Source organism: Acanthochromis polyacanthus, chromosome 15 (assembly GCF_021347895.1).
Source record: "Acanthochromis polyacanthus isolate Apoly-LR-REF ecotype Palm Island chromosome 15, KAUST_Apoly_ChrSc, whole genome shotgun sequence".
Lineage (NCBI taxonomy): Eukaryota > Metazoa > Chordata > Actinopteri > Pomacentridae > Acanthochromis > Acanthochromis polyacanthus.
In genome coordinates, this window is record NC_067127.1 from 22,328,705 (window position 1) to 22,454,759 (window position 126,055).

Consider the following 126,055-nt stretch of genomic DNA (forward strand, 5'->3'; position numbering starts at 1 on the left):
GGTAATGTTTTTAATGGTATAAAGGTTATGCATGGGAGGAAGGCCAACACTCACAGTGTATATTTAAGAATGCAAAAGTAATTGTTTAGCTCATGCTGGTTCACCTCCCATGCAAAGGTTGTCTCTAAAACTAAAGTATAAATCAGAGAGAGGGCTACACTAATTCTAGACATCTGTAATCTGCTGACTGTGTGGCTCCTCTGTTCTTGTTGCACAGCAGCTGGACTCAACGCTTCAGTGGCTCCAGAACACCAGTGATGGCGTTTCCCTGTCCGACTGGAGCTGAGTGGTTGGTGTGAAGTACTTGCGTGCTAAGTGAATTGGGGCTTTGTACTATTACTTTACTAAAATGTCCCCAGTAGATGTTCGAGCACTTAGGATTCTAAGTATTTTTACTCCATCAAAGAACACGGCAGAGTTGCGTGACAATCAGCGTTGGTTTGTCTGTTCTCAACGTTACTCAGAAATGGATTTTGGAGGAAATTGTCAGAAATGATACAGGGATCAAGTGATTAGATTTTGGCAGTGATGTGGCTTTTAGTCTGGATCCACGGATTTGTTAAAGATTGCGAGATAGCAGCTTGCCATCGCTGTAACCATGACAACAAGTGAACACTATCAGCTGCCTGCTGACGATCACATGATTGCGAACCTACTACAAATCGACCACTGTGGACTTATCGGGACTTATTCATCGGAAATCATACAAGGAACAACTGATAAAATTTTGGGAATGTTTTCGAGTCTCATCAATTCCCACCACCTGCTTCATATTTAGGTCACATGATTCGGTATCCATACATAACGCATACATTCATAGCACATACCTGTGCTCAGCATAATGTCCTTTTGTTTGTGGGTACATCTATATTAAATGGTCAAATTCTATGTTGCCGTGATTTCTGATTATCAATAAATAATAAACAAATGCTGCATTTCTTTCGAAAATGCTGCATCTCTGATAATGCTATATCGGGGAATGAATTGGCGGAGTACTGTGCTTTTCTAACAGTGCATGGGACCTCATTAAAATTGTGTTTTCATGGGAACATTTGTGTCTTTTATGGTTAAAAAAGATCATAAGATCATGAAACAATGTGAAGGAATGTGACACAGATATAAAACGTTGGACTTGCCTCATTAAATCTAATGAAATCCCTCCTGCGAATGATGTTTCTCTGAGTTATTTTGCCACTGTGAGTTATCTGTCCTGCTGCTGTCGCACAGTAGCAATGATCCTGACTGCCAAAAACATTACAAGACATCCACCTCAGTAAGTCATCTTCACAGGGAGCTGAGCACAAAGTTGAACTTGTCCCATTTTTTGTGTCAGTTGCTATTTGTTCAGAATAACTAGCTGATGCAGGCAGTCTGTCAGCTTTTGTCCTGTTTGAAGCCAGCGTGGAAGTCAAACATATTTTCTGGTATTTCTAAATAAAGCGAAAATCATTTGTGTACAAGCCACTGCTCCTAATTTCCAGGCATAGTTTTTTTTTGTTTGTCTGTTTTATTCAGGACATAACAGACTGCATAAGATTGTTATGACAAGTTCAATTATGGAACTCCTGCACCTTGTGGATACCGATGTGGGTGGGACATCACATCACAACTGTGCATAATTTCCTATGTGAAATTTACAGCAGGATAACATATGCTGCAGCCTACACTCAGACACGTACTTGCTTGTCACCACACGCAGATGCATTAGCTCTCCTGCACAAGCTCATTAAATAAGATTGGGAACAAGGACACAATCACATCTGGGAGGCCAGACACAGCTTTTGCAATAGTAATTCATGGTAATTACTTTCACGTCAAATGGTCCTTCACAGCTGCAGCGGTGGCAACAAATGATCCTTGTCGTCTTTAAGAACTGTATCACGATGATGCCATTCCTGTGTGTGGTTTTTGACAGCCTGCAGGCGGATGAGCCAAACATAATCATCTGCAAAAAGTGAAAGGATTATCGATAAAAAGGTGAAAAAGCCTTTTTCTAAATGACATGACAGAACCAGAGAAGCTTTAAACTTTAAGCAAACAACAGAAATCTAAGAAAAAGGTTTGACAGGTGACTCTAACAACAGATTGTTACAAAGGAAACACAAATATTTGAAAGAGGACAGTTTAAAGTTATACAGGGAATATAGCTTGTATCAGTCTTTTTGAGTTATGGCAACTTCCATAGAAAATTATGTTCAATCAACAAACTGCATTCAGTTAGAGAAATTTGCTTTTTCTCATAGGCACTTTCTTACCAGTTTTTTCAGTCTCAAATTGTCCAGGCATGTTAACAAAGGAGACAGGACTTGAAATTCTTAGCTTGAATTTCGTTTTAAATCAACACATAAATCTGAATTTAAATTACATACAGTATCAAGTTAATGCAATTAATTCAATTCAATTTTATTTATGTAGCATCAATTACAATTGCAATTCAGATTGCTGTTTTACAGAATCCATATGCCTGAATTACCATTATTATTAGATCAACCTAACGCACCTCAATCTGTGTTTACAACTTAAAAGGTGATCTAAATCAAAAAATTTGTTTTTGTTTTGGATTTTTTGAATATCTTGAAGCCATCCATTTGATGAAGCTGTAGTATTAGGTCAGTTTATTATTTCTCAGAGTGTAGTTTTAGGCAACAAAAACTAAAAACAGTCCATTAATCATCAGTGACATTTTTTTTTGTCTCACTTTAAATTTTATAGCGTCAAACTCCTTTGAGGATGCAGCTGTTGCCATTTTTGTGTACAGTCATCATGGTTACAGATGTTATTTTGGTCGATGGCGAGGTTAGTGGAAAAGTGTCAGTGTCCATGTCCCTCTGATCCGCAGGAATTCAACAGATGGACTCTCCTCAGTAAATCCAGTTATATTTTCCAAACCCTGCTCCAGTCTGTCCGTTCTGCTCAGTTAGCATTAGCATAACTGCAACTACATGCTTAGATAATTCACTCACTTGTTCACTAAGGTCCTGTTTACTGTCTGTTTTGCTTGAGATACTAAGTAGTCGAAAAACAACGTACCTTTTTATAATTGTTGGACACTGCTTGCATGTTCGTTGGGTTGTGGAGGAAACGCTGATGCAATCGAGATTTTGCAGCTCCCTGAAAAGCACTTAGCACTGAAGCAGCAATTATTTCATTTGTCCAGTTGTTAGTCTTGAACAGTATTGTTTGATTTTTGCATGAACAAAAAGAGTAAAAGATTTGGTCATAGTTCTAGTCTTGAAATATATGTAGTCTGGACCAAACTCTTAAACTATTTACAGTCATTCTAGGCTCTGTGAGGGCGACAAACCTAACATGCTAATGTTTGGCAGTTTCAGAATGTTATCATTTAGCATGCCACCATGCTAATATTTTCCATTTAGCACTAAATGCAAATAACATGTGAGGCTGATGAGAGTAGTATCATTTGTATGACTAGTATTTTGTCATAGGTAATGAAGAAAATGAATATTTGGCCTGATGGTGGTGTGAAAGGGCATTGAAAGTAAACTTTGCAGATGTCTGCACTAAATTTCAGAGCAATCTGTCCAATATTTCAAGACCAATGGTTATAATTGCCATTCAAAAAGTTACACAGGCAGTGAAGCTGACAAAGAAGTAAAAAAAAAGATCAATCATCATTGACTCCAATGTTAAAATAACCAACATAATAAAATATGCTTACAGCCTGGTACAAATAATGGTTCTGGTTTTTAGAGGTAATTTACCCTTTCCAGACACCTCTACAGGGGATACATCTGTTTTTAAAGTGTATTAACAATAAAAAAGATAACTAAGGTCACCATCACAGAATAGTCGATGGAACTGAGATGTTTGCATGGCCTGTCTCAGCTGCAGCCACATGTCTCATCTTTTTGTATTGAGAGACCAAAGATTGGGACAGCTGGAGTCACCACACTGAGCTTCTTAACTCCTGTTCAGGAAACCTGTGAGTGACTTCCAGCATAATCCAATAAGCCTGTTTTCCAAACTGTCAGATTTAAATTAAGGGTGAACACCTCTCAATCAGGAGCATTCAGTGTTATCTTTAGCTAATGAACGTTGTTATAATGACAAGCCAAGACTGTGGCACAAAGGAGCAGAATATAATGAGAGGTTTTCACAAAGGTTGGATACAAATGATCCCTTAGATAAAGATCAAAAGGTCAGAGCCAATGTAAGGACTTGATTAAGAGCCGTTATGTTGTTATATGGGCACATGCAGGAGGTGCTTCACGTGTTCATCATCCCTCCTGCTCTTCTGAGTCCACGTGCCTCAGAGTCTACAATATAAACTTTACATTTCATATGGGATCTGACAGAAACTTTAATTGCTCTGGAAACCATTTGCTGCTTCCTACCACTGAGTCAATGTTGTGTTTCCGTTCACGAAACAGGTAATGTGTCATCACAGTGAATATATAATTTACAGTAAATAACGTGAATTATGTTGACACTGCTAATTTTTCTCATCAAATACTTTTTTAAAAAAAAGAAAAGCACTCAGAGAACACAGTACTTCTGCCGAGGTTGTTCATTCCCCCATAAAGCATTGTCAGAAATGCAGCATTTGTTTTTGTTTTTATTAGTTATTGATGATCAGAAACATAGCACAGCAACATAGAATGTGGCCATTTAATATGGATGTACCCACAAACAAAATGACATTGCGCTAAGCACAGGCGTGTGTTATGAATGTCTACATGATGTATGAATACCGAATCGAATGACCTAATAAATATGTAGGGGTGGCAGGAATTGATGGAACTTGGAAACACCTCCACAATTTAATCAGTTGTTCCTTGTATGATTTCCAATAGATAAGCCCCGATAGGTCCACAGCGGTCGATTTGTAGTAGGATCGCAGTCATGTGATTGTCAGCAGGCAGCTGAAGGTGTGTTTACTTGTAGCTACAGTGATGCTGTATCTTGCAATGATACAGGAAATTTTTGACAAATCCATGGATCCAGACTATAAGTCATTTCTCTGCCAAAATCTAATCACTTGGTCCATGTGCCATTTCTGACCTTCCCTGACAATTTTGTACAAATCCATTAGCCCCTGTTTGAGTAATGTTGCGAACAGAAAAAACCAGCGCCAATCATCACATAACTCCACTGCGTTCCATGGTGGAGTCATAATTTATTCTGTGCTTGACTTGTGTTTATAGCCGTATTTTCTTTTTTGTTTGTGTTGTTTTTCCAATAAAGGCTGTGCTTCATTTTTACCTGAACTAAGGCCTGCAGCTGATTTGTTTGTCCAGTTTTAGTTTTTCTATAGACAAAACAAGCACTGTTGTACTAAGCAAAACAGGCTGCTGGCTATATCTTCATAGTAGTCATGTAGATTTGAGAACGCCATTAATCTTGTCAAACTCAGCAAGAAAGTCAATAAGCGTGTCTCCCCAAAATCATTTTGAATCCTGTTACTCCATTCTCACCGCCAACTAGTTCAGAATGCAGCAACTTGACTCCTTACTGATTTTAGCAGACAGTGCCATAACACTGGCTCCATTTCTGTTTTAGGATTGTTTCAGGATTTTACAAATCACTTTAAAAGCACGTCATTCTATGGACCTACCTGGCAGAAATGTTGACCCCATATGAGCCAACTCACAGCCATAGAACCTCGGTTTCCCTTCTGGCTGTTCTAAAGTCAAGGCTTAAATCTGAAGGTGTCCGAGCTTCTGCCATTAAGGCCCCTCAGCTTTGGAACCACCTGCCTGAGTAGATAAGACAGCAGAATCAGTGACTTCTTTTAAATTACTTCTTGAAACCAATTTTCTCGACTTGCTTTTCTTGTAATGTCATTTTTACTACTTTTTAAAGATTCTATTGCTTGTAATCTTTGATTTATATTTATTATTAATGACACATTGCATCTTTTGTCTCTGTTTTTGAAAGCCTTCTTCACTTTTCCTGTGTCTGTCGTGTTTTGTTTGGCATCATTATCTGGCTTCCTGTTGTCATTTTCTCTTCTGCATACTGCTTTTGTTTTACCCATCAAAGAACTTAGAATATATATTTTTTAAAATACTATATGAATAAAGTTATTAACGAGGCACCTGTGAGTGTTAGTCGGCATTGTAAAGTACAACCTTAAAAACATCTTTAAATGGATGTTGTCTGTCTGAAAATGTATTTTCTTTTGCAATTAGTATATAAAGGACTGCACAGTGGATTGGTGGTTAGCACTTTCACCTTGCAGCTAGAAGATCTTCGGTTTGCGTCCCTACTTTCCTGGGATCTTTCTGCATGGAGTTTACATGTTCTTACTGTGCATGCGTGGGTTTTCTCTGGGTTCTCCAGCTTCCTCCCACTGTCCAAAAACATGCTGAGGTTAACTGGTAGCTCTAAATTGTCTGTAGGTCAGCTGGGATAGACTCCAGCCCCCCGTGACCTAATGAGGATTAAGCGGTGTATCGATGATGGATGGACGGAAATAGTATGTGAACTGAATTTCTAGTTGTCTACAGAGAGCAAATTATAAATAGCTCTCAGGCATAGAAATCTCGAAAGTCTACAGACAGGTGACAAATGAAAGGAAAAATCTGACCAGCTGAGCCCTACAGTGAGGTGATCTGGTGCTGACATTTTTTGGGTTCACTTGTCCTCGTTAAAGGATGACTGGCTCCAAATCAATGCAGAGTTGTTCTAAATCAACAGCTTAATCCTGTGATGCAACATTTCTATCCTGATGACAGGGGTCTCTTCCAGGGTGACAAATGAAAATGATGTGAATCATGTTCTATGGTGTTCATTGGGAGATTTTTAAATGATGTGTTTGTGTGTTATGTCCATACAGTACATTTACTGCTCCTGATTGTGATGAAAGTTATTTTTTTCTACATTTTTAATACTTCCATACACACAAACTGTACACAGTGAAATGTTCTACACTAGTTTTATCTGTCTGTATTACCTGTCTTAACCCATCTCAACATGAAAAACCCACATCCAAAGCTCTCTAACACAATTCCAGGCAGACATGAAGGACTCTGAACTGGATGAAAATCATTAATAAAGCATGGCCTGCCTCGAGGTGTTCTTCAATCAATATGTTATTAACGAATCCATCTGAGGGACTTATTGAAGCACCAGCACATGTATTGCATTTGACACACTCAACTCTCTGACAGTGAAAAACATCGACTTGTTTGTCAGCTCGCACCTATCCCAGTTGGTGACGACAGTGAAGCCTTCAAAGCCCGTGGCAAGCTGTAACTAACAAGCTTCACACCATGTTTCTCATTTCACACATCAAAATCAACAACAAGCCCACTAATATCACACTTCAATAGATGGCACGTTCTCCGGATTTTTACGTTTGGCTTCCGCGGAACCTTCCATAATATTCTCACTTAGCCTTTCAGCTATTAATTTTAGTTTAGGAGATGGGACTTCCGTCAGTGAGTAGCAGTGAATATTTTGCGGGTGGGTGGATGGATGGATGTCAGCAGCAGATAGGATCATTAAGGTGTTGCTTGCATCCCTTCAGGTAGCTTAAAAACCCACTGATCGAACATGACAGATTGATCCAGGGCTTAGATTATCTTCTCTACCTCTGAAACTGATTCTGAATAACCATCGGGTTCACTCACATTCAAGGTGGTAAGTAATTACCACAGTGAAAGAAGTAGTCCTTCCAACAGAAACTAAAGCACAGGTTGAAAAGATGTGCACTCAAAGCACCAGTAAGTGAATCTTTAAGTAGATTCTGACATGAAAAGAACATGTCAGTGTCATTTTATTAATACAGAGGAACACTTTGACATATGAAACAGATTTTCCCCATGTGGATAATGTGAACAGAAAATAAGCTGGTTCAGGCCAAACACATAGACATACGTCTTTAAAGACATATAGGTTTGTATGATTTAAAAAAAAATAGACAGTCCACCCCCATTCTTTTTCACTGCACCATGATTGCAGCTGTCACCTTCAAAATTTATCTGTAATCTACGACTGTCTGAATGGACAGGCAATTTTGTGCACAAACAGCCGAACCTTGTTTAAAGAGAATATGTCTATTCACAGATTTTTTCCTCAGAAAGTCATGACTTTAACACTAGGAAATTGCAGCTCTGTACTGGAGCACCTGCTGTTGGATCGTATACCATTATCAGAACAGATAAAACACTTCCCACAGCACATTAGTTCTCAGATCCACTGCTATGCACCATCTACAGTATATAGGGGGCTGTATGAGAAGGACTGGATGTTATTAATCTATTAATGCAGCTGCTTCTGAGTTGGAAACAAAACAACATAGACAATATCTGTTGATATTTATGAAAGAGGCCCTGTGGTGACTTCAAACATCTTACATGTGTTTGTTCTAGTAGTGAATGAGTTTGGAGGAGATGGATTTGCAGCCACAATGGACCATTCTTCTGCCAACAAACACACAGTCCCTTGATGTAAACATCAAAGAAGAATCCACAGCTGCTTCTTCAGGGACTTACTCCTCACAGACGTGCACAAGAGGCAACCTGATTCCTCATCAGTGAAGCGATTCCTAATGAGGTTAGGAGACTTCAAACACGGCTCTGACTCAGCCTGCTCCCATAAAGACGAGGGCTAATGCATTAAAGATGAGACGAGCTGATCTTCTTTTACCTGACTCTGTCTTCCTTTGGCACTTGCAGACACATTCAGCACTCTACATTCTCCCCCTTGACCCAGATCTGTGTTTCATTGATAAGATTCCTGAGAGCAGATGTTTCTGAAAGTTTCCACTTCAGTGTCCTCAGCGTTATGTAACTGGGAACAGGTCCCAATTAAACATTCGGCAGATGCAACATTGATTTTTGGTTACCTCACTGCTCACTATGTGCTGCTGGACTTCATCCATAAATCATGGATTTTTTTTCTTCTGCTGCTGCTAACTGAGATTCAAACTCATATGCTCAAATGTCAAAAGCTTTTCAACTGGATAATTCAGGTTAAAGCCAGTCACATGTGACAGCAGGATTGTGGAAGATGCTCTGGGTCACTTTTTGAGGAGATTGAAACATTATTCCAGGGATTAATCAATTCAATAATTCATTTTTATCAATTACATGTCAATTTAACTAATGCATTTTTGTATTCAGCCTTTGTAAAACTTTGACCCTTTCTGTCCTGATCAGCTGTAGCCGTATCACAATATGTTTACTGGATGCACTTTCACTGACGAAGCAAATAAAATGGCAATATGACTGACACATGATCGACTTTCAGCTGTTAGAGAATATTTTATTGTTGTTGTTGAGTTGTTTTCTTACTGAACGTTACCCCAGTTTTACCAAAGAAAACCAGAACGTTGTCAGTAAAGACAAATGATCAGCCATGCACAGGGTTTTTGGGAGTTCTCTCTGAATGTATCATGTAGAAAAGCATTGTGATAGGTTAAAAAAAAAAACTTCACTTCCTTCACTTGCGTCATCACCTTAAGCTCACCCAGCAGCTGTACATCTGTAAAATGTAGTCACTAGTAGAAAATGAACAGTATTCGTTTTATTCCGTTAGAGATGATTGAATGGTAGTGTATATCGAATAAATTACCCATCAAGAATTCAGACACTCAAACAGAACAGCAGACAGTAAATGTAGTTCTCTGTATCAGTGATACCCAGCATGTGCTTCAGGTCTCTCAGGAGGTTACAAGACACCAATAGGGAGTCAGATAAATATCCATCCATCATCATTTCAGTGTTAACACTCTCACATTCACACCTATTCACAATTTAGAACCACCAGTTAAGCTCAATATGTTTTTGGACTGTGGGAGGAAGCAGGAGTACCCAGAGAAAACCCTTACATCATGTACAGAGAGAACATGCAAACACCATGGGAAAAGAGCCTTTCAAGGCAGGGATGCAAACTGGGGATCTTCCAACTGCAAGAATAAAGTGTTAACCACCAAGCCACTATGCATTCTCAGACACAACTTTAAAATTCCAAACAGCATATTCTGGATATAGCTGTTATGCTATGAAGATAAATGTAGTTGTTCAATTAAAAATAAAACCATTCAAATGCAGTTAAACCCAGACGCTACTGGCTGTGCTCCAAGCAGAAAGCAAACCTATCCAATTAATTTTAAAGTGAAATGAAGGTAATGATTACAATTCCCTAAATGGAATTGTGAATGTGGCACCCTGCTGGTCCAACTGTATGTTTACTCAAGTCAGACAGTTTATACATGGAAGTTAAGTTAAATAAGGTTTTCTGCTACTAGCCTCCATTAAAACACTAAAAAAAGAAAGCGTATTTGAGTTCTTTTGTGTTGCCATTACTCACATGTTTGATTACCCCATGGGCGTGTGTCATCCTTATATTGGGGTTCAGACCCAATAAGCTTGGGAAACTCTGCCCTTTAATGTGAATAAGAAGTGATTTTCAGGCACAATTTAAGAATGTAAAGCCAAGTGAGCCATCTTCCAAGGTTGTACTTTTGCACAGCAGTGTTAATGTTTTAAGAATGCTTCCAAATCAGGTGATTAATCTGCCCCACAGTCCAGTATGATTGATTCCGCCTCCCAACTCTCCTGCTTACCAGCCTTCACATTAATGATTCATATACAAGTACGCTTACTTTATAATCCACACTGTGTATACAGGGTAAAAATGTTAACCAAATCCAAATAATCCTACACTCTAAGAAATAATGACAGGGCTCAACAACAAAACAAAAAGTTTGCAGACTAGCTTCCCCTCTACAACCAGACGTATCTTTGAATTACCATACTTAAAATACTGAACTCAAATTGAAGAAAAAATGTAGTTATCAGGTACATTTCAGTAAATTACATAACCATGAAGTTAATTCTAAATGACCTAATGCAGACAGTTACCATACACTATCACATTAAATAAAGTTTGCATCTTTAAAATGTATCTAAATCAGTAAATTTGACTTTCTATTTGGCAACCATTTATAAAATTCAGTAGCGGGAATGGGTCACTTGAATTACATTTCAGAGTGTACAGCTACTTTACTTCACCTCTCTGCTGCTTTTGTTTTGGATGCACAGACAAGAAGAACACTTGGTGCTCTCCCTTGTCTTCAAAGTCTCATTTATCATGCACAGAAACAGAAGTGTTGGGACCACCAGGCATTCTGAGGAGACAGGCAGTATACAGTTGTGTTCATAAATTTACATACCCTGGCAGAATTTGTAAAATGTGCTCCATTCTTTAATGAAAACATCAATGATCAGAGCAAATACAATTGCATGACAGTGAATAGCTTTGTCTGAACACCAGCCATAAATGAAAGAAAAATGTTTCCATTAACAAACATATTTGCAAAAAAAAATAAAGGACAATATTTCACAAATTTGGCCAGGGTATGTAAACTTATGAGCACAACTGTATTTCTTAAACCACCCCACTCGTATAACGAGTTGTAAAAATGACACATAGTCAATAAAATGAGATTGACAGCACACAGGAATGTTTGTTCTACAGTATACCATAGGGAAAAGAAGCACAGCAGATTTACAGAAAATGCTCACTTATATGCAGTTCCAGGAAAACTACAGCCACCGTGACTGAAGAAAAACACATTTTCTGATATTCAACTTGCAGTTTTGTGACTCCGATTTCATGGTGACTGTAACTATTCCGTCTGATATAGTGAAGGCCATGTATCATTCAGATGCCTTTATTTTCTCTTCAGTCAGCCAGCATCATGAAAACTATGAAAATAAAGACATACAAACATGTCAGGTATACACAAAGTGTCACAAAAAGTGTCTCTAATTTGATGGATCCCAAAAGTAAATCATTCAAGCTAGCTTTCTGTCCTTAGGTGGGTCCACTGTGCTAGCTTGCGACAACAATATATTCAAATGTCGATACAAAGCACTTTAACAAATAATGGCAACAAGTATCCATTCAGTGGTGGTTTTTTGCACAAGCCAACTAGGCAGCCGCCTAGGGCTGCAAACTCAAGGGGGCGGCATGATGAAGGGGGGGGGGGAATTAAATACAATTCCCTTCATAAGCACGCAGCTGAGTAAGCATCCATTGACACGCTGATGGTGTTACGTTACATAACAAATGGCGCCCTCTTCAGGTCAAGACTCAGAGGTGCGCCCTCTGCTCTCTGACCGACGAGACCGTGGGGGTGCGCGGCTGCGGCGGAGACGGCGAAGATGGCCCGATAGTGTATATATTCCGCCCCCCGTCAACAGGAAAGGCAAGAGGGGTGCGTGTTTACCGGTGACTGGGCGCGACAGACTGACTTGCCTAGGGAGTCAATAAGGCTAGAACCGCCACTGCATCCATTATCTATACACCACTTAATCGTCATTATGGTCGCAGGGGGCTGAAGTGTATCCCAGCTGACTTAGGGTGAAGACAGGGGACACCTTGGGCACTTCACCACTCTATCAGAGGGCTACACATAGAGACAAACAATCACACTCACATTCACACCTACAGACAATTTAGAATCACCAATTAACCTCAGCATGTTTTTGGACTGTGGGAGGAAGCCAGAGTACCTAGAGAAAACCCACGTATGCACAAGGAGAACATGTAAACTCCATGCAGAAAGATCCTAGGCCCAGGCTGGGATGCGAACTGGGGATCTTCCAGCTCAGAGGCAACAGTGCTAACCGCCCTTTTCCACTGTGCAGCCCAGTTTTGCCAAAACTGTTTGATTTAATTTCATTGATTTGTGCTTAAATTAAGATAAAAAAATTCATTTGATTGATGCCATCTCATATTGCATGGGATGTATTTTAGCCTGTAAAAGTATATTCTGGGATAGGCCTCCGAGGTATAAATTGGTCTAAACTACTCTTTGTGTGTCAACAGGTATAAACTGGCCAAAGTAACCTCCGGGGTATACTTTGGCCTATCCCAAAAGTGTTAACCACCAAGCCACCGTGAAACGACATGAAACAAATAAAATTTAAGAGTCACAATAATTGTGTGCACCTCTCAGATTGTGCAGAATAGTGATGTTTTTTTTTTAGATCATATCATTTCCTCTCTGGCAATGTTGGTATTTTCCCTCCACAGCTGTATTGCATTTAACCCACAATCCCACAGTTGTGACCCGTAACTAAGCTGTGGTCACGTGACATGTTTCAGTCTTCATCAAACGAACATTGCAAAACAGCAATACATTTTCAACCAAACATCAGTTTTAAAGGTATGCATTTTCAAAGTTACCCTTCTTAACATCTTGTTTGTTGTGCTTTTGATTAATTTTAATGACCACATGAATTCAAACATTTATGAAATGACAACAAAGAATAATAACTAACTTGAAACTAGAAATCTCAAAATTACAGTTTTTTGGACCGTTACAGCAAAAGAACAACAAGCTCTGACAGTCTTCCCAAAACACAACACTAATTGAAAAATAGGTATAAATTTCCACTTAAAATGTTATTAAACTCACATGACTTCCTTTGAAATGAATGTGGGTCTGGCAGCTGCTGACAACATTTGTGCCATTGAAAGGATGTGGTTAAAATACAGTTCACATTAAGTATCAGTGTTAAAGTTACAAAACTGCACACTTTGGAATTGTGTTATGGAGTTTTTTGTTAGTTAGATAGTACAAAGTGAGTTTCATTTAAACGTAGTGCCTCCAGCTGTAAACCATGTCCATAAAGTCCTGCTTATTACTGCATATGAATGTAGATTTTACTTAGGTAGAACTATACCTCTTTCACCTCCCTGACCCAGTTCTCTAAATCTGCATTTTAGGCTCCTGCTGGCGTTCCAAAAAGAAAATCTATCAGTTGAACTCTGGGGCTGTGTGGCACACTGATCTACTTTCACTGTGAATCATCAAACCCAACCAGGAATTATTACGATGCTATAGGCATCTGGGTCACTCCAACATATTACTTAAAAGCGCTCAAATCATCTATGTTCCCTGTCTGTCCCCTGTCCTTCTGGCTCACAATACAATAAAGCACAGTGTTGAATCCTTTACTAGTTGAAGAGATTGAGCTGAAGAGGGAATATTATTTTCTCAGGTCAATACCCTGACAGAAAGACAGAGATCTGTGCCGGGAAAGACAAAATTCCCACCCATAACAAATATTCCTAAAGACAGACCCATATTGGCGTTTCGTTAATCTGATCAGCATTTTTCTTGTAAAACAATCAAACTGTTGGCTCACATACACATCTAAATACAGGAGCGGTTGCTCATGTGTTCCGTGGAGAAAATTTAAGTAATGTAGTACATTTCAATTAGCTTTGACTCCTTCAGTAGCACAGATGGCACAGACTCAATCTTCCTGCAGGATGTGGTGGTGGACAAATTCACTCATGCTGCAAAGCTGCTGTGTGTGGCTTCAAAACCCAAAATGATGTACTCGTTCATCACCGCAGAAGCACAAAATTAATTGGTCTCTTTGAAGTTTGATGACAAGGGAACAGAGCGGAAAATACATACAGTGGGGAAAATAAGTATTGAACGCGTCAACTTTTTTCTCATCACATTTATTTCCAAAGATGCAGTTCAAACAAAATTTCTACCAGACATTGATATTAATTCAAATACTCCACACATGAAAAGAAATCATGACATTCAACTCCATGAATAATGATTATGTGGAATTAAGTACAATAACACAGGAAAAAAGTATTGAACACACCATGGAAAGGCTGTATACTTTGGCAAGGAAATGCACCATACCACCTGAAATCTGTCAATAATTATTACTTGAACTTCCAATTAGTGCAAACCAACATCAGCTGGGCTAGAGCAAATTGATGGTCCTGTAAAAAAAAAGGTCGTTTTTTCACCAAGCAGTTAAATACGACACACCTCATGATGGGTAAAGACAAAGAGTTCTCTGAAGACATTCGCAACCTGATTGTTGCTCAGCATCAGAATGGAACTGGTTACAGACTTATATGAAAGCACCTGAATATTCCAGTCAGCACCGTTGGGGCCATTATTCGCAAGTGGAAGAAGCACCACCTTACCATCAACAGGCCACGCACAGGAGCTCCTTGCAAGATTTCTGACCAGGGAGTCAGAAAGATAGTCAGACTAGTACTCAACGAGCCAAGGACCACCCTGAAAGTGCTCCGGAAAGACTTGGAGGCAGCAGGTACAATTGTTACAGAGAAAACGATAGGCAATGCACTCCATCTCTGTGGACGCTCAGCCCGCAAGACTCCATTCCTCAACAAAAGACATGTTGAAGCTCGTTTAAAGTTTGCTAAACAGCATCTTGACAAGCCTGTAGAATACTGGGAGAATGTGTCTGGTCAGATGAGACCAAAATTGAACTTTTCGGCTGTCATACTACATACCATGTTTGGAGGAGAAATGGCACTGCACATCACCCAAAAAACACTGTACCAACAGTGAAGTTTGGAGGTGGAAGCATCGTGGCATGGGGTTGTTTCTCATCTCATGGTACTGGCAAACTTCATACACACGTGGACAAAATTGTTGGTACCCCTCAGTTAAAGAAGGAAAAACCCACAATTCTCACTGAAATCACTTGAAACTCACAAAAGTAACAATAAATAAAAATTTATTGAAAATTAAATAATCAAAATCAGCCATCACTTTTGAATTGTTGATTAACATAATTATTTAAAAAAACAAACTAACTTGACAGAGCAATGAATGGAGCCATGTATCGGGAAATTCTTGATATGAATCTGCTACCATCCACCAGGATGATGAAGATGAGACGTGGCTGGACCTTCCAGCAGGACAACGATCCAAAGCACACAGCAAAGTTGACTCTCAAATGGTTTCAAAAAAGAAAATCAATCTGTTAGAATGGCCTAGTCAATCACCTGACTTAAATCCAATTGAACATTTGTGGAAAGAACTCAAGAAAAGGGTTCACCAGAGGGCACCAAAGAATATTCAAGATTTAAAGACAATCTGTGCAGAGGAATGGGCTAAAATCACACCTGAGCAGTGTGGGCGATTAGTTAAAACATACAAGAAGCATCTGGAAGCTGTCATTGCAAACAAAGGCTTCTCCACCAAGTATTAGATGAGTCTCAGTTAGCGTGTTCAATACTTTTTTCCTGTGTTATCTCACTTAATTCCACATAATCATAATTTATGGACCTGAACGTTGTGATTTCTTTTCATGTGTGGATTATTTGAGTTAATATCAATGTCTGGTAGAAATTTTGTTTGAATTGCATCTTTGGAAATAAATGTGATGAGAAAAAAGCTGACTCGTTCAATACTTATTTTCCCCACTGTAGCTGATTGGCACACACGGGTTTAATCTCATATATATGATTAAATCATGAGAGGAATTTCTTTATATTTTAAACTGTCTTTACATTCTAAAACAAGTCAATGAACTTGGTGAAAAATATGCATAATTCCAGAATGAAACGCCACATAAGACCATAACTTCTTACCTTAATATTGTGGGAAAACTGAAGATAAAAAAAGTTAACAGTGGGCTTTAGAGGTGCTAATAGTGATACATTTGAGATTTGCAGTGAGCTAGACTAGCTGCTGCCCCTTGTTTTTTTATAGCTTTTATTGGTACGGTGAGTGTCAAACCTGCAATAATTATAGATTTTTTTTTTTTTTTACAAATATACAGTGGTGTAAAAATGTTCGCATGCCATGCATTTGTGAAATATTGCATTAAGCATCACTCTTAGGTCTTAGGTCATAATACTAAACAAATCCTAAAAAAGCCATTAAAAACTTAAAATTGATTGGTTCCATAAAAATACAAAAGAGATTTTGAGTATTGTGCCATTTTGGTACCAGTGATCCACTAATGAAGGTCATGCTTTTTATAAAAAGACACATTTTTTTTGTTGCCATGCTTCATGTCAAGGCCAGGAGAAGCATTATCTCCAGCATGTACAGTATCTACTGTCACGCACGGTGGAGGCGGTGTCATGGTTTGGGGATGTATGAGTGCTGCTGGTGTTGGTTATCTTGCTGTCTGTGATGGCACACTGAACTCTCCCAAATATTGTGCCATTCTCCAAACCTCCTTTTGCACATGCTGTGTTCCGTTGAGGCCAAAACTGGATGTTTCAACAAGATCATGCTCCTTGCCACACATCCAGGACCAGCAGAAGTTGGCTGCAGGAGCACAGCATCTTGGTCTTATAATGGCCAGCTCAGTCCTCGGACATGAGCCCCATTGATGTGATGACAAACTACCAGTAAACATGTTTGCCATGCAGTAATTAAAAACTTCATTATTGCCAGAATGTTGCTGAAGGTTTGCCACTAGTAGCCAACAATGGCAAACATGTGGCAACTTTACCTGGAGCAACAACTTCTTTGTGTCAAATCGGCTGTAAACATTTTTGCTTTTGTAAGATTGACTCTAATCCACGGTTAAGCCAAGATATAACACTACGTTAAGGAAAATTAAGACCTAGATGAGAAAATAACTAGATCTCTTTGTTGTGATCTTTGAAAACTACATTTGAAACTATTAATCCTTATTTGGCTTAACAGAAAGCCTGGAAATGAGGAAAAAAGCTTAGCTATATCTTGTTTATTTTATCTGTTCAAAAACTGGAGGGCAAAGCAACGGTATTTGCTCAACTGTGTCAGCCAGCTTGGCTGATGTGTGTGGTATCAGTCTTTTCATCTCACTCTCTTCACTCTCTCAGCATCTCAAAGCTCACTGAATAACTAGCTATTTCTCAGTAATTTAATCAGTGCAAAACAGAAAGCAAAAACACCGTGTTGGTGCCAGACCATTTCTTGGCTGAAGCAAAGTCCTTGCAGGCAAGTCTCTCTACTTGGCAGTGATCGTGATATCTGCCAGAGGGCTGTTATTTCAGGCTAACAAGGCCAGAGCCCTATTTAAATGAATGAAGAGAGATACATGACTGCAGTACAGTTTTTTTTTGAAAATGTCAGAATCTTTAAATTACATACACAACCTTACAAAACTTCTGCGTAATGTTCATGATGGTGTAAGGTGATAATGCTAATATGAAATTCTCTTTGTTAGACTGGGCATCACCGCAGTGTTGGTTTCAGATACACTCAACAAAAATATAAACGCAACACTTTTGTTTTTGCTCCCATTTTTTATGAGATGAACTCATAATTTTTTTTTTATTGTGGGCAGTCTAAGGCACACCTGTGCACTAATCATGGTGTCTAATCAGCATCTTGATATGGCACACCTGTGAGGTGGGATGGATTATCTCAGCAAAGGAGAAGTGCTCACTATCACAGATTTAGACAGATTTATGAACAATATTTGAGAGAAATGGTGATATTGTGTATGTGGAAAAACTTTTAGATCTTTGAGTTCATCTCATAAAAATGGGAGCAAAAACAAACGTCTTGCGTTTATATTTTTGTTGAGTGTATAACTGTGTTTTGTGCTGCCTAATGTACAGGACTGAAATGATATTACAGCTAATAATTCTTCAAAACTGTCATTAGACTGTAACATCTGTAGATAGATGCAGGGTTAGGGTTAGGGTTGGGTTAGGATGGTGGCATTTAAAAGCATCACTCAAAGAAACACAGCCTGTTCTTTTCAGAATGACACAAAAGACTAGACACATTACTAAATGACTGTGCAGTGGCAGCGTTTCTCTACCCTCCTGAAATCCCAATCAGCTGTCACCATGTCATGTGCACCTACCTGGACCAGATGGAGGTAAGAGATACCGCAGTGTGTGGGCTCCACGGATGGAAGCAATTCACTCAACACTGCTGCGTAGTTTGTCCGTATGACTTGACTATCCTTTATAGTTTGTCTTTCGAAAGGCTGCATTTAATTAAAATGACAGCACTACAGTGAGATTATTTTGGTCCGTACGCTGTGGAAAAGAACGTTTATGAAATCAATTAAAAGTTGCCAGAGAGGTAATTTGACCTTCGCTCACATTTAATTTAAAACTTTGAATCTCACAACATCCAATAAATGACTTTTAATAATTAGTTACAGTAAGAGTAGCACTCGTGGTTTTAAAGAACACTCTGTTGGTACACTCTGCAGCCACAACCCCTCCACCCACGCACGTAGCCCTCCACCTCACCTTCATCTACCCTGCACCTGCCCAGGAAATCACAAGTCTGTTCTCACCATGAGGAGATTAGCTGAACAGTGACAGTGCCTCTGAGAGGATCGGATGGCCTCTGAACCATCAGCCTTCTCTGACCACGCTATCTGGTTTCACCCCCACCTGTCTATAAGTTTCCAGCGCTGTGTGGGTCTGTGCGAATGGAGGTCTGCTCATCAGCGTCACCACAGGACCAACACTGTCCTATTGAATGGCACTCTGCTGTATGTCCTGGCTGTAAGAGGTGAATTTACTGTACAGTAACAGTGGCCTCAGGATAATTCATCCCTCTTACAGGGTTACATTTTTGCTCCTTTGTCAGTGCATCAGCATGAACAAGTAAAATCATGAAGCATTTAAAGCTTTGCAAAGTAACTTCATGATACCAATCAGTCCACAGGGCCGAAAAACCAATCACATGCACTACCATTCAAAAGTCTGGGGAAATGTCCTTATTTTGAAAGAAAAGCAATTTTTTTTCAGTGAAGATAACATTAAACGAATCACAAATACACTCAAGATATTGTTAATGTGGTAAATGACTATTCTAGCTGGAAATGGCTGATTTTTAATGGAATATCTACATAGGGGTACAGAGGAACATTTCCACTCTTGTGTTCTATTGCTACATTTTGTTAGCTAAGCATGTTAAAAGGCTATTAAATGGGCCTCCGCTTAACCCCTTAACGGGTTAAGTGGGTGGCCCACATACAGGGGCTGGTCTCCGACTCAGCGGCCTGGGTTCGATTCCTGCCTGCGGCCCTTTGCTGCATGTCTTCCCTCTACTCTTCTTCTCCCCCATTTCCCGTCTACCTTCACTGCCGCTATCGAAAAAGGCCAAAAAAAAAAAAAAGGCTATTAAATGATTAGAAAACCCTTGTACAATTATGTCAACACATGAATAAAAGTGTGAGTTTTCATGTAAAACATGAAATTGCCTGGGTGACCCCAAACTTTTGAACAGTCGCGTATACCTTTCGTCAGATGTGCTATGTGTTGAAAATAAATACAGACACAACATTCTCACCTAAGCATCAATATAAGTTATATATCCTGTGTTTAGCTCCTGTGTCAATACCTGTCCTGTCCCAGTTGCTGCATGACATTTAAAAGTGTGTCACTTCCACTGTCACTGTGACTTTCAGTCCTCTAATTCCTTCTCTCCCTGCAGTGCTTGAAAACAAAATATAGAGTTTAATGATTATCTCACTATGACACACGCTAATCCTGGATTGTGCAGTCCCAGTGCTGTGCTGTTTCTCATCTCGTCTGCTGTGACCTTTTGTCTTCTTGCTCCTGACTATACAGTGGGATTCTACTAGTGAAGAACAGTAAAAAAAAAAAGTAGCAAAATGGCATCTGCTGATGTCTGCTGATGCGAGCTTTAGTTTCTGATTAGGCCAATAGCGTCAACAGTTTGACTAGAAGATCTGGCGACATGAGTAAAGCAGTATAATAAGTTAAAAGGTAATGAAAATGTCTTTTTATGGCTTTCTAGTTCAAAACTGACAAAAATTTTCTGATTTTTAGTTTAAATTTGTGCATTTCTGCTGATGTGTTCAGTACGTAAGGTCTGTATTTTGTGTGAAAACAATATGTGCACCATTGCTCATAAGCAGTTTAGGGTCACCCAGGAAATTTCACGTTTTCCATGTAAACTTACACTTTTATTCATGTTCTAACATAATTGCACAAGGGTTTTCTAATCATCAGTTAGCCTTTCAACACCATTAGCTAACACAATGTAGCATTAGAACACAGGAGTGATGGTTGCTGGAAATGTTCCTCTGTACCTCTATGGAGATATTCCATTAAAAATCAGCCGTTCCCAGCTAGAATAGTCATTTATCACATTAACAATGTCTAAACTATATTTCTGATTCATTTGATGTCATCTTCATTCAAAAAATGCTTTTCTTTGAAAAATAAGGACATTTCTAAGTGACTTCAAATTTTTGAAAGGTAGTGTATGACATGCAAATCTACAACCTCTTTGTTGAGGTTTCACATGCTCTGTTCTCAGAGGTCAAAGAAAGCCCTCCTGAAGAGACAAAGCATGATGAAATGTGTGGGAACTGATCCACAAATAATCAATACTTGTGAATGTAATTGTATTTTTGCTTCATTATTACCCACAGGTATGCATCTCTTTATACTCCATGCTAAAATATTGTGTTGTCCGCATGGAAACACAAAATCAATTGAACTCTATATTGTGGGTGCAGGTAGGAGTAGAATTATAGTCACGGACCGGGCTTTATCTCTTTTTTACTTATTGCCAGCAGCATTGTGAATAAAATTATCACGACATTCTGTTCCACCAAAATCAATAACAGAAGGAGGTTTAGACTGTTGGTTAAAATTAAATATTTATGTAGCTAGTGCATGCTGGTAGCAAGGTCTTCGACTAAACATGCTAACGTTACTTTACATCCATGGTGAAAAATAAAACTCTAAAGTGCTAATGTGCATTTTAGCAATGTCAATATAATGATAGAGCTGTAGTAAAACACTTGAGTAAACACGGCATTAAATGTTTTATTTAATGTTGTAAATTGTGCCTCTTTCATTATATTATTCACATTATTCAGTCCACTGGTCTCACAACACACAACACATGCTTCCAGTTTTATTAGTAAAAATCATCAATTCAGAACCAAAGGTTACAAAAACAATGTTTGCTTTTCATTAGCTCATTTGGAGGAGAGCTTCAGTTATGAATAGATAGTTTTTAATCACCGCTATGGCAAGACAATCATCATGGAAAGGACAAAATGTGTCAGCAAAGTCACAATAAATTGAAATTAGATTGTGTTTGATGGTTGTGACTGTTCAGTGTCAATCTGAACGTACTGAACTCAGTGAGCTGTCAATGGACGAGATTAGAAGCTCATTCACAGGAACATAACTTCACTTTACACTTGAAAAAGGCTGAAAAAAGTCATCAAAGTCAACACAACCGCTTAAAACAATTTTAACTGGATAACATGAGTAAATATCAGCATTCCAATGGGACACGTTAACCAACTGGGGATTATGGAAATAAGATGTGATTGGTAAATAAGGCAAAGCTGTCTAATCGCCCACTCACTTGTCTGTATGCGGGAAGTGAGTGGATGAAACTACTACGCTGCTACTGCAGCATGTAAACATAGGGTTCACAAGGCACACTCAAACATCTGTGAATGGAACTGCATAGAACAGCTATCTGCTTAATTATATTCTCATTTTATTGTTGTCATTTTATTATACCCTCATTTCTCTTCCTTATTGTTCCCCCTGATGCGCCGTACAGCACACCACTGCTCAGTGCTTATCGCATATTTAATGCCTGCTGTTATTTATCTGGAGGACCTATTATCTTTCACTGCACAGAGAATAGTGTGTAGTGCACACTGAAGTCCGTATTCAGCAAATCTGTGCAACAGGAGCAACAGAACTGCAAGACAATGAGTCTCCTGTGGGAAAATTTATATCCTGTACTTTTCCTTCACTTTCTGCTGTTTATCACTGAGAACACTGCGTGTTCATTTACGCCGAGGAAAACAGGAGGAAGTGTCGTGAAGAAGATTAAAGCCAGCTTGGCTTTTGTGTGAATGTGTCAATCAAGGAGAGGAGTGTGTCCTTAGAGAGAAGTGCAGTGTCTCCTCAGCCTAATCTGCTCTGACACGCAGCCAACAGCAGAGGCCAAAGCTGAAGTAGGAGGTGGAGCTACGAAGGGAGGTTGTTGAGATAGACGAACGGGCAGCAGGAGGACGTTAGAAAATGGGGAAGCAAAATCTGGAAGAGATATTAAAAAAAATCTGTTTTATCCAAATAGCAGAACAAAAAGTCCAGATGTCAGTGTTTTTGTTTTATTTTTTGGCAAAAAAAAATGGTCACAAGAACTTCCAAACCAATAAGCATATGACACAGTGATTCTTTACTCAGTACTCTCACAATTTACTTATTTACTGGGGTCTTCATGTATATCTTTATTTTTACATTATGTACTGATGTCTACTAATAGTAATTATGGATTATTTTTGTAATTAATAAGATCAGCTGTGACAGAAGAAAGAGGAGGAACTGAGTCTTGTTTTCTTCCGAAAACATGAAGGAAATCATGTAGAATATTGCATCAGTACAGTCTTTGACCTCTCATTAGACTTAGAAATGATTAATCTTGTTTACAGTGAGAACAAGAAAAGCACTCAGAGAAAGGCTGCTCAGGCATTAAATCATTTCCAATGGCTGAAATCTTGAAAAATCCATGGCAGAAATCACGGCACTTTAGAATGTGACCATTTAATATAGATGCACACACAAACAAAATTACCTTGCACTGAGCACAGGCGTGTGTTATTCATGTTTACATTATGTACAAATATCAAATCGCATAACCTAAATATGCAGCAGGCGGCGGGAATTGATGGAACTCGGAAACGCCCCTATAATTTAATCAATTGCTCCTTGTATCATTTAAGACGGATAGGTCAGCAGCGATGGATTTCTAGTAGGATCGCAATCATGTGATCATCAACAGGCAGCTGACGTAGTGTTCTTGTTGTCATAGCTACAGTGGTGCCATGCCGTTATCTTGCAATGATACAGAAATCTTTAACAAATCCATAGATCCAGACTATCAGCCGCATCACTTTCATCTAATCAATTGGTGTGTGTCATTTCTGACCTTCCCTGAAAATTTCATCCAAATCTGTTAGTTCGTTTTTGATTAATGTTGCACACAGACAGACAGACAGACAAACGTACGCTGATCGTCACATAACTCCACCGCTCTTTAGCAGAGCAATAAATCAGCCAAATAAAGGCAGCAAAATCTGCTGTGCAGTTTCAAGCATGTGAGTGAAGAAGTGCAGTCCTGTTAAGACAGCATAGTGTGAAAGCAATGAAAAGAAGAGCACACGACAGTATCACTTCTAAACATGAAGCTAGAAATGGATAAAGGTTAGCTTAGTTTAGCATAAAAAATTGGCAGCAAAAAAAAAAAAAACAGAAAACAGCTTGTCAGACTCTGTTTGAAGTTTATTCTGAAAGTCCATTTATCAACTCATTTAAATTTCACCAATTAAAACTCTCTGTATCTCACTGTGTACTTTAGCTGTGCGTGAACTGAGGAAAGGAAAGTGCTGATTAAATTCAAATTAGTTTGAACTCAATTTTAAATGGAACGTGATTATATACCAGGAAGAAGAAAATATCTCGCTAAGGGAATCATTGAATTTGCTAAAAACATAAACTTATTCCTTCAGCCTTTATTATCATAGCCAATGTAAAATAGATACAATTTAAGAAAATACTCATTACTGGATATCTATATGTGTCATCTTTTGTGCTCACATGACTGGTTCTTCCTCAGTTCTAGTTATTTTGTGCATCTGAAGGAGCTGTTTAATGCAGAGGCCAAAGTGTGCTAGAGATGCTGTGGGAGTAAAAGCAGTCATTCAGACTGAAAGCTTTTCCCGTAGCAATTATAAGCTAATGGAGCAATGATTTTATGCAATAGCTTAGCATAACACACTTTTCCCAGTGTTTCCTGTAGATTAACATTCATTTATGTGCTGCTAAATTCATGTTTCCTTGGTCACCTCCAGAGGGTGAATCTCGGTGCTGCCGGAAAGGCTTCAGATACAGATCTAACATAATGGCTGGGATGATGTGATTTCCCGACCTGCAGGACAAAAAGTAAATCAAACTGACATTAATCATGCAACTCAATTGTGAAATTGTAGATTATTGGTTTTAAATAATCAGCATTTCTCCGGGGAGCTTCCTGCAGAGTCTCAGTACAGAGGGTAGATTTTATGATCACCCACACATCAGCAGCACTGCACTGCTTTTGTGTTTTTGTAAATCAGGCCTTAAAGCGATGCTTATTATATTAATAACATGCACATGCCTGTGTGTGTTTTGCACATCAGTCCAATGAATGTGATGACGAACACCAGTTGCTTTTATGTATCAGCATTTCTCAGGATGACAGAGAAGGACATTGATGGTAACAGTTGGGGTTGCTTGCAGTGCATGTTTGAAAGTGAGGTGAGGAGACGTTGTTGGCAAAGATGTTAGTTTTACAATGATGACCACTGCAGAGAAGTTAGCCAGAGATAAATACAAGCACTGTTATTCTTCTGGCATATTTAGAGAACATGACCTGACTTGCTTGAGATTACCCAGTGGTGAGGTGAGGACACAGACTGATTGCGTTGAGCAGAAAATAGACAGCTGACACTGACAGGTCCCACTGTGTGACTGTGTGCTGAATGCTTTGAATGTCCTCGGGCGGTGTGTATGAAAACAGCATCTGCAAAAAACTAACAGCAAAGATAAAGCTAAGTCTATGACATTTTTGGTGTGCTATGTGAGTCAGTCAGCATCTGCATTTGTGCAGGAGTAGGTGTGCGCTTTATTCCGCATTGACTTCAAACCTTTTGCAGCATTGCACTAAAAACAGTCCCGAGACATCAGTCACACACGGAGGTAAAGGTGAAAAAAACCATTCTGAGCAGAGAGAGGGGAGTGTGAGAGAGACAGGGCTCAAAAGAAGAGATCAGCAGAAGAGAGAGACAAGCACAAAAGCAAGAGCTGATGCACAGACATTACAGCTTCAAACTGCGTCTGTGAAGGGAGGTGTAGGTCAGCGGTGTGTGGAAAAGAAGAACAAGTAAAATCTATTCCAGCACTTAGAAAAACACATGCATCTCAAGGCCACTGAAAGCACATAACATGAAGCTGGAGAAGCAAAGCTGAGGATGTGTACACAGAAACTGTGTCACCTACATAAATGTGGGTGAACAAACAAACGACCGCTGGCACAAATACTGTACAGAAAGGTCTGGTCAGTGCTTACATATTATCATTATAGATTTGGAAGCAAAGGTATATTTTGCATTATATACTAGATAGTAAGAGTGCAGGATCTCTTTTTCCCCATAAAAGTGCACAGCGATCAGGCATAACATTATGACCACCTTCCTAAACAGCTTTTGGCAGCTGACCCTTCGAGGCCTGAACTCCACTGGATCTCTGAAGGTGTGCTTTGGTGTCTGGCACCAAGATGTTAGCTGCAGATCCTTTAAGTCCTGGAAGTTGTGAGATGGGGCCTGGCAAACCCAAGCAAGTACCTAAAACATTAGCAAACAAAGGCTTTGTGGACTACAGTTGTAAAGCCTCCAGATGTGGCAATTGCCATGTTGCTCTTGAAACCAGATGTAAAAAGCAGGTGGTGACCTTGGACCTTGGAGTCAATGATAACCTTTTATAATAAACACGCGCCGCTTAAAACATCCCCCGCCTTATATATATAGTGCCTCTAAGTGCAAGAAATAATAATATATACTGGACGATACACCTACAAAATGATACATCTTCACTACAATAAAAACAATCAGGTCAAGGTCATACACCAAAAAAAGGCAGATCTACATTATGCACAGGTGGCGTTGGTGCAATATGCATGAAATCCTTCAGGTAGTTTCTGACATATGCTCCAGAAACAGAATCAAAAACATATTTGAAGTGCCTCACAATGACCTTGAAAATCAGGTCAAAGTCATGCACCCCAAAAGGCACATCTATAATATATAGAGATGGCCTGGGTGCAATATGAATGAAATCCCTCAAGTAGTTTTTGAGATATGCTCCGGAAACGAAATGTGGACGTACGTACGTACGGACGGATATACGGACGGACGTGCCCACGGCCGGTGGGGATAAAAATGATAATCTTGTAGACCTTGGTGACAGCGACAACCTTATATGTCTCACTGTGACAAGTTTCAGTTTACATGAATAACACTTTAGCTCTGATGTAATGCGTATTCACACAGGCGCAGACAACCATCTTATCCAATTACGGTGAAAGCAAGATATGGTTTACTGTAATGAATTATTCATAACCCAATAAAGATGCTGCACAAAGGTTAGCATGTTAATCTAGAGTCTGCTCTTCTGAATCCCTTTAAAAGATTATTTCTTGAATTCAGCCAACATGATTGCTCTCTATAATTAAGTTGCTTTTTGCGGGGGCAGAATTGGGCCACCAATCTGCGACTCACTGTGATTAGAGTTTAATTCTCGCTGCCCTTGTAGCCGCACATGCAATTTGACTTAGGTCTTGTGAAACGTTAAAACAAAGCGATTAAAAAAAAATTTGTAGAGGCAAATTCCAGACTTTGCGTCAGCACAGTCTAAGCATTCACACAAGCACATCATTTCCATGCATGCCGGTGTTTATCTCAGTTCTTCCGTCATTATAGGAAAGCTGGTTGATGCAACATGCATGTCGATTTTGTTTCAATCCATATTTTATGTTACTCTAAAATAACCTTGGTTGCATCTTTTGCATGTCAAAGAGAAACAAGCTGCAGGACTCAGACGTTCACACATTTTTATTCAGACTGACAGGAGAGCTCCTTTGGCAAATTTTCAAAGACACGTTGCAGCGACAGCGCAGTGGAATGATTTGTAACAAAAAAATGTCTCAATCACAGTTGCTATGCGGAGAGCAACAGTCTCTTATGTTTTGAGAATGAACTTTTCAGCTGCATAAAGTGAAACAGTGTTGATCCAGCAGCAAGTCAGAAAACGCACAGTTGTTTTAGCTACTACAAAATGGTGAAAACAGATGCGAAAAGCTAAAAGCATGCATTCTATTTACTTGTGCTACATACAGCAGTGCATCACAGCTGTCCACAACTTCCAGGTTCACGTTCCCTCTTCTGTTAATCCCTCAAAGAGCAGGGATGATATGGCACACAGCCATGTGAGAGTAGCTGGTTTGAAGCACATGCTTTATTCCTGCTTTTTTTTTTTTTTTTTTTTTTTAAAAAGGGGCAGACGGCAGCTGTTACAGCAATTAATGTTGTCTGAATGTAAGTCAGGAGGCCCCTGCTGAGCCGTTTCACGTGTGACGCCTCTGTGTAGAATCCAGGATATTTGAAGTGGGTCATCTAGGTCATTACAGCCAGCTAGCCTTGTCTGTAAATCATTATTTGTTTGATTTGATGAGCACTGAAATAAGCATATATAAAGCTAAATATATGTTGGAGCATCAAAAAGAAAAAAATCAAGATGTTGGAAATTACACATCTGACTGAGAGAAAAATGTGAAGGTTGATATCACTACTATATTAAGCTTGATATTGAAGCTTGAGTGGTTTGCTTAATGTAGTATAAAGGGTAGATGCAGAGGGAAACTGGCTCAGACTAAAGTTTAAAAATATATCTGCCAGAACTGTTAAATTTCACACAGATTCAGGTTTTCCTCTGTCGGCTTCTGAAATGTGTGAAATGAGCACACATTCATCGGGTTCCAGGCTGCTGCAACCTACTATAGGCAGCAAACCCACTGATTGTGGGTTTAACCATGTTGTGGAGTTTTAATTTGAATAAATGACACATATTGTAATAGTACAAGACTGATTAAAAACTGACTTTGTTTTCTTTTAACCCCGTACAGACTGACCCATCAAAAAATAGCCGGAAAATAAAAATTTTTTGGAATTGAGATGTTTATTAAGCCTTTTACCAAAAAGTAAAAATCATTTTAAAAAATCCATATAATTTTGTTTATGATATATTTTTGTATCACATTTGATACATTGGGCAACTTTGGCATTATTTTTGCTTACAACAGTGTTGATTTTAGAAACAAAAACTAGATTTGTCTTATGTATTCAGTTATTTATCATGTTGATGAGATAGAGGTCTCAGAAACTTATGAATCAAATATGATGCAAATGGTTATACATACATACATTCATACATATATACATATACACACAAAACTCAAACAGAAATCTAACTTTGAAACAACATTAAAATGTGTTTCTAATATCTGAATTCAAGTGCTTGCAGGAATATTCATAACAGATAGAACATTATGAAACAAAAGGAAGTAAGCCCAAGTTTGTTTTTCTTATTAAAGGCACTTTTAGATTTCTTTTTTTTGTGCTTTGTTTTCTTTTTTCACATTTTAGAAATAATAATTTCTCAAAATTAAATCAAAGCGAAGGATTTTATTTTTCAAAGCAGCCTGCTGATTAACCCCTGTGGTTTTCTGTCTCATTTTGCATTTCTCTATTTAATAACTCAAACATCAAAGAACCATGGCGAATGGCTGTGAAATGACAACACATGTTCTGAGGGGAGATATAAATTAAAAGCATTCATTACATAATCAATTATCTTAGTGGCATATATTCAGAGTGGAAACATCCTTTTTTTCAGAGGTGGGGTAAGAATTTCTAAATGCTCTCAAAAGGAAAAAAAGAGAAAGAAAAATAACTGCAAAAACAAAAGCAGTATTAATTGAATCTATTTAAAGCTTCTCTGGAGGCAGCACAGTGGCTGAATCACCTCACAGCAAGAACTCTATGTCCAAACCTGCTGCTCAGCTGGGATATTTCCAGGTGGAGTTTCATGTTCACCCTGTGCCACGGGTTAATTAGTGATTCTAAATCAGCTGCAGGTGTTAGTGAGCCCAGATATTTGTCTTTTTGTGCTAGATCTGCGATGGACTGGTGATCTGTCCTGGGTGAACTCTCACCGAATGTCAGCTGGGATGTACACCAGCCCCCTGCAAACCCCCACAGGTTAAAGTGGGTAAAGCTGATGAAAGAATGAAGCTTGGAAGCTAGTGGTGATTGTGAAAGTTGCATTTGTATCATAAAATCCTTAGCTTGTGTTAATGAGCAAGGACAGCTATGTTCTTTCCCGCATTTAAGCCAGCCAGGCCACTGAAAGCGAGTTTACTTTTGCCAACTCTGTCAGTCATGTTGTCTTTAATTTGCAAGTCTTAACAGTCCATCAAGTCTCCCCAGTGTCTTGCCTCCTTCCTTTTGACTTTGCTTCTATTGTATCTCCCGTTTATTGTGTCCATTTTTGTGTGTATGTCTGCCTAGACTGCTTGATTACCTGTACACCTGAGACTTATCCACCACAACCTTTAAGTATATCTACCTGCTTCTTCACTCCAATCTCCACCACATTGTTCAGTTTGCCAACATGGTGCTAATGCTAAAGCCAGAACAACAACTGAGTCAAGTTACAGTCACGAACAAAAGTTTCCATACACTTATAAAGATAGTGTATATCGTGTCAGTCTTGTGCTTCTAATGACTCCTATAACTCTAAATTTTCTATGATGAAATCACTGACAGTCATGCATTTTGGTTCATTTGTAGATTTATTTAATGGATTTCTGAAAGTATGACAATTTCTTCTGGGTCAAAAGTGCACACAGAAACCTGCTTTAATTCAATTTTTTCTTAGTGGCATGGGTTCTTAACTTCTCATTACAATTGACTACAGCTGCTGACTCCTCTGAGGCAATTTAAATAGGGCCCATTTGACACACTCAAAAGACTCAGTCGCAAACACTACAAAAGGAAAGTCTTTCTTATCTTTATGCTTCAGGTCTAGTCACTGTGTTCAGAGACTCAGACTACCTTCCCTAGTTCCAGGACAAGCCGACCAACCTCTGTGTCTTAGCTTGCTGTCTCTTCTCACTCCAATCCAACCAAGAGCTTGCAAGAAGACGTCCAACAATCCTCTACTGCCCGTTCCACCTTTCATTATTAAAGTTGTAAACCTTTCATCTCTCTCCACCATGTTTCTGAGTTCAGCTCCTGAGTCCAATCTAACTACACAATAACATTCCTAAGCCAAACCCCTCCTGACTGATTCATATTTAGGACACAAACAAGCGATTGGTGTCAATTTTCAATTATAACTCTCAAAAAGAAAGGGAATAAGCCTGCAGTCTGTGTTTTAAAAGCTGCACTCATCTCCATGACAGCTCAGAAATGATGCACTCTCTTGTTCTGCTGCTACAGTCCATTTAAGATAAGTACTGATTTACAACTTGAATTGCCTCTCCGCTGGAATGCAAAAACAAAAAGGTCAGCAACTCAGCATTTTTTGTTTTTGCATTGTGTACAAAAGTGGCTGCATGATTCAATCAAATGACTCAGCCTGAAAAGCATCTCTCTGCTTTGGAAGTCCGCACCGGTTCATTCATTAAACACAGGAGAACACTTACACTACCGCATGGCTGGAGATCATCAGAGCTATAAGGTTATCGATAGAGAGTGGTAGAAGAACTGACAGAACAGAGTTTTGCTGTGTCCGAAGTGCTAATGTTAGTGACAGTGAAAGGCTGCTTAAAAATTCATTACAGAAATAATTCCCACTACAGTCAGTGTATTCCTCCAATAATTGCATCTCAGGGGGGCAGTGGATGATTATGTGTATGTAAGCAGATGTGCTTTGCTAAACAGTGAAGACTCATATGCTGAGAGATTGCCTTTAATAACATGCCACTCAATAAAACCTATTATATTATAGGTTATATATATAAATTGCGCGAAGTACAAACAAACGGAGGGAGTGAGATGAACAGTAAGGACTTTGAGAAATGCTCTGATTGGAAGCTTGACCCATTTTCAGAAGCTCTGACCAGAGATTTTTTTTAAAATGAATAGGAAAACTGAAAAAAACAACATTTGTCTTTAAATACTTAGGTAGATTATGCCAGCAAGGAAAGCGGCTAATTTGATTTCAGGAAAAACAACGGAGTGACGCCTCCTCAGACATTAAGGATGTGTTGTAAAACAGATATCTTCCGGAATTCTGCTGACCTATTTATTAATTGGATTTTGCTAAATATATTTATTAATGTGTGAATAATGTATGCGTGGATCACTGACTCCCTGTATAACACCATAATTATGCCACTGCTCATCTTTACAAAAATACAGGTCAATGTTAATCACAGAAGCAGACGTGACGTATGTTGATATATTCCAGGGAAATAATCACCTCCAACACTTTCACTTCCCTTTCACAGCGCCCTTGGTGCAAAAGAGAGAACACGTTTTATTACAGTGTCAGACTGCAGCATAAATCCTTGCTACTGTGGATATGTTAGTGAGAATAGCAAGTTGTTTTTCCATACCATGAATGAAACACCTTAAAACTATGAATGAGCAGCACAGGAGTGAGTCAGCGAATGAACTGCAGCATAATTAAAACATTCTTTGAGACTCTGATCCATGCACATTCCCCAGCACAGACTCCCATCCCTTGTGTTTTTCCACATAGATCTGCTATTTTGAATCAACCTGTAGGCATGGAGAAATGAGGTCAGACGCAAATAACGTTGCTGTGGGAATCCAGCATTTGAACACAGTGACATTTCTCTGTGGACAAAAAAAAAAGAAAGAGCACCTCAAAATGTCACACGACGTACACACACAAAAAAATCACCATAAAAGCTTCAGCTCTGAGAGGTCACTCGACCACTGCCGGGTTTTCCCAAAGTGACTCCAAATGCAAAAAAAGAGAAGTGGCAATTCATAGCTTCCTTTCAATCTTGTGGCTTCTCTTCACCACTGTAGTAAAACGGGTATAGGTCACGAGGGCTTTCTTCCACACAGGAAAGAGCACAAACAGATGTGTCCTATAAGGGTACAGTGAGAAGCTGAGGTGTTAGAGACATGCTGTCACCTGAACTGTTTGTAAAAAAGACATACAAGACCTGTGAAAAGAAATGGGCATTATTGTGTGTGCATGATGTGTTATAAGCGTAATTAACATGTGTGATATCCATCCATCCATTCTCTATACATCGCTTTATCCTCACTAGGGTCGCGGGGGGTGCTGGAGCCTATCTCAGCTGACTTGGATGAGGGGACACCCTGGACAGGTCGCCAGTCTGTTGCAGGGCTGCATATACAGACAGACAATCACACTCACATTCACACCTACGGGCAATTTAGAGTGATCAATTAACCTCAGTGTATTTCTGGACTGTGGGAGGAAGCCGGAGCGCCCGGAGAAAACCCACGCATGCACAGGGAGAACATGCAAACTCCATGCAGAAAGATCCCAGACCCCAGATTCTAAGTGTACCTCCAGCTGAAAATCTGAAATATATTTAAAATCCATCCATGGTAATTGATTTCACTCCTAAAGACTCACCCCCGTGGGTCATTGTTACATATTTAGATTTTTTTTCATTCAAAAAATCCCTTTAAGATGGTTTAGATGTAACTGTACACTGTCGTTTGGTTGAGAATGTGTGGACCTATTAAGTCCCTGCCTCTCTCTTCACCTATCCATTACCACTTGCTGCAGGTCAAGCACACCAGCTCACCTACAACTGTCTTCAAGCACTGTGAAGCTACTCTGCTCTACATAATGGCAGGTTGTAACTCTAGAGTAATTCAGCCATACATGTTTTAGCTGGAAACATGCTCTGAAGAAGAACAGTGATACAGAAACTGCAACCTTGTAAACTGATAGGATTAGTTTGTAAGATTTCTTGCATATTAAAGCCCAGAAGTTGGAATCTGTGCATGATTGAAACTGTCATTACATTGCAGTTTCAAGGTGTAAATACTTAGCCACAGTGTTGACTGCTTATTTCACTCGTGGTAAGTCTTCCAGTGTATAAAGTAACACCATAATGGACATGATAATGAGGCAAAACCCTTGAGTTTCATTAATCCCGTTGTCAGGAAAAAACTTTTTTTTTTTTAATTTGTAAAAAAAAAAAAAAAAAAAGACTAAAATATCTGTCTGTATGAAATAGTTCTGCCTGCTGAATTTTCCATGCATTTATAATGTGACTGCATGTTATTAACTCTGTCTTCTTTCTCCTGTAGTTTGTACTTTGTGCTCTCTGTACCTCTCTTTAAGTAATTCTGGCTCTGAAGCAGCATAGATTTGATCTGCTGTCTATGTGTCCTGCTAATTAGTCCATTTTTCATGACCTTAGGTTTATTTTCTGTTTTCTTTCTGCTATCCATATCTCTCTGCTTTTTACCATCAACCCAACCGGTTGAGACAAATACCCCTAAGCTCTGCTGCAGGTCTTTGTATGTTAAAAAGGAGATGCTACTTACCACCACTGCAAATATATATAAGGAGCAATTTCATTTCATGGAAAATTTAAAATAAAAGCATGGGGAATCTTTGGATTTAAATGATGTATACTTTTGTAGAGTCATAGCTCTGGTTCTAAATTAGTTAGGTTAATCTTCAGAATTAGCAACATTATGAGGTCTTGGTTTTAATATTTAAATCAGTTAGGTTAGTCTTAATAATTTAGTAAACACATGGAAGGACTCCCTATACTTCTACTAGAAAGCACTTTGCTTTAAATGTGCTGGAAAGTAATGGTTACTTGATTTGAATTAATTCATCTAAAATGTATTTCAAGATCTTTACCATCTTTACTCAGAGAGCGAAACCAGAGATTATTAGGACAGATTTATTTCAAAATAAAAGAGTTCCATTTAAAGGCGTTTTAACAGCATGTCAGTATCGTAAATACCGTATTATTTGGGTGTTTGCTCTATTATGAGGTTACAAAAGAAACGCTGTCCTTGAATGTCAATGGTATTTTGGTTTTGTTGATTTTTTTTCCAGACATATTTTCCTCTCCAAACATGTCAAACAGAAGCGTGTTTACTTTGACGATACTTCCGGCGGCAGACCGTCTCCGTGACTCCGCTTTGACGTCGGTACATTGACCCACTTTTCTCTAAACACTAGTCTGTCGGGTTTGAATGAGCGGCGCGCAGGCAGTCTCAGCAGCACAATGCTGGAAACCGAGTCCGTGTCCGCGAGATGAATCCGGTTAACGACAGCAGAGCCGAGAGAAGCGCGGAGGATTACTTATTTACTGTGGGCACTTACAAACTTCTGGCTTTCACCATCGGAACTATTGGAGTGTTCGGCTTCTGCAATAACGTGGTTGTTTTAATACTCTACTGTAAATTCAAAAGACTCCGGACTCCCACTAATCTGCTGCTGGTCAACATCAGTTTGAGTGATTTGCTGGTTTCTGTCATCGGGGTAAACTTTACGTTCGCTTCGTGCGTCAAAGGCGGATGGATCTGGAGCCAGGCGACATGCATCTGGGACGGCTTCAGCAACAGCCTCTTTGGTGAGAGAAAAAACATGAAAAAAAGACAAACATGTGTTTCTGCTTACACTGACATTCACATTTATCAGTAGTCATTAAAACAAAAGTATTCAACAGTTGTGCCAGGCTGTGGTTAAATTCTCGTTTCTTATTCTAGGCAAAAATAATGAATCATCATCCAGAATATGAGAAAAGGCAGCCTGATGTACTACAAGGAGGCAGAGATGCCAGTAATAACTATAGATGACATGGAATTAGGTTATTAGAATTAAAGCTCATGCTTTAATTGAGTGTATGAGTATGTGCATGTATGTATTTATATGCATAAATATGTGGATGTGCATGTGGATGTGTATATGTACATATATGTATGTATGTTTGTATGTGTGTGTAGAAAAACATATAAATAGGTAGTATCATAATTGTATATATTTTATTGTATCTTACATGTATAGACAGAAATTGTATATTATGTAAATATTTCAAAAACTGGAAATTATCAATCAATAATTTATGAAAAAATAACGAGATTAAATAAATGTTTCTTTACTTCTTCTTCGAATATATAGACCTAGTCCAGAATTGCGGAATATTACTTTTGCTTTATGATTTTGTTTTGTATTTATATATACATACATATGTAATATTAATTCCTTGTTTACTTGGTCTTTGCATATTCAAAATATTTATCTCAATCAGTCAATCAGTATATGCAAATATATCTGAACACATTTGCATTGGTTTGAAAACAGACTGGGTCAAAAACAGTTTCCTGACCCGGTCTCTTCCCTCTGATGAGCTGCTGTAAAATCTAACAGCCCTGAAGGACTCCACAATGCGCACTTTATTCTGCATTTATCAGCCAGCACACTGTGTGTTATTTATGTAGATACCCTGCAGGTCATTGCTGCATGCAGAGGAATCTTTTGTCACCTTCACTGCCTATGTGCGTCTTTGTTAGTGGAGCATGACTGTCCATTTATTACCAGCGTACTAAGCAGTGAAGTGTGAATGAACACTCTGGGTTCCACCTCTGTAGGAATTATAGCTGAGGAGGATGGATGTGTGATAATGAGCTCATTAGAGCGAGCCTTCAGGCTTTTTGCTGCTATATCAGCAAACTAAACACAGTTAAGCGTTGGACTCCTCTTCTGTCGTCTTGCTGTCCTTTAACTGACATTGTCTTCAACATGATCTGAAGAATTCTGTCAGTGGACAGCGCTGCAGTGATGACTGTTGATTTGGTTTGCACAGATGCCACAAGATGCCACAAGAGTGGAAAGCATACAAAGTTTGAATGTGCACCGTGTACATAGATAGAAAACAGAGGATGATGTTCTGTCATCCCTGAAGTGACGCTGAGCAGGCAGGATGACGTGTTCTGCTGCTTTGGCCCACACTCAGCCGAGGAGGACAAACCTGGCAGATAACGTAGATTTCAGTTACGGTGAACTCACCTGCCCCTTCCTTCCTTCCTTCCTTCCTTCCTTTCCTGTCATTTCACTGCAGCTAAAAATCTTCACATTTTCTGTGTGACATTTCTACATGTGAAAGCCCAAGGTCACAGAGGTGGCATATCTGAATGTGAACACTGCCAAGATCTATCTCTTGATCCTTCTGAGACTGAGCTCAATATAGAAATGAAATTGTTAAAAAGAAATACTATGTCTCTACAGCACGTGTCCTCTATTGTTTTTACTCAAATGTGGCATCATCTCTGTGCCGTATCGTACGTATTACTCAGTGGAGGTTGGTGATAGTGTGACTGGTACACAGCAAGAACCTCTGGCAGTTCTGTCAATCCATCTGTCTGAAACCGCAGCCTGGATAGTGTGACTCAAACTTAGTGCACATTAGAAGATGTAATTAGAGAGATATATAGGTTGTGTGAGTGTGTGTGTGTGTGTGTGTGATGTGTATTGGTGAAAACTGATGCAGAATCAATTTTAGATGCTGTGCCGTGAGGCAGGCGTGCTTTTTGAGAGCCGTGGCACATGAAAGCGTTAATGAAATAATGCACATAAGAGCCACCGCTATGCCCCATGAAAAGCAAACCACTTCAGTCTGTGTGGGAAAAGCAGACTGTATAATGCAGACACAGGTCTTCGAGGTGTGTGTGTGTGTGAGTCAAGAGTCTCTGTCTGTGAGTTTTCAAAGCTTTTGCAACAAAATGATTGAATGTGATGTTCGGCTTCAAGATGTTCAGAACTGTTTCCACAGAGCATGATGAAACTTAGGCCAAAGAGACACTAAGTAGCCACTGACCCAGATCCTGCAGTGAGAGCTCTGCGTTACTCAGCATGGTGCTCTCTCTCTCTCTTTCTGCCGCCAGGCATCGTTTCCATCATGACTTTGTCAGCCTTGGCTTATGAGCGTTACATCCGGGTGGTCCATGCCCAGGTGGTGGACTTCCCCTGGGCTTGGCGGGCCATCGCCCACATCTGGCTGTACTCTCTGGCCTGGACGGGGGCGCCACTGCTTGGGTGGAACCGCTACACTTTGGAGATCCACCGGCTGGGCTGCTCTCTGGACTGGGCGTCAAAGGACCCCAATGATGCCTCCTTCATCCTCTTCTTCCTCCTAGCGTGTTTCTTTGTGCCTGTTGGTGTTATGATCTACTGCTATGGGAACATCCTCTACACAGTGCAAATGGTAAGGCATCAAGTTGTGTTTTTTTCTGTTGTGTTTGCATATTTGATGAATTATGAATGACTGAGACAAATAAACAGAATGAATGACATGGATTTATGAATGGAGAGAAGCTAATCAACATGCTTTTACTAAAATCTGGGAAGGAAGCGTTAAAGATGCCACATTGAAGCATCTTATCATTACTCATGTGAAAGAGACAGTTTAATGCAGCATCATTACTATTATTAATATTTATCATTACATATAAAAATTATGCCATTACTGTGAAACAATTATAGACTAGAAAAGCACTCAGAGAGTGCATACCTCCGCCAAGGATAGAGAGGAAAACAGGAAACCCATGCAGTAAAGGATCATGAGCTGGAATCGAACCTGCATCTCTGACACAGTTCTGTTTACAAATCACCTTCTTAACCAGTTGAGCTATCCAGACACCTTGCTCCAATTTGTTGGACGACATACTAACCTATAATATTTTTGTCATATTTTGGACCACATACTAAAACATACTACAAAATTCAAAGTGATCCAGAATCCAGGATCCTTTCCAGATTGCCACCAAAATTAAATCAGCTCTTCCTCTTACCATAGTCTACATCCCCTCAACATTTCATCTGAATCTGCCCAGGTGTTTTTGAGTTATCTTGCTAACAGACAGACACACAGACACACAAACGTCGGGTGTCACATAACCTCCTTGGCGGAGGTAATCAGCTGCTTACTGTTCACACACTAGCATCATCTTTAGCACTTCAACCAAGATTTCAGTTAATTTTATCACTTTTGCATCAGCTGACAATTCAGCTTTGCTTAAATGAAGCTACCCCTGTTGGTTACTTACATTTCAGACGCTTTTTCATACTACAGGTTTTCTGAATTTTTGTGTTCATTAAGAAAATGGGATATAAACAATCAAAATATGCACAAATTTGCATTCATTTCATTAGACTGAAATGTTTTCACACTTGGGATTTGGATATTTCTTTTTATCACTCAGAAAATATTCTGAACAGGCAGACAAATATCCATTTTCACCATGTTTTTAAAAATAATATGTTTTCGAAATCAAACTATGAATGACATTTGAACTGAGTCTGAAGCAGAAACCTTCAAAACATAGACAGGAATAATAACTCGGTGTGTGTAAGTGCAGCTGAAGAGGAGATGTTTGGCTCAGAGTATGAGAAAAAAACACATTTTGAGAAAATGGCTTATAGAGATGTCTAATGGAAAATTGCATATATTTTTATTGGAAAGCACCATTTACTAGTAAGCTTTCTACCTAATAGATTACTTAAATGAATTCAGTTATTTGTTTGTATAGCAAGTTCTCAGAATGTTTTTGAATTATTCAGATAAGATTTGATCTTTTCACTCTGCCAAGGAGCGTACATTTGTCCGTCCGTTTGTCTGTCTGTCCATTTGCAACATTACTCAAAAATGGACACTCACTAAGATATTTCAGCTGACTTCCAGGTAAAATTACCACATACACTGACAGAACATTTCAGCTGCTTTCATCACTCCCACTTTAGTGTCATTCAGCTTACACTTCAATTGACACTTGGACATCAATTGTTGAACTGAAGTTGAAAGGAAACTTTCATTTTTGGCCACAAACTGCAAACAATATGTTCATAGCAATTCTGATGTCGTCCATCGGTGTGTGGACAGCTGTTTGGAAGTCTTGAGTTTGGCATTTGCTCATTGTCATCTTGGTATTTTGAAACCAAATGTAACGCACAAAAGGATGGGTCTGTCTGAGAATTCAAGGACACTGTGCCGGCCCATAAGGTAGCAACCTGTTAATCACAAGTTAACCCCACCTTAAAAAGATACCTTGCTTTGCTAATCTGTTTTACTCGAAATTGGTGAATAATTTACAAAATGAACATCATACAAGATTAAACGAGACAAGAAACTAGTGATTGAAACCATAAACTCATGAGGAAAATGGTTACTGAGGTCCCAAATCAATTGACAAATCCGGTTATTTTCTCATTAACTTCTACACAATCTAACTACTTTTGGCAACCAGAGGTGTCGCCCCCTGCTGGCTGTTAGAAACAAAGGTTTAAACCACCTCCACCTTGGACCTCAGACCCAGAGGCGAGGAGAATCTTTTATATCCAGTCTATGATTTTACTGCCACTTCAACTTCTATCAGCCTTCCCATCTAATACTTTAAGTCATACAGTGTTTCAGCTACTTCAAATGATAGATTAACTGTGTTCATTTTGTAATCTTTTCATGGGGTTGGTGTTTTCTTTTTATCTGACAACTTTGTAAAGATTATTAAGGATGTTTTTTCCCTTTACATGTGTATACTACGTCTGCAGTCTTCCTCAGAAGCGTCATCCAACATGCTGATGACGTGTCTTTTGTCAGGTAACCGGCCTGACAGATCTGTCAGAATCTGTCCGGCCGGTCTTCAAGGACCACTGCAGAAGAAACAGTCACATCATGGACTGGCAGAAGGGAAGAATCATAAGGTCAGAGGCCAACAAATATAAACAGTGGATTAAAGATACCAGTAAAATCAGGAAATGTTCCAACAATTGCATGAACCAGGATGAGGGGGCCTACATCCTCTCGCTCACCTTGGATTTAGTCCTCCAGAGACCATCAGATGGCGGGGAGCGTGGCTGACCTGACAGATCTGTCAGAATCACCTGATAAAAAGACACGTCATCAACACGCCAGATGGCAGTTCTGAAGAAGACTGCAGACGCAGCAGAAACATGTAAACGTAAAAACATAAGCAATCCTTGCAAAGTTGCCAGATAAAAACAAAATGCTAACCTACTTCAAATGAAATACGGTAACTATGATTATCTAGACACTATTACAGTATTACTTTGAACCAAAGTCTGGAGAAATGCAGACGCTTCTGGGTTTTCATTTTAATGAAAAGAAACTCCTTGACCTTAACTGGCCAAGTGCTGCGTTTCGCTTTTCCTTCATTACAGGCTGTATTATCATAATATTCCTCTGGTCCTTCAGGGTTCGTCCTGTACAGTGGAAATTATCCGAAAGTGCCTTGTTTCTTGTGCCTGTACTGAGCTTTAGAAGTGTCACTGATAGTGATAGAGGACAAGTGAGCAGCCTGTGAGGATGAGCGTTGAGCACTTATGTTTGCGTCAGTGATTCCAGTAAAAACATTGGAGATCTTTATCTCTTTGGTCGAGAAATGAGGGAGTCTGTTTGTACCATCAAGCAGATGGCGACTGTAGTTTTGGAAGAGGGTTGTATGTAAGCAAATGTGTAAATGAGGAAAAACTGTAACTGAGTTCATATCAAATTACTCCAGTGTCTGGCTGCATCGCAATTTCCCTACTTAAATATGCACAACATTGCCGGAAATGTGAGCTGCTACTTCGTCAGAGCTCCAAGCTTGAGTACCACACAACTCCCCGAAAACCTCAAAGGCCTTGGAGAGCTCATCACACATCGCGTCGCTGTGGGAAATCTTCAAAGAGGAGCACTCTGAAACCTGCAGAATATTTCTGGTTTCATGTAAAAGCAGTTGGTCTGCTCTGCCAGAAACAGAAGTCACAGATATATGAGCACCTGGAGAACAACAGAACATTCACTGGAAAATAGATTCATAAGAAATAGAATATCAATTTTAAAAAACAGGCCCTGTGCATTCATGAATAAACACAGAAGCTTTCAGTGATTCAATCAGCGGCTGTATTGTGTCTTGAGGGAGCTGAGAAAATAGCCACATTCTTTATGATCTCATCGCTTAAGCTGAAGGGTATATCCATTCTACAGTGTTCCTCACCCCATCTGTTGTTGAGGTATTACCTTGTTGTTTCCACAAGCTGTCAGCCATTACCACAATGTTATGACCCGGTTCTCAAGGGGAAAGAGAAGCAACATTAAACCAGGTTGATTAGGCAAAGAAAGTTGTTTCAAGCAGGACGGAGACTTTAAGATTGTAAACAAGAAAAGCACTCAGAGCGTGCTGTGCTCCGCCACGGCTGCTCAGTCATCGTATGATTTCTGATAGATAAATCCCGATAAGTCCACAGCGGTGGATTTGTTGTAGGATCGCAATCATGTGATCGTCAACAGGCAGATGACGTAGTGTTCGCTTGTAGTCATAGTTGCAGTGGCGCCATGCCGCTATCTCACAATGATGCAGAAATCTTTAACAAATCCGTGGATCCAGACTATATGCCACATCACTGCCAAAATCTGCCAGTTGGTCTTTGTGTCATTTCTGACCTTTCCTGAAAATTTAATCTAAATCCGTTGGCCTGTTTTTGAGTAATGTTGCGAACAGACAGACAAACAGACGTACACGATCGTCATATAACTTCGCTGCGTTCCTTGGCGGAGTAATGACAGCAAGAAGGTCTGTTACAAAGGAGAGAAACCTGTGCTACTTATTAAAGAAAAACAGTTAAACAAAAAAAATACTCTAGTTTTCCCCATAAGCAACATGCTAATCTGTCTGCTTTGTCTAAATAAAAAAACAGGAAAATATAAAACTTAACAACCTTTCTATCAAATACAAATTAAAAACACATTTGTAGCAATGTCCCTACTCCTCAAGTGAGTGTACACATGTAGCCACTAAACTACTGAAATGACAACACCAACAAATCAACAAGAGACACATGCGTAGGTAAGATAAGCTGGTCGCTCCAAACCACAGCCTTCCTGAAGGACAGCTGAAATTGATTTGATTTGACTGGACATCTGGACTAGGCATCCATCCAACTACGATCTTAGTAACAGCAGTAATTAGGCAGATTGTGCAGCATTTCAGCATCTACGGCCAAGTATGTAATAGGGTCCACACATTTTGATCACTTAAAAGATCTTGAGAAGGTTAATCGCATAGGGCAGATGTTAGCTGATCGTTACATGAGCTTATGGAATTAACAAGACTGAATAATGCCAGGTGTCTCCTCCGTTTGTTAAAGCTGCTTGTGGTGTTGATTTAAATCAGTGCTATGTGACTTTTGTGCTTCGAAATTTCAACGCTACTGTTCTTATTGGTTTCTTTGACTTTCTTGGCCTCCATTTTTAGAAGTTACATGTCACTTTTCTCAGTATGATCAGCGCTTTTGTCTGTTTTTCCTAGCTCTTGTAACGAAATTAGCAGTTCTTCGAACCCGAATTTTCTCCCATCTCTGCTTTTTTCCTGGGAAATGCAGCAAAATTTTACCATTTTTTTGAAAACCAAAATGTGTTTACTCCTCATTAATATTTCCGTCCTTTGAGGAGGAGACATTCCACAAAGCCAAGTCATGGCTTCAAAGGTTTGGGTGCAGTCATACCTAATACAGCTTCAAACATTCCAACCAAGAGACTGCCCAGTAAGACCACAAACTTTCCGATCCGATCCAGCAACTCTCTGGCCGCTGGTCTGATTACATCTCAGCCTAGTATCCCTCTCCTGATAGCCTCTTCCTTTATCTTGTTCCTTGCAGCTCCGCTCCATCCAAGACCTCCAAACGGTTCAGATCATCAGGATTTTGCGATACGAGAAAAAGGTCGCCGTTATGTTTCTCCTGATGATCTCCTGCTTCCTGGTGTGTTGGACGCCCTACGCTGTCGTGTCCATGATGGAGGCCTTCGGCAGGAAGAGCATGGTGTCCCCCACGGTGGCCATCATCCCCTCATTTTTTGCCAAGTCCAGCACAGCATACAACCCCCTCATCTATGTGTTCATGAGCAGAAAGGTTTGTCATCATCACATTTTCAAATCGTTCATGTTTCTGGAAAATAGCATAAATTCTGTGCACACTTCAAAAGCTGTGGCCGGCACAAATGTCCAAAAAGGGGGGCAAAAATGGCAGAATTTGAAAATACAGTCTTCTTCTTCTAGCTCTCCTCTCTGTCTTAGGTATATACTGGATATCAGTCCAATTCTATGAGTACAAATCATTGAAAGTGTTTTGTTTTGTTAAGTGTCTAGTGGCTCTCTTTCAGGTTTTCCTTTTGATAAGTCCGTCTTACTTTTTCTGGGTTGCTTTGTAGTGTACAGTTCTTATCAATGATGGAATAGCAACTTTTTCTGCAGGACTTTCCACCACTAAATCATGTTTTCCACCATCTGCAGTTATGGTGTAAGGGACTGTGGTTGATTCATGGTCCATATGGATCCGTACCACGCATTAATTACAAAGTTTAGCCATCACAGATAAAATACAGTTTTGCTGTCACAGTTATTTTTTTAAGTAACGAGAAGATCACTCAGTCCTCCACCAAGGCCAGTGATCGAACAGTTTCTGAAAAGTGATCTGGATCCATGGCTGGAAGCAGTTAAACAAACAGCAGTAAAACCATCTTGCTGCCTCTGGAAGGATTAATGCCCTAAAAATGCAGAGTTGCAGTTACAACATACAAAGCGGCAGTTTTTCACATGACGCATTTGATCTGTAATTCAAGCCATGATCTGAATCATCTATTTCACCCCCATCTGAAGGGCATCTGTAGAACAACAAATAGGAATAGTACCCTCTTTCTGAAAGGGCCAGTGACTGTCACAGGCCACATTTTTAAATCCTTAAAACAGAGCCCAGAAGAGGTACTGAAGTCTAGTTTCCTGTCAGAGCACTTGAAATACAATAAGCTGAACGGTCATGGTGACCTTTTTGCTACTCTGTTTTAATATGAACAGTGAATGGTGTCAGGACTTTCCTGCTCTGTGTAGCTGGTGAGTGTGGTGTAAGGTTTAGCCATACCTGCTGGTTGGGGTGCCATCTGGAATACATTTTATGTTTCACCAGAGAGTTCTGAATAGCCACTTTCTGTGTGGTCAGTCGATTTTTTCCCCTCCAGTGACCAAAACTGAAGCCAGAATTTAAAGTGGACAAACAAGGAAAATCAATGGCATCTCAATTATAGGGATGATGGTTGGTTTTCTCTTTGTGCGGCTTCAATTTGTGATGTGATCAGAAAATATTTCAGAGCATTTTCACACAAAATTGTGCAGAATTTAATTTCACATATTTTTTATAGGTTGTTTGTATTTTACTGCAAGTGTTCTGTCACATTTTTCCAAGTCTTAATATGTGCAGAATGTATTCATTGTGTTTGTGGGAGTGAAATTGTCACATATACTGGTCTACATCTGCTGGCTTAGAAGGTGATATTTTGTGTGTTTGGCAGACAAATGAGAGAGGAAAGGGTTGACCCCAGTGTTAAATACCATCCTCCTAACTGTTGCCTCTGCTTCTCCTCGCACTCATCGTCCCACAGTTCCGCCGCTGTTTGCTGCAGCTGCTCTGCTCACGGCTCTCTTGGCTGCAGCGCAACCTCAAAGAGCGCCCCCTGGCTCCGGTCGAGCGCCCCATTCGTCCCATCGTGGTGTCCAACGGATGCAGCGGCAGCAAAGACCGACCCAAAAAGAGGGTGACCTTCTGTTCCTCCTCCATCGTCTTCATCATCACCAGTGATGACTTCCAGCACCTGGATGTAACGTCCAAGGCTGGAGATTCCACGAAAGTTAACGTCATCCAAGTGAGGCCGTTGTGATCCACATGGACTGGACTTCTCACTCCAACACTCAGTATGCCTTAGGACCTAACATGCAGTTCCAAGCCAAAATAATCCTGTCTGACCTCCCTGGATGTTTCAGTTTCAGGCTTGTCACAGCTTAGTGTAAATATCCAGCTGTCGGCCTGATACTAAACTAAACCTATTTCAGTAGTATGGAAGTGTGATATCCTCGCCTAACATCAGCTGTGGTGATATAAGTACTAAATTATGTAGTTAACAAGTAGTAGTATGTTCCTCACACTTATTTGTCAAATATGCCATACAATATATGTGACAACTGTAGGACTGTGTTGGGTATTTAGAGGCCAGGTATGGATCAGAGTTTGGATCAACATGTTGATAGCAGATTTGTTTTGGTTGGTACCCAACTACAAGTGTGAAAAGATGGAAAAATAAGCCTTAGCTTCTTAGCCATGAACCATATTCCTCAAACTGACTTTACTGTGTATGGATTCAATAAAGAGATCCTATTTTAAGCTACCTACATTTTGTACCTTATCTCATTTCAATCTAAATATTCAGTGTGATGAGAGCAATAACTGTGACATGGGGACTGTGGGAGGGTAATTAGATAAGAGGAGATGAGACTGGGGCCCAGTATGCTCCAGTGGGACACCTTTCATAACCTCCTCGGCTGTCAGCTATGAATAGACTTGATGAATGGATTTCCATAGCTGATAAAAACCCTTTCCACTGTGGATGTGTGAGTGAGTGATGGGCTTTTTTTGTTGTTGCTGTTGTTGTCTTTTCGTCATTGGAAAAATGCATTTGTTTTATTTCAAGAGTAAGATGAGAAGATTGACAGTACTGTGTATTTTTAAAATGAAGCTGCAGCCAGGACACGGTTAGCTTATCAAAGTATAAACACAGGAAATAGAGGGAAAAGCCTTGCAGAGCCGTGTCCTTGAACACAGAAAATGAACTCATATTACATGGAGTGGTGGAAAAATGTTTTTGGACTTTTGTTAAATACTGCATTAAGAATCACTCTCAGGTCTTCAAGTGCAATTTCTTTTAGTACAGTTACCACCAAAATACTAAGCACATCCTAAAACAGCCATTAAAAGCTTAAAATTGATTGGTCGCATAAAAATACATAAGAAATTTTGAGTACTGGGTCCTTTTTGTACCAGCGATCCACTAATGAAGGTCATGCTTTTTATTGAAAGACACAATTTGTGTTGCTGTGCTTCATGTGAAACACGCCTGAAGATACAGATTCTCAGCCAGGAAGGGCATAGCTGCTGCCAGATAGCCAGAAAGTGCAGATGCAGTCCTTCAGCAGTTGGATACACTGCAGGAATACAGACAGACGAACAGCTTGGAAGACAAACCAGGATCTGGACATCCAAGGGTTTCTTCAGCAAGAAATGATCTCATCCTGATCCACATGTGCAGGGAAAACCGTCGAATGGCATCATAGGAGCTTCAGCAGCAGTGGTCAAACCAAACTGGTGTCCATTGTTGCACCTGCACTGTACATGGCTGAATTTCAGATAATTTTAGAGCTAGATTGATGTTTTCCTCAGGAATTGGTGGAGATCAAACATACATTGGACTCTATTTCTCAAAAGTGCATGTATAATTAGACATTTTGCTTGCAAATGCATTAGCTGTAACAGCTGTACAAGGCCATAAAATATTGTCACAATTCCTAATACAGCTTCGTTTAAAAAAACCCAAAAAGGAATCCACATTTTGCATGAAGTCAGTGTAGTTGAGAGGAATGGAACCGAATAGAAAAAAAAAACTGACAGTCACTATGAGCTGAGGTAACTTTTATTTAAATGGAGAGCAGCTATGTAAGCTCAAATGCACAGGTCTGAGAACATGTCTGTGAGAATAATACTGATAATAATACTATTTTCCACATTAATAATTAAAAAGCTACAAAACTCCACTGATAGGCTCCTGTAGTCAAACGTTTATCTGTAAAACACTAATGAGGAATTTTAAAACCTTGCTATCAATCTTTATGGCAGGTTCATGTTAAGAAGGTCATTATCACACAACATTCAATTACCTGGCAGAGCGTTCATTGCGGAATTAAACGATTCAATCAAAATCTAATTAGCTTTTGCCCCACCCTCAGTTCATTCCAGCGTTTAACACTCCAGCCCTTGCACCTGTATGTCATCTCTGTGGTGGTGCCGTTGCTCAGGGGGTCCTGAGGGCCATGAGTCTGTTCCACATTTTCTCAGCAGGAACGATAAGCTTGTTGATATCAGGAGGATTTTTAATGAGCACGTAGGAACCTCCCAAAACAGCTCCTGCAGCACTGAACAGCAGGCCACGGTTTATTACCTGTGAAAAAGGAAATAAAACGCTTATTGCCTTGGATCCAGGTTTTGCACTTTTATTCACACACTTACTTGTTCGTCACACTGACACAGAAGGGGTTGTGAATGAATTCCATTTCGGGGAACGTTAGTCTCTCAAAAGGAGCAGCAACTGCATGGAAAACACTCACCCTTTATAACTTGACTTGTTTTACTTGACATTTTTGGTCATAATTCATTATATAACCCTCATAGTTTCTAGATTATTTCATTGGAATAATCTGATATGCTGGTATGTTGGAAGGCTATAGGTTTGGGTACTAATTCCAAGTAAATGGATGCAGTTTTATACACATGTTGCTTGCATTTTACAGCTGCTGTAACCTGTAGAATCTTTTAACACATCAGCAAAAAGTGTAAAAATGTAAAAAAAAAAAAGAAGACGTGAATAAATTATAGCTGTTATGAAAGAAGAGATCAACAACTGCTACTAACGCAATACAAAAGACTATTCTCAAATAATTACCTCAAAGCATAGTGTCTGAAGTTACAGTGACAGAACATTGACCAGTCAACTCAGACTGGACTGAGTCTGTGAGGACATTAGACTCCTGAATGTCCTCCTGGCTCTGTTTCTTCAGAATATCTACCCCACGATGGGAGACTTCAGCCAATCACAGGTCTTTTCACCCAGAGCATATGAGATAGTATTAATGGTAACAAAGTCCATGGGGAGAGCTGGTGGTGCAATAGGTTAGATGGAGTACTTTCACTATGGTAAAGTGGGGCTTGAACCCTGAGTGTAGTCAAAATTGAATGTCAACTATCAACTTGAATATTTTTGCACGTTTGAAGCAAATGCTTGCGTGGTGAAAGGGGCTTCAGACAAAGAGGGGAGGAGTATATATTTTTACAATTTGGTGCTTTTTACCGCCCGGCAAAACTGCGTTTTCCGGAAGGTGTTGTTTTGAGCTGCATGGTCTTGCTTGCTTGCTTATTTGTCTATAACAATTTGGTTTCCGCGCGATAACTCGATAAAATATTGATGTAGCCTCACCATATTTGGTACAGAGGTGTACCATAATAAGACACAGGTCAAGTTCGCATTTGGTGACCGTGACCTTATTTTCAAGGTCACAGGGGTCATCTTTGTCGCCGGGCGGTCCAAGTTTGGTAAAACTTTTTGTTGTTTATTTGTTTTATCGTTTTTTTTTTTTTTACTCTGCCTTGTCGCGGGGCCGTGTCCGGGTCTTGGGTTGTTGCTGATGGAGCAAACTCCTTGCCTGCCTTCCCTTCGCTTTTTAATGCACCTCATATGCCCTGTTTTTAATGCACCACATTATCATAACAACACACACACTCAAAGGGAGGGAAGGGGGGGGGGCTACGAAGAAGGGAGAGGGAAGGGAAGGAAAAAAAGGGGGGAAGAAGGGAAAAGAGGAAGAGGGAAAAGAGAAGAAGGAAGGGAAAAAGGAAAAGAAAAAAGAAAGAGAAGGTGAGAAGGAGAGGAAGGAAGGGGAAAAAAAAAAAGGTGCTCAGTCTTGGGCACGGCCTTGCGGTGGGGTGGTCGTGCCCCTCTGCCCTGGCCCCCCGTGTGGTTTCTGTGTGTGGGGATTGTCCGGTTTCAATCACTTGCTTTGACAATTGTTATGTTTCCTATTATTATTGTAATGAGGTAAATAACTGTTATTATTCATTGATCTCCTTATTTATATCACTATCATTATCAGCATATATATTATATATCACATATGGAATATGTGCGAACACACTCGCATGCACACACACACACACACACTCGCACGCACACACACACACACACACACACACACACACACACACACACACACACACACACACACACACACACACACACACACACACACACACACACACGCCCTCCTTCATACACACAGAGAACAGCTACAGTGCCTTGTGAAAGTATTCGGCCCCCTTGAACTTTTCAACCTTTCGCCACATTTCAGGCTTCAAACATAAAGATATAAAATTTTAATTTTTGTCAAGAATCAACAACAAGTGGGACACAATCGTGAAGTGGAACGAAATTTATTGGATATTTTAAACTTTTTTAACAAATAAAAACCTGAAAAGTGGGACGTGCAATATTATTCGGCCCCTTGCATTAATACTTTGTAGCGCCACCTTTTGCTGCAATTACAGCTGCAAGTTGCTTGGGGTATGTCTCTATCAGTTTTGCACATCGAGAGACTGAAATTCTTGCCCATTTTTCCTTGCAAAACAGCTCGAGCTCAGTGAGGTTGGATGGAGAGCGTTTGTGAACAGCAGTCTTCAGCTCTGCTCACAGATTCTCGATTGGATTCAGGTCTGGACTTTGACTTGGCCATTCTAACACCTGGATACGTTTATTTGTGAACCATTCCATTGTAGATTTGGCTTCATGTTTTGGATCATTGTCCTGTTGGAAGATAAATCTCCGTCCCAGTCTCAGGTCTTTTGCAGACTCCAACAGGTTTTCTTCCAGAATGGTCCTGTATTTGGCTCCATTCATCTTCCCATCAATTTTAACCATCTTCCCTGTCCCTGCTGAAGAAAAGCAGGCCCAAACCATGAGGCTGCCACTACCATGTTTGACAGTGGGGATGGTGTGTTCAGGGTGATGAGCTGTGTCGCTTTTACACCAAACATATCGTTTTGCATTGTGGCCAAAAAGCTCCATTTTGGTTTCATCTGACCAGAGCACCTTCTTCCACATGTTTGGTGTGTCTCCCAGGTGGCTTGTGGCAAACTTCAAACGAGACTTTTTATGGATATCTTTGAGAAATGGCTTTCATCTTGCCACTCTTCCATAAAGGCCAGATTTGTGCAGTGTACGACTGATTGTTGTCCTATGGACAGACTCTCCCACCTCAGCTGTAGATCTCTGCAGTTCATCCAGAGTGATCATGGGCCTCTTGGCTGCATCTCTGATCAGTCTTCTCCTTGTTGGAGGTGAAAGTTTAGAGGGACGGCCGGGTCTTGGTAGATTTGCAGTGGTCTGATACTCCTTCCATTTCAATATGATTGCTTGCACAGTGCTCCTTGAGATGTTTAAAGCTTGGGAAATCTTTTTGTTTCCAAATCCGGCTTTAAACTTCTCCACAACAGCATCTCGGACCTGCCTGGTGTGTTCCTTGGTCTTCATGATGCTCTCTGCACTTTAAACAGAACCCTGAGACTATCACAGAGCAGGTGCATTTATACAGAGACTTGATTACACACAGGTGGATTCTATTTATCATCATCAGTCATTTAGGACAACATTGGATCATTCAGAGATCCTCACTGAACTTCTGGAGTGAGTTTGCTGCACTGAAAGTAAAGGGGCCGAATAATATTGCACACCCCACTTTTCAGGTTTTTATTTGTTAAAAAGTATAAAATATCCAATAAATTTCATTCCACTTCACGATTGTGTCCCAATTATTGTTGATTCTTGACAAAAAATTAAAATTTTATATCTTTATGTTTGAAGCCTGAAATGTGGCAAAAGGTTGAAAAGTTCAAGGGGGCCGAATACTTTCACAAGGCACTGTATTTCTGCTTTCATTTCCATTTATTTTTACCTTTCTTCTCTCCCTTTTTCGTCTTTGTTGCATATATAATCGTTATTACTCATTATTAATGTTTGTTCTCTACTTTGTTTAACACTATCCTCTATATTGTAAAACTGACCTGTTTGTATGTCTTTTATGTTCACTGTTGTAATAATAATAATAAAAAATAAAAAATACTCTGCCAAGGAATGCGGCAGAGTTATGTGACGATCAGCGATGGTTTGTTTGTCTGTCTGTCAGCAACATTACTCAAAAACGGACAAATGGATTTGGATGAAATTTTCAGGGAAGGTCAGAAATGACACCAGGACAAAGTGATCAGATTTTAGCAGTGATGCAGCTTGTTGTCTGGATCCATGGATTTGTTACAGATTTCTGCATCATTGTGAGATATATGATGTCACTGTAACTATGACAACAAGTGAACACTACATCAGCTGCCTGCGGATGATCCCATGATTGCAATCCTACTACAAATTGACCGCTGCAAACTTATCGGGACTTATCTGTCAGAAATGATACATGGAACAATTGATTAAATCAACAAGTCCTCCAATTCATACGACCGCATCGGTCGTTTTCACCGTGCACCGGAATACGACCTATGCGGTCGTATGAACGTTTGCGCCCCTACGGGGAAAACGAACGCATTACGGGATTTAATTCGCAAAACGGCTTTTCCGTCGCAAAACGGCTTTTTTCTCACTTTCCCAACACGTTTTTAGGGTTATGGTTAAGGTTAGGGTTAGAGATAGGGACAGGGATAGTGTTAGATAAAAGTTTGTTCATGATGACGTTTCACCTGCGACTCCAGAGTGTCGATATTTACTCAACCGCTAGAGGTCGCATAGTCAAAACGTAACACTGGGTCGTAATACTGGCATGTACAGACGACCTATGTGGTCGTTTTTTGTTTGAGGACAGGCTCGATTAAATTGTGGGAGAGTTTCCAAGTTCCATCAATTCCCGTTACCCGCTACATATTTCGGTCACACGATTCAGTATCCGTACATAACATACATATGCATGTGCTCAGTGCAAGGTCATCTTGTTGGTGAGTACATATATTAAAAGGTCACATTCTATGTTGCCGTGATTTCTGATTATCAATAACTAATAAATAATGCTGCATTTCTGACAATGCCATACGGGGAATGAACAGCCCTGGCAGAGTACTGCGCTCTCTGAGTGCTTTTCTGGTTTGTTTGTTTTTTAATGTTTTTTTTTTTTTTTTTTTTTTTTTGCCTTTCTCATATTTCTGCCCAATGCATCTTTAAAATGTGTAATTGGATTTCATAAAAGAGGGGTTTTGAGGCTTCCTTTTGGAAGATATTTTGGGGCAGTATGTGAGTATGAGATGGCAATTAAAATGGGTGTCTCATGCAAAGTTAACTTGACTGTTTCTTTTTTGTGCTTGTTTTTCCTATTCAGATTTGCAGCTACTGCAGGTTTAACTGACCAGATCTTGTAAAATATAATATGATATGGGTTAACAGATAATATGTTTTTAAGAAATGCATAGCCAGATTGCTAACACAAGCAAGCTATCACTCTCACAGGAACTGTGATATACTGATGCATTGGAGAAATTATGCTCACTGTGTTGTTCCTAGCTCTCAGTTTTATATCCCACTTCACTAATATCACTATCATTCATCTTCTGAGGATCATGAAATCAAATTTGATTGCAATCCATGCCACAGTTGTTGAGATATTTCAGTCTGGATTAAAATAATGTGACTCAGGAGCATTGTAAAATGTTTAATACGACCTATTTTGTTTGAGGTTGGAACTGTTTACTCCTCGTACTGTTGTCTTACAGCGCACACATTTGCCTACTTTCTAATCTGTGACATTGCTGTTATCTTCACCTTAAAACATCCTCAGTACACTCTGCAAAGGCACAGGTCATTCTACCCTCTCTGCCTCAGACCACTATTTTTCTATCATATTGTATTATCTTAATAGTAGTTGCATTGTCCTATTCTCTATGCTGCTTCATACAGTAGCTTTTTTTCATTCCTCTATAAAGGTCATTTTTCTCTTTGTCCAAACATCCCTACGGGTTTAAACAATTTATAAGGGAAGTTCTGAAAATTCCCACTGCCCTTCTGACCATTAGCGCAGAAGCCATCAGCACAGGCCACATCACACAGTTCAGCACAGTGCCAAGAACTAACTAGCTTATCAACATCCCAAAATGTGAGAAATCAGAGGCATTTCTCCTCTGTACAGAGCTGTGTGAAAGCAAATGTTTCTAAAAAGGGGAACTGTTTACCCACCGAGAGTCACATACGCCATTTGTGCGTGGTGATGATAATATTGCGACTTCAAAAGAGTCCCAAATTACAATACTCAGATGTTCAAAGGCATGAAAAATCCCTCGAAAAGTAAATTCAGGAAAATGAAAGAGCCTGAAGAAAAAAAAAAAAAAGCATTTTCTCAAAGTGTATTACTTTGTTTTGCCAGTGCCAGCGCTCCACAGCTTCATGGTATCTGGTCCTGGTGAAGGTGACCTGGACACGGTGAAAGAGAACAAGCAAGAGAGTCTGTGTTAAAATTCAAAACAAAAAAGTCCAAAAGTGAGTGCAATCATTTACCTGTAGACACTCACGTACCATTGTGTAAAGTGGAATTATTGCCCTCGGCATGAGGAAGTGGAGGAAGTTATCGACATGTTTTCTGAAAAGGAACCATTTGGAGTTGACATGTGCTCGCATCTACAACACAAAACAACAAACATGTTAGTGAAGTGAACCATCTGTCCTGCAGATTGTAAAGTCATCAAACAGATCCTTCTGCCTTATTGCAAACTCCAGACGGTCTTGCTCACTCTTTTGAGCAGAACTGCTGCAGCGAGGAGATTAAGCACAAAGTCCTGCAGTCAATTTTAAGATCTGTAAGAATAATGGCAGCACTCAGACCAATTACTGGCTTTTTAAGTCCTTGACTTTAAATGGACAGAAGATTAAGAAGCTGTGCAGCTGTCACATGTGATTGAGAGAGTAAATATCTGCACATGACTAAAGTCTACACACCCAGAGCCAGAGCTGACTTTGGATGACCTTTCCATACGTCTCACACATGAGAATTATAGCAATATTGGTTTAGGTGGAGATCACTCTAATGAGTAGTGTTAAATTGGGCTAATGAACAATTAAGCAGACATTATGGTACAGTTATTGCTCAACTGAAATGAATTGATGAGGTGAGTTAGCTCCAGTGTTCAGGATAGGAACTCAGTCTAGCAGGCATATTAATCATTCATTTATGTTCAAATGTGTTCAGTTTGCATTCAGATGTTAAAAAAAAAGGTTTTTTTTTTCTGTAGCACACAACTTATGCTTTTAACAATTTTTGGACCTTATTTGCTGAAAACTGCTGCCCCATTTTTGCAAAAACACTATGAGAGTGGGCGAGAGAGAACAAAGCATTAAAGTTTAAGAACAGAAACGCAGAACAATGAGTGAATAGACAGTGAAACATCAGGGGAACTGCAGAGTTTGGCAATAATTTTCTATGGATTTATAATAACATGCCACAGCTTTTACTGTACACAGTCATTTGATATATTGTTACTGTAAAATATCAATTATAGCTGCTTCAAGTTATTTTTTAACTTGTAATTGAGTATGTTCATACTGTGATGTTGCTACTTTGCTTCAGTAAGAGATCTCGATTCTTCTTCCACCATCCATTTCTTGTGATGAAGTCACTATCTCTAAAATACAAGGTGTGATCCAAAAGTCCTGACACTGTTCAGGGAGTGTTTGCATGGTCTGTGTCATAGTCAACATGCAACATGTGAGAGGTAGCTGTTAGAAGTCAGAAGACCATGTGACACTGTGCATAGTTTATATATATACATATATATATACATAAATATATATTTAATATAACTGTAACAGCTGGACCTGTGTTCCACATGTTTTGATAGACATCCATTTGCAGCTGAGAAGAAAACATTAATTTTCATATCATTCAGCAGCAGGGATAAGCCAGACTACATGTAAAGGGTCATCAGTAGTGATGAGAGGTGGGTCTGCTGCTGCCAAGTCTGCAGTTTACACAGTGGAAAAGCCTGAAATCTCTAAAACTGGGCAATCTGTATCAGGTTCAGTTCATCCATCCATCCATCCATCCATCCATCCATTATTTATACACTGCTTAATCCTCATTAGGGTAGCAGAAGGGCTGGAGACTACATATAGAGACAAACAATCACACTCGCATTCACACTTTCAGACAGTTTAGAGTTACCAATTAACCTCAGCATGTTTTTGGACTGTGCGAGGAAGCTGGAGTACCCAGAGTAAACTCATGCATGCACAGGGAGAACATGAAAACTCCATGCAGAAAGATCCCAGGAAGGCCGGGACGCAAACTGAGGATGTTCTAGCTGCAAGGCGAAAGCCACTGTGCAGCCTAGGTTCTGTTCAATTCAGTTTAATTCATGTAGCATCAATTCACACCATATGCCATCTCATAGCACTTAATATAGTGAGGTGAAGACCTCACACATTTTGAACAGAGAGTTCAGGTCAGAAGCATGTTTGTTGTTGTACACAGTTCTACCTTAACATTCTGAGGTGTCTGAAAGAGAACATTCGGTGCAATGACTTGATCTGTGGCGTAATGGTATGTGAATGCTTCAGTGCACTCTGCACCTGGTCACAGTGTGGTGATTTGAGATGAGTTTTTAGGCCACAGCAACATAATTGTTGCTTCCCACTTCTGCTCAGTAGGTTTGGCTCTCTGTGACTTCTTTCCCGAAATGAAATTCAAGTTAAAGGGTTTATGTTTTGACACAGTTCAGCAGCCTCAGGGAGCATTGCAGATGGTGGCTGACACGTTTACGCATCATGACTTCCGTGGAGCATTACAAACTCAGGTGACTTCTGCAGGGATGGCAGCCAAATTTAAACAAAGAATATTTTTTTTGAGTTTTTTATGCACAGACTCACAACTTTGTGATTCCACCTTGTAATGTGAGTAACCTCACTTTGACACTTGCAATATTGCATGAAGATGTGTATGAGATGGAGATACATTTGGAATATTAAATAAAACTGAATTACTTCAATGTAATTGTACATGGCCAGGTCTGCGATTGCATGGTCGTCTGGAACCCGCACTCTGGTGTACTCAGGCAGGACAGCATCTGGACAGAAACACAAAGGTCAATAGCAAGACTTTAACGTGTATTGTCAGCTCATTCTCTGCACCTCCTTTAAGCTTTGTTCATTTAAAAAGCACTTACTGAAATCCTCATTGAACTGATCCATTATTTCGTCAAACACAATGCAGTCCTCAAAGCCCTGCAAAGCATGACCGGATCCGTGAGTCTCTGTGTAATTCCATTCTGTCTTTTCTTCTCCTCCATTTAGTGTTACTTACAGCGTTCATCCCCTGCCCATAGAAAGGGACCACAGCGTGGGCTGCGTCGCCCATAAGGACACACTTGCCACCAATGTGATACGGGGAGCATTTGACAGACACCATGGCCTGTGCAGGCAATCGAAAATAATCTCTCCTGAGAGCATCACTGTAACGCACAAACAGAAATAAAACAATTGCAAAGTTACTCGGAGGTATGTAATTTGGCAGGTGCATTTTTCTCTAAACAACACGCATGAGTTCCCCCTTGCTACAAAAGCCCCTGTCACATTTGAATATGCTGAAACAACAATGCTCCATCTGCCTGGGTAAAGTTAAACAGCTAAACAGAGCATTGGAAGCATGAAAACCTTCAGGAGTTTATGCCTGAGCACTCTGGATAAAGTCCACCCAGAGGGGAGTGACTGAACGAAAGCCTTGAGCGTTTCTACACCACTCTATCACCCGCAACACATGTTTCACCTGAAATGAAAACGTCACCGCAGAAACCCTTGTAACAGAAAGTCTGCAATTTCACACTTCACAGATACCGGCTGTAGATGTAGCTGCAGTCGAGGGCATGACAGGAAATGAAAGTGTTTTTGCGGCTGGCTTGGCAGGTTGGATGAAGAGATAGTGGCAGACAGCGGGAGTAAAGGGGGAGGCAATGATGAGAGACCAGGGAAGTGAGGAAGGAGAGGGGTGAGAACGTCACTTACGCTCCTATTAGTTGTATGGTGTCAGGGAAATATTTCTGAAAAAACTCAATGACTTCATCGCCAGTGGTGATTTTCTCGAACTCCTCAAAGGGCATGAAGAGGGTGCAGGTAAATGTCTTGTCCTAAAAAAGGAAATAAAATAAGCACATCGATATTAGCTCTCCAATTCATTGTGAAACACTTCTGTATTTAAACCTTGATTTGCATAAAGCCACTGCATGTGGTGGTGATGGAAAATAATTAAGTACATTTACTCAAGTACTGTGCTTAAGTAAAGTTTTGAGGTCAAGGTCAAGAATCTTTATTGACATTATGCAATTAGTTTTCACCAGTCCCATAAGGAAATTGTTTTTGGTTGTACCGGCTTAAATGTCAGCATTAAAAGGACAGTAAAACATACAGTGCATTAAAAAAAAGTAAAAATACATTAAAAGTAAGAAGCTACTGTATATATGCAACAGACTGATTAAAGTGCAGCAGTGCAAGGTGCAGTTTCAGTCTGTAATGAGTCTGAAGTGTTTGTGCTGGTATATTTCTGTATTTCCAGGCTACTTTATACCTCCACTCTCCTCATTTCAGAGGGAAATATCAACTTTCTACTGTGCCACAGTTATCTGAGAGCTTGAGTTAATTTTAAAAATGAACCCTGTGTACAATGGAAAAGATAACAAGCTGTTAAAGCACCACACATTGTTAAAAATTAAACCTTTTTGACTCAGATATCTTGTTAAAAGCAGCGTGCAGTTGGGCTTTGACATGCCTGTGAGTTGTTAACAGCTTCACCACTGGTGATTTTTCACTCTAAGCATCTTGTATTGTTTGATTTTCAATGTTAAAATTATTTAATATATCACCAAAATCAAAGATAAGAGAAAATATCCAGCTGTCTTTCCTTTCCCATTAATTACCTGTTGACCCCTCAGATTATCTGCTGTCTGTGTATAAAACTGGATATAAACTCGTTCAAACCTGCAGCAGCTACAACAGTAACATGCAGCTGACACACTGATGCCTTAGTGGTAATAATCTAATGACATATATTAATGATATATCAGTCAAAAGGACCAAACCAGGGCTCTTTGTTACATTTTTCTACTGAAACTGATGCGCCTTTACTTGGAATGAAGTTTTTACATTGCTGTATTGGTACTTTTACTTCAGCAAAGTATCTGAATACTTCTTTCTGACATATCAAGAGATTATCCAAATGATTAATCTTTTACCACCCGCTGTTCCAGCAATAGGATGCTACCATTGTGAACAGTTTTTTGTCTGTACTGATAGATTAGACTGTTGTCCTTTAGGTCCTTTGTGCTCTTTAAAAATAAAATACACTGTAATACCAATACTCAGAGCTGTAGTCACCACTGGTAACAGAAGTGCATTCAGAATTTTACTTTAGAAAAGGAGGAGGGGTTAAAACCTAATAAAAGTATAAATACTCATTATGCAGAGCAGCCATTTTCACTGCAGTGAATTAGGACTGGGACTTTAATGTGCTACTTTCTAATAATTAATTACAGAAAAAACAATGCATTTAAAAAAATCATCTAATTGCACCTTTCTCAGCTCCCTAAATCGTGGCACACTGAAAACACTGATGCACACTCCAGCCCAGTAGGTGGCGGTAATGAACCTAAAGCCTGTTTGCCAGCCGTGAAGAACATACACAGGACCCACAGAGAGATGTCAGCGCACAAAAACGTTTGATGAACAGTGATGAAAGACGAGACCGCATTGAGCTTGTTGGGTTGAAATATTTCTTATTGTGATAAATATTGCTATTAAATAATGCGATTAATTGTGATTAATTAATTTCAATGTGTGAAAGAATAATCTAAATCAGACGTCATCAAGTCTGCCATTCTCAGGAGTCTGTACTTCTGAGTCTGTACTTGCAAGTCTGTACTACCTTGTATGCAAATATGGACTTGCGTACTTTGTATTGAGAAACAGCCATACCCAAGTCTGTGGCAATTTATCTTGTGAAATAGATATATTATCTATATAGAGCTGAGAGTTTAACCTACTGGTGGTGACAAATAGAAAGCCAAGCTGTTTTTAAGGTATCTCAGTTTCATTCTCCTTATAAAATTTCATGGCAATCCATAAAACAGTTGCTGAGATGTTTTCATCAAGACCAAAGTGGTGGATGGACTGAACTACAGAAAGACAAATGCTGCTGCTAGGAAGAAATAATCCAGACACAGTGCACATCAGAGCACACTAATGAAATGTTAAATGACTTAATCAACACAGTGTGACAGCCCAATGTTATGATCCTGAAAATTTAAATGCATCACAGGGGTTTGATGAAAGAGGAATGAGTCAATTAGGCAGAATGCAAATATAAAAATAAGTCAATCAGTCCAATGAAGGCGTGTCATTAAACACAAAGTTTGAACCACATGTTGAAAGGAAAGTTAACATAATGTGTCACATGGTTTCTGGATTCTGGTGAATGTCAAACATGTTGTCATAATGTTGCTCTATTCTATATGCTCTCATTCTGTTTATATTGATTCAAACTATACTCAAATAGTATCTGTGAGAAAATATTCCAGACACGTTTGATGTTTTTAAACTATTCTAAAAAGCTTTCAGCTATATTCAAGAGATTTATTACAGATAGTTGTTTCCAAGGTTGAAGAGTGAATTTTCATAAATAAATTCTGATAAATGTTGCATCCTGTTATTTTCTGTTATTTGGTGTGTTTCATAAAAAGTCACTTTATTTCATGCATCTGCAAATCCTCTCAGCTGAACTCATTATAGAAGCTTCCCTCCTCAGTGCATACCCAACGCCAGACTCCACCCAGACCAAGTGATGGATGAAAGTGCATTGAGGTTGTGGGCGTGCCATTATCTGCCCAGCTGAACAGGTGTCATCTATCAACATCACAAAATCCTCCCAGCGGACTTTTTAGCACTGCCTCTGTTACCATGGTATCATGATGTTTTTTCCTGGGAACTAGGGCAGTGAGTTAGCCTAGCCGCACTAGACCCATGTTCTGAAGGCACAAGGGTCTAGGGCCGCTCGACAGGGAGGGAGGCGGGCTAAAAGGTTGTCTATCAAATCCCTCTGCAGCAACTGGGTAGGTATACAACCAATCAATGCAACGAATAGGCTGACGTAGTTCCTAGAGCACCGGCGGATTGTGGCTAAGTCCTATTAGCTTCCCAACCAGCGGAGCCGCGGAGCCAACTGGTATATTAAGGATTTGCCATATCCCGTCGGCATAAGTCCAAATACATCTTTCTTCTCAATGAAACACTTCAGTGCCGTCCTTTGTTTATCTTTCAAGTTGAATTTTAGCTTCAAATCTTTAAGGGCTGTGGCCAAAGCCGAGTCGAAAGATAACAGTTTATTGTGCGCCGGTTCTTTCTGTCAGAATCGTCGCGCCTCTGTCATCACTTCGTTACGCCCGCCTTCTGACTCTACACTTCATGGTGATTCGTCCGGCCAGTTTTAGGAGCATCCAGCCTCGAGCGTTATGGAGGGTAACTAGACCCACCCTGGCAGAGAATTAAATTCATTGCTGTGGGTTGTCTAGCGCGGCTAGGCTAGCAGTGAGTGAGAGTGTGAACGCTCTCCAAAGTCAGCTGCCTTAACCTGGTCACACTGAGGAGAGCTAGAAAGATGTGCTGAGTCAGCCATGCAGAAAAATCATTGTGGGATTAAGAAGGACAGAAGAGACAGAGAGGAGTCAGACAAATGCAGGCAGAGGTACAGGTGAGAAGGAGGACACGACTGCTGCTAGAAAAGTAGGCTGAACCTCCATGAGCACACTCACATTTCTGATGAGTAAGCCTCTCCTGGCCATGAAGAGAGCCTAATTAACTCCACAAGGACAACCCAGAGGTCAATCATGTCTTCCCGAACTGATTAGGATTTTTTTTTTTTTTTATGAAACAGCCAGCACTTTCCAGATAACATGAGATAATGACCTCATAAATAAACAAATGCTCCACTGTTTAATTCACAGCTGCAAACCTCAGAAAAGTGCAGCTACAAAACACTAGAGAGGAGAAGAAAAAGTCCAAACTCACCATGTTGGGCAGCGCGATCATCATGAATGTGTTTCGGGGCCAGATGTGCAGATAATTAGCCTTCATAGCAAACTAGGGGATAATAATAGGAGCAATAAAGATGATGGGGACAAAAACAACTACAATGAAGAATTCTGAGTTTGATACCAGCGGCATGTGAGAGAGGACTGACCTCTCCGTTGATGGGAGGCATGGTGAGCTCCATGTAGCCGTGAGGGATGTAGGTCTGGCTGTAGTTGAAGCAGCTGCGACGAAGGAACTGCTTGCGGATGGCAGAGAAAGCTCCATCACAGCCGACAATTAGGTCTGCTTCAACCTCCTCCGTGGACCCATCAGGCCTGAGAGAAACAGCAGCAGCATGACAGGCTGACTTCAATAACAACACTCATCCATTTCAATATAAGTAACTTGGAGCTGATTTATCAGGGTAACTCTTTTCATGAGTAGCCAGAGGGCCCTTAACATCACAAAAATACCCCTAGGAATGGAATAATTTAATGAGCATAGCCCACATTTGGGATCTTTATTAGACTTGCTGGAAGCAGTATCCCAGTGCCTCCACACCTGTCAGCCAGTCTGTAAAAAAAACTCCTCCCGTGTGGATGCTAAGGGGCTGAGTAAATGTGGTAATTGTAAAGCTCTTGCTATGTGCTTCAGTTTTGACAGACATAAATGTAATGCAGAGTACGTTTTATTCACTGCATAAATTAACTTTTTTTTACATGGAGATTTAAATGACCCCTGGCCCTTACCTTTACAGAACTTTTAGCATAAAACTTTCGAGTTTATTGGAAAGCCAAATGTAATTTCGCTTTGAAAAGACGACCTTTGTAAAAAGAAAATCACCACTCATACAGCTATTTAGTATTTGAGTTTAAACTGTGTGAATAACAGTATCTGTGTAACATCATTATGCGGTGGTCACATTTTTTTTCACTTAGCAGCCAGCATTTCACTGTGGATGCAAGATGTAATTTACAGGAACAGCTCCGTAATCGCTGCTTTGTGTTTCCGTTGCAGTGTACGATCCAACGTCTTCCACCATGACATTACCTTTGCCAAAACAACAACAAATAGTAGTTACAGAAAGTTCTATGAGCTTGTTATGTTAGCCTATTTAGTCAATTGTATGCCTGTTTTATGGAATTTTTCCAGGTTGTTTTCTCCTGACCACATCCTTGCTTGTGTTCTATCTACTCTCAGATGCACTTTTCTTTGGATAAAAGCGTCTGCTAAATTAGATTGTTGTAACTGTATGCTGTTGATGTTAGAATGGAGAAGATTGTTTGATGCTGAGTACAGAACAATTATGCTTGGTTTCCTCTCTGAGTTTAACCAATCAGCTTTGAGACCTGTGCAGCTGTTTATCAGGGCTACTCAGAGTCTGACCACTGGTTATTTATCCTGCACAGAAACATCCCCGAAACAGGTTCTACAGGGGCGATTTCTGCAGTCAGAACCTGGTCAAAGGTTCAGGACACCATAAATTGTTCGCAAGTTCCTGCATTATAATTTTAATGAAGAGCATGGTGGTCACAGATGGTGACACTTACGGAACTGTAAACACACAGTAAATTACACATCTGTTGATTGCCTTTTAAAGCTGGTGTAAACAGTAGGAGTTTTCCCAACATTCCTGGATCCAGTCTGATGTGTCACATGGAAAAGGTTCCTGTCATAATTCCAGGACTTCCCTATGATCTGAGGTCTGGTGCTGCTTCCATCACAGCACCTAAGAGGATGCTGGTGTATCTGTCAAACTCGATGCTAAGTACTTCTGAGTATTTCCATGAGTCCCCATCTTCTTATTTAATGATCCTATCAGAGTGCATAATCATGTTTAGTGTTGTCAAATTGCTTTAGCAGCAGCCTAATTGTTTAGGCACCAGTGAGTAATATTGTGCAGTGCAGTTTATTAAGATACATTTCAATATTCTCCCTCTCAGACACATCGCGTAATAATCTGTTTCAAGTCACATATGAAGCTATTTCAGGACATAAAGTGTGCAGTTATGTTAGCAGCTCAGAGAGGCTGCCCTTCAGCACAGACGTGTAGATGTCAGTAAGCTAATTACAGTGACAATGCTAACATGCTAATCATTGCAGGTTGCAATGTTAACCATTTAAATTTAGCTTTAGCATGTTAGTGTTAGAAAAATGTGGTTTGTTATACTGAAAAGAAGCTGAAGTTCTTAAAAAACTGCTGAGTCAGACTGCGTGATATCAGGCAAAGTGATCATGCGCTGAGCAGGGCTGACCAGACATCGAGAGCATTTGCAACAAAGTTTCCAACTGTTGTGTAATTTCGTATAAAAATGTGTATTTTAGAATCTAGTATTCAGACAACCCTGTACCTCTGGGTGAGACTTGTCTCCTTGCTGTAAGAATTACAGAAACTCTGCTTTGACTTCAGTGACTGTGTGTCTTTCAGAAAATTCTCCTGACATATCAACATTTGCTAATTAGAAACAAACACCGAGTTCAACAGAGATTTCAATTCACAACAGCATTTGTCATAAACCAAAGTAGTGGACAAATAAAAAGTCTGGTTTGAAGCAATTAATCGGTTAGCATGCATGTCTTTAAATTGCTGGCAGAAGCCACAGTACCTGGAGAAAAAGCATGCAGGCACAGGGAGAACATGCATATATAGATATATACACACACAACTGCTCAAAAGTTTGGATCACTTGGAAATGTCCTTATTTTTGAAAGAAAAGCAACTGATAACCAACTAAACAACAGACCCACAATGATGTCCACTGAGCTACACTGCCAGAATGATGGGTAACCAAGTCCTTCATCTGGAAATCTACACTTACTGTGCAAGTATACATGTGAAGATAAATATCTGTTAATCCTACAAATCTTATTCCTTAAAGATTAATATAAAACTGATAAACATTTACTTCTTGTAAGAACACTCACATAACACCTATGCATTATCCTCTTTGCAATGCAGACCATGTTCGATCAACTCACAGTGATGGGAGAGGTGAGGAACTAGGTCCTTTACACTGATTACAGACTGGCCTTTCAATGTCATTTAGACAAGTGGATTTATTCCAGTCAATGACCAGCTTTATTTCACAGAGAAGCCACAGTTGTATTAAAATGCTGCACACGGCCATCCATAAATCTGTAAACTGACTTTGTGCATAGTAAATCTGACACTGTCTGCTTTCCTAACTACAGTGTTGCATGGCATGTGTCTTCTGCATCATGGGATGTTGACTTCACATTATATCATTTAATCTTATTTGATTTACAGCAATAAAGTGGATTATTGTATAAGTACAGAACAAACTATAGGAAGAAAAGAGGTCATGCAGATCTGTTTCATATTGACTGCTATCTGCATTTCCTGGCTAGTATGAAAGGAAAGCAGTTATCACAGTGGCAGTGTACATTTAATTATACAAGCTGGAGAGAGCAAATATAAGCAGTGACAGCTCAAATACAGAGGAAGGGGAGAGACGTGCAGTGGATGAGCGAAGTGCACGGCACTGTGACGTTCGGAGTCGTCACACAGCCTGTGATTAAATTAAAGTGTTTTTCAGTGTTCGACATGGTAATAACTGCACACTGACTCATTGCAATCCACATTTTCAGCTACAAGGCATAAAAACAAATAAACAGGAATGACGACATGCACACCAAAATGATTTTTACACAGTTTAGTTGAGAATGGATTCAATTCAACACTCAAACTGTGATCTAATTGAACAGAGTTTCTGCTCCTGCATTCTGTCTTACTAATTCACTGCATGGATATACTAATCTCCCCAACTGAAAAGACCTGAAGGTGTTTCTGTGTTAATTGGGGTGTAAATTGTGTGTCACATTTACCTCATGGACAACCAATTACAAAGCAACTAAAAAGTCACACATGTTTATCACCAACCCAGGCCTCGGGCAGCTCATATGCACAAGGCCATTCCATGCAGGAACAGACAGCATACATGATCAGTAAATCTGGAGTTACAACAGAGAATCTAAATAAGCTCCTCTTTCAGGTTAGGTAACCCTCAGTGTGTTTGTGTAAAAACGGGTAACTGTTTACCTGACAAAGGTCATTAGCCCTGTTTCAGCGCTCCAGTCTTGTAGTTTGTGGTCGAAGTTCAGCTTTGTGTTTGGATACGTCTCTGCCTCTGTGGGAGTAAAATATTACAAAAGGAGCTTATATCACAGATGCATGTTTATTATGACAATGTAACATATTGTTGAAATGTGACAGAAGGCTTTCGCAAGTCCAGTAAAATGAAGTAAACATGCAGACTGTCAGTAAAGAGTTAAATTAATCTACCACTGAGGGGCAGTGGCTTTGTTCCAATCAGCCCAGATCTTGTGAGCAACATAGCACCGCAGTCAGAACCAAAATCTCTTTATCTTGACATTCAGTCCAGGAGTCTGGATCCGTTCTGATAAGACAATCACAAGTCTTTCTTTCTGCACATGCGAAGAATCTAATAAAAGGCAGACCCAGGCTGTGGCACATTATCTCCAAATGTTCGTCGAGGTGCTTCATTAAATATTAGGCATAAATCTTTTAGCTGGAAGACTAACACATCTCCTGACATTGCCTGATGCACTCTGGCTGTTTAGAGACTGTCACAAAGCTAAACGCACAGGGACTACCTGCAGTGGTTAAAGCTCAGCTTACAAGCAAACAGATTCAATTAGGACGACTGCTGAGGAGGAGTATGTCCTTTAACTTCGTGCACTGTTCATGAATAAATAAAGAAGTGACAATACAGACCTGAAAGTTGATAAATGCTATCGAGTTTAACAATATGCACTGTGTTCATTTAGTGGACATGCAGTTTGTTAGAATAGAGTAGTTACTATGTAAAGCATGTAACTTCTAAAAGAGACAAGAACACAATCCTCCTCTTAAAAATAACAAGTTGAGGTTATTAGTACTAAAAGACATGGTTGCTCAGCTCAATACACTTTCTATAGACATTTAGCTGCTACAGTATTGCTTAGACTGCTATGATACACTTCAAGTACTTTCAACAGTTATCTCCATTTCATGGCTAAATATGTATTTTCTGCTTATTGGCTTGTATTTTTTATGCTGTGGGACGCCATGAGGAAACTGTACGATAGATTTGGGCTATGTCTTGTCACAAGCACATACAGTATGCAGTAATACATATACTGTATATATGCTACTAACTTGAGGAAGTGTCTTCAAGATGATTGGATGATTGAAGGCATCATATGCTTTCAAAGAAACCTAAGTGTGTAGAACAGGCCTCCAGCACAGCTGTGGTCTATCATGTGGTTATGAGTGGTATTGTGGGCTGTATTTAAGCATTAAGTCACTTCATAACTGATATGTCCTGAGAACCACCCTTCTGACAGATAGTCTGACTTTTGATGAATCAATGCTAAATCAATGCAGGCATGTGTGGGAATTGACTTTTTTCCCCCAATAAGTTGAGTATCTGGGGAATTTGATTGCCTGCACCACAAAGGGACTAAACAAGAGGCTTGCTTGTTATCTATATAGAGGGTGGGCCATAAGTTTCTATACATAGGACATTTTATAATGTACATTTTTAAAAATGTTTCAGATACCCTAGAAGATGTGTTAACGCTATCTTTGGGGGCACTTGAAGGCCATGGTGTATCAAGTGAAGATAAGAGGCATAAATCATCTCAAGGAACGTATCACCAACGCCATTACAAGCATAACTTCAGCTGTGTTATTGCAAGTTCATCAACTGTGGAAAACACGTATTAACGTGTGTTTTCGAAACAATGGTAATTATGTAGAGCACATTATACAAATAAAAACAGCTGTCCAACATAAAATGTGTATTTTTCCTTTGTATGGAAACTGGCTCACCCTGTATATACCTTTTATTTACTTATACCTATATTTTTTGCTGATTAATATATGTATATATGCACACACACATAATGGATAGCTTTAAGATATATATACTGTAGCTGAAGGTAACATGCACACTTGATATGTGTTATGTTGAAAAGCTAATTGATGATTAGTGCAATTATGTTAGCACATGAATTAAAGTGTGAATTTTCATGAAAATATGAAATTTTCTTGGAAAACCCACGCTTTTGAAGGACAGTGCATATAATCACCTGATAAATCATAACAATTGAGAATTTTACTGATTAGGGTTTCATTTACTCAAGCATAATAGACATGTTTCTCTACCAAATGGCCAGAAATAACAGGAAAAGTCATAGCAGTCAAGTCAAGTAACACAGACTCTTTGCTCTTTCTGAAGAGAGAAAAGTACAGGCCCTCCCTCAAAGGCTCTTTCTGAGCCAGGAAAAACGCTGTATAAGCTTCATTTTGACATAAAGCATTGTCCCATAATTGTAGCTTTTCTCTGAAGGACAGAAGTTCAGGCTATGAATCCACTTATACATTCCTATACCAGTTTTGTCATTTAATGTTATTGGATAGAAAATTCTGCTGCGGTCTTATAATATCTGACAGTACGAAGCTCTGAATTACAGGACATTAGGTTAGGACTCTTGTTAATTTCCTATTAAATGATGCCCTGTGTGAAAAGCTGAATTTTCTGCTAATGTGATGGCATTCAACTCAACCTTGTTCAAAAAAATCCAACCTTGTAATCTTGCCATGGTAACGATTATATGGAAATGTCTAACTACTTACCCACATACATAAAGCTGTCTTCAAATTAACCTACAGCAGTGCTCAAGTGAAAGGGGCTCATTAAATGTCTGTATTTTATCGTAGAAAATGTTTCGTTCCCTTTGACTGAGACCCGTTTTTTTCAGTGCTCTTATTCTAACATTACCTTCAGTGTTAATGCTTCAAGGCTATTTTTGCTGATTTACTGAAAGTATGTTCTTACCTGTTAGCAGCTCTTTGTTCAGGTTTGCGCGGTCGACTGAAAGGATGTACTGAAAGGAGAACAATCAGTGATGTAGTGCAATTCTGCAGGTACAACTGCCTCACAAACAGAACTATAACTCTGCTCATTTGAAACGGGAACAGAAAGCATCCAGGGTTCATATTGTTTCCCTCCATTCATAACCCTACTTATTTTCACTGTTTGACAATTAACGCAGTTCTTTTGTCACAGTAACTTTTAGTTTCACTCTTATTTTGTAAATGACACTAATTTTACAAATGGTAAAGAGACATTTTGTGACAAATAATAAGGTTTACCTGGCCTTTCTTGCCATAAGGGATGGGAGACTGTTTCCCACTCAGTGAATGGATCATTCTTGCATGCATTGGGATTCCCTGGGAGACAATCTGAGCCAAACAAAAGGTTACTGCAGACATAATCTTGAAGCAGACATGTACAGACATTACAGATGTGGATAGTGTTGTGGTTTGCAGTATCAAATGAATGTCTTCAGTGAAATATTCTAAGTGAAAAGAGGTCATCTTGATGGAACTCCATCCAGCCTGTGCTGTGACTCAACATCTGGCCTTTGAAGCGCATGTGAAGACCTGGTAAACAAGACCTTATTTTGTCATGCTGAGAAGTCATGCAAGTGTAAAAACTAAAGGACCGATGCAGAGCTCTCAAGCGTGCATAAAATGCTCAGCGCAACGAAAAAGATTGCTGACCCCAGATGCCAAAATAAACCATCTTGAATGGACTACTAGCAAAGAAACCAAGGGGTTGCCTGGAGAATGTCCACATGTTTAATATTTTATGATAAAAATAAACAGAACTGTTTGCCTCCACTCTGGTCTATAACGTCCTATCTTCTTCCTTTATTTCCACCTCACAAGTTAGACAGGAAATATATTTCATATCAGCGTACCTTCTCCTCCATTCCAACATGCTTCAGTGCTTGGCGGCCTCGGTGGGACAAGGCCAGGTTGATGCTTCTGCCCTTCACAATTTTGGCTTGACGGATATCTGACCAAAATGACATACACACAATGTTTCAGTCTTAGTAAGATTGCATATATATTGTTCATATATAATGCAATTGTGATGTGTGGCTGCATTCTTCATAGAGTGGTGTGTGATGTGACAGTTATTCTCCTGAAAATGTAGGGTTTATAATGAGTTCTGAATGTTACCTTCCCGAGTTTCAAAGACTTCCACATCAAAGCCTCTTTTGGCAAAGAAGCAGGCATTCAGGGCTCCTACCTAAAGAGTGAAGGGGAAATGCTTTGAAAATGACGCCAAAATCACAGTATTACACTGTCATACATGAAAAACCACCCGGGGGTTTCACTCTGTGTATGCTAGAGAGTCATTCCTAAACAGTCTTCTGTGACTCTACGCTTTAAAATTGCAAATACAGTTCTATTGTTATTTTTTCCTTTCCCTTCCAGTTACAGCTTTGTGAAACTGACCCATTAAAAAATACATTCATAGTCAAGAGATAAAGAGAGAAGGCATACAGTGAATTAATAATTCACTTTCATTCTCTTACCAAACCACCGCCCACCACTGCAACAACTTTTTTCTTGGAATATCTTTCAGGTGATCCCTCCATTGTGTCAGGGTTGTCTGGTCTGACCCCACTCGCTGTCCAGTCCAAAGTGATCTACATGACTACTGAGTTAGGAGTTAAAAGAGGAGGAGCACTGCGATTTCCATGAACGTCACTTTCAAAATCAGTTCTCTTTTCTGAGCAAACACAAATGACAGATAAGAGGGCTTTCCAAGCAGTGATAGATAATCTACTCTGGTGTCCTAACAGTCGAAACAGCACTTCAGTCAACTTGCTAGGGTGAAATTCATTGAATCTTCTGTAACTGTCTCAGAGAATATACTTGCCTGTTGCCTGTTATTAAGCCTGCAAGTGTAAAAACACACATTAAAAACTTCAAAAATTCTGAAAACTTGCTCCACGTTGTCTGCAGTTCATTCATAGCATACATGAATTGAAGGTAATTACCTGAACCTGTACCTGAAAGCACAACTCGTGTACTGGATTACTGCTCCTGATTGCACAAGTGACTTAATGAACTTTAGTTAAATATACAAGTAAAGAAATCTGTCTCCATCTAGTGGCTGTGTGATGACAGCACTTCCAAGATGTGTAGAACCTTACGGTGGTGGAAAACGGTTTTCAGACACCCTAAGAATTTTACACAATCATAATTATTATCATGAAATATTCTAGGAAATTTTTATTTGTGTTCTTGACAGCTTCAATATGTCAGCTGTCAACCATCTCATCAACAAATTAAGTAGTCCTGCCATTAGCACACAGTAGAGCTCTAATCCTGGCTGGTATGTTCCCCACAAGCCTTTCACACTCTAGAGGGGTAATCTTGTCCCATTCTTCTTGAAGTGCTGCCTTTAATTCTTCTAAATTTGTTGGCTTACACTTTGAAAAAGACTTTTTGATAATCCACCACAGATTTTCAGTGTGGGCTCATGTTCAGGGATTGAGCTGGCCTCTCTAAGACCTGGATACTGATTTTCTGCTGCCAAGTTGTACTGGTCCTGAATGTGTGCTGAAATATCCAGTTTTGACCTCAATGGAATAGTGCACAGACAGAAGGGAGCATGTGGGTTTAGAGAATGGCACAATACTTGGCGGAGTTCAGTGCGCCATCACAGTGAGATAACCAACACCAGCAGCACTCATGCATCCCCAAATCATGATACTGCTTCTCCAAGGTAAAGCTGGAAACTGGACTGAACAGGTGTAACGGAGTTAAAAGTTCATTTTTTAAAATTATTATTTTCATTTTATGTTTATTGCTGTTATTTTGAATATTTTTGAATTGTATCTCAGTGAGTTGTTTTATTTGTCATTATTTTATTGACTTTGTAAATATGAATTGCCTTTTTGCACCCTGCTCTGTTTGTGCCTCCTGGGCTTCTGTAGCTCCTGCCGTATGTCCCATAGATATGAAGAGACGACACCCAATACAGCTGCTGCTGCTGGGGGTGTGGATGCCAGACAAGGTAAGCCTAATGTAATTTCTATAGATTAAACAAATAACCGTATTATATATATTATAAGACTTTTTGAAATAATGTTTGTGTACTTTCATTGTAAGGTTGGCAGCTGTGTTGGATGAGGCACTGGTGGATATGGTTGTGACTGATACTCAGTCATTTAAAGTGGTGAAGGACAAAGGCTTCAGGGCCTTTGTACAGAAGCTGGACCAACCTACATCCTGCCGATTCGCCAAGCCTTACAAGCCATGATTGAGAAGCGGCATAATGGGCTAAAGAGAAGGCAAAGCAGGAACTGGAGAAAGCCAATCAGTTTAACTACAGACATGTGGACGTCGATGAACATCAATGCTTATCTTGGGGTCACGTGCCACTTTATAAATGACAGAATGGAGCTAGTGATTGTTTTACTTGGTGTGGGACATTTAACACAGTCCAACACAGCAGCAAATTTGAGGGATGCCATGGAGCGACAAATTAATCAGTGGGGCTTGAGAGAAAGTCCATTGTTCAGTCACAGACAATATGGCAAACATGATCTTTTGTGCCAAACCACTGGCTGTTAGAAATGTACCATGTCTGGCCCACAGTTTCAGTCTTATTGTGAAGAAGGCACTGGATCAAAAGCCCCCATTTGCAAACATTGAAACGAGAGGCCGAAAAATTGTTGCATTTTTTTCAGGACAAGCACAAAAGGCAAGGAAAAACTGGCAGAGATGCAAACACAGCTGCAGAAGCTAGTTCACAAACCGATTCAGGAAGTTTAGACCTGATGGAACTCCACATATTTAATGTTACAAAGACTGTATGAACAACAGGAACCAGTTGGTTCGGCAGTGGCATCCCTCACCACAGACATTCCTCCTCTTACATATGCAGACAGTGAGCGCGTTGACATTGTAGCACCTTTCCATCTGGCTTTCACAGAGATGTCAGCCGAAAAACGCGTTTCTGCCTCCAAAGTAATTCCACTAATCCGAATGGTAGAGAGCATAAACTGGCTGTAAAGGCATCAACCATTACAGTTTTTCACAATTGCTAAAACACTAAACCCCATTCTCTGAACCAAATTCTCAGTGGTCTAAACTCATTTTTCGAATGAAACACTCTTTTGGCGAAAACTTAAACACTGTTCAGGTCCTATGCTCAATTTGCAAAACTCATCTGCTCTTTTTTGCAAAATCTTAGACACATTCTCATTCACTAAACACATTTCACAACATTCTTGCAAAATTGTAATCACTGGCAGCAAAATGTGAACACAACTCCAACACAGCTGTCATCTTTTACACACAACAACTCAAAATTGAACACACATGTCTCTGATGATGTGATCAGACCAAGTGGGAAGGATAAAAGCCAGTTCAGAGTGCACAGGTGGCACATGTGCTTCCATGGACAATGGATGGAAACATACAGAGAGGCAGAGGAGTTTGTGTGAGAGGTGGTAGACGAGGAGGAAGGGAAAGACCTAGAACAGTAATCAAGGATGAAATTTGGGCAACTATTGTCCACCATGTCCTGGTTCATGGGATGACAATGAGAGAGGCAGGACAAAGAGTGCAACCCAATTTGAGCAGGTTCTCTGTTGCCGGCATCATCAGGACATTCAGAGAAGACAACAGGTAATTGTTTCTTCGACAGACATGTATTTACTGTATATGTTTTTGACATCAAGAATACTACTGCACTTTACTGTAAGTACTGTAATGCTCATTACAATACTGTTTTTACAGGCTGGATATGTTTGTAAGTGCATTTTCCTCTTTGTAGAATTGAAAGACAACCACATGAGGGAGGAAGGCCTTCTATGTTCTCCCAACAGCAAGAAAGACTCATTGTTGACATGGTCCTTCAACATAATGCCATCCGACTCTGGGATATCCAGCAGAGAGTGATTGAAGACCATATCAACTCTGATGGAATCAATAGCGTGTCTCTGTCAACTATTGATCGTGTCCTCCAACGAAACAGACTCAGCATGAAACAAGTGTACAGGGTACCCTTTGAGCGCAACTCTGCAAGCGTCAAAGATCTAAGATATCAGTATGTGCAGGTAAGTGTAACCTACACACACTTTCCGCACTGATGTTTTCAGTACAACTCTCTGCTCAGAGGCAGACTGTTACTGTAGGCTAGTAGTTGCAGTTGCTCCTTTTACAGTAAACTATGTTGTATGTAAATCTGGAGTGCATACTGTAAATACACTATTAAAGTAGTCTGTCTGTATTGAGTCATTCCATGTCAATTCAACAAATGCTTGTTGCACCACTTTCTCAGATCCTCCCAAAATTTTTTTGGGCTTTATTTGGGTAATTTTATGAACAAATGCAAAGTATTATGGTTATAAACATACAGTATAAGCAGTAATGATCTAATCTAATACCCATAGTCAGTCCAAACTTAATCCTCGCCTATGATTTTAGGGTTTTAAACTACTAAAAAAAGCAATTTATACTCCTTTTACATGGTCAGAATTTTTTCCCCTTCCAAAACTTTTACCCTTCTGGTGAGAAAAGTATAGAAATGAATGAAAATAAAAAAATACTGGACTGTGGAATTTCCCAAAATATCCTTATTATTTCATGGGCGACTTTATTTTGGGTTTTTCATGCCTCTATTTTAGGACTTATTCTTGTGAAAAGACATTGAAAGAATGAATTTTCTTCTTTACTAATGAAAGTTGCATAAGGTAAAAGTTTTAAAACATTAAAATAAAGCTTATTTATTGATTTATAGGCTGTTGAACTCAGGTGTAGACCCAAAATAGCCTAACTTTAGGCATTAAAAAGTGCATGTGGGATACATGGTACGCGGTTCAAATTTTTTTTGGAGGAACTAGTATGTGTGAAGTATGTGTGAACTTACTTTCATATTTGTTTCTTGTGCCAAAGATGAGCAACTGCTGAATCAATTTACTATACATTTTGATCCTCGTTTTTGTTTTTAGGAACCATTTACATGACCAACTAAAGATGAAAGATGAATCTGAAGCATCAGCATCGTAGTATAAGTTACAAAGGGCATATCTGAAGTTAATTATTATATAGACATTGTTTTTTCTTTCATACAGTAACTGAATAAGAAGAAATGGCATCACTCCCAGACTGCATTCTCAGGACAGCCTCGGTATCGTATTTGACTTATCAGCTGAATTTGAAGATTTGCAAGTGAAATTCATGCACCCAAAAGGTCCCAGCAAGAAGTTCACATGGCCTAGAAAGGATGACGTAGTGTGGGTGCCTACAGCCCACATCCTCTGTCCAATCACTGCTCCTTCAACACGCCGTGGTGGACAGTACCACATATCTGGTGCAGATGATGGCCTGATTTCAGAGAAATTCAAGCAGTTCAAAGGACAGAAATAGTGGTGTGATAAGTTGGGGACAAATTACATGTTTTACATGGGACCTAAGGCAATATAACTCATTTTAACTGCAATATATTAGTTAGAATTCCTAAAAAAACGCCTATAAAACATAGTGCATTTCTTGGTTAAATTGGCCATGAAGGATTCAAGAAACAATGTTGATACTTCAGATATCAATTATTCGGATGTTTATTGTTATACAGACAAAGTTTCATGTTTCTACTCCATGTCCCACATTGGTTTCTGTGCCAATATATGTATGGTGTTTTTCAGTCTGTTTCATAAATAGGCATCGTTTTGAGGTCTAAGGAGACTAGCTAGCTCTTGGATATTTTTAGGTTAGAGAGAACTTTTAAGGTACTTTGAGATTTTTATAACATATGAACCTTGTTACTTATTAAAATTTGTGAAAAAAATGCCTAAATTCTTGAAAAATGCCATTTTCGCCAAATTTTTAAATTGCCCTGTACCACAGAGAAATGGGTATATTCATTCCAAATTTTTTTTCCTGCTCTATTGTTAAGGTGTTTGAACCCTTCAGATCACTTGTAAGTCTATATCATCAGTCAGTTCCCAGTATTATCTTCCTAAATCAAGCCTTTCTACCTAACATATCAATTTCCGAGTGGAAAAATAGGGATTTAAATATTTTATAACTTAGCAAATAGCAATCATATGATGTTAAAACTTTGCAAGTAATCTATTCTTATGTTGGGATAGTTAAAAAAAAAGTTTGGAGATGATCAGAGGAGGTCATGCAACAAAATTTCCTCAGATTTGTTGAAATGAGATGGAATGACTCTATTACTTACTGTACTAAACTACTTTTTTTTTTTAAATCTATTTTTATAGAGAGTGATTGAACTGGATTCCATGGAAAGGCCCCATGAATACATTTTCATAGATGAAACAGGGTTCAATCTGGAAAAAAGGAGGCAGAGAGGCAGGAACATAACTGGTCAACATGCCATTGTGGAAGTCCCTGGCCAGCGTGGTGGCAATGTTACCCTTTGTGCAGCCATAAGTAACTGGGGGGTTCTCCACCATCATGCAAACCTGGAGCCATACAACACTGAACATCTCCTGGCATTTCTAGGTGGTCTACAGAATGTTATGACTGAACATGAGCAGCAGAATCAGCAAGAAGTGCATCCTATATATGTCATAGTTTGGGACAATGTGAGGTTTCACCATGCTGTCCTGATTTGTGAGTGGTTCACTAACAACCAGTGCTTCATCAAGGTTTTCCTTCCACCCTACAGCCCCTTCCTGAATCCAATAGAGGAGTTTTTCTCTGCATGGTGGTAGAAGGTCTATGACCAACAGCCCTACACCAGGGAAAATTTATTGGAGGCAATGGAATAGGCCTGTGATGAGAACTGCAGATTCTTGTCAAGGCTGGGTTCAGCACATCAGAGGGTTCATCCCCTGTTGTCTGGCAAGGGAAAATATTGCCTGCGATGTAGATGAAGTCGTCTGGCCAGATCCCGCACAAAGACAAGATGTTGGAGACTGAATCTCCATGACTGTGACTATGCAGTAGTGTGCTTTTATTTTTTGTTATGAAAGTGAATTTAGATATCACTTTGACTTCGTTTTTTTTTTTTTTTTTGCTAAATGCTTTTACAGTAAAACATTTTCTGTTCACTACATGGACTGCGTGCTGTGTCTTAAGTTATTTCATGTAGTATCTAATGAATGATCTGAGGTGAACATGGTTTTTACTTGCTGTGTGTAAGATCTGAACGCATAGTTTGGTTTTGAACACAGGAGAACTGGTTTTGAGGTGATGGTTTGATTTTGACAGCAAAGTCTTAGGTTTTGTGAATGTAGTTTGAATTTTTGGATTTGTGTTTAAGGTTTTGAGAAAATGGGTAGAGGTTTCAAGAAATGTGTTTTAGCAATTGTGAAAAACTGTAAGAAGCAAACAGCACTGCATCTGATAACACAACTGCAGCATGAGCTGCACAAGCGATGCACAGTGGAAAATGTCAGAGTTCTGGCCTCAACCACCATCTTGGATCCCAGGTTTAAAACATTAGCCTTTAGAAATGAAAAGCCATGCACAAGAGACCATGAGACAACTGACTGCAGAGTGCGCTGGAGGCATGAGTGCTGAGAGTGGAATGCCATCAACCTCACAGGTAGAGAACCATTTATCCCTTTTTTTTTGTCACAGGGAGTGGTGAACCCAAGCAGAGACCACACAGACCACGGCAGGATCAGGTTAACTAATCAATGGCTTTATTAAAACAAAAGTTAAGAGATACAAGGAACTAAAGAGGATGGCAAGTCCAAGGGCAGAATTACTGATAACTAAAGCCAGGAATGTCCTGCGACAGACTGGCGACCTGTCCAGGGTGTCCCCTGCCTTCACCTGAGTCAGCTGGGATAGGCTCCAGCACCCCCACGACCCTAATGAGGATAAAGCGGTGTATAGAGGATGGATGGATGGATAAAGCCAGGAATAAACCAAGAGGGTTAAACTAAGACAATTTTATTGTGTTTTCCATACCTCTCTAGTAACATGTATTAAATGTTATTAACTCCATCAGTCAGCTGCCAACATAAAACTTGGGCCTTCAGCAGAAGACAACTCGTGGGATCTTTTGGACAGCAGAGTTGGTTTGTATTATGGCCTGTTATTACTATATGCATCAATTTCTTATAAAAGATGGCTAATTTCCCCATTCTTTTTGTTTAGGAAGAACAACAATCTGAAAGTGCTACTGCAGATGCTACAGTAGAAGTGCAGAGGTATCTATCTGAGCCCTACCTTTCCAGAGGAGAAGACCTGCTCACTTACTGGGCATCCCGTGTATCCAAACCTCTTCAAGAGGGCCAAAAAATATCTCCACATGCCAGCAACTTCTGTGCCATGTGAGAGGCAATCAGCCACAAAAGAAACAGAATGAAACCATGCACTGTCTAAATGCTTTTCTTATCAAATAAAAACCTCTAAACACTCCAAGCAAACAGTCCTGAGGTTTTTCAGTTTTTTCCACTTAGATGCTGTTCTGACACAGAGCCAGCAGATGTCACTCTTCTGGCTGTCAAATACTTGGAAGCAGTGTTTCATTCTTGAAGCAGTTGTGTCAAAGTGGTTCACTGCTTCATGAAGCTTCCATCTCACTTTCACTGAAGAAGTCACCACTACCTAGACACGTGTGTAAATACACAGAGAGAACTGATGGTTTTTGCTGCTACGTGTGATGCTGCAGGTGTTTATTAAAGTCAGAGGAAATAGTCTGATAACCAGCAGCTGTGGGCAGAAAACAGGATTGAATGAGGTGTAAGAATGTTTCTGTAAAATCCCAGAATTACATTCAGTGCAAACTGAGCATTATTGTTTCAGACATGAATCTAACACGTGTCAGATTTGAGGCACATTAGTATCTGGACTTTGACAGACATTAAGTCAATGTGTTATGTAATAGGTACCTGTTGGGGGCGCTGCGACACCTGGACACAACCCGGGCCTGATCCTCTTGGGATCTACTCTGCCTGGGTGTCCTGGGTGACGGAGTGTGATGTTGAAAGAGCCGAAACAGTCCAGGAAGCATCACTGATGATGTGTTCAGGGGCATCAACTGTGTGCTGTATCTACTTCAGATGTGCCGCTTTGGATAAAAGCGTCTGCTAAATGAAACTGTTTAATTGTCGTAAACAGCATACGACACACGGGAGAACCCAAACAGGCAACAATGCATAACAGTTGGTTATGTTGCACAGCTCAGGATGTGAGCATCTCTAATGACTGACCACATATACATTGAGGATTTCAAATCTGCAGTTTTCATTCTGAAACAATCTACAGGACCGAAGCACTTAAACTGCTCCTCCTATTGTAACAAAAACTAACTTTTCTGCCTGGAACACATCCAGGGACTGAATGCGTCCTGTCATCTAGGACAAGGATGCAGCATGAGCAGAGATCAATCAGAATAGAACAGAATAGCCACTTTATTGTCAACCACAACAGACACAGTTGGTGCACATTATGACTGAATTTTAGATACAGTCTGTTAATGTTAGTGTATTTACTCCAAGTAACCAGCAGTATGTTCAAATGCTGTGCAGTTTTAAGATGGATTCCAGGTGTTTGTGAGAAACCAGTGGTTTGAAAGCACATTTTAAAAACTAATTTAGTTTGAGAACCATAACACATGCTCTCCAAAAAATAAGTGTAAAAGGAACACTTTTAAACAAACAGATACAGTTCTATTGTGTTCTTTTGTTTTTTATTTGAGGATCTCTCTTTTTGCAGTATGATCAGATCAAGCATGTGGTGCCAGTGTGGAGGAAAAAAAGTCTTCCTGTTGTTGGGAACCCTATAACCCCAGAATCTGTGTGGAACAGAGACTGAATATCAGGGCCAGAGTGGGATTCATGTTCAGCCCTGGAGTTTCAGGCCCATTTTAAAACACGACCTATTAATACGAACATTATAATTATAACCTTACATGTTAAGTCTACAATAGCACATGGTTCTGTAAAGCCCTGTAATAGTGCAGTGGTTAGCACTTTCACCTTGCAGCAAGAACATCCCTGGTTCAAATCCTGGGGTGGGCCTGGGATCTTTCTGCATGGAGTTTGCATGTTCTCCCTGTACATGTGTGGGTTTTCTCTGGGCACTCTGGCTTCCTCCCACAGTTCAAAAATTTGCTGAGGTTAGTTGATTATTCTAAAATTGTCCGTGAGTGTGATTGTTTGTCTGTCTATGTAGCCCTGCGACAGATTGGCGACCTGTCCAGGGTGTCCCCTGCCTTTGCCCGAGTCAGCTGGGATAGACTCCTGCAACCCCAGTGAGGATAAAGCAGTGTATAGAGGATGGATGGACATTCTGACTTAACCAATTAAGATATTTTCAATGGCAAAATTTGCAGGCTTATTTCATATTACTTTCATTCTATTCGCGTTCATTTGTGGGCTTCCTGTATTTACTATCTTAGTTTTGATGATTCAAAAATAAAACTGGTCACTGCTATTTTTGGGCATAGAAAGTGGTTATATTGGAACTAATACTTCCTTGTTCACACATTCTGTTCCAACAGCTCACCTATTCCTTCCACACTGACAGCAGTAATCCCCTCATCACGACTGGCTCCTTGGCTCTGCATCTGACACTAAATCACATTTTAAAAATGCTCATACTTCTCAGCACAAATCTCCTCTTTTTTTTACAAAGATTCTGATCAGTTCAGGTCAGTCTCATTAATGTAGTGCTGAATCATCGAGCATCTCAGGGCACTTGAGACCCTTTTGTGGTTAGTCTAGTCATTGTCGAGATATTTACAATTCCTTTGCAGATATTGAATTCCACTTTAGGCCCTTTTGATTTTTACACAGGAAACGAATTTGAGATGACATTTCGAATACAGTATTCTTCCTAACTTCTCTGCCAGGTTGACATGTCCGACTGTCTGTTTGACGGCAAGAATCCGCAAAAATCAAGCCAAATATCGCGAATCTCCGTGGTGAGGTGGCAGAAGGAGAACGCATTTCCAAACCACTTTCGTCAAAACTGCAAGACAGTATTTTAGCCTTGGTGCAAGATGAGCTCTCTGTGTCACTTCTCGCCGTTTAACTTTCTCTATAGCAAAACTCTTAGGACAAAAACCTTCAAACTTCTGACACGCTAAACGTAAAAGGAAATCCACACGTAGGCTATTTAATCAATGTCAGAATCAATGACACAACGCGATTTTTACAGCTAGGCTAGACAGTTTGCCGCTTTCCAGTTAGTTCAACTATACATATGTTGCTAATTAATTAATATTGTTGCAATTTGTTTCGTCAGTGACACAATTCACTGCATGGTTGGCAACCTACCACGGCGAATTACGCTGTGGTCTGTGTTCGATTGATTGCGTCTATTCAAAGATGGCGTTCTAAAAGCCAAGGTTTGTTTTCCACCGTGCAAAGTATGTTTAAGTGCATTAACCGAACGGCCCAGTTTATGAGACATCTTCAGTCAGCAGACAGCAGTTTCGATCGTAACCAATTTAGGTAAGGCTGTCAGACAAATGTTGTAACTTTTACTTTCAAGTATTTAAGTCATTTTCACACCAAACGGCGTGCTAGCTAGCTACTAAAGTAAAGTTAGCAGTTCTCGCCGTTAATGCCGGTTTGTTGACCCAGCTAACCTCCCTAGCTAAATTGCTAGCTCTGTTGCTACTAGATGGTAGCTAAAATGGTTTGTGTCCGGCACACCTGTGTAACTTTGTCAATTATAATACACTTTTCAACCACGGGGAATTAAAGATTGCCACAAAACTAGACAAGACAACGTGGTTGTCACTTGAATATGTGCTAACTTTTCCGAAACGTTTGTTGCTGATTAAACAAGCTAACGCGAGGCTCCCTTATGTGAGTGGGATTATTTTATGTCCTCTGGCGAATTACCAAAGCTTTTCTCTGCTGTGTGAGGTAGTCGTGTTCATGTTTTCTGGCGTCCACGTAACGGTATACTGTGACTTTTAGACAGCTTTACAGTTTTTAATGCCACGATTTACTACCTGAATTGACTGTAAAACCCTACTTTGTTACGTAAAAGTTGTACCAACACTGAAGCGGCTTTACACACTGACTATCCAAAGAGATTAATTGGTTCTGTTTTAAAGCGGTTCTTCAGAACTGCGTCATGTTTGTAGAGCCAACTACAGAATTTAATGTCGTATTCATTCAAAGATGTGCTACATCAGCCTTGTGTTCGACAAAAGCAGTCGCTCTCGTATCACTGTAAGGGATATACTGTGGAAACTGATCAAATGAGTAAATTGTGGCATCTCCTGAATTTGGATTTGAACGTTGCATGATTTTGTAAAACATTCTGTTGCGATAATTTGGTTTTCTGCGAAATGAATAGGCACATGAATGTTTCCCAGATGACTTGAATACCTCTATTTGAAAAGAATTAAGCATTTCAGAATGATTGGGGCTTTTTGCAGGGGAGTGCATTAAGAGTAATATAAATAAAAGCTGGTAAATCCAGTTGAAAACTTTTTCATACAGTTTAATACTGACAAAGGGATTCAAAGTAGTTGATAGATAGATGGATACTTTATTAAGCAAGAGGGATATTTAAGTGTTCAGCAGCTTACATACAACATAAAATAACAAAAAAGGCAGGTTAGTAACATCAACAGTAGAGGTTAGTATATTAAACTATTCTAATCTTTACATCAATAGGATGCTAAGTGAAATTAAAATTCAGTATATACATATTTCAACGCACGAAAGGATAAAAATTAAAGTGAATTAAGTTATTTAAAAGTGGCTTTGACAGGTAGTAGGAAGAAAAGTTGTACTGAACTACCTAAGGTGCATGGACATTCTATAATAATCATGTAGTTCTGGATCTCACTCGGATCTGGCTTTGCACTTGCTATACAGAGCTTTGTGGTGATTTAAATGGTCAAACAAATTAGTTGTGTTGCTCATGTGATGGCATGAAGCCTTTTCCAATGGAGGACTTGTTATTGATCAACAGCTTTTCTGTAGCTGAAATGTTTTCATATAACTGATGTTTAATTTCCTTTTGCAATCGAGTCTTCCTTTTCAGTGTTTCTCTCCTGTTTTTCACTCGTTTTGCTCTGCACACCTGGAAGCTGCATGCCAACAATTTGTTCTGTTCTCTGTAAACCCTAGAGATGGTTGTGCGTGAAAGTCCCAGTAGATCAATAGTATCTGAAAAACTCAGACCAGCCTGTCTGGCACCAGCAACCATGCCACATTAAAGGTCACTTAAATCCCCTTTCTTCCCCATTCTGATGGTCAGTTTGAACTTCAGCAAGTTGTCCTGACCTGCTGTACACGCTTAAATGTACTGAGTTGCAGTCTTGCTCATGTGATCATTTTGCCCTCATGAAAATCTTAATGGTTACTGGAGTCATCCTCAATGCTAAAATTTCACTCAACCATAATGTCAAGTTCAGCTAGAATATGAATATGGCTGGACAGACTCAAAACCTGACTGAACCTTGTGTTTATTTTTGATTTCCTCCACTTTAGGCTGGTGTCGTCCTTCCCACTCAGAATGACCGACTCGGCTGTGAACAGGGTGGTTAGTGACATAATTCGCTCACCCGAGGACAAACGGGTTTACAGGGGCCTGGAGTTTACCAATGGCCTGAAGGCGATGCTCATCAGTGACCCAACAACAGATAAGTCCTCTGCTGCTTTGGATGTCCACATAGGTAAATGACTTCCATTACCGTTGTGTTGCCACTTGGCCATACTTTTTATGTTGTCTTCTCCTTACAGGTATCCTTTCGACACAGTTGGGAAATCAAATGGAAAATTACATATATCACCACCAGTCAAAAGTTTTGACACACCTTCTCATTTAATGTTTTTTCTTTATTTTCATGACTGTTTACATCGTAGACTGTCACTGAAGGCATCACAACTATGAATGAACACATATGGAAATATGTAGTGAACAAAAAAGTGTGAAGCAAGTCAAAACATGTTTTATATTTTAGATTCTTCAAAAGAGCCACCCTTTGCTTTGATTACTGCTTTGCACACTCTTGGGATTCTCTCCCTGAGCTTCATGAAGTAGTCTCCTGAAATGGTTTCCCAATAGTCTTGAAGGAGTTCCCAGAGATGCTGAGCACTTGTTGGCCTTTTTACCTTCACTCTGTGGTCCAGCTCATCCCAAACCATCTGGATTGGGTTTAGGTCAGGTGACTGTGGAAGCCAGGTCATCTGACACAGCACTCCATCACTCTCATTCTTGGTCAAATAGCCCTTGGCTTGCTTGTGTTGTAGCTACTCTCAGATGTACGTCGCTTTGCATAAAAGCGTCTGCTAAATGAAATTGTAGAATTGTAAACAGACCAAACATGAAAACATATTTATGCTATTTCTGTATCATCAACTAAATACATGTCTGATTTCCATGGCTTTGAGTTTTAGTTAAATACCCCTGTACTCTACTATTTATTATGTATAATGCACCGCAGATGTCCACCCGTGTTCTGCCAGGACGGTTATTTCCGCTGCACAGCGAACTCACTTCACTTTTGATGCTGTAACGTGCATGCCTAATTCTGTGTCAATTACTCGATTAATCGCCAGAATAATCGCTAGAATACTTGCTAGAATGCTTGATTACTATAATAATCAGTAGCTGCAGCCCTTTTATGTATGTATGTATTTATTTATAAAATATATACATATAATAACACACTCCAATCAGGCATAACATTATGACCACCTGCCTAATGTTGTGTTGGACCCCTTTATGCTGCTAAAACTCCTCTGAGCCAGTGGGGTATGGAGACAGGACCTGTGGGGATGTCCTGTGGCACCGGGATGGTTGCAGTGAATTCTGTGTGTTGCAGGGTGGGACCTCAGGCTTATCCTGGCACATCCCACAGATACTCAATAACATTTGGATCTGGGGAGTGTGGAACCCAAGTGAGCAGCTTAGCTCTGTCATGCTCCCTGGGCCACTCCTGAGCAGTTTTTGCATTATGTTGAGGTTAATTTGTTTATTTATGCCATGTAAGTCTCGAATGATCCAGTAGAACACATGCAAAATGTGCTTTGCAGATTGACATAACTACATGCATAGAGTAACCACAGTATTGGCTACATACCTATCTTAAGTTTAGGATAAGCATTTCTGATATCTAATCAGTATTCCTTTTGCCATGAATTTACCTCTCAACATATTATTGCCATCCACCTACTGGTTTCCTGATTCACGCATAAAGCTGTTGCCCAACAGAAACTATGAAAATGTTATGACTTGCAGCTGTAAGTCCTCTCTGACAAAGCAACAGTAGGCTGCATTAAGTATGGGAGGAGGAGATGATGAAACACTGGATACTTAACATTGCTAACTTATCTGTGAACAATAAACTTTTATGTTAGTTTCTGTCCGTCTCATTAAAAGACAGAATTGCATAGGTTAAAAGTGAACTCAAATTGATACATGTCACAGTTACATGTTTGATATTGTAATATGTCATGATCGGGTCTTTCAGAGTAGAAGCTTCACCATCATATTATTAAACATTTGAGTCACATTATTATGATACAGTTTCTATGTGTTAGTTCATTCATTAATCTATGTGGTGTGGTGCCCTTTCACATCAGGGAATTTATCCACTCCTTGACTCCCTGCTTTCTTTACCAATCACCTTTCAAGCTTTTGCGAAGTCAAGATTTTGTTTGTGACTCTAATGTGCGTAGACATACAAGTTGATTGACCAAGTTTTTGTCACTTTTCTCCAAAATGTGCAGGTTCACTATCCGACCCTGCAAACATCTCAGGCCTGGCCCACTTTTGTGAGCACATGCTGTTCCTGGGAACACAGAAGTACCCTAAGGAGAACGAATACAGTCAATTCCTCAGTGAACACGCAGGCAGCTCCAATGCCTTCACCAGCGGAGAGCATACCAACTATTACTTCGACGTGTCCCATGAGCACTTGCAAGGAGCACTAGATAGGTACTTTTATGTTCCTGGTTAATGATGCATTTTATCCAGAGTGCTTGTTTGTGTTCATTTGTGACCTTTAGCACTATCATCTTTCACTATCACTTTGTCATAATCAACAAACTTGTCCAGACAACTGGAAGTGTTTCAACAAGTTATTTAGTTACTTTTAAGTGTTATTCTGTATTCCAAATATGCATACATGAATTAGTCTTTTTTTTAAGCTACATAGTCAAGTTAGGTTTACTTGTCAAGTAAAGACATGTTAGTTTAAGTGGCTGTTTGTTAGTAAGTGTACAGCGTTCCCCTTGGGAGTCCAGGTGTTAATCTAAGAGAGCTGCCAGGTCGTTGTCTGCCTGTCTTTGGTTACCAGACCCGGCCTCATTGTACTCTTTGGTGACCATCAGCGTAGTTCTTACCCCCCTTCAGGCTTGAGGGGTGAGACTGATGGCTTCAGCCTTGCAAGGGGCTCTGCTCACGTGTCAGCTGTGATGGCTGGAAAGGACACTCGGGCAGTCAGAATTTAGCCTATAGGGATAAGCTTACCTAATTAGAAATGAATGATGGTGTAGCAAGCACCTGTTTCTGTGGCATAGGCTAGTTGTTCCCTTGTGCCTGTGAATTGTGAAGGCCATCTGGACTTTAGTGGTAGGAAAGGACAGTGCAGAGGCAGCTGAATTATTGATGATGTTGCTTGTTTGAAACCATTGCGTCTGAAAGGATCATATGCATCATTAGCTAGCCTAATTTCACTTTCATACACATGCTAATACTTTTCAAACCAAATTTATATTACAGTTTAATGTCTGGGTGGTTTATTTTTATAGTTCCCTTTTTTGACTGTTCAAATATTACACAGTTTAATAATAATAATGGCACATTTTTATCTAAGCACGGTGATGCTGTCAGTCTCTTGTTGTCAAACAGAGGAGCTTATGTTTATTTTCCCCACATCCTCAAATTTGTGTGAGCAGTTAGACAAACATTAGAATGCCTTGAACTTCTCATTTTAGAGACTTTGTGAGTTTGGTAGCATGCATTTTAGTAATACAACCCCTCATTCTTTAAACCAGTACAAGTAATCATTGTGCAATGGCTTTCCTGTAGCTCTTTATTGGTTTATAAATAACCGGTCACTGTGACAAAGCATCATTTTTAGTCCACTCCAGCAGTTATGGTAAATATTGTCTGCTACGTACATCTCTAAGTCTACAGTCTCAGCTTTTTTTCTTCATCCTTAGCATTTCCTCATTTGCATGGCAGTTGCTCTTCCCTATAACTCATGCAAATGAATTTCCACCATTTTTTTGAATGTCCCTTTGTGCCTATACATGTTCCCATTGTACACATTAACAATCTTTATGTAATATGAAACAGCACTGACCAATTAACACATTTGTGAATGTTCAAAGTCACAAAGCCTTAGATGTGTCCTACTTCTATATGGCGATTCTACCAGTTAAATGGTACTTTGCAATGTTAATTTGTTGCGTTGCAATCTCTTTAGATTTGCCCAGTTCTTCCTGTGCCCACTGTTTGATGAGAGCTGCAAAGACCGGGAGGTGAATGCTGTGGACTCTGAGCACGAGAAGAACTTGATGAATGATGCCTGGAGGCTGTTTCAGTTGGAGAAGGCCACTGGCAACCCAAACCACCCCTTCAGTAAATTTGGAACAGGTAGAAACCCTCAAGAGTTATTTCCAGGTTGTAATGTCTGCCATATTTGCATGTCCATCTGTGTCCGTTTAGCTGTTTTTATGGAGACAGACAGTGAAAGCAATTGCAACGTAATAGTATTAATGAAAACTATATAGGGTGGAGATTACTTGAATTGCAGTTTAGATCAGCCTACTAGCTTAATCCAGAATCTAGTCATGTATGTTAATGTGAACTTTCCCCACTGTGGGATCAATAAATAAAGTTTCTTATCTACAGCTGTCAATAAATTACAATGTAATGTTTGATTAAGTGGAGTTCAAATTAGTAGCACTTCTCTATTTTGGTGCAAAACTCTTTGCTCTGTTTTGGTTAGCCAGCTAAATAATGAAGTCATATTGAACACTGTAATGAGGGAAATCGCATAACAAGAAGAGAGTTTAGTCAGTATTAGAGAGAATTCCCAGATCAGAGTGGCATGGACTTGGAGCAGCTCTGAGCTCAAAATAACCACCTGATGGCAGTCTTGAATTATATAATCTGTTTTCCAGTTAAGAATAGAACAGGATCAGACAGGCCTGAAAGCTGTGCACTCTCAGCAGACCAACATAATCTGTGTCAGGCTCGTGCTTTGTGTGTGTCTAGCTCAAAAACTTCAAGTGCCTCAGAAGATGTGGACTTCAGTTTATTTATTGATGGCAAGCAGATTGTTCATTTACTTGACATGTTGTTGCCAGAAAAACATTGTATAGTATGGCCAAGAAAGAGATGTTCTTTATTGAATTCCATGTAGTTTTATGTTCAGTAAATACCTTGAAATGGTACAAAGGTAAGTGGTTAACTGCCAGAGGTTTTATAAAAAAAAAAAAGGTAAGCCTGTCCATAACTGAAAAATAAAATGCATTTTAGAATTATACAAAAGGCCTTTTTCAGGGAACAAGAAGTTGGTTAACAGCTTAAAGCTGTTCTGCAGCAATGGAGATTAATCAAGCCTTGATAGTTGGTGCTACCAAATCCTGCAGGTGTCCCAACTTTTCTTGATTACTTCCAACCCCCTCTGTTTGGATAAGTGTTGGAACACACCGTGGCACCAAACCCTCCAGGGCATTATTTAAACAGTATTGTACTGCAGACAGTAGTATGTTGCTATGAAAATGGCATGGAAAAGGCATTTAACAATAGAAGAGAGACAGACCATCATAATGCTCAGAAATGTAGATCTTTCCTACAGAGAACGTCAAGGTGTCAGTGAGTTCAGTTTTCTTCACAGTCAAAAGGCACTCAGAAACTGGGGGAAACGGGAAGAGGTTTGGAAGACTCAAAACCACAACAGAATCAGAAGACAAGTTGTGCTGGAAAAGTTGTGGTAATTTTAACACGTTTATTCTTTTTTAAATAGGTAACAAATTGACACTTGAGACCAGACCATCTAAAGACGGGATTGACATCCGTCAGGAGCTCCTGAAATTTCACTCTACATATTACTCCTCTAACCTCATGGGACTGTGTGTGTTAGGAAGAGGTAAGACTTTGTCTCCAACATAATGTAATCTTTTAATGTTGCGAAATCCTCACTCTGCCTTAACAGAAGTTAAGCAACAATCAAGCCCTTTCACCATCCCTTACACAAGAGAGAAACAAACTATGCAAGTCATGTATGACTTGGTGTGTGTGGCCTGAACCAGTGTTTTAAGTTGATTTGTAGTTATGCATCTCATTCCTAAATCCATTGCGATACCAGTATGCACATAGACTGCATGTTCTTATACTGTGTTTATACATACAGTGGATATCTTTGTGAACCACTTTGATGCAAAATGTACTTTGCTTTTTAATGTGCTATATCAGTGAAATAAGCTCAAAGCTGTACATTGATGTTATTTCCAAAATCCTATGGGATTGTCAAGCTTCCATCTAATGCCAGTTGTGGCATTTCTTAAAGTTTAATTCATATAAAGCATGTCAGATGCATTGTCTTTCTAATTCTGAGCTCTACACTGCTTTCAGCTTAGTATTCCTCTGTAACTGTGAAACTCTGTAAACCTCTGTTTCCTTTGTGGTAAAAGAACATCCTTTCCCCTATCCCTTTAGTGTTTTGCCATCTACAGCAGTTCTTAAGGACATGTGTAGCAAATTTCACAAATAAACTGAAGTTTGACTGCTTATTCTAAAATGAGGCTTACTGCTGACATATCGCCCAACATTTCAAAAATGATTGTAAATGCACTTCCCATGATGAATGACTCCAAGTGGTTCACTGTTATTGGACAGTGGGCTTTCTTGTGCTTTTTTGGGAAAACAGAAATGATTGAAATTAAAGTTGTGAACATCCTGGATATAGTTAAAAAAAAAAGGCACAACGGCTTTAATTGTGCTTGATCTGCAGCAATTTTTAAGAGTGTGCTACCTGTCAGAGGAACATCCACTTGAATGCCAGGACTCACAGTTTAAGATGATCGATGTTATTCACTTCATGTGTCGAGGGTTTTAATTCTGTAGCTGACTGGTTGATATTTTTCAATCTCTGTACTCACAGAGTCACTGGATGAGTTGACGTCCATGGTGGTGAAGCTATTTGGAGAGGTGGAAAACAAGAATGTGCCTATTCCAGAATTCCCCGAGCACCCCTTCCAGGAGGAGCACCTAAGGGTGATCTGCTTAATTACTCACCATTGTTTCTTACACTTCACTGATCATTGTTGTAACTGGCTGTATCATCAAAAACCGTTTTCTGTTTTGTGGGAATATCTATACAGACAGCCCACTAAGAACATATTTTTGACTAATCAGTGTTCATTTAAAATGTCCTATGAGTTCCTTCCTAAGTAACATGTTTTTGCTGCTTGTGTTCTTTCACAGCAATTCTACAAAGTGGTTCCTATCAAAGACATTCGGAACCTATATGTGACTTTCCCCATCCCAGATCTACAGAAGTACTACAAATCCAACCCAGGCCATTATCTGGGACATCTGATTGGTCACGAAGGGCCTGGAAGTTTGTTATCTGAGCTGAAATCTAAAGGTGCAAAGACAGAAAGTTGACCTGAAAGCTGGGGACAAACATGTCAAAACATTATTTAGAATTTAGGGATAATAATCTTAATATGATGCACTTTATGAAAAACAGAAGGCCTTGAGTATCGTTGGCTTAATATTGTTTGTTACATCAAATGTTTAATTCTGTTGTTTTTGTTATCATTTTATGAACACATTGGATTATCGAGGGATAAGAAAAACAAGAATGTGGACCTTTTCTGAATATTCTGCAGTTTTCTGTGCTTCTCATCAAAGGACAACATTCACTGCTAATAGGGCAAACCAAGAGCAGCACTTTTCTAATTTAGTGAATATTTTTCAGTACTCGGTGTGCATTATTAAACTTATTAAAAGGTTCCATTATCCATCGTAAAATGAAAGGAAATTTATGCTCTTTTCTCAATGAAAATCACTGTGCTAATTATTTTCAAGGCTGGGTGAACACACTCGTTGGAGGGCAAAAAGAAGGAGCCAGAGGATTCATGTTCTTTATCATCAATGTGGACTTGACTGAGGAGGGCCTCTGTAAGTAGTGCATATTCCTCCTGCAGTTGGTTTACCGTTGGTGTGGTTTGCATGTGTTGTGGAATATTCTGTTTAACAAGGCTCAAGGTGAGAAACAAAAGCTTCAATCAGACTGGATCTACCTTTGAGTCATTTATTATCTTGCAAGAGGGAGGAGGTCAAACACAGCTGGCAGGCTGTCAGTGAGGTTCTCCGTTCGATAGAGAGTACACATGTTCTCTTATACAGATGTTCTTTCATACAAAGATGTGAGTGATGTCAAACTCCTGCTGTTGCTGGCCAGGTTGCACTTAATACATTTTTGTTTTGTCACCTACGTAGTTCTTGGTATCGCGCCTGAGTTTGCGCTTTTGCATGTCTGAAGTTCCTGCTTCAGTGGCGATTGATGACACTGCTACATTTTTGGGGGCATGATGACCTTATCTTCACCCAAAAGAAAGCAGAAGCTATACCTAGAAGTGAGACTTATGAATTCAGAAGTTAACTTGCCTGGAAAATCCAGACTGACTTTATTTATGTATTAATATAAATACAAATAAAGGCAGTCTGGCATTGCGATGACAGGAGACGATTTCAAAAAGGAGGGGCTAACGAATGCAGCTTGAACGAGCAAGAACCAATCAGCATAACACGGATGTGACGCACAAACAAATCGACCTTGTAGTCCATGTAGTCCAAACAACAATGGCATGCAGCCGAGAAAGCGTCGCGGTGAATGATTACTGCCGTTTTTGTCACAAAAATCTGCGAATACATGGGGTACTCTCAAGTACAACACTTATTTTTGAAAAGGCTACGCAACAAACGACTCCTTCCGAACGATTAGCGGTGTTAGGAATAACTTTAAATCGGAGCCAAACCAAGTCGGTGTGTATGTGTAAAAGTTGCTTAAATTTACTCACACGTTTGGAACGGGATTTTTCTCTGTACAAACAATGGCAAGAAGGCGAAAGTAACGACCCATCCACTGCCTCCTCATCGTCGGAAACGTCAAGTGAAAAGAGGCAACGACTAACGCCATCCAAAACACCAAGAGACCACAAAAAGATTTGCTTTGGCCCCCTCCTCCGCCTCCTCCTCCTCCTCCGGCATCATCTTTATGGGTAATCCAGGCGCTGAAGATGACGCAGCATTAACTCCCGCCTCCCGTGCTATGATTGGTCGTACCAAACTGTACCGGGAGGGAAACGCGATTCAATTCGCACAATGCCAAACTGACTCTCCTGTATCTCCTAACATGGAGATAGAAGATTACATGGAGATTCAGTTTGGATTTTCCAAGCTAGAAGTTAACTGCAGTAAAGGTTACACTGAGAGGTTATACTGAGAACACAAAGCGATTTTTTTTTATTTATTTTTTTTCCATTCCACGTGTAAATATGTTTGTTTCCCAAGATGGTTGGATCTGTGTACGCACATTGAAAAGAGTTGTAAATGTTCACTGAGGCATCATCTATGTGCCACTGCAGTGCACGTTGAGGACATCATCTTCCACATGTTCCAGTACATTCAGAAGCTGCGTACTGAAGGGCCTCAGGAGTGGGTGTTTGACGAGTGCAAGGTAATTTATGTTTGTTCAACGGCATTATTTCTGAGGGGCCGGACAAACATGACCCACTTATGGTTCGTGGAGAAACTAATAGAGCAGTAGGTGCATTGACAGCAGAGACTGATGGAGGCCAACCTGCCTGCTGTTTTCTCCACCTTATCTGCTAAATATAGCCGTATCAAATGAAGGTGGACAGCATTTGTTTATGCTTCACCGTATAAGCCTGAGATTAGAATAAATTGCAGATGAAATTATATGCAGCGCCATTTCATGATCTGGCTCTCAATATCAACTGCATCTACCTGTTGTATGTGCTGTAACTTCACCTGTTATGCTTCACCTCTCCATCTTCGTCTCTGCAGGATTTAAACAAAGTCGCCTTCAGGTTCAAGGACAAGGAACGACCCCGTGGCTACACTTCCAAAGTGGCAGGCTTACTACATGTAGGTCCTCTCTCTGTCTGTAAAGGTTGTTTCCAGGGAGACTCAATGCAGCCCATTGCGTCTGTAGCTGCTGTCGTCATCAGGCTGCCTGGTGCTGCTGTTGACTCTGTTTTGTGAGACAGGAGATTTTGCAGAGGCACAGTGAGAATTACTCTAGCTTACATTTACCATATTTCCTGTACAACTGTTGCAGCAGGTAAATTGCCAATAATACCGCTAGCCTTTACATTAGATCCACAGCAAGAGATGGAATATAATGCCCTTGAATGTGTAGCAAGTATTTTGCCTACTTTTCATACACTGTTGAGTTTTCAATCTGCTTTTTATAGATCGCAAAATCAGTGTAAAATACTTCCAGTAATCCTGCTCCCCAGCATATCTCCCACCACCGATCACATCCTCCCAGCTCCCTGCAGTCTTCCTTTAGTCATTCAGTTCTAAATTTGATATCTGTGCACCAAAAAGATAAGAGCCTTAACAGCCAGCGTGGTTCATGTCAGTCTCTGCTCGTAGCAGCTGCATATTGCAATACGTTGGCTGTTAAAAAAATGATGGGATTGAATTTTAAGTATTTGGCAAAAATGTTTTACAATTCATCCCTCAAACTTCCAGTGTTGACAAGTGGTTTTTCCGTGTGTTGCAGTACTACCCTCTCGAGGAAGTTCTAGCAGCAGAGTACCTTTTGGAGGACTTCAGGCCAGATCTGATCGAGATGGTGCTGGATAAGCTGCGCCCAGAACACGTCAGGTCAGTGTGTGGCAAAGTCGGTCTCTGATCATATCCAGACAAACTGAGGCTGTCAGTGTTTATTCACTTAGCAAACTATAAACATCACTAAAATAAGAAGAGCTTCAGACAGTAACTCAAATAAGTGCGTAGGCTTTGTGGTTCTTGTTTTTCCAGTCATATTTTGTATATTGTATGCAACAAAACAACCTAAATAATAGATCAATCAATGCTGATTTCACAGTTATCAAAATGTATTGATAAATAGATGCATTGCAGGCCTTACATACATTATGCTATGTAATGTTGTGCCATTGTGGCTGGTGTCTAGGTTTACTGGTACTAAATAAAAGGGATGTTGGTCTGCTTGATATTTAGATGAAAGAGCTTTTCAATTTTCTGCCTTGAAAAGAAATGCCAGAAAGTCTTACAGATTTGATTATCTCTGCAGCAGCCTCAAAAAAGAGTTAGCTTGTAATATCAGGAGATGGATGTGTGTGCCCAGGAATACATTATCAAGTGTTACTCTCTTAGTCGAAAATTCTGGTATCCTGACAGGATTTTATATAAACAGTTTGGCTGTTATAAAGTATATTAAACTGACTTGCTGTATATTTCCTGTGTATGTAGAGATGCAGCCATTTCAAAATGCTAATTAAGCAAAATATCACGTTGTTTTTCACAGAAATGCAAAATACTTATCTAACATGATGTGCCACAGCTAAAACGATTAATATGTTAGTTTAGAAACATACTATTATCTCTTTGTGGGTGAGTAAATGTTTATGTTCCAGTGAAAGACGCATTCTAAATGCACGGAGGGCTCCAGCCTTGCCAGCGTCTAGAAACTGTAGACGATAAATTAGACAACATGCTGATGGATCTCCACTATCTCAAGCATGCTCCAAATAGAATGCTAATTGAAAAGCACTCTCGTCTTGTGGAACGGTTGCTAACAGGTCTGACAGAGAGGTTTTTGTAAATATGTAATGTGACCTGGATAACTCTAGCTTTTGTTTTCTTTTTACAGAGTTGCAGTGGTGTCAAAGTCATTCGAAGGACAGACCGACAAGACGGAAGAATGGTATGGCACACAGTACAAACAAGAGGCCATCTCAGAAGAGACCATCAAGGTGACTGACTGTGGTTGTCGTGCTCCAGTTATATCATACTCAATCCTTCATGGATGGCTAATTGTGAACCTGTGTTTCAGAAATGGGCAAATGCAAACCTCAACGGCAAATTCAAATTACCCATGAAAAACGAGTTCATCCCTACAAACTTCGAGATCTACCCTCTTGAAAAAGACTCTCCTTCAGTCCCCACTTTAATCAAGGCAAGTGTGTTTGCTGCACAGCTCGGTCATTAGCGTCTTGTTAGTCTTCATTGTTTAACTGCCAGATGATACCTGCTTAACTGCATTTAGTTAAAAATATCTATTGCACTTTCATATGGAAATATTTTGTGATTGAGACATTAAGCATTTAATAATTCTGTTGCCTGAAGGAAAGACAGAGTAAAAGCAAATGCCTTTTTTCCTTTATTGTTAAAATAAAATAAAGGATCATAGAAGGATGTTAGATTTACATGAAGAAACACACACTCCCTGCTTGTAGTGTGTGTTTGAACTGTGCCTCTGCTGACCTTTCAGTTGTTATCTCTGCACAGAATGGACTTTGAATGAATATGAAAATGAGAACTGCCTGTTTGGTGTTCATTTCTTCCAGGACACAGCTATGAGCAAGGTGTGGTTCAAGCAGGACGACAAGTTCTTCCTGCCGAAGGCTTGCCTGAACTTTGAGTTCTTCAGGTGCGTAGTTGTGAAGAGCTGTGATTCAGCTATAATTCAGGTCATGAAGTCATTTATTGAAAGGTAATCAGCCAACACAATGAGAAAATAGCTTCAATCAGATTCCAGTAGCAAAGTAAACCAGATACAAATGAATGAATGCCTAGACCAGAAACCTGAAATTGAATGCCATTTCACTCAGATTCTTTTCATCAGGTTGGCTTACTTCTTAATTAAGCTAGGTTGCTTAATTCTTCAGTGTTTATATAATTTACTGGCAGACATTCCAGTCACACAGTCTAACTGGGGACGTTCTTGCAGTGTTGACGCATGCCACACAGAGGGTGATACTATATACAATAAGCTGGATCAGCTCATAGCCAATAATCATCAACTGAAACCCAAACCCTTCTGGATGGGACTGTAATTAGATGGTGTCAACCTATTTTTGTTGCACATACCTGCATTATAACTCCCCTGTTATTTTATATCCCCAATTAATTGTAAGTTAGTGAGTAGATGCACTGAAAAGTATCTTCAGCTCCCATCATGAATAAATGAAAATGAGCGGTGTCTCTGCTCTCTCTTACTCTGTTTTTATGTATTTGTGTGACCACTGCCATTTTCTCAACAGCCCGTTTGCGTATGTGGACCCATTGCATTGTAACATGGCATATTTATACCTGGAGCTCCTCAAGGACTCCCTCAACGAGTATGCATATGCAGCCGAGCTAGCTGGCTTGAACTATGACCTCCAAAATACCGTCTATGGGATGTATGTAAGTATTGAGAATCCCTCCCCATTGCCCTGACGCCGCATCCCAGACCTCACGTCCGCTACCCTTTATCATCCTCAGACTGGGCTCCTGTGGCTCAGACAGGCCTGGGTTGACAGGTAATATTAATAACATTAAATTGGAATTTTTTAATACAAATAATGATACAATAAAAGAAAAATTACAGAACAATAATGACAAGAGTAATATATTATAATTCATTGTTTGTGAATACTTGATATTTGGCGACTATTTTTGTGTTGTAACCCCAGCCTATTCAGTAAGAAATATATTTACAGGAACCTTACAACCCAGACCTGGCTGGTTTAGCTGCTGGTCTAGCCTCTGTTCTGTCTCCAACCTCCTTTCATTTTTCATCGATCCTTTTTCCCTGCTCATCCACTCCCTGTGAAACCCTCATGACTACCTAAGAGGTGTTACATTTCCTCATATCAAATGGCAGTTCTCTGTTTTAGATGTGGAGTTAACTGCACACCTGTCAGTAATACATCAGATGAAGCAGTGTTCAAGAAACACAACTGAGCCTGTTTAACAGATGATCAGAAAACAGTGGTGGCATTAGTCTTCTGTAGAATAGTTTTAGCCAGTTGTTGTGGAACAACAAGCTGGTCACGTGGCTGCATATACATACTCTTCTTATCCTTCTTCTCATATGTGCATTGTCTTTTTTAAGTTTTAACCACCGCTCACTCCCAACAAACATGTTTTTCTTTATTTTGCTCTTTTTTTTGTTGTTTCTTTCTTCCATTAGTCGCTACCTTTACGCAGATCCCCTGCACTGCAACATGACCTACTTGTTACTCAGGTTACTGAAGGATGATTTAAAAGAGTATACATATGCAGCCCGCCTGGCCGGGCTGGTGTATGGCGTAGCTTCAGGGATGAATGCCATCCTCGTAAGTAAGCTGTTTGAAGTCTGGAGGGAAGTGGGGGCGCCAATGAAGGGTCCACTCTGTGGCTTTACCAACGTGAAAATGGCTTGGTTTTCTCTGCTCAGTGTGATTGTGTAAAGTGCTATCCTGCCTGTTCAAAATGAAGATCTGCATCTAACTGCATTCCAATCAAAGACCAACATTATGTCATCTGACTGAAGGATGGTTGTACACAGTCATCTGAAAGTGTTATCAGCTACTGTACCGTCATTAGATTTGAGCTTGTGACTAAAATATTTAAGTCAAGGAATTCTTGGAGATTTCCACATTATATTTCATCAGAGAGCACACACATCCACTCAATGTTTTTTAAGCACTCCTGACTTGCCAGCAATTTTATTTGTAAGATTAGTGTGGAAATGAATTAGATAATTTAAATATGAAATTTTAGAGTTCATAATAAAGGTGATACACTTAAGACTTTATGCATATTTTCTGGGAAATGATCTCAGAGTTTCACTTCCAAACTTCATTCAAGTTATTATATTCAGACGGTAAATGCTCAGCAATGAAAATACTAGATATCCAGATTTTCACACCCAACTCTGTCTGTATAATAATACTTTTGGCTGCCATTCTCTAACATTTATTGTTAGTGTCATACAGACATCAAACGAAAAAACATTGCTGTCACAGACCACTATGAATAAAGTCAATTGATGCAGATTCTTTGACATATTTATTGTCACATTTCTGCTGATGCAAGTGCAAAAAGGATGTTAGAAATGATCTGTGTGCACGAGGTTTGAGGTCGTTAGTAGTGGCTCGCTCAGACACCAATTTGTTTTCTCAATTTATGAATACAGCAGTTTGATCAGCTATGTGTGTGTGTCTCAGAAATCTAATGTTACACTGCAAAACTACCTCAGAATGAAACTGGATTGCAGTGGTGTGGTTTCGCTCTGTTCTTTCATGCTTCCTAACTTTCACAAAAACACACTGCACCCTTTGTCATAACCTAGTAACCTGCTTTCATTAGCTGCCTCTCACCGTTGAATTCATGACTGTGGTGTGTCCTTAGAGACGGCCATTCACTACACTATCTGTGTGGCTGTGTGATGGGCTGGAGGTAATTGATTTGAGTCAGCAGTATTGGTGTGGCTGGCTGTCTGGCCGTTTGTCAAGGTTAATGATGTTAGGAGAGATTACTTTTAACAGGTGTCACTGCAGGGACTTGGATGGGGACAGGGAGAGGCGAGCAATGGGATGAGTGTGAGAGCACAGTCATGTAGTAGAAGGCTTTTGCTGAATCATGAAGGGCCATAAGGTGTGCATGATGCTGCAAAAAGGAGGCTTTAAATAACTTTGACTGTTCCTTCCATTTTTAAAAAACTAATTTGCATAGAAACATCTCATCAGCCACTGAGGTCTGTTCTGTCCCCCCAAGAGACTATAGCCAAAATTATTTGGACTGTAAGATAAAATTATGCTGCTTGCACAGACTGAGTATAAATGTGATGATGCAGAACTTAACATCATATTGAAATATTATCACATTGTCTGAGATAAATGAGTATAGGGCTTTGTAAAATATTTATGTATATACCGATGGTCACCTTTCATTTTTAGGACTGTTGACTGACTGGAGTGAACTGATCACGCCTCAGACTTTGTACTTTTTTTTTTCACCAACATTCGATAGGAATTACCGTACCTTAAATGTAGTCCAAGTTTAATTTTTTTTTTTGAACTTCGTAGACTTGAGAAATTTACTTAAAAGTAACTTTGACATAGCCAAGCTCTTGTTGCATTAGCTGGTTTGACAAAACCTAAAACCAGAATCTGTGATATTGAGTATCAGAGTGTTGGTTCTTAAAATCATTACTAAAGTATCAGGTAATTAATTAAAATGATGATTCTTCTTTCATCTAAATCCCAAACTCTAACCTGAACCTCCTCCAGAGCAGGTTAGCTATGTAGCATCAGTTTTAGCAGGATAAAAGAACCATGTTTGTGATTTTTAAAGCCCTACCTCAATGTTCAACACACCTTGCTAACCTATTTACTGCTTCACAGTACACTCCTCTACTCTATAATTAACTGTGAGGTGTGTGTTTTTATGAGGATCTCAATCTGTGTAATATTTTCTTGACAATAATTTGCCAGCTCCTAATTGCCTTGTTGAACATTATGTTAAAGGGATACACCACAATCATGTATTTATTGGTTAATGGTCAACCTTCAAATTAACACCTGAACAAAGTCAAGCTATCATGCTTATAATCTTACCATTTCCCTCTGTTTGTTATGTACCACCTGTCCTCTGTCACTGTTTGCTGCAGCTGTCTGTTAAAGGCTACAATGACAAACAGCACATCCTGCTGAAGAAGATCATTGAAAAGATGGCCACCTTTGAGATAGATGAGAAGCGCTTTGACATCATCAAGGAAGCAGTAAGTTCTGACTGCAGCTCAATCACCCCTACAGAGTTATGAGATGTTATGGGTCATCAAACAAATGGCTTTGCAGTTCCTTAAACAACTAACTCGAACCCACACACCACCGGTCAAAACTTTCAGAAATGCCCCAGTTTTTCCAGTTGCAGTCCAATGAATAGCTTTAAATGGTACAAAGGTAAGTGGTGAACTGCCAAAGGATTTAAAAAAAGGTGAAGTTACCCAAAACTGAAAAAGTAATGTGTGTTTCAGAATTATACAAAAAGGCATTATTCAGGGAGCAAGAAATTAACAACTTAAAGCTGTTTTGCAGCAACTGAGGTTGATCAAGCCTTGAAAGTTGGTGCCACTAAATCCTACAGGTTCCCCAATTACTTTGATTACTTCATTACTTAAAACCCCCTCTGTCTGCATAAAAGCAGTGTTGGAACACACCATGGGACCATTATTTGAATAGTATTGTACTGCAGAAAATTGTGTGTTGCTGTAAAAAAGGTCGAGGAAAAGGCAATTGGCAATAGAAGAGAGACAGACCATCATAACACCTAAAAATGTTGGTCTTTCCTACAGAGAAAGTCAAGGTGTCAGTGAGTACAGTTTTCTCCGCCATCAAAAGGCACTCAGAATCTGGGGGAAACTCTGACAGGAAGAGGTCTGGAAGACCCAAAACTACAACAGATTCAGAAGACAGGTTCCTGAGAGTCAACAGTTTGCATGATAGGCAGGTCAGGACAACAGCTTCAAGCACAGCTTTATAGTGGTCATAGTAAGAAGTCTCAGCTTCAACTGTGAAGAGAAGATGTGGACCTGCAGGTTTGACAGGTCGAGTTGCAGCAAGAAAGTCACTGCTAAGATGTCAGAGTAAGAAAAATAAAAAAGGCTTGCATGGGCCATGAAACACTTCCAATGGACAACTGAAGACTGGAAGAAGGTATTATGGACTGATGAGTCAAAATTTAAAATCTTTAGTTCATCATGCAAGATTTTTGTACGCTGTCAAGTAGGTGAAAGGATGGTTCCTTGGTGTGTAACATCAACTGTCAAACATGGAGGAGGAAGCATGATGGTCTAGGGTTGTTTTCCTGGATCCAGGATCAGTGACTTTTACAGAGTGAGACTCTTGAGAAACTTTTGACCAGTCGTGTACATATTGAGAGCCCTCTGCCTTACAACATGGTAGTTCCAATGCTCTGCAGTACCGTAACCTTACGCTTCTAGTTCTTGATAAATGTACTGACTTTGCCTTCTCTCTCCCCTACAGTACATGAGGTCTTTAAATAACTTCAGAGCAGAGCAGCCTCACCAGCACGCCATGTACTACCTCCGTCTTCTGATGACAGAGGTTGCTTGGACCAAAGATGAGCTCAGAGAGGCTCTAGATGGTGAGATGCTCCTCTTAATCTCTCTCTCTTTACTTCTGTCTCTGAGTAACAGCACAAGTGCTTATTAACCCACTTTCTACTGTGGACCAGAGTTCACTGAAGTACGGAATAAACACATATTCAAGTCCTTCTTCATGCTAAAGATGAGCTAGTCTTCATTATCTTTGTGCTGTAGATGAAAAAAAACACTCTGGTTTGTTTGTTTCTTTAAACCACCCACAGTTGTCTTTGGGCTGAGCTAAGTGAAGGATGCAGCTTTGGTGTTCACTCAAGGTAGTGACAGAGGAATTGGTTTGGTGGAACAGTTGCACACAGGGAGGCGAGAACTGTGATTAAAAAGGCCCAGTCACTAAAAAGGAAGGGCTGCTTTACTGCATGATCCAAATCCTCGTCAAAACTTGAAATATTTAGTGTGGTAGTTTGCTAGCCTGGAGGTTGTTGGTGTTGTTTCCTGTTGTGAAGTGGATTTTCAAAGTAGTAATGCAGAGATAGTGAAAGGGGAGGAGAAATCTGTGTGAGATGTGCATCCAATGACAGACTTATACCTGCAGCATACATTTGGTTCGTCGGAGTAGAATTGTAAGTAAAGTTTGAGCCGTATAAAAGTTGTATGAGGTTGTATAGCGCCATAGTTGTAGTGACAAATATATGTCCATTGTTTGTTAATTGAAGGGTGATGAAATAAAGTTCATAGGCTTCCTTCCTGGACTAAAGTTCCCTGGTGTTTGGCTCACACTTTAAAGAGGGTTGCTCTTTCTCTCTTCTCTCTCTCTTATCCTCATTTAAATGCTGATGATTCATTCTCCAGCAGACGCCTCACTAGCTGCAGTCTCTCCTCTCTGCAGAGTCAGTCTGGAACCTGAAGGGCATAGTGTTATATTTTTTTTACCGTGGAGCTTACACAGAGTATCCTCAGATGCACATAAGACTCAATTAACCTGCAGGGTCGAGGCCTGTAGCTCAGTCACCTGGGCCTCCAATTACCACAGCTTGTTCCCTTATCAGTGTCCTTATCTTCCTGTCGTCACCTGTCTGGGGTCTATAAGACGCTGTCAGTCTCCCGTCTCTGTGTGTGTTGGTGTTACTTGGACAAACAATCATTTAGATACAGTGCATGTGTGTGTCCCTGTTGTAGCTCATCCTTGAATCTGGGTCAGATGTTGCTTGAATTCAGATTGGCCAGCCCACATTGAGAAAGACTTGATGTAACGGTGTGATTTTTACCAGCTTGCATGACATTCTAAGGTGACCACTGTTGTCTTTTTGTGAGGAGAATTCTATATTATGAAATCACCGCCCTCTTAACAGTTATGTTTTTTTTTTTTACTAATTCACTGTTAATAGCAGCTTGATGAATTGCTCCTTGATTGATTATCGTTGTCTGTGATCTGTTTTCCAGATGTAACTCTCCCACGCCTCAAGGCCTTCATACCACAGCTATTGTCACGGTTGCATATTGAAGCTCTTCTCCATGGCAACATCACCAAGGAGGTTTGTTCAGCATCACTCTTTTTTTTTTGTTTGTTTGTTTGTTTTTTTTACTGCCACCTTCGGGAAATTAGAATGTTGCTACCTTATTGCTGTGATTGATTTCTAAATTTGCAATAGTGCAGTTTTCCTTTCATATCAAATTTTGCAACATGTTTATGCCATTTTCTCCATGAATATCAAATAGGCCTTTCTTGTTTTTGAGCAACATTTCAGTTTCATTTGGTACTCCTGTGCTATCACAGAGATTTATTGTCAAAAACCTCTTATAAGATCCTACGATCGTGTCACACTTTGTATGAGGTCCCAGCACTCGCCGCACCTGCCTTATGTCTTGTAATGATGGCAGCGTCACAGTCTGGTGGAGAGAGAATTAGACTCGCTAGTGGGAGCAGTGATCCATTTTGTCATCATCCAGCAACAATGCAGACCCGCTTCTGTCACACCAGGGCAAGACTGGCAGAGATGTTTTGAAGCTATGTGATGGATGAGGAATCGGGTAGTAATGTTACCATGTGAGAAAAAAATATTAATTCAAGCAAAGCAGGTCAGTCACAAGGATGAGAAAAGTCTATTTAAAAACACTGATCAGTCCCAACTTTTATACGATGAATGATGGCACAACTCTTTGTAGTAATTAGTCTATTTATTAGTTTAACTTCATCCCATGTATGCAAGCACGCTACTGAGATGACCACTTTTCTAAGATATTTAACTCACTTCTGACTATTAAACTGGGTCAGTAACTTTTAAAAGCTTAGTAATAATATCGCTCAAACCACACATTTTTGTGTTCCACCACTAATGGTTTTGCTTTTACTTAAAGGGGAACTTCGTTTTTTTTCAACCTGGGGTCTATTTTCGTATCTCTTTTTATACATGTGAGTGATGGAGAAATGAATTTTCGACATAGCTCCAGTATTTAGCCAGGCAGGCAGCTTAGCAGCTCAGCTAGCAGCTCAGCTAGCAGCTCAGCTAGCAGCTCAGCTAGCGAAAAGTATGGGGCAACTTGCCCCCCCGCGTCAAAGTCCGCCCTAACGTGCTTTTTGTCCCACACTGACCGGCTCAGATAGTCTCAATGAGTGTCCCACAACATACTAGAGATGAGAAGTGAACGAAAACCTCCACATTACTTGGCGATCGCTATTTGTTGTGGTCTGTATCCAAATCTCAGGACGCTAGAAAGCAAATCTCGTTCTTCTCATCTCTAGTATGTTGTGGGACACTCCTTGAGACTATCCGAGCCGGTCAGTGTGGGGGAAAATGGTAAATGGTAAATGGTCTGTATTTATATAGCGCTTTACTATACCTGCAAGGTACCCAAAGCGCTTTACAGAATACATCACATTCACACATTCACACACTGATGGCGGAAGCTGCCATGCAAAGCACTAACCACGACCCCATCAGGAGCAATTAGGGGTTAGGTGTCTTGCTCAGGGACACTTCGACATGAGCACAACGGGCTGAGGATTGAACCGGCAACCCTCCGGTTACAAGACGGCCACTCCACCCACTGAGCTATGCCGCCCCTATAAAAAAAAGCACGTTGGGGCAGACTTTGACGCGGGGGGGCAAGTTGCCCCATACTTTTCGCTGGCTGAGCTGCTAGCTGAGCTGCTAAGCTGCCTGCCTGGCTAAATACTGGAGCTATGTCGAAAATTCATTTCTCCATCACTCACATGTATGAAATGACATATGAAAACAGACCTCAGGTTGAAAAAAAACGAAGTTCCCCTTTAAGAAGGGATTCTGTGGCAGCTTCTCATTTAATGGTTTTTCTTTATTTTCATGACTATTACATTGTAGATTGTCACTGAAGGCATCGCAACTATGAATGAACACATATGGAATTATGTAGTAAAGCAAAAAAGTGTGAAATAGGTCCAAACGTTTTATACTTTAGATTCTTCAAAACAGCCACCCTTTGCTTTTATTACTGCTTTGCACACTCTTGGCATTCTCTCTGTGAGCTTCATGAAGTAGTCTCCTGAAATGATTTTCACTCCAGAGGTGTGCCCAAACTTTTGACTGGTTGTGTATCTACTACTTAGACTTTAGCTCACAATTGCATCAGAACTTACTATTGTCAAACTATCTTCTGCCAGTGAAATTGCCCATAACAAGGTCTGTGGATTATCCTTTGGAAAGACTTGTTTGTGCCACCATAACTCATTACCAGCAACTCTATCCATTCTTTCCTCACTCTGTTTCTAATGCTCAGTTTGTCAGTGATTATTATTATTTGTTTTTGTTTGTTTGTTTCTCACTGATATAATAGTTAAAGATGGTCATCATATGGAGTTGGGGCACTATATTCACCCAAAGTAGCTTTATTCTCCACAACTCTGGAACTTTATTAAAGGAATAGTATTTTGATGTTGGTGGTGGTGGAGAGTACTCATTGTCATCCCGTAAGAGACAGCTCCCATCAGGATAGAAAGGTTTTGCCATAAGCTGGTAATCACTCCAAATAACTTTTGTGTTTATCTGCAGTGAACCTTCCCTCTAAGGGGGGAGTGGACCCAAACTATTACAGCAAAATGCTCCTTACTCCACAGCAGAGCAGCTGGATCTCCTCAGTGTAGGGGTCCAGCATTGAGGCCATGCTATCCTCTTGGTGTACGCCACACATGCACTTTGCCTACCTGTCGAAAATATGGTGAAGGATGACCATATCACTTTTTTTTTCCACATCCTTGTAGATCAGGGATTGTGAGCACCACTGAGCCCTCAAATGTGCATTCATCTTTGTATTGTAGGGTTTATACTCTGCATCTCTACTATGATATCTCTATGTGCTCTATGTTCAGTCGACTGTTCTTGCTGACGATCTAATCACATCCTGTAATGATATTCTCAGTCAACTGAGGAAGACTTGCTGCTCTGCTTTCCATCGCTCTAATACATAAGCATCACGTCATCAATCGTCAGCCACAATTTCAGCCTGCATTATGTCTTTCCCATAGATCTAAACTCGGCTCTCTTTTGTCACTGCTCCTGTTTAAACACTGGCCAGCTGAGCAGTCATTGTGACTGAAGCACCTGCCATCCATTCACCAACAGTAAACCCTCTCTCGAAATCACTTGTAGTTTTTCCTCCTGCCATCTTGATACTAAATCAGAATCAGCAGGTCCTGCTCAGTATTTTTACTCACACCACGGAGTATGATTGGATGTTAACTGCTTAATCGTCCTGTGTGGAAGCATCTGTATTTGATGTATCTCTCCACTCATTGATTCAAGGCTTTCCTTTAATTTGTCAATGCTCTGTAAATTAGGGCTGCAGACTAATTGTAGAAACATCCCTGACAACTCTACAACTGTGCAGTAAAATAAATCACCAAGTACCCTGACCGCAAAGCTAGAACACATTATGTGATTAACTTCTGTGACTGTGTCAGAAATTAACGCTGACATTGTAGAAGTAGAGTTTATGAAAGAACAGCTGCTTTGGATTGCATTTGATTTTACAAGTGTTTTCGATATAAAGTATGCACATGTTTAAATATTATTTTTCTACGTTCAAACACCACAGACCTCCGTTTGCCTTTTAGTGTTATTGCAGCAACAAAAGTCCCCTTGATGACATCTCATAACCTTCAAACTACACTCACTGCAGTTTTTATGTGGGGGTGGATAGAGCGATGCAATGCCCTTGTGTGCCATCAATTAGCAGTACAGATGGAGAGTGGAAAAATTTCAATGTCATTATAAGTTAATTCTGGTCATGTGAAACCCACAACCTCATTCAGCTAACTGGGGAACGTCTGAATCAATTCAGAGGAATGTACATTAAAAAAAACATTAATTGAAAAAGGGGCTAAGTGAAGGGAAAGACAGAAACAGTAAGGTACAATTGAAACTCTTGGAGATGATATTTAAATTGTTTGTAACAATTTTTTTCTACGAGTAAAGTTACTGCTGCCCAAGACTTTGTGGAGTAAAATGTTTTTTCTCTCCCTTCTATCATCTCTCCAGTCTGCTCTTGGCATGATGCAAATGGTCGAGGACACGCTCATTGAGCACGCTCACACAAAGCCCCTCCTCCCGAGCCAACTGATTCGCTACAGAGAGGTGCAGGTTCCAGACGGTAGGTGCTGCACTCCCTCCCCCGCACCCCATGAACACACAGCAGCTCTGTTAATCATCATCCGCCAGTCATGGCCGTCTCCACAGCGACCGTGCAGAAGGGTCCTTACACAGCGCCGTTGCCCTCGTCATCAGTGACGCCGTCTTACGTTTTGGAAGATCTGATTAAATTCAACGTCCAACGTTTACCTCAGAGCAACATAATAGGGACTGAGTAGAAGGGGACGGCATCTGGAAAAATACATACACACCTTCCCCTCAGCTGCTCAAACAATGAACACACACATGCACTTCAAGGCACCTGTGCTGCCTTTCTGATTACATTAGGCAAGCTGAATGATGTGGAGAAGAAAACCAGAGCTGTGCAGGGCCACTTGGAGACGTCCTTTGTCTCTGAGGGAGTTTCCAGGCTTGGCTCCAGACTGCCAGTCAGATACAGAGAAGGAGCGAAGGAGAAGGACATACTGGATATAAACTCCAAATTGGCTTCTAAAATGACAGACTGAATGACTGTCTGTCTAGGAAACATGTTATTAGTGTGACAGCTGAAAGCTTTACAGCAGAAAGTTCTCACAAATCTGTCCAATTACACTTCTGTCTGTGTTAAATGCACCATGTAATCTAAATGCAATTAGAAAGCTAGCCCAATGTTCAAACACAATGTCTTAAACTGACTGACAGGACAAGGACAAACACTACAGAACAACTAAATATACAGCGAAAGATAATGTTTTATTTGATTGTAGCAAAGCCATACCTGTAATTTACATGCTCACAAAATGATTGATCACACACTTCAAGCATTCTTTTGTGCAGTTTTCCCTCATGCACTCTGAAAATGAACAGCTTCACTTAATATGCAGTATTGAAAGTACCACGGTTCTTTTTGAGTTGGCTAAAAGCCAGTTTATGCCACACACTGACAGCTTGTCGCTTCACACCAACAGAATACTTGATGGCTTTCATTATTCGGTGAGCGTACCTGCTCAAAATGTTTGCCTGTTGCTTTTTCGTTTTCTTAAGTAAAAATTTTGACACGTTGAGAAGACTCTTAGGGGGAAATGTTGAAGACTGTGGACATAACACTCCCATAGAGCGGTGCCAGAGTGCTCAGTCAGCATGCGCATAAAGACACCTGCATTACCCAACCTCAGCTTGTCCTCCCTTCAAAGTGAGCCTGATCACAATGGACTCTTACAAACTGAAGCTGAGTGTAAAAGGAGCCAAGTTTCCTCCTGCTAGAATGGATGGCTCCTCTCCACGTTCTGCTCCAAAAAAAATTAGAAAGTACAGATGAAAGGCTAGAGGAGACCAATTTGGAGCCACTCAGCAAAAAAGCACGGTGTTGGCATTGAGTTAGAATGTCTCCGCCTTTCTGAAGAGTGTCACCACTGTCCTCTATCTGAACTTTCCCATTTCAACACTTATCTATGGCTTAAGCAATGTGCTGAGGTGCAACTGCACGCTTACAAGTGAATCAGCTGATGTGTTTTTGCAGGCATCTCTTATGCGAGTTACTTTACGCAGCGCTGAAAAACCTGATTATGCATCCAGGAATGGATTATGTGAAGTTGTACAGCCAGGCTCGTGAAATTCATTTTGAGCTCATCTCAGTTCATGAATCACTGGATTTTGGGGTAATGAAAAGGATTATTATTTGAATGCTCACTGCATTACATGGCAAGCTCAGTTCTCAACATATCTCAGCATGGCCCAGTCATGTTTGACAGAATTGCTTTCACAGGGCTCGTAATCTAAATGAAATCAGCACACGTGAAGCAGAGAGGAAAAATGTGAATCCTCATATTTTTCTTTTGCCTGTTCTCTAATCTGTTTTATGTTAACAATCCTGAGCAGTGCATTAAGAGAGCAAAAGAGAGTTGAAAATAGTAAAAAATAGAATGAATAAAATCGCCTATAAAATGCCCTAATACAGTCATGGAAAAAATCAGTAGATCAACTTTGTTTTCTTCAATTTCTTGTTCATTTCAATGCCTGGTACCACCAAAGTTATATTACCTGAAGAATACAATGACCTCAACAGAAAACGCAGCTGATTACATCTTACTTTATGTCCTATCTAACATGCGTAAGCTTCATTGTATTCCCAGGGTACACAAGAGGCCATTTCATGTCATAAGCAGCACTGGACATGCAAAGGCCTAGAGTGGTTTCCTGCTTACATTCAAGCCCTAACACAACTCGGAAGTTGTCAGCTCTCACATAATGCCTAAAACAAAAAAAATATGTGAAGCCACAAAGGCAGCCATCTTGGCACTGCTGGAAATTGGTATGAGTGAGAGACAAGTAGCAAAAAAACTGAAGATCTCCTCGACAGTCGTTCATTACACCAAGAAAAAACAAATCGAACACGGTGCTACCAAATTGCTAGCTGGTCTTTCCCCACGAGATGACCAAGCACTCATCCATTCCTGAGTCGTCGTCAGACCTTCAGGAACCTTAAAAATGAGTCTGGAAATGTGATTTGTTTGGCAAGGACTAGTTGGAAACCGACTTCTTAAAGCTGGTCTGAAGTCACTCAGGGCACTGAAGAAGCCCTTCATCAACGAAAGACAGAGCAAAACAAAGCAAATTTGTTTGAATTTGTGCAACAGAAATGGGCTGCTGTGACAACAGAACAATGTCAACCTGGTGGAGAGCATGCCAAGATGCATGGCTGCAGTCATCAGAAACAATGGTTATGTAATCAAGTACAAGCTCCTGTCTGTATCCTGTGACTAAAACAGACAGAAAAGAAAACATGGAAGGCCTAAAAGCACTGTTTAGTTGTACCAGGCATTAAAGTGAACATGAAATTGAAGAAAACAAGGGCGGTCTAATAATTTTTTTCCATGACTGTGTATGTTGTTGTTTTTCAGTTTTCACTGTTACTTCAAGATTGGCAGCAAATACACAGACATCCAAAATGCGCGTCTGCTCCTTTGGTTGTAGTCTTGAAATAAAAAGGAAGCGCTAAGAGCTGTAAATTTTTCTTCGGCTCTGCTATTTTTCCGCCTTTGGTGCTGGCAGCAGAGGTGTCCAGGGGCATTCTGTTTTTAGATTGTTTGTCCATCCATCCCATTCCAGTGACCGCACTACATCAGGAACACCTTGGATAATTTTATTACAATCTGGCACAGAAGTCTGGGTGCACTTAAAAAAGGATCTGATGAGTTTTTGCTTGTCAAAGGTCTCTGTGACCTCACAAAACACGTTTGGTCATAACTCAAGCATTTATACGCTAATTGTTATAAACTGTCACACAAATGTCTAAGTTGTTCAGAAGGTCACAGTTCAACTTCACTGTGGCATAATGTTCTGTAAAAGCACTTCTCTGTCAGTTATTCAACACCGTAACTGTGTGAGGCAGACACATTTCACAATTAGCAGCTTCATTTTAGAAACATCCATATTCAAAATATTACCTCCTGTGATGGCTACAACTTTATTGTCCAAATGTGTGAAACATATGAAGAAAAATAACAATTCATTGTATTTCTTTACACCTTTCAACATCAGGTATAATTTGACAATGTTAAAGCAACAAGAAGTCCGACTGAATGAGACATACAATACATTAGAATGAATTCTAATTTAGTTATAATATCGGTATGCTCTGTACACAAACATGTTTCAAGTTGTGATTTGAACTGTGCGATAAAGGATGTGCAGCAGTAAGGAGTTCTAAAGTTGGGTGCAGAGCAGCTGAAGGCTCTGGCAGACATGCTGCTGAGTCTCAGAACAGCAGAGGAAAATCTAAAAGGCCAGGTAGGGTTGAAGCGATGGAGAAGGTCTGAAAGGCTTAGTGGAGCTGAACAAGGAAGGGTGGGATATGCGAATTTGACTCTGTTCTTTGCAACAATTTTTTTTTTTTGACTCTGGACAGACATGGATGTAAAATGCAGCTCGACTGGTTGGCAGAGACAACAAACCAACTAGGCAGTAATTCTAGTTTGTGTCCATAGTGCATGTAAGAGTGAATGGGTTTTCTTTTTTATGATTACAGTGCTAAAGAAAACAAATACTCTTCTATTCCTCTCAGGTGGCTGGTATGTTTACCAGCAGAGGAATGAGGTGCACAACAATTGTGGCATTGAGATCTACTACCAGACAGACATGCAGACTACCCATGACAACATGCTGCTGGAGCTGTTCTGTCAGATCATCTCTGAGCCCTGCTTCAACACGCTGAGAACCAAAGAACAGCTGGGTGAGCACACAAAAATCACATGTCTCCCTACAGTCCGTGGTGAGAGAGAGAGTGTGTGTGTGTCTATGTGCAGCTGTGTATATATATGTACATACCCAGGGTGGGAGGGAAAGATTTTCTTGTTTTTATTTCAATGTTTTTAATTTTGTAAAGCACTTTGTGGTGCATTTTCATTGCATGAAAAGTGCTATACATATAAAGTTTGATTGCTTGACAAAACACTGATGTAGTATACACTACTGGTCAAAAGGTTTAGAATGCCCCAATTTTTCCATTGTCAAGTAGTTGAAGTCCATTGAATACCTTGAAATGGTGCAAAGGTAAGTGGTTAACTGCCGGAGGTTTAAAAAAAAAAAAAAAAAGGTAAGATTATCCGAAACTGAAAAATAGTGTGCATTTCAGAAATATACAAAAAGGCCTTTTTCAGAGAACAAGAAATGGGTTAACAACTTAAAGCTGTTCTGCAGCAATGGAGGCTGATCAAGCCATGAAAGTTGGTGCTACCAAATCCTACAGGGGTTCCAACTTCTCTTGATTACTTCCAACCCCCTGTCTGCATAAAAGTAGTGTTGGAACTCACTGTGGCACCCAACCCTCCAGAGCATTATTTGAACAGTATTGCACTGCAGAAAGTAGTGTGCTGCTGCAAAAAATGGCGAAGAAAAGGCAATTAATAGAAGAGAGACAGACCATCATAACACTTTAAAGTGTGGGTCTTTCCTACAGAGAAATTCAGCTGTTATATCTGCCAAAGGTGGCTACTTTGAGTCAAAAATTTAGAATACATTTTGGTTTCTGAACTGATTCTTTTTTTTTTAACTTAATTTGTTTATTTGTTCTATGCTTTAATTTCAGAGTAAAATGAGATATTAACATGCATAATGTCTAATAAAAATGGAAAAATTGGGTTGTTCTGAAACTTTTGACTGGTAGTGTATGTCGCGTCACATTTTCCAGTGTGATTTTTAAGATGGACAAGAACAAACTCTGGCAGTTGTATTAAATTCGCTACCAAGTTGTGGTATTTGTTTTTAGCTTGTAGCAATTACAAAGTGTTTTCCAATCACCAGAAATCATAAGTGAAGCATTTAAAGTGCTGTCAAACATAGTGATGTATAATAACTTTAGTGTTGAATGGATTGTGCCTCTGAGTCACTTTACCTTGGAAGCACTGCTGTAATAATAGTGCCAGAAAACAATATCAGGACAAGTACAGAGAGAAAAAATGCAACTAAAGTTTTTCTTATTCCCTTAAAAGGTGTATGTACATGGATATTTCAAAATGAAGTTAATAGCTGCGAACAAAATGTCCTTTGTATAGTTTTTCTACACAAGCTAAATTACCCTGACTTCCTCTCCTTTCTGCTGTGCTTGTACATACTCCCTCTTCTCAAACGCTCCAGGCTACATTGTGTTCAGCGGACCCCGGCGGGCTAACGGAGTGCAAGGCCTGCGCTTCATCATCCAGTCGGAGAAGGCGCCGCACTACCTGGAGAGCCGAGTGGAGGCCTTCCTCTGCACCATGGAGAAAGCTGTGGAGGAGATGAACGAGGAAGCCTTCCAGAAACACATCCAGGCCCTGGCCATCCGCCGCCTGGACAAGCCTAAGAAGCTGTCTGCTGAGTGTGCCAAGTACTGGGGAGAGATCATCTCTCAGCAGTATAATTTTGACAGAGGTGAGGCCTCCCTGCTGACTGTTCATTATGTGAAGGTTTTAGGCCAAATGCACCCTTCCTGATCGACCAGCTCGTGTAACAGAGAAAGTCGAATGCAAGTTCTTGAGAGTTATCGATATTTCGGTGGGTCGCAAAGGTGAGCAAGATGTTGCTTAGAGCTGCACAAATTGGGATCGATTAAAGCATGCAATAATCTGTAGCCATAGCACACCCCTGCCTTGCAACACTCTCCTGAGTGCAGTAATGTATTGTAATGGGCCTGATTAGCTAGTAGTCTGGTTAAAGCCCTGAGTGACGGCATCATTGAACGGCTGCTGAAGGAGGAGTGGTGATTACTGGTACTAGAGTTAGAGGAGGGGGGTGTTGGGAGAACAAGGCTAGCTAACATGCTCAATGCCAAGGACACAGAAAAACATAGAACGCACTCTTTCAATAAGAATTTACACAAAGTCTGCCCCATGGGGTAACCTAAAGAAGAGCTGCTATTGGTGAAATGAGTTCCTTTGCTTCTTTCTGTAATCACGTTTTACATTTTGTGCAAAAAATGAGTTTCTTTTCCTCTTTCAACACTTTGGTTTCCAAAACACTTGGGCACCCTGGGTGTATTTTCTTGCTAGTGCAATTTTGGACAATTTAATGGCACTTTTCCATTAGCACCAACTCAGCTCGACTCTGCTCGGTTTGTGAGGTTTTCCATTAGGACGTAGTACCTGGTACCAGCTACTACGTGTTTTAGTACCTACTCGGATGGGGTTCCAAGCAAGCTGAGTCAAGCCGGTGATGTGACGTCTACAGAGTACAAGCCACTGATTGGACAGGGAGTGACGACACTACACAGCATACATATTTTAACACCTAATGGCGATAAATTGCAGCCGTTACAGGCTTGTACACAGGACTGATATTCAATAACTGTAGCGAACTAGCATTAGCTTACCCTCATACATCGTCTAGTTCATATCGTCTTGTCTTCGACTGGACACTGCTGTATCTCCACCCAAACGCTCCTGTTCTCCTGTTTCAACTTGCCGCCCAAAGCTTTCTCTGACTCTCTTCTTTTACTTTGAATCTCTCAAAAAGCTATAGACCGAGCAGCAGGTGTACCATTGCCTCGATGTCCTCCATTGTTGTGTTGCAAATGACATTAAGAGACTTCCAGGCCGCCGTGCTATGACGAGTCCACCCATGATGAGGTGGTATTCAATTGTAACGGAAAACCACCTAAAACGAGTCAAGCTGAGTAGGTACTAATGGGAAAGCGCCTTAAAAATGGTCAGAAGCATTGCATTCACAAGCTATATTATTCCAAAAACAAATACAGAAATAAAAAGTGGATAGTTTCCATCATCACAGTTTTCATTAAGCAGCACGCTAATATGAGACTCTTCAAACAACCAGTGCTTTCAGTTTTAGTGTGAAGCTGTAATGACCCCTTTGCCTGAATTAGCTGACTTACTTTCACTATGACGGATCACTCCTCATTTTCAGATCATGCCGTCATAAACTGTCCTCCTGCATGCTCAGGGATAATTTCAAGTGTTCTAGTACGTTGGCTCAAAGCTACCAAGATGCCCTCTTTGAAAGGCACTGATCAGCTTTTAGGGACTACAGTAATGCTAACTCTTCTGTATTCCTTGTTCTCTTGCAGATAACATTGAAGTAGCATATCTGAAGACTTTGACAAAGGAAAACATAATGAACTTCTACAAGGTAAGTAGTTTACTTCATGACATGTCATATGATGCCGGATGCCCCTCCTTTATTTGTTTAGTTGACAGATGATGAGCAGTGGGAGACAAACGTATCCTCTCACCCAGTCAACAATATAGAAATTAGTTTGACCAGTTCTCTGAAACATTGTTCGCATTATGATTCACTCAGAATTTATACAGACAAAATCAGTTTAGTTCAATGGCTTTCCTTTTAAATAGAGGCCCAATTTTTTAATCCTCATGTTGTGCAGTTGAAACCATAAATATCTAACAAATTGGAGCTTGAGAATTGTAGCTTATTATCTCACTAGGAAATTATGACATATTACAATGAATGAAGATAAAAAACACTCCCACTGTGCATTTACTCCCCAAACTGCCCGTGTTTTATTTGAACAGCTTTAAATTATGAGGCTCATTTGACTTTAATTGCAGTACTTTGGCTGTGGATGATGCTGCGTTCACAGCTGAGGCGTCATTAGGAGGCGGATACGTTTAAACAATAACCCCTCATTTTCTGACTCTGCCAGGGTCATCAGCCTCTGGTAAATGCACATTTAAACTTTGTGATGCTAAAATACACACATCATCCGCTGACTTTCTAAAATGACAGAAGTGTAAACCTTTGAGAAATTCTAGGCTAATTTGATCCTTACTATCTGATCGTCATATAAACTGACAAGAAATAGACTCCAGGGCTTCAGCGTGTCTGCCGGAGAAGTTCAAATAAACCTGTTGTTTTGAGGTGAATAAGACTTGAAAATGGCTTCTTTTCTAACTAAATTTGTATGAAGACTAGATTGTGATTTGTGCCCAACAGCCATGTAACCTCTTAACAATGCTTGTGAGGTGTTTAGGGAACATTGGTACTCATGCAGTGACAGGTGTGTGGCTGGCAGAACAACTCCTCATGCTGCAGTGGCAAGACCTCTAGAACAGTGAGGAGTCAGAAATGACAACACAATTTACTGTTCCTTATAGTAAAGCCAATGAAGAATATCTTAGGCTAAGTTTAAGTCTCAGATCATATTTGCAGAAACCATTTAGGTAATTGTACTGAACATTTGTCTGCACTTTTAGTCCTGCCTTAAATTGTTTAGTGTTAGACATACAGCCTTACTAGACATTAATGATCTCTGTGATCATCTATATTCATGTGGACTAACTGCTACACTCCTACATCTGACAGCTCATTGTTTGAGGTTTAAAGTATATTCTTGTTGTTCAGAACTGCACATGAAGTAACACTGCAACCATAAGGTCCATTTACCAGCTCTACTGTTCACACCAAAGTTCACCCCATTGTCATGGAAGCTCAATATTATTTTTCCTGAGCAGTTAAAGGGATTTTTCCATCCAAGTTGGCTTAAAAGCTTATAGTTCAAAAAGAAAAATTAACACTGGAAATCTGAGCATCTTCAGGTCCATTCCAGCTGGACTACTACATCTGCTGGTGTAAGACGATGGAGGCCTCCTGAGTACAATTAAATAGACTTGCATGAACACCTTGATGACTACTGAGGTTCTGTTCATTCCATGGAGGGAAATTGATGAGATTTTCTTTTGTAAATTCATTAATTGAGCCATAATTGTATTGGCGGAGTGATGCGGATCAAAAAGAGTTTGTGAAATACATAATTTGCATTTTAAAGTAGACGACACTAACAAGGAAAAGCTGGCATCACTAGAGCTTGAATGTGGAATTGTGTTTTACCCTCCTGCTGTAGTTGTATATATTAGCACCAGACTGTATAGTATCTACAAAGTCAGTGTAGCACAGAAGTGAAAGGATGGTAATCACAATTTTGATTAAAGAACATTTTTGGTCCAATATACCACACCACCTACTCTAAGTCTATTTGTGTGTGTGTGTGTGTGTGCGCAGACACGCATGGCTTTCCTGGATTCAGTGTGTCCTCCTAGCTTTCATCTCCTCCGGCCTCCTGCTTCTATTCATAGCCGTGGAGGTGACACTGACACAGGACGCTCACAGCATATCAGCTGCCATAATGACAGCCAGCCAGCCTGTTTCAAAGGGGATAAAGGGGCAAAAGACACACAGCCGCAGAAAGAATTGGCATTATCTCAGCCCAGCAGAAACCATTACAGCCCCCATGCAGAATAAACCTAATGCATTTCTAATGTCCTATCAGCAGAGATCGCAGAGGCTTCTTCTTTTCTTTTTCTTTTTTATTGGTTATTATTTCATTTTTGGTTGCCAGAGTTGACGCAGTCTGACTGCAGACGAGCCAAACCTTCAGTCTAATATAATCCTCCATCCAGAGACAGTGATAAGGCCGACTGTGTAGCTAAATCTCCACAGGGCTGTCGCAGCTGATCCCAGACTCAGTGGGAGAAACACACGGCCATCCGGGCCCTGTCGAACCTCTTCTTCTGGGGGAGAAACGCGCTCTTACAAAAAGGGTTTAACATAGCGATGAGTCGTTCTATTGTATTTCCCTCAGAATGTGGGCATTTAAATAATGAAACAAAAGGATTAGGTTATGGTAATGATTACACCCCCCACCTGTCTGTCTCTGCAGGAACGGCTGACAGTCGAGGCCCCAAAGAGGCACAAGGTGTCCGTGCACGTCCTCTCCAGAGAGATGGATTCCTGTGAGTATCGGTACATACACGATGGATGCACAGGCTTTCCTTAAACACTGTGCTTGACTTGTACATTTCTGTTTGTGCCAGGTCCAATAGTGGGAGAGTTTCCTGCTCAGAATGATGTCAACCTGACCCCTGCTCCTTCCCTGCCACAGGTAATATCATGCTTTTTATTTAAGCTCCTGTATGTGCTAATCCGACCGTTTCCACAACTGCTGACATCTATTAGCCTTAATCAGACTTTTATTGACTTTAAATGTGCAGCAGGCAGAGTTAAGACACTGACAAAATATTCCAATACTGGTCCTGTTGATAAATTTCATGTTGCTGGAGCTTCATGTAGCTTGTTCATCAATCACTTCTCAGTTATCAGACATTCTGCTTCACGACACAGCTGATTATTTTGTCTCTCATAAATACAGACCAAATATTTTTCATTGCAGACATGACAAAGCAGATTGTATGCTCAGCAAGTTTCTGTCTTCTTAAAAACATCTATACAGTAGCACTCAAACTTATTCGACCCCCATTGCAAGTCTGATTTATTGGCAAAATTTCCAAACTTACAGCTGTTTTTGATAAAGAACTTCAACAATAACATTTTAAATAGTTGAACACAACCAGTATTACAGGTTGTTTCTCCACATTCCTTCACGGTAGGTCAGTTTTAATGGTACTACTGTCTCAAAGTTATTCAATCCCTTGAATAGAATCCCACATAAGAACACTAGTTTGCAAATCAGAGGTTGTCTCAAGCAAACCCAACATCACTAATCAAGGGTTTCATTAGAGGCATTAGATGTGTTTCAGATAGAACACAAATACCTGGACTGGCTTGAGGTTTGTTCATAGTGACGTTTGATGGTTAAGTCAAGAGAATTGTCCCAAAAGTTTAGAGAGGAGATCATTGCCTGGCAGAAACAAGAAGAAGGATGCGAAAAGGTAGTAAAGGCACTGAATGGTCCTGGAGATACCTTTGAAAGCATGGTTTGCAAGTTCAAAGTTGAAGGAATAGTGGTTACATGACCTGGATGTGGCAGAAAGAGGAAGCTATCAACAGCTGCCACTAGATGTCTGAGGAATCAGGCGACCACAAACCCACCCTGTGACTGCAAAAGACTTGCAGGAAGACTTAGTGGCAGCAGCTACAGAGGTTTCTGTATCTACAGTGAGGTGCACACTAAACGCTGAAGGTCTCCATGCCTGAACTCCAAGACGTGCACCACTACTGATCCAGAAGCACAAGAAAAGTCGCCTCCGATATGCTTAAACCATACAAATATTCAAATTCATGACAGTATGCTACTTTCAATGACTACTGCTGTCTCAAAATTGCTCAACCCCTTCTTAACAAGCATCTTTAGTACTAAGTAGAGCACCCTTTTTACAGCTATGAACTGTTGCAAACATGATGCATAGGCAAGCACCAGGTTCTGACAGCATTCCTGAGGAATCTTAGACCAATCCTCATGGACAATAGCCTCCAGCTCACTAATATTCTTTATTGTGTGTTGCAACCGCCTTTCTCAATTCCCACCAATGATTTTCTATGGGATTCAAGTCAGGCAACTGTGATGGCCACTCTAGTATCGTCCAGGACTTTTTCTGAAGCCAAGCCTAGGTGGACTCTGGGGTATGGTTGGGATCATTGTCCAGTTTGGAAGTCCAGTGACGCCCTAGCTTCAGCGTCCTCTCAGACGGCATGGCATTTTCTCCCAGGGTTCGCGGATACTGGACTGAATCCATCTTGCCTTGTAAGCGCTGCAGGTTTCTACTGCCAGAAGATGCAAAGTAGCCCCAGAGCCACCACCATGCTTCACTGTAGGAAGGGTGTTCTTTTCAGGGTCTGCCTCATTCTTCCTTCTCCAGACATACCACTGATCCTTAGGCCCCAAAAGTTCCAGTTTTGTTTCATCGCGCCACAGAAGAGAATCCCAAAACTTCTGTGGCTTATTTGTATGGTTTCAAGCATATCGGAGGCAACTTTTCTTGTGCTTTTGGATCAGTAGTGTTGTACGTCTTGGAGTTCAGGCATGGAGACCTTCAGCGTTTAGTGCGGCCCTTACTGTAGACCCTGAAGTCTCAGTTGCTGCTGCCAAGTCTTGCTGCAGGTCTTTTGCAGTCACAGGGTGGGTTTTTGGCCACCTGTAATACTGCTTGCGTTGAGCTATTTAAGTCGTTTTTGGTTGAGTTGTTTGTTGCTGAGGTGGGAAAATGATTGGAAATGTGAACAGTGGGTTGGGGGTGAACTATGGGCTTCTGTTTGGGACTGTGCCTCCTACGGGGATTTACCCAGCTGCCCTGGCTTCCTGGCTGCTGGGGAGCTGTTGGGGATTGGCTAAGAGGAGCTATGCTAGGACAGAGTTGGAAAGTTTGTTCTTTTCTATACCTTTTGCTCAAGCCAGAAAGTCACTAACCACTTTGCTACAAAGCTGGACCTGAGAAAAGGGACATTTTTATTCGAAGCAGTCCTATAAGCAAAGGTCTAGTCCTGGGAAAACAACCTGGATAAGTTCCATAAAGCGATGGACTAGAAAAGTAATGCAGTACTATGCATCCATGGTGTCCACAGCTGTTCACATCTTCAAGGGAGTATAATCAAGGCTTTAGAAGCTACTAGAAGACTATCATTGAGGCCAATTGCTGCTTACAGTGTTCACGAAGGGACATGTGACGTCAGTTTTGCCATTTAGTCAAGTGGAAGTCCACATTCCACCCAGAATTTGTGACCGTGTGGACTGACCACGTTGACTGCACATGTGCCTGAAAAACAAAAACAAGTGGTCATGAGGATTATCAAACTTAAGTGTCTTAACCCTCCTGTTGTCCTCATTTACGACACCAAAAAAATATTGTTTCCTTGTCTGAAAAAAATCCAAAAATTCAGCAAAAAATTCCCCAAATTTATAAAAATTTGCAAAACCTTCAGGAAGAAAATTCCTTAAGTTTCCCTTAAATTTTTTTAATATCCTCAAATTTGGCAAGAAATAAATATTTTAAAAACAAAAATTGTGAATTTTTAAAAGAATAAAAATGTTTCCAAAAAAATCCTAAAAATCAAAGAAATTCGCTGGATTTTGTTTGTTTTTTTTCCCCCCTGAATGTTCTTAAATAAACATTTTTTTTAACATTTCCCAAAGAATTTTCAAAATTTTGAAGTTTTCACTGTGAAAATATATAGATTTTTGTCACATTTTAATACTTTAAAACGGGTCAATTTGACCCGCAGGACGACAGGAGGGTCAAACAAGCTAATTTCAAGATTGTTTGGCTTAACAAGATATTTAAGAAGTCCCTCCATCTTGCTGAAATGTCACTTGTTAAGCAAATTTATCTTAAATCCAGTGGGATGAGACATTTTGACCAAAAATAAAACAAATAGACTTGGTAAGATTTAGAGGTTTTGCAGTGTAATCTCTAGCAAGCTGCTGCTTTCTGTAAAACGTGCCGAGTCACAACCTTTCAGAGACATCCAAAGGTGTGTTATTTTTGTGTGTTGTCAACGTCAGAGCCAGTCTGCATAGCAAAGCAAAGCATGCCTGTTATAGCTACAGACTTGGGGCTGATGTTTTAATGTCTCAGTGGGACCGAAACTTTAACCTGTCAAACTTTTTCCTCGCAGCCCACGTTGGTTCAGGACATGACGGAGTTCAAGAGGAGCCTGCCTCTGTTCCCTCTGGTCAAGCCTCACATCAACTTCATGGCCGCCAAACTGTGAGGGAGGCTGGCAGGTCGACACACGGCGGCACGAGGGGGCGGAGGCCGGGGAGGGCGACTGCAGGGACCCCCCCCACCCGCTCTGTTCCCCCACCCTCCCATCTTCCTCCTCCTCCTCACCCTCCTCTTCCTCCCTCCCCGTCAAGAAGACTTTCATCGGACTGAGCCTGCACGAGTGTGCGTGTGTGTGTGTGTGTGTGTTGGAGCGGGTGAATGTGCAGCAGGCCAGAGCCACTAGAAGAGATGCTCGAAATTAACAGACAATTCGAATCACAAAAGTTAGCAGAGACCGTTAGCCGTGGTAACGATAGAGATCACACCACCTCATGTTAAGGTCTCTAAAAGGAGATGCAACACTCACATGCGTCCCAACCCTGTGTAGGCTGTTGTAGAAGAGCTAGAAATGACGTAAACTAAGACGAGGGCCGTCCCTCTTTAACAAACGTACTGCAAGGCTTCCCAACCGGAGGCGTTTTCTTTGAGTTATTCAGACATGCTGCTTTGAGAATGGATAGCAGGTTGATTGTGATGAACCGGGGGGGCTGTGGTGGTGGAAGACAGTAGCTCTATGAAGGTCTTCTCTTTTATTTGTCGGACTGTATCTCTCAGAGACACCGTTATCACAATAGATGCACTTGCTCAAAAACGGAATATTTTATGCATTTCTGAAGCCTTATAATTGTGGTTTTAATTTTAATCCCTGCATGTTTTTGAAATGTTTTTGCCTGTAAACTGGTAAAATGTTGGGACCCTTGAGGAGCTCTTTTTAAATCACTAAGCACAGAACCACGTCCGTGAAGATTTTAATTTTTTTTTGTTTTATTGCGTTTTAGAGTAGTGTGTAATTGAGACATCTCAGGGGTACCTCCATGCTGTTTTATTTTAACATTCAGTTTTATTAGTAATTACAATAAAAACACTTTTGTGGGTTTGTCATTTCAAATCTGATCGAATCCTTAAAACTCAGAAGAGTTAACGGCTGTAGAGACAAACAGGACTTAGTTTTTCTGCCCTGGAAGCTCTGGGGTCACATTCTGAGACTTCCTGCAGCTTGTGCCTTTCCGGGGCATTAAGTTTGTATGATTCAGGGCAAAATTCTGGGGAGGGGGATTTAGACACCCCACCCGCACCCCCTCAAAGAGTTGGATGTGCACTGGCTCTTACTGCATAGATGTCAAAGCATTTGAAAAACATTTCACGTTGATGTCTAAAAAGGGGGTTCATTTTTCTGAATATATGCACTTCTCTCACTAAGCAATAAACGAAACGTCGTAGACAGGAAAGAGTGTGAGGAGTGACGCGTGGCTCCGTTCCCTCTGAGCGGTTGCCGGGGCGTTGGTGGCGATGTCAGCGTCATGCAAGCGTGACCTGCTCTCTCAGGTGCTAACCAGCTTCGCAGTGTAAAACCGCTGCTGGTGGAGCTGCCAACCGCTCTGTTCAAACAGCCAAAAATCACTGGTTTTAGGTTCACCGCTCATTGCTCCTCGCTCATACGAAGCTGTTTCAAAGGATTTCAGAAGGTTACACAGTTGAGTTCCTGTGTGATCGTGCTGCGTCTGAAGCTTCTTCAATGATTTCCAGCATTTTACTACGTCTCAGCCAGACCAAAACCATTTCAAATATGACTTTTCGATTTCAAGCGAAGCCGCTCTTCATGAACTGCTACTGTGTTAAACGGCATTATTTCCTTGTGGTGAAAACCCAAAGACAACCAGCAGCAGCAGCAGCAGCAGCAGCAGCATGCCTTAGGTAGTCCTCCACTCCCACAGGCAGTAGCTCTACAGTGTTTGAGGGCAGTTTTCACAGCATTCTAGAAACATTACATATCAGGCTTGGGCGGGCCATGCACTGTTTACCTTGTGAAGTATCTTAGTGAGTGGTTTACATTTAGGATGTATTTAGCAACACAAAAAAAAACAACTGTGATTGGCTGGTTGGGTTCATGGGCCGGTGAAGAGTGCTGTTATTTTGAGTTTGGTCTCTTTTTTTTTTTTGTGTCTCCTGTGTGTTTCTAATTAATAAACAACTGAATTAGAAGCGTTTGTGTTTTCCATTCCTGCACACTCGACACACCCGACGTGGAAAAATACATTTATTCACAGAACTGATGCCAGAGAAGTCGGACGCAATGTGTGTACAACACAGTTCCACGCTTGAACGTCTCTTTTGGCAGAGCGGAGGATGTACCGGGAAGGCTGTGGTTCTCAGACGGTCGGTGGTGGGCAGGGGTGGACTGGGGCAAAAAAATCAGCTCTGGCATTTTTGGTCCAGACCGGCCCACAACATTATTGGTTGACCGAATCGAGCAGTAATTTTTGAATGACAAAAAACTGACAGAGAGGTCGGATTTTCATAACAAAAATTCAAAAACATCCCTAGAGACTTGTACAAACTTGTTGACAAGTTGGGGGAAAAAACAAATGCAATCCAGTAGAGCAGGGGTATTCAACTTAAATTCAAAGTGGTCCAGTCTGAGAAAATGTATTAAAGCAAAGGTTCAGAACATCATGTCAAACCTGAATTAGTGCGATAGCTACATGTTGATGTAATCTACTAGTTTTATTAGCGTCTGCATGGAACCAATAACTGACTATCAAAATCAAATAAATTCAGTACGGTTCACAAAACATTTTGGCAACATTTTTTGTATAAATAACTTTTTATATAACTGTAAATCTTAAATTGTAGAACTTAAAAAAAAAGAACAGCCTGAACCAACTTATAGACATCGTTAACAATACCTAAATCTGAAAAATGTAAACAACTGAACCAGGGGTGGGTCCAGATTAATTTTAGTGGGGGGGCACAGGGGGGTACAACAGATATTTTGGGGGGGCATCAAAAAGTTGTAAGAAAAATGAAAGCTGCTACTGACCTCTCGCTTTTTGAAAGTATTTTTCATGGTTTGTTTTTTGGCTCTTTAACCCAATAGGAATGGTGTATATGACCTTTTCATTTTGGACTGTTAACATTTCAAACTATGATGGACTTTTTCCTTGTTTATGTGAATTACAGCATCATTAGCTGCAGCATCTGTCTGTTATGTAAAACTAGTAAGCTCAGTGACAGTATCCTGAGGGTAGTTAAGTAACAAATATTGTGCAAGAACAGCACTGTATACAACCTTGTGGATTTCCACTTCTTAGAATGTTTACTGACAATAATCACACCTAAAATAAGAAATAATATGTACTTTTAGCAACTACTTCTCAGCTGTATACCAGAAACATCATAGGGTTCTGTAAACAATCAGTCTAAATCTAAATGAGTACTACCCAGTACACAGTGAACAACAATCTGTACCCTTGATCTGTGGTAAAATAATCTGAAATGTTCTGTCCAGTAATGTAAATTTTAAAATACAGTAAGTAGCACTCTATACATTTAACAATAAACCTGAGAACACTAATAAGCAGTAGCAATATTCCATATTCTTAAGTCATTTAATAGTTCACAGCTCAGCAAACATCATAGTGTTCTGCATAGAAATCACAAAAGCTGCTCTCAATAATCTTTCACAGTGAGCAGATGTTCTTGTGTTGCAGGTCCATGGTCCAGACGTGGCCATCGAACAGGTCGGGGGGGTCTGGCACCGTGGACTTCCTAGAGCACCTCCTCTTTTTACATTCTTCATATGGGATGGAAATAAAGTAACGTTGGTTTAGCACATCGATCAAAGACCTGTAGGTGTGAAGCAGGAAGCCCTCCACAATGAGGATGTGAGTCTCCTCCTCCTCCTCCTTGTGGTCGAACTTCAGGATGATCTCTGTGTCCAGGGTGTTATTAACGCCAGGAGACTTCTCAAACTTCACCGGGTTTTCCAGCAACACGTAGATCATACTCATCAAGGCATCCATGTCCAGAGCAGTGATGACATCGTACTGCTTAAAGCCATCTTCACCAACTTCAATCTGATCTTGGGGCTTGAAGAAGTCCTCCTGTTGGACCACGCAGCAGTTGGGCAGGTTCTTGATCAGGTGGTTGGTGAGGGTGGTTTTCCCTCCATCGGTTACGCCGCTGATGCTGATGATGTACTTCATGTTCTTGGATTGGTCAAAGCTCGGAAAAAAGGTCAAAAACTTCAACAAAAACCGGGTCGGGAGTGATCGGACGTGGAAGAAAGCAGAAAAAGAGAAGGCTGCAGCCGGAAACGTCAACTACTCCAGTCCTCCATGGCACTTGGATTTAGTGAAGAAGGTAAGAGTAGAAAGGGAGCTGCCATTTGGATGCGGTTCTTCCACCGAGAGAGGACCTCTTTCTGTTGTCGCTGCGACACATACTGTTCTAGTTGAGGTTTTAGGTGGAATATTCCTTTGAACCAGCCCCTCAGGTCTCTTTGAGGACTTTGAATGGAATACTCGGTTAAACCAACATTTTAGGTGCATGTCCAGGGATTGTTGGTGGAATGTTCCTTTAAGGTGGATGTGTGAGGGCCTTGTAGGTGGAATACTTCCTGAAACCAACCTTTTAAGTCAACATTCAAAGATTTAAGGTGGAATATTCCTTTAAACCAACCTTAATTTAATCTTTTATTCATTATCAAGTGAGAAACCTCAATCCAAACTCCTCATAATGACATGAGATTTATGCTGCTGTTATTTGTTTAGTCCAGACTAAATGACAGAAATCCACAACTGTAATTTTATTTCAGGACTCGGTTATTAAATATCAAAACAATCCATGTGACTCTAAAAAGTCAACAGCTTCACAAATTCTAAGATTAAACTCTCCACAAGGATCCAAAAGAAGTTGGACTTCTACATGACAGCTTTAATTATTCTTCATCTACTTCATGAAAAGTTTAGTCAATAAAAAGACAAAAACTAATATTTTCAGCTGAACTAAAGACAGACTTTGTGATTTTTCTGCTCACATGTTGTGTTGTTGTAAACGTACTCTTTCAAATAAATAGCTGCCTAACCCCCTGGAAACCAACGTTTGTCCTGTTTTTGTGTCGCTCCTCTGCGACCCTAGACAGCCAGTTATAATGTTTTTTGAGCAACACACCATACTATGACGTTTTTACGGTGAAGGTTCTACTATGAAACCAGTTTGACATGTTCAGGCATTCTATGAGTGAAAACTCAGAGATTTCAGGTATCAGAAGGCGGTTTTCAACTTTCTTTGTTGACTTTCTGCTTCAACTTTAAACTAAATTTACTTCACTAAGCCAGCCCTCTGGACTTCCAGTAAGCTGTGTTCCTATTGGCTGTCCAGGTGGCTGCTTGGTGTTATCAGGAGCACCTGAGCAGCTCAGTGTCTTCCTGCTTTATGTCTGCAGTCAAACATTTCCTCTGCTTCTCTTCACTGAACCGGGTTTGGCTCTGTTGCTTTAGTTTGTTCTTTAGGCGTTAGCTTGCAGCTTCCAGCAGTAAAACTGTCTTTAATGTGTTTCTTGGTGTGTTTTAGGGCTTTGTACTGGATAGTTGTCTTGGTAAATGGGGTTCTTTAGCCACAGTTAGCACATGGTGCTAATGTGTGCAGTGATTAGTGGGTTTGGTGCAGCTGAGTTGTGTCTTCATCTTGGCTGTAGTGAGTCTTTAATCTTTTTTTCTGTCAAGATTTTAAAACCAACCTTAAAAATGAAACAAACCCTTAAATCACAATGAAAATACTTCTATTGTCACAATCATGAGTTAGTCAATTATTCAATTTATCAGTTCAACTTTATTTGTTTGGCACCTTTCACACAGATGACAAAACTAAACAAGCAAACAGAAAAAAACTATGCTAGAACTATGATTAAAACTCGAAAACATGTTTTTAAAAAAGATTTAACATGGTAATAAAATACGTTGTGTCCAAGGGATGGAGGGAGTTTATTGAAGTGTTCTTGGGCTCACACAGTAAATCATTTAAAATACAAACTTGATATTCAGTCTAAGGAAACTGCAGAGCGACAGAAGAACCAACAATAGTTAAGTTTCCATTACAGTTTTTCACAAAATAAAAGCGATATTTCTAAAATTTCAACAAAGTATATTTGCGCTTTGAACGCGTTTCCATTGAAGGTTGTTCTGGGCAGAAGCATTGTAATTCTCATAAAATATCATCCCGTGAGATTTCACTGCAGGAAGACGGACGCCCAAAACACTCTGCATTCCTCTGCTGTGTGCTGTCTAGTATGGCAGTGATGTTTTTCTCAAGCATAAGGGCAAGAAAAGTCTCGGTCTCCTCTTCTGTCCACACGTACCGCGCCATGTATACTCCGAGAGAACTGGTCATGTGACCAGCTATGTCACGTCTGGTGACGTATAATTGTGGAAAAAGTGTTTCCATTGCGCTTTTGCGATATTTTTCAATATTGAAACGTCTGAAAAACCACCTCATGAGAGCGTGAAAACTTTTTAGCAATATTTTAGTCCTTTTTCGAAATTCAGGTGTTTCCATTACCAGTTTTTTATTGCACTATTTACATTTTGCGCATATCTAAGGGTAATGGAAACGCAGCTAATATCTCCCGTTTTCTCCTTTCATGAG

The 126,055-nt window shown here is 40.1% G+C and overlaps 5 protein-coding genes across 6 annotated transcripts; 3 read left to right on the forward strand and 2 right to left on the reverse strand.

The window, feature by feature from the left end:
• Positions 1-34,542: 34,542 nt before the first annotated feature.
• On the forward strand, positions 34,543-45,595 carry opn3 (opsin 3). Its single transcript, XM_022217378.2, has 4 exons — positions 34,543-34,963; positions 37,275-37,594; positions 43,042-43,293; positions 44,816-45,595. The coding sequence occupies exons 1-4, from the start codon at positions 34,645-34,647 to the stop codon at positions 45,089-45,091; spliced, it is 1,167 nt and encodes a 388-aa protein (XP_022073070.1). The 5' UTR covers positions 34,543-34,644; the 3' UTR covers positions 45,092-45,595.
• A 1,281-nt stretch (positions 45,596-46,876) lies between these two features.
• Positions 46,877-69,693, reverse strand: LOC110967700 (kynurenine 3-monooxygenase). Its single transcript, XM_022217393.2, has 15 exons — positions 69,533-69,693; positions 69,174-69,243; positions 68,909-69,006; positions 68,298-68,387; positions 67,981-68,029; positions 65,178-65,265; positions 61,287-61,452; positions 61,115-61,186; positions 57,065-57,186; positions 56,367-56,514; positions 56,230-56,287; positions 56,048-56,130; positions 53,588-53,689; positions 53,426-53,485; positions 46,877-47,419 (listed from the first exon to the last, which is right to left on the reverse strand). The coding sequence occupies exons 1-15, from the start codon at positions 69,593-69,595 to the stop codon at positions 47,273-47,275; spliced, it is 1,416 nt and encodes a 471-aa protein (XP_022073085.2). The 5' UTR covers positions 69,596-69,693; the 3' UTR covers positions 46,877-47,272.
• Positions 69,694-70,947: 1,254 nt separating this feature from the next.
• On the forward strand, positions 70,948-77,348 carry LOC127537617 (uncharacterized). 2 transcript variants are annotated; one of them, XR_007947343.1, is made up of 5 exons: positions 70,948-71,022; positions 71,118-72,641; positions 72,790-73,072; positions 75,239-77,011; positions 77,091-77,348. XR_007947343.1 is itself a non-coding variant. In XM_051960347.1 (4 exons), the coding sequence occupies exons 2-4, from the start codon at positions 72,418-72,420 to the stop codon at positions 75,692-75,694; spliced, it is 963 nt and encodes a 320-aa protein (XP_051816307.1). In that variant the 5' UTR covers positions 70,948-71,022; positions 71,118-72,417; the 3' UTR covers positions 75,695-77,348. The 2 variants fall into 2 exon arrangements, 1 of the variants encoding a protein (XP_051816307.1); XM_051960347.1 differs by having other exon boundaries at positions 75,239-77,348.
• A 2,921-nt stretch (positions 77,349-80,269) lies between these two features.
• ide (insulin-degrading enzyme) lies at positions 80,270-121,612 on the forward strand. The gene is made up of 25 exons (XM_022217406.2): positions 80,270-80,395; positions 82,400-82,584; positions 84,644-84,851; positions 86,347-86,516; positions 87,895-88,017; positions 89,032-89,144; positions 89,355-89,517; positions 89,964-90,056; positions 91,526-91,617; positions 91,968-92,048; positions 92,692-92,795; positions 93,805-93,907; positions 93,988-94,110; positions 94,502-94,584; positions 95,198-95,342; positions 98,575-98,685; positions 99,950-100,070; positions 101,470-101,561; positions 105,540-105,651; positions 109,693-109,860; positions 111,264-111,536; positions 113,185-113,246; positions 115,792-115,864; positions 115,946-116,013; positions 119,481-121,612. The coding sequence occupies exons 1-25, from the start codon at positions 80,313-80,315 to the stop codon at positions 119,574-119,576; spliced, it is 3,045 nt and encodes a 1,014-aa protein (XP_022073098.1). The 5' UTR covers positions 80,270-80,312; the 3' UTR covers positions 119,577-121,612.
• A 1,467-nt stretch (positions 121,613-123,079) lies between these two features.
• On the reverse strand, positions 123,080-123,696 carry LOC127537586 (nicotinamide riboside kinase 2-like). The gene has a single exon (XM_051960209.1). The coding sequence runs from the start codon at positions 123,613-123,615 to the stop codon at positions 123,091-123,093; it is 525 nt and encodes a 174-aa protein (XP_051816169.1). The 5' UTR covers positions 123,616-123,696; the 3' UTR covers positions 123,080-123,090.
• Positions 123,697-126,055: the final 2,359 nt, after the last annotated feature.

Coding starts and splice junctions, on each gene's coding strand:
- opn3 (XM_022217378.2), top strand. CDS start 34,645: ATGAATCCGGTTAACGACAGCAGAGCCGAGAGAAGCGCGGAGGATTAC. Junction 37,595..43,041: donor TCCTCTACACAGTGCAAATG/GTAAGGCATCAA, acceptor TGTTCCTTGCAG/CTCCGCTCCATCCAAGACCT. Junction 43,294..44,815: donor ATGTGTTCATGAGCAGAAAG/GTTTGTCATCAT, acceptor ATCGTCCCACAG/TTCCGCCGCTGTTTGCTGCA.
- LOC127537586 (XM_051960209.1), bottom strand. CDS start 123,615: ATGAAGTACATCATCAGCATCAGCGGCGTAACCGATGGAGGGAAAACC.
- LOC110967700 (XM_022217393.2), bottom strand. CDS start 69,595: ATGGAGGGATCACCTGAAAGATATTCCAAGAAAAAAGTTGTTGCAGTG. Junction 68,030..68,297: donor CTTATGGCAAGAAAGGCCAG/GTAAACCTTATT, acceptor TTCTCCTTTCAG/TACATCCTTTCAGTCGACCG. Junction 53,486..53,587: donor TAATTCCACTTTACACAATG/GTACGTGAGTGT, acceptor CACCGTGTCCAG/GTCACCTTCACCAGGACCAG.
- ide (XM_022217406.2), top strand. CDS start 80,313: ATGTTTAAGTGCATTAACCGAACGGCCCAGTTTATGAGACATCTTCAG. Junction 82,585..84,643: donor TGCTTTGGATGTCCACATAG/GTAAATGACTTC, acceptor CAAAATGTGCAG/GTTCACTATCCGACCCTGCA. Junction 95,343..98,574: donor ATACCGTCTATGGGATGTAT/GTAAGTATTGAG, acceptor TGTTTGCTGCAG/CTGTCTGTTAAAGGCTACAA.
- LOC127537617 (XM_051960347.1), top strand. CDS start 72,418: ATGGATGGAAACATACAGAGAGGCAGAGGAGTTTGTGTGAGAGGTGGT. Junction 72,642..72,789: donor ACATTCAGAGAAGACAACAG/GTAATTGTTTCT, acceptor TCCTCTTTGTAG/AATTGAAAGACAACCACATG. Junction 73,073..75,238: donor TAAGATATCAGTATGTGCAG/GTAAGTGTAACC, acceptor CTATTTTTATAG/AGAGTGATTGAACTGGATTC.